The sequence below is a fragment of the Haemaphysalis longicornis genome, unplaced genomic scaffold (assembly GCF_048455015.1).
Source record: "Haemaphysalis longicornis isolate Haplotype H1 unplaced genomic scaffold, Haemaphysalis longicornis Haplotype H1 scaffold_6, whole genome shotgun sequence".
Lineage (NCBI taxonomy): Eukaryota > Metazoa > Arthropoda > Arachnida > Ixodida > Ixodidae > Haemaphysalis > Haemaphysalis longicornis.
In genome coordinates this window covers 101,188,904-101,333,082 of record NW_027526407.1, presented here as the reverse complement: position 1 = coordinate 101,333,082, position 144,179 = coordinate 101,188,904, and the positions used below count along the sequence as shown (strand labels likewise).

Here is a 144,179-nt window from a genome sequence, read left to right as displayed (position 1 = left end):
AACCGGCCAGCACCGTTACAGTGTTTCGGCTTCAGAGAACTATGCTATTTTTCAACAAGTCAAGAAATGCTCTACGACCACGTTATACAGCCGTCAAGGAGCGCATTGGCCTCACCTGTGGCTCTCGTAAAACAGAATGACGGTAGGTCTCCCTTCTGTGTCGACTACAGAAAGCTTATTAAAGTCACAAAAAACGTCTACTCCTTGCCACCCATCGACAACTCCATCGATCGCGTGCGGCACACAAAGTATGTTTGATAAATAGACTAAACATAACGGGTGCTAGTAAAAAGAGGTAGACAAACAGGATTTTGAAAGACGTGCATTTTTACTCAGGGTGGGCTTTAAAAATGGAAGGTGTTACGTCTTGAATTTTGTTCTTTTACGGCACTTTTGCCAAGGATGATGTGCCCAGTATTGCTCCTCCTCAAATGGCAGTCACGCCCTGTGTACCTGGGTGACAAACGTAGTATCTTCAAAAATGTTCAAACAACACCGAGTGCGGCTTCGCGCAGTTTAGAAAGTACGTAATGTTTTAGGCCTTGTGGTGAGCTTCGATGGCGGTGGGCTCGACCGCGAGAAATCAGATGCCGTCGCCTCGTTTGAAACCAACAACCGAACGGCTATACCGCACTTCTTGGGTCTTTGCTCGCAGTGCAGTTTGAGTAAACCTTCTCGACCACCGCCGAACTGTCAACTCGCTTGACTAGAGATAGCCTAGAATTTGTTTTGGGGACCGATTAACCGTACCGTTTGCTCTACCTCTACGCCACGGCTGCATGCCTACTGCAAACGGGAGAGCCGGAAGTGGACGGGAAGGAGCCCCAATTGGGAGCAGAAAACGAAATAAACCTTATATTAGGCGAAAACACTGTCGTCGTGCAGGATATGGAAGTGTTTAAAGGGTAAGGTTGGTGGCCACCGTATGTTAAGATCTCAAATTAGGCGAGATTTGAGTAGGAAGCGTAACAAGGTATTACGAAAGAAGCCGATGAGAGCTAACAGTAAGGCGTAAAATTGGAGAATTCAGGATCGCGCTGCAGATCCTATATTAGGCTCTTTCCAAGGAAGCAGAGTTTACAATAAAGAAAGCGAGCGACAATCTTACAGGCATTATCACGGAGAGTGAGTAGATGTCGGAGGCACGATGGCTATGCAGGATACTGGTAGACTTTCCCAGGAGACGAAAGATATTATTATAAAACGGCGAAGCATGACAATCTCCACCACATAAAACTGAATAGAACTGGCGGAGCTTTCGAAAGTAGTCAATATGAGTAATACACCTGATTTACAGAAGTATAATATGCAGAGGATCGAATATTCCGTAAAAACCGCAGGCTGCCTTTAAGAAGTCAAGAAGCGTCTTGGCGTTGGGAGGAATCCGGTGTATGCACTTAAAGACACGCAAGACAGTGTCATAACAAATAGGGATAATATAGACATGGTAGCCGAGGAGTTCTATACAGATTTGCACAGCAGCCAGGACATCCAGGATAAAGACAAAAAAGACAAAAGAGAATGTAGTTCAGAGGAGATAGACATCCCACCAGTACCGGCAAAAGAAGTAAAGAAGGGCTTGAAAGAAATGAAAGTGGGTAAAGCACCTGGTGAAGATCAGATAAGAGCAAACTTCTTGAAGGATGGCGGGCAAGTTATACTAGTAAAACTGGCAAATCTGTATGCACAAAGCCTAATGCCCGCGAGTATACCGGAGTCTTGGAAGAACGCAAACAACATCCTAATCCATCAGAAAGGTGGCATGAAGGACATGAAAAGTTTCAGGCCGATCAGCTTACTGTCCGTTGTTAGGATCGGCTAACACAGGAATTCCTCGCAAGCCCTAGAGCAAGGTGTGCGTGGATGAATCACCCAGAGGCACGGGGAGGCAAGAAACCCTGGCGCCAACGGCAGCGGTTTCAAGGGGCAGCTTCTATATCCTCGGTTCACCGGACGCTGCGGGCCACTTCTTTCCTTCATACACGTATGAAAGAAGGGCCCACCGAAAGGAAGCTGCGGTTTCAAGTGCACAAGCTCTTCGGTTTCCAACCGTCGGAGAGAGCAGGAGGTCGCTCGTCTTCACGTGCTGGGAGCCGAGTTGAAATTCCATTCTCACGGGGCCTCCAAAATGAAGACTTGCGCGAAGTGGTGCAACTCCGGCACAAGACACGATCGATGACGTGGATGTTCACCCTTTCCATCGACCGATGGTCCGTGTGCATCAGCCACGCCTCATGTCGTGGGCGGTACATCAAGTGTCGTCCACTGCCCACCTGATTGGACAACCTGTGTGAAGTTAAATTCCCTAGCCAGGGATCTGGGGAATACGAACTCTATTTAAACGACTGCATTCTATTTAAAACGACTGCAAGATCATTCCTAAAAGCGTCGACAATAACGACGAGCTTGTACATTCATGGAACTTCTTTGTAGAAGCTAAAGAGAAAGCCGAACATGAACAGAAACATAAACGACTTCAGGAGGAGTATCAACGAGAGTCGGAGAAAGAGAAGGAACGGCAAAATTGGGAAGCTGAAAAAGCGGAAAGAGAGCTAAAGCGACTGGAGCTTGAAAAGGAAAGACGAAAAGATGGCGGTAGCGCGAGAGCCGAGACTCCTGAAAGAACATGCGAGGCAGTATCGTATCGGATGGATAAGTACATGCATCCATATGAAACTGGACGGGACATAGGATTGTACCTAGGAAATTTTGAGAGAACTTGTGAACGGGAGAACTTTGCTCGCGGTAGTTGGACACAACGGCTTCTGACACTCTTGCCATTTGAAGTAGCTGAAGTGATAGCGAGACTTAGTACGGAGGATACGGCGGATTACAAGAAAGTCAAAGCCAGCCTGCTGAAGAGATACAGGCTTTCAGCTGAAGCTTTCCGCCAACGTTTTAAAAGCTCAACCAAAGGCGACAGCGAGGGCTATCCGGATTTCGCGTATGGCCTTAAGACTAACCTTTTGGATTGGCTTAAGGGAGCAGGGGCCTGTGAAAGCCGTGATGGAGTTGTCGAATGCATTTGCCTTGAGCAATTTTATCGAAGCATCCCCCAAGCGGTGAAGCTGTGGGTTCAAGACAGGGAAAATGTCGGGACAGTTGAAAGAGCCGCAGAGCTAGCGGAAGAGTACGCTACTCGCCGAAGGTTGAGCACAGATGAGAGTGCATTACAGGGTAGGAACGCGACGCGGAGTCATGTTCCCAGCAAAAAGAACCTTTCTTCCAAAAGTTCTGTGCAGGCGGACGCGCCAAAAAGAGTGCCGGAAAAGCGGGAAGATCAGTCGAAGAGAGATGGTGCAGACAAAGCAGGAAAAAAAGAGTTTGAGGCTAGTAGGCCACTTCGCTGCTACAACTGCAATGGTGTCGGGCACTTTGTAGCCAAATGCACCAAACCTAGGGTAGTGTTCAAGTGCGTCGATGATAGCGACGAAAATCCAGAGCTCCTTAGGCCATACTTGCACAAACTGCAAGTCAATGAAAAAGCTTTGAACGTGCTTCGGGATTTCGCCGCAACGATGGACGTTGTCCATCCGTCCTACGTTGCAGCAGACGATTTCACGGGGGAAGTCGCATGGATAAAACAGGCGGTAAAGGAACACAGTGTATGCCTGCCAATGGCTCGGGTGAGAATTTGCGGGCCGTTTGGGGAACTGATCACTGAAGCCGCAGTCAAGAAGGCCCTGCCACTTCAATACCCTTACCTCTTCTCAAATCGATCGGATCGATTGCTTAACGAGGGAGGCCAGAAACTCGGAGAGGGAGTGGTGCAAGCTTTGACAAGGTCTAAGACTCGACAGCTGGCCTCTCAGTTAAGTCAGATTCCCGAACCTAAGGTCGCCAGAGAGGCACCCGCCAACCTACCATTAGAAACACTTGAGGAGGAAGAAGTGACGGGTTATCAAAGGCAGACACGTGCACAAGGCTATGACCGAACAGGGACGATCACTGAGCCAGCAAATGAAGCAGAGAGCTCTGAAGGGGCAGTGTTATCTCCAGCTTCACGCAACTTTGATCGCCTTCTTAAGGTTAACCGGGAGTCACTAATAAAAGAACAGAGAGAGGACCCCACTTTGGAGAGATTGCACGTTACGGCCAAAGAAGGCATTGCTCGACGCAATATAACTGTGCATGAGAAAGCAGGCTTATTGTATCGCCACTACCAGGACAAAAAGGGCAAAAAACTCGATCAGTTAGTCGTGCCTGAAAGATACAGAGCGGACATTTGGAGTCTGTGCCACAGGAATGGCTGGTCAGGACATCTCGGGATCAATAAATACAAAAGAGCGGCTGCTAATGGGATATTATTGGCCAGGATGTTTGAAAGACGCGGAGCGCTATGTGAAATCAATCGATGCGTGCCAGCGTGTGGGCAAATCGGGGGAGACATGGAAGGCTGCACTGAAAATTGTGCCACTAATCTCGGAACGTTCCCGTCGGCTTGTAATAGACACAGTAGGCCCTTTGCCCAAGACTAAGTCAGGCTACAAGTACCTGCTTACTATGCTGTGTTCAGCCACAAAATTTCCCGAAGCCATTCCGTTGAAAGAACTGAGCTCCTCAGAGATATTTGACGCTCTTCTATCGGTGTTCGCGCCTATAGGATTTGCGGCCGAAATTTAGACGGATTAGGCAACGGTTTTTACGAGCGCTTTGACTACCACGTTCCTAGAGAGGTGCGGAGTAACGCTGCTACACAGCTCAGTGTATCATCCGCAGTCTAACAGTGTGGAGAAATGGCATTCGGTTCTAAAGCGGGTGCTACGTGCTCTGTGCTATGAGCACAAAGAGGACTGGGAGGACTGTCTGCCGGCCACATTATTCGCTTTGCGTACGGTTCCCCACGAAGCTATGGGTTTCGCCCCAGCGGAACTTGTCTATGGAAGAGCCCTGCGCTCCCCCCTCCGAATGCTGAGAGAAATGTGGCAGGGCACAGGAGAGAACCAGACAGTGGTAGAGTACGTGCTTTAACTACTGGACCGCCTTAACCGTACGAGGGAGATAGTAAACCGCAATATGAAAGCTTCCCAGGAGGCTTCCAAAATCTACTATGACAAAAAAGCCCGCCTTTGAACTTTCCGAGTTGGCGATCGCGTCATGATTCTTCGGCCATCGAGAAAAAATAAGCTGGAAGTTCACTGGGATGGTCCTGTAAAAGTTATGCAGAAACTTTCTGAGACGAATTACGGGCTAAAGATTTCAGGAAGAGGGAAGCAGGTGAGAATTTATCACTGCAATCTCATGAAGCCGTACATGGAACGCAGCGGGATCGTAAATCTAATGCTAAACGAACCCGAGGAGCTCGATAGCGATATTTTGGATTGAAAGGAGAACGAAGGAGATAGCGTCAGCGTGGAGAAACTCTTGGCTCTTTCTGTAAATACAGAATCTCTGAGTTCGGGCCAGATTAACACTCTAAAGCGGCTGTTAAGCGAATTCGCTGACCGATTCAGCAGCCGTCCAGGAAAGACACACCTCCTGACGCACGAAATAGAGCTCACGTCTGACGAGCCGATACGGTCAAAACCATACAGGGTATCACCTCGGCAGAAGGAGATAATGGAAGCTGAAATACAGTGCATGCTTAATTGGGGGTAATGGAGCCAGCTGAGAGTGACTACACCTCACCGCTGATTTTAGTTGAGGCACCAGGCAAAGAGCCTCGTCCCTGTGTAGACTACCGAAAGCTGAATTCTATTACCACGGACCAACTATACCCGATCCCGAACATAGAAGAAAGACTAGAGTGGGAGGCGCAAAATTCATTTCCACCCTCGATCTCGTGCGCGGATATTGGCAAATACCGCTCTCAGAAAGTGCGAGCAGGTATGCCGCTTTTATCTCGCCGGTTGGCACCTTTCGCCCCTTAATGCTTAGTTTTGGGCTGAAGAATGCGTCCTTCAGTTTCTCAAAACTCATGGACATCGTACTCAGGGATATGCAGGGCTTTGCTCTCCCTTATTTGGACGACGTCGCCATATTTTCAGAAACGTGGGAAGAGCATCTAGAACACCTTAAGAGCGTGTTTTCTAGGTGGCGAGAGGCCGGACTAACTATGAAGGCGGAAAAGTGTAGGTTTGGTTGCGCTCACGTGGCTTACTTGGGCCATGCTGTCGGCCAGGGAACTAGGAGTCCATCAGAGCTAAAAATTGCTCCACTCATGGCATTTCCCCAGCCTCGAACTAAGACGGACATTCGATCCTTTTTGGGACTGGTCGGATATTACCAGCGGTATATCCCGAACTATTCACAGCTGGCAAGCCCCTTAACTGACGCGTTACGAAATGGAGCACCCACTGAAGTACCCTGGAATGCCCAAAAAGAAAACCCCTTCAAGATTCTGAAGGCAGTCCTTGTGTGCCGACCTCTGCTCCGAACCCCTGACTATTCTAAAGAGTTTGTAGTCCAGTGTGACGCCAGTGATAGAGGAATGAGTGTTGTCTTAAGCCAAGTGGACGATGACCGCGAAGAACACCCGATTCTGTACGTCAGCCGTAAGCTGACCTGTAGAGAGGAAGCGTACACCGCTTGGGAAAAAGAGTGCGCCTGTTTAGTATGGGCGCCACAGAAGTTGTCGTGTTACTTGTATGGAGCAAAGTTCATCTTTGAGACCTACCATTTCCCTCTCACGTGGTTGAGGCAAATGTCCCCCAAAAATGGTCGCTTGCTCAAATAGAGTCTAGTTCTCCAGGAGTATAATTTCTCTGTACGCTACAAGAAGGGAAAACTGCATGCAAATGCTGATGGCTTAAGCCGACTGTTATGAGCTAACTCAGTTGGATCGCCTCCGGGGTTTCTTTTTATTTTAACCCTGTTTAGGGTAGTCGGCCAGTGACGTTTCCTACAGGACGTATACCCTTGCTTTGGCGGCACCAAAATTCAGCCAAAATCAAATAGCTTCTGTAGTAAAGTGTTTCGTTGTCGGTGCAGGAAGCCTGGTGGGTCTTTGGCGAATTCTGAACGCTTGCGTATGGGGCGGTGCAGTGTTGCATAGGATAGCCCACTGGTGCTTTCCTTTGTTAATTGTTCAAGATCGCATGTTCCTTGGTGGAAGACGGCCCCTACACCCAGTTCCAGGCTCATCTCTATCTGCCCAGTGGTCGTCAACGCTGGCCATTCGAGATTTTTCGAGCCGCGGAGGAGCTGTTAGGATTGGCCAACACAGGAATTCCTCGCAAGCCCTAGAGCAAGGTGTGCGCGGATGAATCACCCAGAGGCACGAGGAGGCAAGAAACCCTGGCGCCAACGGCGACGGTTTCAAGGGGCGGCTTCTATATCCTCGGTTCACCGGACGCTGCGGGCCACTTCTTTCCTTCATACACGTATGAAAGAAGGGTCCACCGAAAGGAAGCTGCGGTTTCAAGTGCACAAGCTCTTCGGTTTCCAACCGTCGGCGAGAGCAGGAGGTCGCTCGTCTTCACGTGCTGGGAGCCGAGTTAAAATTCCGTTCTCACGGGGCCTCCAAAATGAAGACTTGCGCGAAGTGGTGCAACTCCGGCACAAGACACGATCGATGACGTGGATGTTCACCCTTTCCATCGACCGAGTGGTCCGTGTGCATCAGCCACGCCTCATGTCGTGGGCGGTACATCAAGTGTCGTCCACTGCCCACCTGATTGGACAACCTGTGTGAAGTTAAATTCCCTAGCCAGGGATCTGGGGAATACGAACTCTATTTAAACGACTGTATTCGTATTATTCTTGTTCTTCTGTCTCGACTGTCATCATGTGGAATAAACCTCCTGTACAGTTTCCTCTTAAGCAGTCGTCTCGAGTCTTGAGTCCGACACCACGCCGAGCCGGGACCTACGGGCCTGAACGAGTCAGACAACCCAAGGGCCCCTCATGTCTAACACCGTTGTCCAGAAGGTACTTATCAAGTAATCGCTAACACAATTCCTGCCACCTTAAATTTCTTCCTAAAAGACAAGCAGGATTCCGTACAGGATATTCAACAATACACCAAATTCACACGACAAATCAGGTGATGGAAAAGTGAACTGAGTATACTGAACCCCTATATATGGCCTTCATAGACTAGTAGAAAGCATTGACAAAGCATTTGACTCGGCCGAAACCTCAGCAGTTATTCAGCTATTGCGGTACCAGGGTGTAGACGAGTATTATGTAAGAATACTAGAGGATGTTTACATTGGGTAAACAGCTACCATCATCGTCCATAAGGAGAGCAGTAAAATACCTATAAGGAAGGCGTCAGACAAGGAGACACCACCTCTCCAATGTTATTCACAGCATGTTTACAAGAAGTATTCAGAAAGTTCGATTTAGAACAGGTGGGATTAAGGGTTAATAGAGAATACCTCAGTAACCTCAGTTTGGCTAATGATATTGCCTTGCTAAGTAACTCGGGGGTCCAATTGCAAAGTATGCTTCCCGAACTGGACAAACAAACTAGAACAGTTGGCCTGAACATTATTATGCTGAAAACAAAAGTAATGATCGATAACCTCGGGACAGCACAGCAGTTTGAGATAGGCGGAGAGGCAGTGGAAGTGGTAAGCTAATATGTCTGGTTGTCCATGTTGTGACCCGGGATCCCCATTATAAGGAAGATATAATTAGATGAATAAGGATGGGTTGAAGTGCATTCGGCCGGCATTGTCATATAATGAATGACAGCCTACCAGTGTCCCTGAGGAAGAAAGTGTATGACAGCTGCATCTTATCTATATTAACCTATGTGGAAGAAACTTGGAGGCTCACAAAAAGGGTTCAATATAAATTGAGGACGACTCAGCGTGCATTGGAACTGAATATGGTAGGTGTAACATTAACGGACAAGAATTGAGCGGAGAGGGTCAGAATACAAACGCGTGTTAAGGACATACTAGCAGAACGTTAAGAGAAATGGACGTGGGCAGGGCGTGTAATGCGAAGGAAAGATAACCGTTGGCGATTAAGGGTAACAGACTAGATCCCTAGAGAAGGCACGCGTTGAAGGGGCGGCAGAAAGTAAGATGGGCCGATGAGATCAAGAAGTTTGCGGAATAAATTGGTCGCAGTTAGGGCAGGACCGGGGTGACTGAAGAATAATAGGAGAGACCTTTGACCTGCAGTGGGCTTTCAAAGGCTGGTGACGTTGATGATTAGGATGATGAATAGTATTTATACTAAAGTTCGTTTGAGCGACACAAAACGTGACTGCTGAGTCAGTCAATAGTTCGCCGCTTTGAGGAGGACGCTCAGACCAAGTTGCACACCCACGCAAGCTATATTTGATTTGATGCGGCACTTCCGCACTTGCAAGATCGCATGGAGCCAGTAAAAGCTAATGTGAGCCGTACCCTTTCCTATATAAAACCCAACTACTCGACCACAGAAAACTAATATTTAGCAGTCATGTGGGCCGTCACCAAATTCTGGCCATGTCTATGTGTGTGTCCATTTCAAGTAGCGTATGATCCCCATGCCCTCTGTTGATTGGCGAATATCAAAGGCCTCTCACGGTGCACCAGCCTCCGGAGCGTCACATTACAGGAGGTGAACGTAGTGCAATCTGCACGTCCGGTACCAGGCACAGCGATGGTGACTGCATGGCATGCGCTGAATTCAATAGGATTGTTACCGACGAAGATGATTATGTGAGCTGTTTAGGCACTATGTCTTTCTTTGTCCTCCCCAATTACAATGCCAACATTACGAATTTTTCCACTTGGATGCAATAGGACTTCCTAGAAGGATGCGTGGCCCAACTCTCAAACTTTTTGCAGGCGGCTAGACGCCATTGGGTCTTCAGGACAGCGTCCTATACAAAGAAAACTTTGCAGACATGGACACCCACGCAAAGCCTGCTGGTTCTCTCGAACACCTTGTGGCAACAAATTCTCCACGCCTATCAGGACGACAAAGCGCCCCAGCATATAGTATTAACACGCATGTTGGCACTCATACGCCAACGATATTACTGGCCGACACTTCCAGAGCGGAAAACGTTACATTCACGCTTGCCGGAACCACCAACGGCACAAGACACCGCCCATGAAGCCAACTTGTTTTCTACATCCCACTGTTCCATCGAAAAAACAATTCAGCCGGCGGGCGCGCACCTGTTGGAGCCTTTCCCTTGCTCACTTTCTGGCAAGAAATATATTGTTGTTCCGACAGATTACCTACTGTTTATTTTCAAATGACGGCTTTTTTTAGAGCAATGTGTTTTTCTATGGTGGTCTGATGGTAGTGATCCCTGATCAGGGAACGGCGATCCAGGATCAACTAATTGGACGGGTCCTGCTGTTTAGTTCCACTAGCCACAACAGGCACAACCACAACTTATCATACACGGGCAAGTGGGCTAACTGAACGGCTAAACGACACCATACTGTACATGATCTCAATGTATGTCGACATGAACCACCGAAATTGGCACCGGATATTTCTTTATGCTACCTTCGGCTGTAACAACGCTGCGCAGGAGAATATACACTTCACACCTGTTCGCTGGGTCCATGTGCCCGACGTCATGACCATGCTTGAATCGATGCTCTTACCTGGTACGCCTGCGGCCGGCAGCAGCAATGCAGAAGTCACAGTAATACAGAAGAGGTGGCACGCTAGCTTGCACGTCAGCAAATTTGTTCCGAGAAAGCGACTCGCCTCCAGCGGTTTAGTTTTTGAGAACTTTAGGTCATGTACAAGCCAGGATGCAAAGTCTGGATGTGGATTCCTGTTCAAATGCGAGGCTACTTCGACGGGTTAACGGAGCGCTACTTCAGCTTTTAAAAGGTCCTCCGTAAAACTAGTGACTTTAACAATGAAGCTCTTCCAGAGGAACTGTTGTGTCGTGGAATGGGATAGCATGACCGTTGCGATCCCACGCAGGGAGTTCCGGGACGGCTTTAGCTACCCGGGTAAGATTGACGAAGAATGTACTCCCGTCCTCTGATTTTTGCTATGCCGTATTAATAATTCAAACCCCCCTTGAAACGTGATCGGTCACTGAAAACGGGCCACACCGAAGTCTCATTCCCATCCCTAACAACCACCAACATTCCGAAACCTTTTTATCCCGTTTTTTGGTAATAGAGTCAGTAGATAACTAAAAACTCTTCTCCCAGTCTGTATTCCTCGTCTCCAAGTTCATTGAAGGAATGATTGGCAAATATTTTCAGGTAAAAAACAACGAACAGGATAAGTGTTGGTTGAAGTAGAGACGCAGCTGCAAGCCACATATTTCATCACCCAGACCCGCACGCAAGATCTGGGCATCAATTTCCCACCTTACCGCAGCCTCAACAACTCGCCGGCTGTGATATCTGAGCCACATGTGCTGAGCGAAACACAGGCCGACCTTCTGGCAGGCCTAAAGCATTAAGGCGTTACACGTGTCAGGAGAATCACCATCCGTCGTGACAATGTAAAAATGGCAACAAAGCAGATTATCCTGGCGTTCAACATATAAAACCTTCCTGAACACATCAATGCTGGTTTTATTCAGTGTGGAGTACGCCCCGATATACGTAATCCGCGCCGTTCCTTCAAGTGGCAGCGGTTCGGGCTCGGTACAACTGCTTGGTGCGGCATAAAAACTTGCGCGAAATGTGCTGCAGGGGACCACTCCAATACAAACTGTGACTCCCTGAACTTCACCTGTACAAACTGTCGGGGACGGCTCGAGGCATGGTCCCGCAGCTCTGAAATGTTCCAACAGCGAAAGAAGATCATAAATGAAAAAGTCACTGAAAACATCTTCCCAGAGGCGCGAAGGAGGTCCGCCTGTTTCCCTCAGGGGAAGTACGCCGACGCAGCACGCCGGGGGCTGGAGCGGCGTCTGGTTTTGGCAGGGACCGAGAACCGTGAGTCGGAAGTAGTCCCGCCCGCTCCCATCCCTGGGTTTCCTGTGGCTGCCCACCAACCCCCGCACCGCTCGCTGAGCCTCCAGCGGCTGTGCTGGCAACAACATCTGTTCGGGATGCCGCCGCATGCATTGTATCCTCTTCATCAGCCCAAAGCTCTCGCTAGGGTACGGAGGAGATGGAGACCGATGCACCCACGGCAGTTCGCAACCCTGCCGCACCGCCTGTGCCATCCTAGGCGTTCCTGAAGCCATAGGTGGTGGCGGGCCAGCCAAAGCGCACCCAAAAGGGTGCGCGGTTCAAGGAGCCTGATCACTAAGGCACTCCGAGGACATCCGGTGCCGAAATGGACATCGGAGCGTTCTTGCCTGAGACGCAGCGCAAAGAGCGTGTCCGGAAGCCAAAGCCTCCCGACAAGCTAAAAAGAGACCAATGTCAATCCTTCAAAAGACAACAAGTAGGCGTAGACACTGTAGCAGGTCTCACACTAAATAATGGGAAGAGAAAACACACCTCAATGGAACTCCATTTTAATAACCGTGACGATGTATAAAAGATACTGCACTCCAATCACCCAAGTGTCATGTGTCTACAATAAAACCCATTTGAATGGCGAATACACCAATTTCTTGAATAGTTACATGGTATTCAGGAAGGAAAGGAATGGTGGTGTTACATCTTCAGTGTGTGTGGCCATCTTTGCCCAACAGTCCTTGACGTGTCACACTTTTCCTTTGCAGACTGTTCTTGAGGCTGTTACAATTCATACAATTATTTTCAATAGGCTAAAAACTCTTTCAGCCGTTTACATCCCTCCTGATTTCCAGCTCTCGAGCTCAGAATTAGAGGTCCTTGTAGATAAGCTACACGCACAAATTATCATTTTAAGCGACCTCAACACACATAATGCAATCTGGGGCATTTCTCGCACTGATGCCCAAGGGCGCCTTAAAGAAAAAAATCTAACATCTTCGGGAGCATGTCTATTCAATAAAAACAAGTCTCATCATCATCATCATCATCATCACAGCCTATTTACGCCCACTGCAGGGCAAAGGCCCCTCCCATTATCCCGGTCCTGCACTAACTGCTACCAATTTATCTCCGCAAACTTCTTGATCTCTTCAGCCTATTTAACATTCTGCCGCTCCCTGCAACGCTTGCCTTCTCCAGGGATCCACTCTGTTACCCTTAATGACCAACCGTTATCTTCCCTTCGCAATAAATGCCCAGCCCACATCGATTTCTTTTCCTTAATTTCTACTAGTATGTCCTTAACCCGCGGTTGCTCCCTTACCCACTCGGCTCTCTTCTTGTCCCTAATGTTACACCTATCATCTTCCGTTCCATTGCTCGCTGAGACATCCTCAATTTATGTTGAACCCTCTTAGTGAGCCTCCAATTTTCTGCCCCGTAGGTGAGTACAGGTAAGATGCAGCTGTCATACAATTTCTTCCTCAGGAACAATGGTAAGCTGCCATTCATTACTTGATAATGCACAATGTATGCCCTCCACCCCATTCTTATCCTTGTAATTATCTCCGCCTCATGGTTGGGATCTGGGGTCACAACTTGTCCTAAGTAGATATATTCGCTTATCAGTTCCACTGCCTCGCCACCTATCTCGAACGGCTGTGCTGTCCCGAGGTTATTATTCATTACTTTAGTTTTCTGCATATTATTTTGAAGCCCACGGTTCTACTCTGTTTGTCCAGTGCAGAAAGCCCGCTTTGCAATTCGGTCCCCGATTTACTTAGCAAGGCAACGTCATCAGCAAATCAGAGGTTACTGAGGTATTCTCCGTTAACCTTTAGTCTCACCTCTCTCCAATCTAATGTTCTGAATAATTCTTGTAAACATGCTGTGAATAACAATGTAAAGATTGTGTGTCCTTGTTCCGACGCCCTTTCTTATGGGTATTTTAGTGCTCTGCTTATGAAGAAGTATGGTAGCTGTGAACTAATTATAGATGTCTAAAAATAAACCTAGATACCATAATATCGACAACAGCACATATTCACACCTCGACTTGGTTACTGGTTCGGCAGTTCCGTTTCCATCTCTTCATTTGGATGTTGGCGCTTACTTATATGGTAGTGACCTGTTTCCAGTTACAATACATACCCAGGTAAAGGCCCAAGCAGTACACCTTCCCATAAAAGGTTCAATGAAGCTACAGGTAACTCGACTACGTTTACAGAAACATCTCAACTACACCACACATGAATAAAACTCCTACACGCGGAAGAAGCTACCCACATCCTTATGGCGCGCATCCTCGACGCCATTGAAAGGTCCATCCCCCACACCTCAGGGGCCCAGAGCAAGCAGAGGAGGCCATTGTGTCATGAGGAATGTAGGAGGGCGCAAGAGGCCTAGAACAAGGTGTGTGGTATCCTTCGTCGATACCCCCCGTCATATAGCCTCCTTTTGTTCAAACGGGCTGAGGTGATGGGAAAAAGTGTACGTCGTGAGGCAAAACAAGGGAGTTGGCGCACTTTCCTTACATTTATGAACTAATACAAAGACACAAAAGCTCTGGACAGGAATACGAAAACTCAAAGGACATAAGACAGCAGCCTGCCCCTGGTTAGTGCAACAGGGGAGACGCTGGAAGACCAGCCTAACAAACTCGCGCAACACTTTCAATGGGCGTCGAGTTCTGCACAATACACAAATACGTTATTGCTACACAAAAAATCTACAGAGAGAAAGCCCTTACATGACAAAGGCAAGTCAAAAACTGGTTACAACTCTGAATTTTCACTCTATGAGGTCAGGGCTAAGCTGAGCACAAGTAAAGCTTCCGCTTCACGCACAGATAAGATTAGATACACCATGATACAATACCTACACTCAGACACTCTTCTAACCCCCCTCCACCCATATAACAAGGTATGGCTTTTGGGGAACATTTTAAACGTTTGGAGGGAGGCTATAGTTGTAACTTTCTTGAAAGAGGGGAAAGACCCTTCCTCTTCCGATAGCTATCAACTCAATGTCCTGACCAGCTGCGTGTGCAAGCTACTCGAGCATATGATAAACCAGATGCTCGTATACTTTCTGGAGTACAGTGGCCTTCTCTAGAGCTGCCACGTAGGCTTCAGGGTGGGGCTATCTACCAACGATCAACTGGTTGTGTTAGAATCTTACATAACAGATGCATTTGTCCAGAACCAGTTCTGTCTTGCTGTATTGTACGATATTCAAAAAGCTTAAGTGATGCCTGGCGGTATGGCAATCTCACTGACCTTAAGTTTTTTAGGGTGTCAGGTAACATGTTGAACACCATTTATAGTCACATGCGTAACAGGACCTTTCGTGTTAAGGTTGCGTTATCCTGTCGGGGGTACTGGTCTGCGGATGTTGCCCGGGCGGGTTCGGAGTTACACATTGCGACGAATGATGCGGGAACGTACTCGGAGCCACGACGTAACAGTGAGGATTTGAATACACGCGACTCTATGTGAGCTGTACCAGGACTAGACAAAAACAACGTAGCATCCAGGAAAACGCAACACGGCGGAACGTAAAATTGCGGTTCTACTGTAATTCTGCAGAACTGGGTAAAAAAGGCACTGATGTTGCTGCGTTGCAGCATAAAAAACCACAGGGTGTCTTAATATTGATAAACTGATGATGTTTGCACCATCTCCACGAACCTATGTGCTCAAGCCAGTGTTTAATGTACTGCACCGGGGTTGGTGTTATCTCGACCAATATAATAGAAACTGCCTCAGTGCCCTACTTCACAGTCGAAAATGTGTAATTTTTTTCTCTTAACAGCAGTGGTCCAGCAGATCATTCATTATATCTTTGAAACAAAATTGTTGCATGAACTTCAGCAATGCTCTCCCGTGTCTGCATAAGGGCAGGATATTCTGAAGTTGTCGTCACTGCTCATACACAGCAATTCAGATTTTGGTTTTAGAAAGCAGAGTACAGTAGATGCAGGTAAACTGAAAGAGAGATTGACAATACCTCTTTGCCTTATTAGAGAGTTATCTTTGTGTATACGTTTTCGCCACTGCCCCTTTGCGTAAACCAACAGTGAGTCTATTTACTTGTCCACCTCTTTCTCGGCCGGCTCAGATAGTTCACTCCTCTTGTCGTTCTTGTAGCCAGGGATTGGTCATTCATCTTCCTTCCCCGTGTTTCAAAGAAAGTCGGCCTGGTAGTCGTAACACTGGCCTAGCTCAGAATCTCTGAACAGTGCAATCTTTCGAAACGCCTTCCTATGCACACATAATTAAGCTGTAATTTTATTCTTCAATAAAAACCTCACTTCGCAGGGAAATCTAGCTTGGTGCATAAAACCTTGAGTGATAGTGACAGACAAGCGCTTGAAATTATTGCATGTAACAAGTACAAAATACTCCCTTGTTAAGGCCTTCTCAGTTATGACAAATTGCATGGTTAAGTCGAACGCCTCTTCCGCTGTCTTGTTACATGCACTATGCAGCAAACGTGTCCTTAAGAATAATTTTCAACTGTGCCGACACATTTTCACAGTCGCTTCGTGTTCGTCCTAATGGGAGTTTACTGTACAGTGTGGCAATGTTACAAGAAATCTGCTTACAACAGATTATCCAATACAACATAATGATTTACGGCGTTTCGCCGGTATTCCTATTTTGCTCGTCAAATTAACTGAATTTATCATAGACTCTGTTACAACGTACGTTTGGGCATTACAGACAAGTTTGAAGGTTAGCCAGCCCTGTTTTGGAACTCAATCGAAGATTGTACATTTACATGTGTTTGCAGAGCCTGTACTTTTACTTTTCAGTGGTCACCATAAAAACAATTTGAAACACTTACCAATATTTCTCAAGTAGTAGAGGTGGAGCACTTTGCTTTCCGAAAATCTAGCATGGTAAAGTGCATAGTCATAGTCTTGGAGTATGTGTGTGTGATGCGCTGGCAGTGAAGCGACAAAATTTAATATTTTGCAATGTTGGTGCAACAGATCAGATGGGCATAATAAGTCGCCATAGGTGAAACAAGAAAAAATGTAGGACGCAATAGCACTTTATATGTGGGCTTATATTTTTTTCAAGCTCTAAAACAGGACCTTAAATTGCACTTGGCCTGCATTCATCTGGCGAAACTGAATATGCAAATGTTGGGGGTTGAAAGTGTGAAAGCGCGCTAATAATAGTGCGAGTGAATATGGAGACAAATATGGTGGCATACAACAGGAGCGCATTAAATGTAAGAAGGCTTGTGCAAAAGGTTTTGTGACGTACATCATAGTAGTGGTGAAGGATGAAAGCAGCGAAAACCTCCGTCATGCCGAAAGTTTCATGGCCTAAATATCAACCTCATGCAGTTCTGAGTATTTAAAAAGACTGTCATGCCTTTATTCTTGTTTTGGACAGTTCAAAAGCCCGAACTCTTGTGATAACAAACTTCTGCCTTGTTTCCGTCAAAGTTGATACGTAAACTACATGAACTGCTCATACATCCTTTACAGCATACTGAAATCGTGATCGCTATCAGGGTCTGTTGTAATGATGCTTTACTGTCTATTGGTGACCATTTAAATGAGAAGACCCAGTAAGCCTGAAATCTAATGTAGCATTTATTACTCACATGTATTCCAACAGCAATTGACTGAGGGATGCTAACGCATTATCTAATCCTTTTAAAGAAACAAAAGCAGCAGTTGATTCAAACACATTTGCTTTATGTATTTACAGGTTTGCAATTGTGAATTCGGTGTTTTTTGGGCCAGTAGCTCTTTGACTGCAGCCATCATCTCTTTGCGGACTGTGCAGTCGTCATGGAAATTGGAGGTTCCTGGTCAGTGCGGAGCTTCTTTTTACCCTCTTGTTTTGCTTCAACAAAGGATGTCAGAGGGGTAGCAGCAACTATGGAGCTCATTGAGAAGTATGTTATTTTCTGTTTAGTTTGTTGCTACGGTTGATTGGTGTGTAGTAGCTGCCTGTTGATCTGTCTTGCAGGTGACACCTGCACTTGCTCAAACTCAGCATCCCCAAAATCCGCGGTGCTAAATACCATAGTCATGATACGACCTACTTTCCCCACTAATATTGAAAAATAAGGTGTACCTCAAGGACAAAATGCAATGGTGGTGCTTTCAAATCTCTGCCCTGAGCTGACCACAACAAGGTAATTTTTTTGTAGACATCCAACAACTAAGCTAAACATTAGTGAAAACAGATTAGGTAGTGGCAACTTCCCTGCCTCATACTTGGTGGTTTCTTATGATGCCAAGAGCCTTCTCAGTGAAATTGGCGGCTGCCATATAAAACCGTTACCATGAAACATGACTGTGTGATTGTAAGTTTTCCTCAGTGGTGTTCCATTATGTCATTTGACTAGTAATGTGAAGTTGGCACAATAATATATACGTTTATAGCTATCCTTCAACTACATCACCTGTATGATTTGTAACGACAACCTCAAGATTTTTCAATATTTGCTATCTTATTTTGATTAAAGAAACATCTTTCAGGGATTGAAAGTAGTCAGGCAAGTTCCCTAGGCTAGTTCTTTCTAGCCCCTTGCAGCATCCCTGGTAGAGGGGCATGCAGTGTCTGAAGAAAATATGTGATCTAATACAGTAAATGAGGAAATTGGTAACTGAAGCGAATTGAATATAAAAAGCGACACGGGAAGAATGAAAGGGCTGACTTGGCACGCATGTGTGTTAATAATTGTTAACCATCTAATAAATGAAATAATTCGCATACGCGATTTACGCAATCGAAGAACATCCAAGCGTAAAAGGAGTTGTCCTTCATGATAGAATAAAGTTTCTTTCATAAATCCCAACCACTCACAGAATTAACAGTTGTTCAACAACACAAAAGATGCCAGGAGGTGCGAACAAGTGTCAAAACCCTATGCAGATTGCTTCACTTGAATTTGTTGCCCAATAAATTGCAAATGTATTTTGAAACACGGCTTGTGGAGCTTTTTGCCAAAGCGTTTTCTGAAAAGGCACGGAGGCTGGAGTATGTCAATACAAAAAGAATCCATGCAGGAAGTATTGAGGAGAATGTGTTTTTTATGAAACAGAAACCTCAACTGGGAAACATAAAGGGATCGCCTTTTCACAAGTGGAAGGTTTTGGCTCAGTTTCAGCTTTTCTATTGTTTCGCCAGCTGATTTATTGCGGCGTTTAACTCGCCAACGTTACACCTGGGATTGGGGGAACGCCGCAGTGTTGGGCTGCGTAATCACTTTGACCACTTAAATATCTTTTATGTGCGCCGATAACAGTTGTTTTCGCTTTCCACCTCCAGAAAAGCAGCCATGGGGCTGACATTGAACGACATCATTGGGATCTGCAACACAGCACCTTAAAGACTGCACTACCCCAAGCAGCATTAGCCTATGACCAATGACTGGAAACTCAATAGGAAGCCATTGGCTTCCGAGCCATCGGTCACCCATCGGTACATCAGGTGAATGATTCCTCGGGTGCCAAGCAAATGGTGCCCGAAGCAGTGCCATACAGAAACCACATCGGTGGCGGAGCTTCTGCAAGACAATAAAAGAATGCGGTGAACCAAGCGTGCCCGTCGCGTTTGAACCTGGGGGCTGAACTATAACGGGAACCGGAACCGAACGGAAAACTGGAACCGAACCCGAGTTTTCGCCCAGAAACGATACTGAACCGAACTCGGATTTTTTTCTGCCATTTTAGAACTGAACCCGAACCGCAACGAACAAGAACCGTTCCGATACGGTTCTGGGGCTTCAAAACAAATTTCTAGTTTTTAATTATGGAGCTCTACATTGCGTCTGAGAATGATTTCTACCACTCTGCGCAAGAGCATAACCAATATTATGGATAGTTCAGTACTCAGACTACCAATCATGTTCTCTTCTTAATAATATCAAATTTATTTGTAAAGTTGTACGTATATACTGTCAGTTTGCGTTAGATAGTGCATATTTCCGTCTAGTTTCTTTTGGTTTTCGAATAACTTTGATTAGAACTTGTATGCTCAGGCAACATATCATGGCTCATTTTTCATGTTTATGTGCATGATGTTTATTCTTTTGTAATGCTTTCAATGTGTTGTTAATTTGAATGCATCCCTGCCCCCTTCAGAAAGTCTTCAGAAGAAACATGAACAATTAATCCATATTGTCGCGAAGACAAGGACGATGCAGTTGTCTTGAATGAGAAACACGTTTACTGGAGCGAACTTGTGCTCCCCTAACAATTTAAAAGAATACAGAGGCGGCGAAGCAGCGGTCAACAAAGTGACTTGCACAGGCGAGTGTCGTCGAATCGAATGCTCCGGCGTCCGCACTGCAGGCTTTTTATCTTTCGGCGCGCGCGGTTCTCGAAACGTCGATTCACATCGAGAGCATAGTAGATCCAAGAAGATTATTCTGGGCTGTTCACGTTAGATCGAAATGCTCTCCCTATCACAACAGATAACACATGCGGCACAGAAAGAAAGAATGGAACACGCGCTTCCCTTGGCGCAGAGATAACACAGACCGGTGCAGCCGGGCGGTAAAAGCAAAGCACAAATAAACAAACCCAATGTATGGTTCGCGGCATTACCCCCCCTCTAAGAGTGCATCAACCCGATGCTAACATAAGCGACAGTCCTAAAATAAAAATAAAATTCGTTATCCTCCGTAGAAAGGTTTTAAGCGAACCACGTGGACGACTTCGGGCCGCGTGCGTCGTCGTGACGTTCCGGAATCACCATCGGGGATCACCTCGTAGGTAAGTTGGCCGACACGTCGTAGAATCTGGTAGGGTCCAAAATACCGTTGCAGGAGCTTCTCACTGAGTCCGCGTCGTCGGATGGGAGTCCAAATCCACACACGATCCCCTGGTCGGTACTCGGCTTCTCGGCGTCGGAGGTTGTAGCGGTCCGCATCCACCAGCTGCTGGTCTGTTATACGAACTCGAGCGAGCTGGCGGGCCTCCTCCGCACGTTGAAGATATCCGTGGACGTCGGCGTTGAGGTCGTCGTCTTCTACGTGCGGAAGCATGGCGTCGAGCATCGTAGTCGGCCTTCTACCGTAGACAAGCTCGAATGGCGTCAGCTGCGTCGTCTCCTGAATAGCCGTGTTGTACGCAAACGTGACATACGGGAGCACTTCGTCCCAAGTCTTATGTTCAACGTCAACGTACATTGACAGCATATCTGCGATTGTCTTGTTGAGACGTTCTGTTAGTCCGTTCATTTGGGGGTGGTACGCCGTCGTTCTTCGGTGATCCGTGTTGCTGTAGCGTAATACTCCTTGCATCAGCTCTGCAGTAAATGCCTTTCCGCGGTCGGTGATTAGGACTTCCGGGGCTCCATGTCGCAGCACAACTTCGCTTATAAAGAACTTTCCCACTTCTTGTGCAGTCCCCCTCGGAAGAGCGGCGGTCTCTGCGTAGCGCGTCATGTAGTCTGTCGCTACGACAATCCACTTTTTCTGTGATCGTGACGTAGGGAACGGGCCTAAAAGGTCCATTCCAATCTTTTGAAATGGTCTCGATGGGACGGCGATCGGTTGCAGAAGTGCGGCGGGTCTTGTCGGCGGCGTTTTCCGTCGCTGGCAGTCACGGCAGCTCCGGACGTAGTGGGTGACGTCAGAGGTAAGGACGGGCCAGTAGTACCTCGCCTTGATTTTTCCAATAGTGCGGGCTGTGCCGAGATGTCCGGAAAACGGGTCGTCGTGGCACGCTTCCAAAATTACGTCATGAAGGTCCGCGGGGATGACGAGAAGGTAATTCGCTCTTGTTCCGGGGCTGAAGTTCTTCTTCACGAGGACGGAGTTTCTCAGGCTGAATGCTGGTAAGCTGCGTTTGAAGGTCCTAGGAACGGCAACGTTGCATCCCTCGAGGGACTCGATTATGACGCGTAAGTCGGGGTCGGCACGCTGCTGGGCGGCTAGGTCGCTCTCCGTCACGATCCCGAAGAACGCGCTGTCTTCATCAGCGTCTTGTGGTGGTTTGTCGACGGGGGCGCGGGAGAGGCAGTCGGCGTCGGAGTGTTTCCTGCCGCATTTATAAACGACTGTAACGTCGAACTCCTGCAGACGCAAGCTCCACCGCCCAAGACGGCCAGAGGGGTCCTTCAAATTGGCGAGCAAACACAGCTCATGGTGGTCTGTTACAACCTTGAATGGCCTTCCATACACATATGGGCGAAATTTTGAAATCACCCATATAATAGCCAGGCACTCTTTCTCAGAGGCAGAATAGTTTTTCTCCTCCTTCGACAGACCACGGCTGGCATAGGCGATTACCCTTTCGCAGCCGCTTTGCTTTTGGACAAGGACGGCACCCGAGCCTATATCACTGGCGTCCGTGTGCATTTTCGTTTCGGCATTTTCGTCGAAATGAGCGAGCACGGGCGGGCTTTGCAGGCGCTTTTGCAGCTCGCAGAATGCTTTTTCTTGGTCGTTTTCCCAGCTGAAAGGGTGCTATCTTTCGTCAAGCGCGTGAGTGGCTCTGCAATGCGTGCGAAGTTTGCGACGAAGCGCCGGTAGTATGCGCACAGCCCGAGAAATCTTCGCATGCCCTTCTTGTCTTTCGGCCTTGGGAAGTTGGCAATGGCTGAAGTTTTTGCCGGGTGAGGTAGGACTCCCGCGGCGTTGACGATGTGGCCCAAGAACTTGAGTTCCCCGTATGCGAAACGGCACTTTTCAGGCTTCAGCGTCAACCCCGACGTACGAATGGCCTCGAGTACAGACTCCAACCTTGCAAGGTGTTCGTCGAAAGTCCGGGTGAATACCACTACGTCGTCGAGGTATACGAGGCAGGTGTGCCACTTAAGGCCAGCTAGCACAGTGTCCATGACTCTTTGAAACGTCGCTGGTGCTGTGCACAGCTCAAACGGCATCACCTTGAACTCGTATAGGCCGTCTGGGGTTATAAATGCAGTCTTCTCTTGGTCTCTCTCGTCCACTTCAATTTGCCAGTAGCCGGTCTTCAGGTCCATCGATGAGACGTACTTCGCGTGGCAGAGGTGGTCGAGGGCGTCGTCCATTCGGGGGAGCGGGTACACGTCCTTTTTCGTGATTTTGTTCAGTTGCCGGTAGGCAACACAAAACCTTAATGTGCCGTCTTTTTTCTTTACGAGTACGACGGACGCAGCCCAGGTGCTTTTCGATGGCTGTATAATGTCGTCGCTGAGCATGTCGTCGACTTGAGTCCGGATGGCTTCCCGTTCGTGTGAAGAGACGCGGTACGGTGACTGTCGGGTAGGTCGGGCTCCATCTTCGGTTATTATTCGGTGCTTCGCTGAGGGGTCTGACGTAGTTTCGCGCTCGACGAAAAACATTCGCTATAGCGATGCAGCAAAGCCAATAACTTGTTCCGTTGTTCTTGCGGGAGCGCCGACTTAACGTCGAAGGGCTGCGGGAGCTTGAAGGTTTCTACGGGTGTGCGTTCAAAGTCGGCGACCGCGATCACGTCACTTGCTTCTTGCGCTTCTTCGAGGAATGCAATTGCCGCGCCCTTGTTTAAATGCTGGCTCTCCTCCATGAAATTAGTAACCAAAATGTGGGATTGGTGTTCCTTGAAGCGCGCAATGCCTCTTGCTACCGACACACCACGGTCGAGAAGCACCCTTTGATCAGTGTCTACGATAGCGTCGACGTCAGGAGCGGCATTTTCACAGTAGACTGCGACCATCAAGCTTGCGCGGGGTGGCAGGTTGACATGATCATCGGCAATCCTTACAGCAGCACGTCGTTCGGGGTTCGGTTCTGGCGTCATGGAGTGATTGGTTGAAAAAGTTGACTTGGTGTGCAGATCGATTATTGCACCGTTGTTCATCAAAAAGTAAATTCCAAGAATTACGTCTCGGGAGCAGTTAGGCAGAATGACGAATGCCACAGGGTACGTTGTGCCGTCTATGGTGACGCGCGATGTGCACGTTCCACTTGGCGTCACGAGGTGGCCTTCTGCTGTGCGTATGTGCGGACCGTCCCATCTGGTCATAACTTTCTTCAGTTTAGACGCAAATGGTCCGCTCATTACCGAATAGTCAGCTCCCGTGTCTACGAGGGCGACTACGTCAAAGCCGTCGATGGACACATTGACATCAGTTGCAGTCTTCCTCGAGTTCCGGGTTCGTCGGGGCGTCGTATCTCCGCTTGTACGTGTTGACGGTCGGGCACTGTGCATCGTCGTTGTCGTCGTGTTCAGGAGTCTCGTTAGGGCTAGGTCGGGTCGTCGGGTTGAGGGTATGTCGGGAATGATGGTCTTCAGCGCGTCGCTGCGTCGTTGGAGGGTTTTCATTTTTCCGCCGTTGTGCAACTTTACCTCCCGAAGATGCTGCTTTTAGTTTCCCCCGCGTGGGCTGGGGGACCTTCCACGTGAGAAGTCAGCAGTGCTGCGGCGGTTCGGTGACTGATACGGGTAGGGCGACTGTGAACGGTTGAAGCGGGCTGGTCCTCGGTTGGTGTTGGAGAGGTATTCTTCGATCTCAGCAGAGGGCTGGCCGTATCGGGGGCGTGGGGCGTCGACGGAGAACCCTCGCAAACCGAGCTTCTTGTAAGGACAGCGACGGTAGATGTGGTCTGCCTCTCCGCAGTGGTAGCACAGCGGGCGATTATGGGGCGTTCGCCACACGTCGGTCTTTCTTGGCGTCTGGTATTGGTCTACAGGGCGTCGGCCGGGCGGCATTGGACGGCGGTATGGCTCGGCCTCTTGACGACGGGTTGGAGCAGGGCGGGGTTGACGAACAGCCGAGGAGTAGGTCATGGCTTGTGGTTCGCGGGGTGCTTCCGACGGCGTAGAAGTTCCCAGTGCGTTTTGGACTTCTTCTCGGATTACGTTGGTCAGGGAAGCCACGTGAGGTTGCGGCGTCGTTGGAAAAAGCTTCCGAACCTCCTCCCTGACCACTGCTCGGATGGTCTCTCGCAATGTATCGGAGCTTCCATTTGCGACACCGATGGTCTCAGAGAACAGCGCGTTGACAGGGCAGTCGTACTGCCTCGTTCGAATTTCTAGCGTCTTCTCCATCGCGGCCGCCTCAGACGCGAATTCCGCCTCTGTCTTCGGAGCGTTACGGACTAGACAAGTAAAAAGTTCTTGCTTCACTCCTCGCATTAGAAACCTGAGCTTCTTTTCCTCGGTCATTTCCCGGTCCGCACGACGAAAAAGTCGCTTCATCTCCTCAATGAAGATCACGACACCTTCATTGGGGTGCTGTGTTCGAGTTTCAAGCAAAAGCGCAGCTCACTCTTTTCTTACCACGGTAGTGAAAGTCTTAAGGAACTCCCTTTTGAATTGAGTCAAGTCGGTCAAAGAGCTCTCATGGTTCTCGAACCAAGTTCGAGCAGCATCTTCTAAGTAAAAGAAGACATGCCGGAAAGTTTCTTCGTCGTCCCACCTGTTGAAGATGCGGACGCGCTCCAGCTTCTGCAACCATTCTTCGGGGTCTTCAGCGGGGCTCCCCGTTACGATGGCGGTTCTCGGGCTGCTGCAGGATGATTGGTGACGTTGTTTCTTGCACCATGGTGTTGGTTTCAGCGTTCCTTTTCTTGGGCCCTTCTGGCAGAAGACCGAACTCGGGTAGCAATCCTTGCAGTCGGGGGCTTTCTCTGGTTGGACTGGCTTGGCGGCTTCGAGATGTCGTAGAGAGCATAAAGGCCTAGTACCCAGCACCTCCACCAGATGTCACGAAGACAAGGACGATGCAGTTGTCTTGAATGAGAAACACGTTTATTGGAGCGAACTTGTGCTCCCCTAACAACTCAAAAGAATACAGAGGCGGCGAAGCAGCGGTCAACAAACTGACTTGCACAGGCGAGTGTCGTCGAATCGAATGCTCCGGCGTCCGCACTGCAGGCTTTTTATCTTTTGGTGCGCGTGGTTCTCGAAACGTCGACTCACATCGAGAACATAGTAGATCCAAGAAGATAATTCTGGGCTGTTCACGTTAGATCGGGATGCTCTCCCTATCACGACAGATAACACATGCGGCACAGAAAGAAAGAATGACACGCGCTTCCCTTGGCGCAGATGTAACACAGACTGGCGCAGCCGGGCGGTAAAAGCAAAACACAAATAAACAAACCCAATGTATGGTTCGCGGCAATATATTCCACCTAATATAGTTTGAAGAGGCAGTTATATACAAACAGCAGGAAGATACAAACACCTGCGGTCCTCTACATCACCGGAACCTCTTCTACGGTGACATTGTGTCCCTTGTTTACAGTTCTAAGAGAGCATGAGTATTGAAGACAACAACTTTTAGCTTTCTCAACTCCACTTGTCAAGTAGATACGACAGCATTTCCATGTCATTTTGAGTATTCTCAAACTTAAAATTAAGGGGCGCATGGACTGATGTAGATTAATACGTATTAGACAATACTTTGAGGAGGATTAGTGATATCTATTGGTGGGCTAATGTGAATTAGTGGGATTGGTGTGTTGAATAATTTGTATTGAAGGAAATAGCGGTACGATTAGTGGCTGGTTTAGCGTGTGGATTAGTGGGTCCGACCAACCTTGATATGGTTGGCGTCTTTGGTATTTGGACGTTTTCCTGCATTCTTCCTGTCCACAAACGAATACTTTTAGTTGCGCACGAAATATCCAGTAAGTATTAAAGTGACGACCACATGAATGCTATAAAATGTCTTTCTTTACGCATGTATTGCGGGTATATTTTTCTCTAACATTCACGTCCCTCTCCGAAGTTGATAATTGCCTAATGGTTATTGTATATAGATCTAATTGTTCTGAAAACAAGTGTATATATATATATATTGTAATGCGGGTTTATTGCCTTGAAAGCGGAGAGTAGGAGGGGCACTCAGAAGTGGCAAGCGGATAAGTGTTCCAGCCGGCAGTATATCTCGAGCACTTCACGAGCTTCACGCCGATGGCGATGCCGCTGCGGTGGCTCTCCGTGCTGCCTCGTCGTCATCTGCACAATTCAAGTGGTCAATCTCCTTGAGTGGCCTACGCCAATCACAATGACATTGCTGACGGTTGTTGTGGCCGCGTAGCTTATCAGTTGCTCGGTAGGGCTCGCATGGTGGCTGCGCGCCACCTGCTCGTCTTTCGCACTACAATATATATATATATATATATATATATATATATATATATATATATATATATATATAAGTAAAGAGTCGGAGACACGGCAAGAACAATAACAAACAATGTTTACTTACGTAGCGGCAACTGGACTTGCCTTCATCAGAGTAACGTCACAGATCATGTAAAGCAAATCATGTAACTTTACTCTGATGAAGGCAAGTCCCGTTGCCGCTACGTAAGTAAACATTGTTTGTTATTGTTCTTGCTGTGTATCCGACTCTTTACTTATACTATTTCTGCGCGCTTTGTGAGTTTATCTTTCTGAAGATTTATATATATATATATATATATATATATATATATATATATATATATATATATATATATATAAATGAGGTAAGACCGTACAGAGCAAATAAAGCGAAAGAACAAAATGAGGAGCGGTGACCCGGATTGATGTGACGGTCATTCGATAGCATTCTTGAATGACTTGTCTTCTTTCGTGCAAACATTCAGCAGGCTAAGACTACCAGCGATTGTTACTGCGGCGTGTGACTTTCGTCTTGCCGGGGTGTTACACATGAGAAATGGCGAGAATAAAATCGCTCTTAACGCCACCTGCTACGTTTGAAAATGGATGCTGACGCCTGTGTCAGAAAGTTTTAGATTTCGAGCACTGCTAAGCATCTCGTGTTAAAAATAAAACGCCGTGAAACATATAGGGACACGAAAAGCATAACAGGCCAACCAATGTTTTCCCAATGCGAAATTTCAATGAAACCCTTTTTTTCAATATGCGACAATACGTATGTGTGTGAGGGTGCGTGTAAAAAATTTGATTGTTCCAAAAAAAATTTCACCTTCTTCCCGTAGGGGAACCCTGAGTAGTATGCGAAGCAGCCATGGGGTCGACTCAAGTCGACTGTGTTTAGGTTAGACTGCGCAGACATCATGCTCACCTCGTTTATGACCACGCGTTTGACGTTCCGGAAGGCCACGCGGAAGGTGCTCAACTCGCTGGCGCTGAGGCCTCCATCCTTGTTGGCGCCGGTGGTCTTCCGAGAAAGCTTGAAAGCCGCATGCACCGTGGTTCTTCCCACTGCCACTGCCGCGTTTCCGGTGCTCGCGCCGATGACGAACACATTTTAGGCAGTGTTGTTGCCGGTGTTGTGTACCGGTTTTAGAGGTCTACGGCAGGCCGGAGGACGAATGCCTTGCCGGAAGCGGCCGGTCCGGTGAAGAAAACCCGTAACGGAGGTGCTGATGGCGTCGCCTACCGGTGGATGATCTCGCGCACTTGCTCATGTGGTTCCGCGTTTGTCATCTTCATCCAGTTGTAGTAGTTGTCCCGGTTTATGATGTCCTGGCGCTTGCGCACGGCTGCGAACGGACTCGCGTGTTTGATCAGGTGCAGCAAGTCTTGGCTCGGGTTGAGGTCGGCGTCTGTGTGTTCCAGGTGGACGATCACGGCAGGAGGAGGTGCTGCTCCTTCTTGTTGTTCTTCTTGTTGTGCCTTTTTCTCCGCACCGCTGTCCGCGGCGCTGACCCTGTCATTGACGCTGGCGTTGCAGGTGGAGTTACCAGCGGCGTTGCCCGTGGCACACATCGGGGCGATGTGGAAGGAGGTTCCCCTACGGGAAGATTATGACAGTGGTTGAACGCGAAGCTATCTCGTGATGGATTCTTTAGTTGGCCATTCTTTACTGGCATCCTGCCGCAATCATCATCAGCGCTGCCCGGTCAGGCATGCGCAGTGGCGGTGCGGCTGCCTCACGGCGGAGGGGGGGACATAGCCCCAAGCAAGAGATGATTCGCATCTAAAAAACAGTGGCCGGGCAGGCTGTCTGCTAGCCAAAGCAGGCTCCTGCCCGCCAAGAGGCTGCCCGCTTGCAAGAAAACCCTACCGGCCTGCGTGCCTGCCTCCCTGCCTGGCAGAAGACTGCGGAGGGGATGAATTGTTAGGAGAGGTGCGGCCCGTCCCAGGTCGGTGAGGGGAGTGGATCATGAAGCGGCAACGGGTCAGCTACGTATAGTCATGCTTCAGAGAGCAGCTATTAGGCGCCGGCTCCTGTGATTTCGCGTAGTCCGAAAGTGGAGGCATCGTTCCAACCGAGAGAACGAAGAGGACACCTAAGATAGAGGGAGCAGGTAACCGGAGGAGGAAAGTATTACAAAAATGTGAGGCGGAGGGCGATATGCCGAGGCCACGCGAGACGTGCCGCCCGCGGGTATATGTTATGTGATCACTTCCTGTCACGGAGGAGCTATGCGCCGTTGATGAGAAGTCTGCATTGCTGAGACCAAATTTCGCATCAGGAAAAAAAATCGTAATCACCAGCCAATTTCCTTTTCTTCAAGACCACAACTTTTGTGGATGAAACTGCGGGTTTAGAAGTTAAGAATAAATTTCAATTTAAATATATAAACTAAATTAAAATTGTAAAAAAATAATCTTGCGACCATATAGAGTAATGCTTTTACATTCACAGACATAAGCAGCTGTAAGTGTCCCTGAAAACCTTTTATTTTGCTTCAATGAGTGTTGTAATCGCTGACCAACGATAGAGAACACTTTACAGTAAATTCTACAGTTAAGGGACTCTGCAAAACGTCCGGTAAACGCTTTCACTGTTTTCTTTGCGTATGGAAGCGCAGCGAACGCTATAGGTATCGCCACCACGGAGCCGCACTGCGGGATGTGCTCGTTACAGAAGACCCTCCTTCACTTTCTGCTTTTTTTTTGTCCTGACCTCTGTTTCTGCTTCCTGCTTTATTCCTGAAGTGGCTATGGCAAGTGCTCATTGGTGCAACTGAAGGAGGGCCGGCCAATAGCCGCTACACAGCTGTAGTGCCGGAATCCCAGCCATCGAAGAACACCAAATCCAGAAAGAGAAACACATTTTTCAATCAAGTATATAGGTTGTCTCACGGGAGTACGTTTGGCAAGCATATAAGATTTCGAAAAACACTAAAAAAAGTGTGTGAGGGTCATGTAAGCTGGCCAAATTGAAACGTTTGCAGAAAAAAAACATACATCATGAATTTCTTTTTTATACCGACGTGACATCAAAAAACGGAGCACTAAATCAGAAAAGCGCGCACACACACCCACAAACACGCACACACGCACACGCACACCCAAACACACGCACACGCACGCACGCGCGCGCACAAACACGCGCGCGCACACACACGCGCGCACACGCGCACACGCGCACACGCGCACACGCGGACACGCTCACACACGCACACGCGCACACGCGCACGCGCATGCACACGCACCGACATACACACACGCGTCCGGACACAAACACTTCTGATTTTTTTCTCCGAACCCCTTTGAACCCGTTTGAACCGGTTCGACCCGGTTCGAACCCGAACGGAATGGTGCTCCTGAATCGAAACCGGTACCGAACCAGAAGGGCTTGAACCCGAATCCAAACCGAAACAGATAAAATCCGGTTCGACACCCTGGTTTTAACACGTCGGTCGGAGGTGAAGTACACAAGCAACAGCGCATCAAAAATAGTTACCAAACTTGTTACGCCAATACGTCACAAAACAAGGCCTATTTAAACTAGAAGCAGTGTTTTGGAAGTAATGTGCGAGATTTTATCACGTTCTTCAGGCATGGGAAATTTCTGTGTCCTAACGCAACGCTGGCCAGCGGACTACTACCGTTTTTAGCCTTCCGCTGTTTCTTGTCTTCATGGCGTAGGTGCTAGGCGTATCACTGTCTCCGGTGTTTGTTTTTAGCATTTCAACCCCCGCTGTGCTCCTGTCGATTCCTTTGACGTGTGCTTTGGTGTAGGTGACGTGTGTTTGAAGCATACCTTCCTGTCAAATAACGCCGTTCATGCACTGCCGCTGCAGACGTAACAGCATGGGCTCGTTCCCACCTAAACTTCTGCGGTCGCTTATATTCGTTCAACTTCTGGAATGATACGTGGTGTTGTGGGTGCTTGCAAAGAAGAAAGCGTTGGCATACGGTGCTTTTATTTGTGTGGTGCCAATTATAGCTATTTTCGGTGGCGCATTGAAGCGTCGTGAAAGCGCTCCCGATGCCCTACCGGGGACTGTTAATCGTTGTAGAGCGCTTCGCTGTATTGTGCCCGTGATAGCGGCAGTGGCCGTCGCGACCGTTGGCCTTGCGGTCTGAAGAAGGGCGTTGTGGTTGCGTGGCGTACTCGTGTAGCTGGGGCACAATGTCAGGCGTCGTGAAAGTGCCCTATTCGCTTGTAAACGCGCCCTGACAGCCTACGTGCCTACCGGGTGCTGGCGAAGTGCTTGATTAGCTGCAGTTATGCGTTAAGAAAAGTAGGCGATGCAAGTACAGGAAACAGTGCCACGAGGAAACTTAGAACAGCGTTGGAGGTACTGAGAGGTCGGGTGCCAAGACGGGCACTCGCAGGTGAGCGAGTGTGGCAATTTCTCGAAGACCAATTTTGTTGTCGGGCTTCAAGATTGTGGCAAGCATAAACAACGGCGTTTCATGCATTGCCCCTGCTAAACGATTTGCGCTGTTAGCGGTTCGAGCTTCTTTTGAGATTGCAAGAATTTTTGTGCAAAGCTGTAGTGTATCTTCTTACTTTTTTGTGTGTTATGAACGAAATGATAGAGGCAGTACGTGCATGTTTTTTTCTGTGTATACAATAGCTCAAAATCAGCCGATCCAGCCAGTCGTGAATACAAAGTTCCACTTAGTCAAAAATAATTTTTGTATTTTGCGAGAGAGAAGCGCTCTGATGATATAGCTTCGGCCGTAAAGACGCACATGTCAACGTCAAAAAGAAAAGAAAACAAAGCATTCTCTTACCAGAGAAAATATTTTCATACAGTACAAGGTAATGGACCACCCCCTGAGAGAAGAAGATGAATAAAACTTGTTAAGCCATGAGAACAAGGCTTATTAGGGCTTGTAAACAACCTGTTAATTACGGAGTGTTAAATTTTCAAAAACATTTGTATGCGCCAGGGATATCAGTTTAAGAGTTTACCTGCTGTAATCAACACGGGCAGGTCAAAATCATCGACAACAATCATTTCTTGATAAAACACAAAAATGTAAACAGGACGTAAAGCGGACACAGCGCTGACTAACTTACGTTAGCTGCACAAACCAAAATGCTTATATGCACACGATCAATGCAACAAAGCAGAAAAAACAAAAGAGGGGGGTAACTTATGCTATTTCCGATGCTACTTCTGGTTGCGGATGATTACCAGATAAAGAAAAAAGTTTAGTCTTATATCAATATCTGTAATAAGCAGTGTCTTCTGCTTGGCTCAATATGTGTCAGAACTTTATGTTACCATAATCCTGTATACGCGGATAATTCCAGAAGTGATTAAAACTATTGTTATATGACACAGCATTTCTATCATAGAACTTATCTGTGGGTGTTACATGGGGATTTCCTTATCGTCGAATCCTCAATAGTCCCATGTGCCTCTAACGGAAGTTTCATTCAGAAATTAGTTGTAGTGTGCATTTCCGTTCTTGCAACTTACCGGGATTTTGTGACAGTAAAGATAAGGGCATGTGTAATAAGGTAGTGATGAGATCGGTGCATGATGAGATAACACCTTGCGACTTCATCATACCACAGTAAAGTTACCAAAATATATATTTACCAAGACAACGGTGGGTTCATGTAGTTTCTGTTTGCACTGATAGGTGGAATGAGCAAAATAGAAATTACTGATTATGCCTGTGCCCAGTTAGAACTTTTTTTTCAAACAGGTGTCATTAGATATTATAAACGGTGTGTTTGGAATACACCGCGCATGAAACAAATTCAAACAATTGTCAGGGGGCACAATCTTGGTCTCTCGAGGTTGTACCTGAACGCGAAGTTCACAGGTCTTCCTTTGTCCTGAAAAAAAAACCAAAGTTTATGCCTCATAAGCACAGTACTTCTGCATATGGACATGAAATTAAAGAAGGATATTTTACAATTGCACGGCCTAAAAACAAATACAAGTTAGCGCGACCTAATCATTGAAGGACTGTGGCCGAAGACCTAAAAATTTAGGTTAGTATGGCTGACCTAGAGAAGAGCTTCCAAAACGGCAACCGTGGAAGTTTAAATTACGCTTTCTTTTAAGCCGTTTCCTAAGACTCTATTTCCTAAATTTCGTCAATATTTTGTTACCGCGTCGCCAGCTCGGAAAACATGAATGAAAAAGTTTAGCTAACTGGACACACTGAGGAAGGAAGACAAACAACTTGCAACTCACAACTAAATATTTGAATGCAAAGACGATCCCTGAAATAGGCTTCTAACATAACACAAAACCGTAGAAGCATATATAATAGCGCTAACAACTCAACAACACTAATATCCCGCCTACCACATCCTGTTTAAAACGAAATTTATTGCTAAAAGGTGATAACGACGGTTCACTGATGCCCCCTTCGCGATCTTTTTAATGAAGTACGCTTCTGAAAGCTCAGGCGCCACAGTGTCACGGCTTGTGTCAAAAGTAATAGCTCCTTTGAAGCGCGGGGTAAACCACAATCACGGCAAGTATTTGGCAAGTGTGATTCAGCGCCATTCTTGATTGTGCTCTCTGAGGCAATCATATTTTCAGGGTCCATTTTGCCCAATATACACCTTGTCACATGCGAGTGGTATTTGGAAAACAATGCCAACTTTGCATCCCACGTACTTCATGGCGTGGGATGCAAAGGAATTTGGAGAGCACACGTTAGGCGGTATCTTGGTATTGTAGGGTTCTTATCGCTTTTAGTATCTCTTTTATGGTTATATAATACGTTATAGGCGTATTTAGGCATCTTCTTTTCTTGCAAATAAATATATGTCAGTTCCGCGTTGTTTGTCTTGCTTCTTCTGTATGTACAGCTAGCGCAAATTTTGTAATTCATAAAGCATAAACTAGCCCAAGAACACATTTCACGTTGAACATGATTCAGCATTCGTCCGGTTACTAAACGAGGTGCCGGCTTTTAGGTGGGCTACAGGCATCTGACGAAACAGATAATCTGCGGCTGTGGGCGACAAATAATTATTTATGCTCAGCTGGTAGTACCTTCGTCACCAATGGAGGAATTCACTTTCAAAATTTGTGACAGTCGGTACTTGGTAAATGGCACGGCATATAGAAGTGGCCATCCTGTGTTTTCCGTGGTTCAGTCCCCCATAGGTAATGCTCGTATTTGACTGGTATATTGCGTGAAGCAAGAAGGCGGGGAATGGCTCTAAAAGCGGGTGTCCATAAAACAGGCCGCAAGGTCGTAAAGTGAACTAAAAGGCGGAAGTTAAAAGCTACGTCGGCCATTAATACGTCAGTGATGCAGAATTGCCCACTAATGTGGAACTCAGCTTGCATTCAACTCAGATAGGGCAACGGCAGGGGTTTTTCAATTCCGGGATACGTCGACTTAGCTTTTCAAGAATACCGCTGTGAAAAGTATTCAGAGGAACGGGTTCCTGGACAGCCAGCTTATCATAAACAAATATAAAATCTACGCCAAGCAGAGGACAAAGGCTAAATGCGAAGGGACAATTTTTTTTCAAATCTTTACCAATTTATTTATGTGATTTTATGCTTTGCCGCCTCTCGTTTTGTTTTTTTTATTTGTCTAAGGAATGGCACGTGTTGATTTGAGAAGCTTTGTTTAGTATCTGCGCTGCATTATGGTGCCTAGTGGTTTGTATATAATATTTTTTCGAGTGTTTTGCCTTCTTTGATTTGTGATTTTTGGTACACTGAAAAGTGTAGCATTGGGATAGACTGGCTAGGTGAGGCTAGTGGGAAATATATATATATATATATATATATATATATATATATATATATATATATATATATATATATATATATATATATATATATATATATGTAGTGCAAAAGATTCGCCCATTTACAATATGCGATTAGACACTGCGAAGGCCGCACAATGCCCCTTGTGGGCATGCTCTGATACGGTGGCCATGGGCAATAATGGGTATGTAGTGAATGTGGACTGTGAAGACGACGAGGAGATAGCCCCGGCCTCGTGGAGAACGCGCCACAATCTCTAATAGCTCGCTGCATCGTGATCATCGCCCTGGCTAGTCCTCTCAGTGCCTTCCTGAATACCGTCACCTGGAACGCTACCATTCCCTGCTAATAAACACATTTTCAATGCACACACACACATATATATATATATATATTGACCACTTTTTGACAACCTCAGAGCCAGGATATTAGAATCTCGGTTTCGCTCTCACCATGATCGACTAATCCGCGAATCGTCCCTCATTTCCAAGTTCAAATCCGCATCCTCAGGCAATAATGAGAGTTTGGTGAAATTATCTTCTTTGGTGGGTACCTAAGCCATTTTCACCTTTTCCCTTGCTTTCCGTTTTTTCTTTCTTTTTTGTTTCATTCGCCCTACCGAACACTGTCAGCCATACACGTTCCCCCCCCCCTCCCCACCCTTGTCTGTCTGCATTCCAGTAGCTGCATTCCCAGTAGCTGCATTCCCAGTACATGTCCGCTCCCGCAGCTGGCAGCCCCCTTTGGGGGGTTAAATTTGTTATCGCGAACGCGCCGTCAGTGCGGGCACACACGATTTTCTTCGACGTTGCGTGGTTCCCCCACCCCTCGGCTTCATGGACAGTCAATCTTTACTCACTTCTTTGCATGCCTCCATCATGCTGTGACATGCTTTTATTATATACACGGAAACTTGTCGGCTCTTACTGGCGACCGATTTAATAGTTGCTTCCACGCAGGACACACCTAGTTACTTCCCACCTGGCTAAATAATTGGTTGCGTTGCTGGCACGTGCGCTCTTCTGTGACTTCTGTGAACTTGTAAACTGCCGTCATATTCCCCACGCCGCCGGTAATTGGTGTTTTCAGGAATGGATGTGTCACTGGCGGCTTCCGTTCTGTATTTGGTGCTTGTGTACTTTGCATTTCGTGTCTCCAGTCGTTTCCTACACCATTCATTTATTCATGTAATTCGTATGAAAAGTGTTTTTGAGCAGCTCCCGACCCTGTCTTTTTTATGGAAGAAGTTAAATATTGCTGGGCTTTTTAGAAAAGAGTTTGTCGTCATGTATAGTGCCACATGTATAATGCCCTCCCTTCCCTGTTCCCTCGCCCCAACCCGCCAATGTTGTTAACAAGGGTCCACTGCAGCACACCTTCTGCACCTATATAAGCGTGCGTGCTCCAACGTTGTATGTTACTCAAGATGAAGACTGGTCTTCCAGTCGAAACGTCAGTAAACCACTGTTTTTGTTTTTATTCGTGCGTCTACCATTTTCTCAACTATTTGCTCTGGCTCCTCGAGAAGTTTCTTTTACTGCTTACCAATCCACGAAGGAACCACCCATGAACACGACTAAAAACATCATCTGGAAATTTCCCAAGGTCCCTGCCACCACGGTGGTTATCGACGACTCCCAGACCAAGCATCTCTACGAGCATTTTCACCCCAACCGACCAGATACGCCTGCTTTTATCACCCAGCCCGGAGCATGCATCGGCGACGTGCAGTCCCTCGTAGACTTTGTCCCGCATACTGCGAAAACGATCATCCTGCACGTGAACAAACGACCTGGCCACCGTCAATGGATCCACGGCATTCGAAAGATACAAAGCTCTCCTGGATTTGATTGGTCAAGAAAATCGGAAGGTGTCTCGTGTGTACGCGACTCTGGTGCTGCCAAGAAGCACGAACCGTCGCCTCAGGATCCGAAATTACCGGTTTGTTGGACGGTGCAACCGAGAGGCGTCGTTCTTCAATCGGCTTCTTTGGAACTAGTGCCGACGATCAAGAACGCTGTTCTACCTTGACCACGAGCTGCAGTTCCATCCTGCGGCACGAGTTCTTGCAGCAGACGGCCTTCACCCCAGCTTCGAAGGCGTCGCTCTTATGGCCAGCCACATCCATCGCATGTGCCTCAGCAGGAGGGGGCCGTCTACAACCTGGTCTTCGACCTGGTCCGCCAACTCCGCGCTGGCGGAGCCGTCCCTTAAGGCCTCAACATCACCTCCGCGCAGCTACGCCGCCTCGGCCGCTGCCCCTGCGGTGCCTTCTACTGCAGCTTCTTCGAGCCGGCAGTACAACCTCCGTTCGAACACTTCAAAGTTCCTGACCCGCGACCGCCAGGATTGACTGTGCCCTACTTATGCCTGTAACGCAATCAACAATAATGTCTGTAGGAAATTTTTAGATGCCAGAAAACTAACCGATAAAAGTGTCCGATATGAGATGCATGCCTCCGCTCTTAAATAGTACCTCAATTCCTCCATTGTGCCCAAAGGTCTTGCAATAGAATTAAAACCAGCCACAGCTGAGTTGTCGCTTGCGAATATGGAAAATTGGGACAGTGTGCTCAAATCCGCTTCATTGGACTTGATACGCATAATTATCGATCACTACCAGACAAATTTCAAACTTTTGGTAAGGAACGAAAAAATTCTCTTTCGTCATCTCAGCAAGCATGAGATCGAGCCCTTGGCCTCACGCAAATTAAAGGTTCGAGATAAGCTGTATCATGTGAAGGCCAAAAAATTTTTGCGTGATAATGTTATCCCTAAACAAGGCGGGTCCCCTGCTCGCACCTTACCAGTCACACAGCAAGAAGATGTCGAGAGTAGTAACATAGTCAACTTGTCAGATGCGGTTTTGTCCAACGCCGATTTGAGCATACTTTCTAGGGGTTTGAGTTTTTGCGCAACAGGTTTTTTTTTCCCAAATTCCTGCTTTTTAAAGATGTGGAAAATTTGGCCCGTACCATGAGGTTGAAGGAATACTTTCATGACCGCGAAACATGTAGTGACGCTGCTAAATTGCTTCCAAGCCCTCAACAATACACACCACCCCCCAGCGGGACGATATGTGTATCAAAGCTGTGCAACAAGACATCATTGAAGCTTACAAAAAGCAGTCTACCTTCCGCCATAAACTCTCTATCAGTGAAAAAAAATCATTAGGAACCCTTCTCACCACACTGATATTGTAAATAAACCATCTGACAAAGGTGCTGCAATAGTAATACTTAACCAGCTTGACTACGTTAAAGAAGCACAGAGGCAGCTATCAGACTCGTAATTCTACAAACTACTCGAAAACGATCCTACAGCCGACTTTAAAGAAACCGTTACAGAACATCTCACTCAATTGGTGAAGGATGGAGTAATGGCAGAAAGAACCGCCAATTCACTTGATCCGCTTAATCCTGTAGCTGGCAGGTTTTACTTGCTGCCGAAAATCCACAAAAAAGAACATCCCGGCCGCCCAATCGTCCCGGGGATAGGCACCGTCAGGGAACACCTTTCGCGGTACGTGGACTCGATAATTAGCATCATACCGCCTAGTTTTCCTTCCTACATTAAAGATACTAACCACTTTCGGACGTTTTAGGTTTAGATATTCCCAGCAATTCCCTCCTGGTTACAATGGATGTTGCGTCACTGTACACAAATATTCCGCACGACGATGGAATCCGACCAGTAACTCACGCTTACAGGGAAGCAGCCTTTGACAAACTTGTTGATGGCTCTACACTAAGCACACTTCTTCGGCTACTTCTAGAGCTTAACAATTTTGAGTTTGGTGGAAAGCACTACGTCTAAATAAGTGGCACATCTATGGGAACACGCGTAGGGCCAAAATATGCCAATATATTTATGGGCGTCTTAGAGGGTGAATTTCTGAATAGCCAGAGCTTAAAGCCACTCTATTATAAGCGTTTCATTGATGATGTATTTCTGATTTGGACCCATGGGCAGACGAACCTGATAACCTTCATAGACGCGTTGAACTCTGCGCATCCCTCCATTTCTTTTTCTTACCAATAGTCCCCGTCTACTGTTAATTTTCTTGACGTAAACTTCACCATCTCAGAGGGCAAACTGATCACTAAACTGTACCGAAAACCGACCGACAAGCAACAGTACCTATATTTTCAAAGCAGTCACTTCAAATATTGCAAAACCGGAATTCCCTATAGCCAAGCTCATCGTTTTCGTCGAATTTGCTTAAAGGAAGATGACTTTAATGATAATTGTACGGAGCAACGCAGTGCACTTTTGAAACCAAAATATCCCGTTGAAATAATTGACAACGCTATAGACAGAGCACGAAACCTTAATCGCTCAGACATTCTAAGAGGCACCAAAACCTCCCACTACACCAAGCAAATGAACTTGCTTTTAACACATTCCGCATCTGTCCCAAAAGTCTCGTCTATACTAAAAAAGCACTATAACATTCTCACCCAACGTGAGCGCCTAAAACATATTTTGCTGAACCCCCCGGGTTGTGCACAGGAGAAACAAAAACATTAGAGATGTCCTGACCTCATCCAAAATAAGGACTCAAACGACCGGCGGATGCAGTCATTGCGGGAAGCCTCGATGTCACATATGCACGCACATGACCACAATAAATACCGCGGTCGGTTCAGCCTCTGACTTTTGTCTAGAAATAGGAGGAAACCTGAACTGTGATAGTCCCAATGTGGTATTTTTGCTCGAGTGTACGGTGTGTCACCTACAATACATCGGGCAAACACAAAAGTCGTTCAGAACTAGGTTTAATAATCACAAGTCACATTCCAAAACTCTGCCACCTCTCCAGTTGTCAAAAAAGGTTAACCTTCCTGGGCACCCTTTTGACCACCTCAGAGCCACGATATTAGAATATGGGTTTCGCTCTCACCATGATCGACAAATCCGCGAATCGTACCTCATTTACAAGTTCAAATCCGCATCCTCAGGCATTATTAAGAGTTTGGGGAAATTATCGTCTTTCGTGGGTACCTAAGCCATTTTCACCTTTTTCCTTTGTTTCCGTTTTTTTTCTTTCTTTCTTTTCTTCTTTTTTGTTTCATTGCCCCTACCGAACACTGTCAGCTACCACACGTTCCCCCCTCCTTCCCACCAAGGTCTGTCTCCCCTTTTTTTCGTAGAATAGTAGCTGCATTCCCAGTACACCTCCGCTCCCGCGGCTGGCAGCCCCCTTTGGGGGGTTAAATTTTTTATCGCGAACGCTCCGTCGCGCGGTCACTCACCATTTTCTTGGATGTTGCGGGGTTCCCCCACCCCTCCGCTTCTGGGACAGTCAATCATTACTCACTTCTTTGCATGCCTCCATTATGCTGTGATATGCTTTTATTATATACACGGAAACTTGTCGACCCTGACTGGCGACCGATTTAATAGTTGCTTCCACGCAGGACACACCTAGTTACGTCCTACCTGGATAAATCATTGGTTGCGTTGCTGGTACGTGCGCTCTTCTGTGACTTCTGTGAACTTGTAAACTGCCCTGACTTTCCCCACGCCGCCGGTAATTGGTGTTTTCAGGAATGGATGTGTCACGGGCGGCTTCCGTTCTGTATTTGTTGTTCGTGTACTTTGCATTTCGTGTGTCGAGACGTTCCCTGCCTCATTCCTTTATTCGTGTAATTCGTATGAAAAGTGTTTTTGAACAGCTCCCTACCCTGTCTTTTTTTATGGATGAAGTTGAATATTGCTGGGCTTTTTAGAAAATAGTTTATCATGCATATTGCCACATCTATAATGCCCGCCCTTCCCTGTCCCTCGCCCCAACCCGCCAATGATGTTAACAAGGGTGCACTGCAGCACACCTTCTGCTACTATATAAGCTTGCGTGCTCCATCGTTGTATGCTACTCAAGATGAAGACTGGTGCTCCAGTCGAAATGTCAGTAAACCACTGTTTTTGTTTTCAATAGTGCGTCTACCATTTTCTACACTATATAATTATATATATAAATATATATTCATATATATCTATATATATATATATATATATATAGAGAGAGAGAGAGAGAGAGAGAGAGAGAGAGAGATTGCAATGAAGACAAGTGAAAGGACTAAAGGACCTCGACCGTCCAATCCCTGTTCGGGTATGTGCCGGAAGCATCACGCTGGCATCATCAATGTTCGTCCTTGTGCTCTGATCAGCGAATCCCCTGTCCGGTTCACCTGGAACAGACTGCGCTGCATGCCGCCTCTCGCTTTTAATGCTTGTTAGCAATTAACCCACCTTTCAAGTGGTAGAGGTGCGGGGTACGAAGTGAACCAACCTGGAGCTACGCAACCGCACCATACCGATTCCCGTCAACCCCGTCGACGTCGGCCAACAGCCACCATCACCGGTGCCACCGGTCATCTGCGCCGGCACCTTCCGTCAGCGTGACCCGCCATTTTTCACTGGCCAAGGTGATTATGATGCCGTGGATTGGTTGTCCACATTCTTTTCTTTTTATTTACACAATACTGCAGGCCAGAATTAGGCCCAAGCAGGAGTGGAAAGAGAAGAACATAGCATATTAGGCAAAATGTAATTATACAACCCATCGTTCGAGCGAGTGAGCGTCTACAACAAGTGAGATTACAAAGCTAAGCTGAGCAATGTTGAGTTTTACCTTAAGGAAGTGGCTGAGGTCTGGTTTCGGAACAACGGCAGGACCATCAAAACGTGGGCCGAATTCGAAACCCTCTTCCCAGTGGCGTTCGACAGGCCAGCGGTGCGGAAACTGCATGCTGAACAGTGTCTTCGCGTACGCGCGCAGCAGCCCGGCGAGAATTTTACAAGTTATATCGAAGACGTTGTGGATCTCTGTAGGCGTATCAACATGGGTATCTCTGAGCAAGAAAAGATTCGGCACATATTGAAAGCAATTGAAGACGACGCTTTTCAGATGTTGATGTCGAAAGACCCAAATACCGTGGCTGAGGTAATTAAGCTCTGCCAAAGCTATGATGAGCTGCGGCGGCAGAGGGGTTTTGTTCGACAGTCGCTCGGGACGGGCGGAGAACTGTCAAGTTTATCGTTCAGTTCCGAACAAGCATTGCTTCAGATGAGGATTAAGGACTTCGTCCCGGAAGAGGTCGCTCGGCAACTTTCACTGGTACCTTTTTTAGAGCAGCCCGCACCAAGTTTGCCTCAAGCTGTTCAGCGCACTGTCAGAGAGCAGGTCGCCGAAGCCCTATCACCTGCACACCAGTCAACTACACCCGCTGCCCCGCTGACTGTTCCAACCATGGCTACCATAGCACCGCCAGTTACCGCTCCGTTGACGTACGCCGAATGCGCGGCAAGGGCTGCCCCGCCACTCATCCACTCCTTTGTCCCCTCGTTTGGACCCTACATACCAGCGCCTGTGCCGTTCACTCCTCAGCCAGTCTCTCAGTTCCGCCGTCCCCCGCCATTGGCTGTACAGCAGGCGAATCCGTGTCGCACTCAGGACAACCGACCTATATTATTTTGCTGTTGCCTCCCAAAACATGTAGCACGTTACTGACGCCGTGCAATGCAGCAGGTTGAAGCATCTCATACTCCAGTGTATGTTTCCCGCCAAGCTCCCTGTCTCGCACATAAGGGACCGCCATCACCATCCTTTCAATCCGACCATCAGACGTTCGCGAGTCACCGATTGCCTTCTCCTCTTCGCCGCTCCATCGCTCCTATGCGTCGTCAGTCAGCGCCTCATGACGCGGGAAACTAATTCCCGCAGTTACGAAGGCAAAAACTGCGCACGTAGCAAAATGTCAAAGTCCTCGTGTAGCTCCGAAAAATGTCGTCGACGTAGATGTTGAAGGTGTTCCTATTCTTGCTGTTGTCGATACTGGTGCCGCGATTTCTGTTATGAGTGTGAATCTATGCCGCTATGTGAAAAAGGTTATGACGCCCCTGTCGGGACTTTCTCTTCGAACAGCAAGTGCGGAACATGTGTCACTACTGGCTGCACGCACTGCTCGAGTAGTGATTCAAGACACTGCCTACACCATCGAATTCGTTGTTTTGTCTTCAAGTTCCCATGACGTTATTCTTGGATGGGACTTCTTGTCAAGCCATAACGCAGTATTTGACTGTGCAAAGGCTGAGATTGAACTTATTTCCCAGAGTGATCCGCCGCTGTCTGAGCATTTGTTTGGTGAATGGAAGATTACCGTGGGCGAAGACGTCGATATACCGCCGCTAAGTTCCGTAATGGTTTACCTGTTGAGGAAAGAAGACGACGAGCTTGGGACTATCACCATCAGTGGTTAGAGAGAGGAAGAAGTGGGAATAAAGGCGTTCTGAGCGGTGCCATGGCCCGGGGCCCAGTTCCTCAACATTTGGTGCCGTGAAACCCGGGAGGAACGACCCAGTGGACTGCCTGACGGCGCAGCGCGTCTCCGAGGCTCGCGAGGCCTGGGAAACTCCTGGTTGGGATACTTCGTGATTCCCTCATCTCGGAGGCTTTGCCCTTGGGAGGCGCCCGCCATGGCCGGCTGCTCGACGGTCCACACCACCCACACTGAACCCGGAGACAACCCTTGAGCAGACCTGACCTGATGCGGAGCAGTCTTCGAGGACGCTAGGCCTGGGGTCCCCTGGAAGCTACGCAATTCTGCGAGCCTCGTCATCGAACCCTGTCTGCCACTCGTGCTCGTGCCTAAGACACCCAGTCGCCTGCGTTCGCGCCGTCTGCCATGGAGGAGCTTCGCCGCCACCGTGGCACTGTGAGGGAAGCCGTCACAAGGGGCGTAGCTGCCATTCAATTGCTACTTCAGGATCCCCTCTCATCGACCGGCCAGATCCGCTCGCGCCTGCACGCCGTCGAAAGCAGGTACGAGGAGTTGAAGTCCCTCGATAAGCGCATATATGAGGAGACCATTGATTTGGACGACCTTGAGGCCGATTTATTCGATAGCTACGAGTACGACGAAAAGGTGGTCACGATCCGTACACTGGTGTGCTTCGTCAGACCCTCCGATGTTCCTCCGCCAATTGCTGCTCGGAGCAACGGAGCGCCCAGCGATTACTCCGCCGTCATCAGGCACGGCAAGACCGCGGCGCCCTCCGGTGACAGCGGGATGACCGCGGAGGCTGACAAGGTGGCGAACGTTCCCGCGGAGTGTGAGCCGTGCGTTTCTGACCGTCGGAACGTCCTCACAGCTGCCGACGAGTCTGATCCTCCAGAGAAACCAGCTTAGAGCACGACCGATTCTATTGAGGCACAACTGGGTGCATCCGGCCGTCCGCCCAGCAGTGACTGCGTCATTGTCCAGGACGGCCACGGAACTGACCTCTCCGAGGACCCCATGACCACGATGCATGGTGATGCGGACCCGTCCAGCGTGATGTTCTCCGACGCTTCGGACATCGCTGCCGCTCGTGGGGGTTCCTTGCTGAGAGAACACGTGGTCGCTAAGTGTCGCGAGCGGGCGCCGTTCCCACTAGTACGACGATGGCCGTGTTGCTCCCGGCGCTGGCTTCTCCGTTGCCGTCTCCGCTGGGGTCAGCGATACATGGTATCCCCGACTCGGATTAGCGCAGTTCGTGATCATGATGTGCGCACACGACGAGTGGTCACATGTGAGCAGCTACCATCCCTGCTGCCCGGCACTGGCTACGTGCGTGCCTGCCGCGGGCACAGGACTGGGTTCGTCAGTCTGAGGCTACAGCCCGAGCAGGGTGAGTTCCCCTACGATCCTGGCGGCTACGGCGAACCGGGAGAACAGGACGGCTACCGACGCACCGGGTGTCAACCTAATGCCAGCAATGACCTGCTTGCTCATCAGCGCTTCCTCGCCATCACCCACTCCACAATTTTCACTGAGGATGGCGAAGAGGAGCCCGCAGCCGAAATGGAAGCTTGTAGGAGCAAGCTACACCAAGTGTCCAAAACTACTATGCACTCTTACCGACGAAAACGGCCTCTGAATCACGAGGAATCTCAATCAACTTGGTGTTGCAAAAAACCTCGACGCAAGGTCGCCCGCTATCTAACTCCTACCCCGGAACCGAGTGTTGTTGGACTTTCCTTGCCAGCGCTAAACAAAACTGGTACAAGGAAGCTACATCACTCCTCAAAGCACCGGTGGAAAAGGAAGCCACTCACGACCTGAGACCGACCGGCTCAACGAATCACAACCAGGATGCTGAACTGGCTGTTATTTATACTTGTGATATTTCCTGCGTGGGACCTGTGCATGTGTGTGGTCACCAATCATTGTCGCGGGCGGGAGTGTGTTGAGGAAAGAAGACGACGAGCTTGGGACTATCACCATCAGTGGTTAGAGAGAGGAAGAAGTGGGAATAAAGGCGTTCTGAGCGGTGCCATGGCCCAGGGCCCAGTTCCTCAACATTACCTTGCTAGTGCGCCCGTACCCGATGGACCTGTCCTATTCACACAATGCGACCTTTCTGTTCGCCGGAAGGAGTTCTCACTCCCATTCGCCGTTCTTATAGTGCAAGGTGGGCGTACGAGGATGCTTATTTCCAATAAAACCCACTGTTCTGTCAGCCTCTCAATGGAGACTCAATTGGCCATGTTGAAGCTATGCGCTCCACCAGCCGCTTCGAAGTTTGCGATCATCCCGCTGCGCTTTCCCTCACTGCCGCGGACTCACCCATTTCTATCGACGCTTCACTGTCCGCCGACGTGTTCAAGCAGTCTCTGGAAGCCGATTTGGATCCCACACAGCGCACGCAGCTTCTCGCCCTTCTTAATAAGTTCCGCTATTCCTTTGACTGTGCACAAGCTCTGTTAGGTAAAACGTCAACAGTCACCCATCACATCGACACAGGCGATCATGCTCCCTTGCGACAACGATCCTACCGTGTGTCGGGGCCGGAACGAGATGCTATTAGTGAACACGTGGATGACATGCTACAGCGTGGCGTCATTCGGCCGTCACAAAGCCCATGGTCGTCACCCGTGGTCATCGTAACAAAAAAGGATGGGTCTTTGCGCTTCCGTGTTGAGTACCGCCGCCTAAACGAAATTACCCGCAAGGACGTTTATCCGCTCCCTCGCATTGATGACGCTCTCGATTGTTTACACGGTGCAGAATTCTTCTCGTCCCTTGATTTGCGCTCGGGCTACTGGAAAGTGCCGGTTGCCGACTCGGATCGCCCCATGACAGCCTTTGTTACCCCGTACGGTTTATAGGAATTTAACGTCATGCCATTTGCCCTATGTAACGCACCTGCCACATTCTAGAGAATGATGGATAACATCTTGCGTGGTCTCAAGTGGCATATATGTCTTTGGATAATAGTGGCTGTAGATTACCTAACGCGCTATGCCGAAATAGCAGCGCTTCCCGCTTCTACGGCACGTGAGGTTGGTGCATTCATTCTTCACTTCCTCGTCCTACGCCACGGTGCACCACCGGAACTCCTAAGCGATAGGGGGCGTGTATTCCTCTCTCAGGCCATCGAAGCGCTCCTCGAAGAATGCAAAATTGTGCCCCGCACCACATCCGCCTCCCATCCCCAAACCAATAGACTGGCAGAAAGATTCAACCGCACGCTCGGGGACATGATCGCAAAGTATGTCGCGCCCGACCATTCGAACTGGGACTCCATGCTACCGTGTGTAACGTTCGCTTACAACGCGGCCGTGCAGACCACTACAGGTTCTTCACCTGTCTTTTTGTTATATGGACGGGAGCCATCGTGTACAATGGATACCATCCTTCGCTACAGCCCTGATGCGTCCGAATGCCAATTTTTTTCCGACGCAACGCCCCATGCAGAAGAGTGCCGCCTGCTCGCACGTTCGTTTACGTCGAACGACCAAGTTACAGAAGCACCGTCATGACCAGGAGCACTCATCGACTTCTTACTGTGCTGGCGATCTCGTTTTGCTGTGGATACCATCTACCACTCCTGGTCTCTCCTCAAAGTTCCTTTCTAAATTCCACGGCCCCTACCGTGTCATCGATTATTCCTCCCCGGTTGACTACGTTGTAGAACCACTGAAGCCAAAGGAAGATCTTCGCAGTCACGGCCTCGAAACTGTCCACGTCTCTTGATTAACGCGCTTTTACGATCCCATTGTGCTGCACTCGCCGTGGGTCGCCAGGGTGGCTCTCTCTTCGGCGGAGGGTGATTGTAATGAAGAGAACTGAAAGGACCAATGGACCTCCATCGTCCAATCCCTGTTCGGGTATGTGCCGGAAGCATCAAGCTGGCATAATCTCTGTGCGTCCGTGGGTTCAGATCAGCGATCCCCAACTATCCGGTTCACCTGGAACCGACTGCGCTGCTTGCCGCCTCTCGCTTTCACTGCTTGTTAGCAATTAAACCACCTTTCAATACATATATATGTATATATATATATATACATACATATATATATATATATATATATATATATATATATATATATATATATATATATATATATATATATATATATATATATATATATATATATATATATATATATATATATATATTGTCACTTAGACAAGATGTCACGAAGACAAGGACGGTGCAGTTGTGTTGAATAAGAAACACGTTTATTGGAGCGAACTTGTGCTCCCCTAACAACTCAAAAGAATACAGAGGCGGCGAAGCAGCCGTCAACAAAGGGACTTGCACAGGCGAGTGTCGTCGAATCGAATGCCCCGCGTCCGCACTGCAGGCTTTTTTATCTTTTGGCACGCGTGGTTCTCGAAACGTCGATTCGCATCGAGAACATAGTAGATCCAAGAAGATTATTCTGGGCTGTTCACGTTAGATCGGAATGCTCTCCCTATCACAACAGATAACACATGCGGCACAGAAAGAAAGAATGGAACACGCGCTTCCCTTGGCGCAGAGATAACACAGACAGGCGCAGCCGGGCGGTAAATGCAAAACACAAATAAACAAACCCAATGTATGGTTCGCGGCATTACCCCCCCCCCTCTAAGAGTGCATCGACCCGATGCTAACATAAGCGACATCCGAACAAATGAAAATAAAAGTTCGTCATCGTCTGTAGAAAGGTTTTAAGCGAACCACGTAGACGACTTCAGGCCGCGTGCGTCGTCGTGATGTGCCGGAGTCACCATCCGGGATCACTTCGTAGGTAAGTTGGCCAACACGTCGTAGAATCTGGTAGGGTCCGAAATACCGTCGCAGGAGCTTCTCATTGAGTCCGCGTCGTCGGATGGGAGTCCAAAGCCACACACGATCCCCTGGTTGGTACTCGGCGTCGGAGGTTGTAGCGGCCCGCATCCACCAGCTGCTGGTCCGTTATACGAACTCGAGCGAGCTGGCGGGCCTCCTCCACACGTTGAAGATATCCGTGGACGTCGGGGTTGAGGTCGTCGTCTTCTACGTGCGGAAGCATGGCGTCGAGCATCGTAGTCGGCCTTCTACCGTAGACAAGCTCGAACGGCGTCAGCTGTGTCGTCTCCTGGATAGCCGTGTTGTACGCAAACGTGACATACGGGAGCACTTCGTCCCAAGTCTTATGTTCAACGTCAACGTACATTGACAGCATATCTGCGATTGTCTTGTTCAGACGTTCTGTTAGTCCGTTCGTTTGGGGGTGGTACGCCGTCGTTCTTCGGTGATCCGTGTTGCTGTAACGTAATACTCCTTGCATCAGCTCCGCAGTAAATGCCGTTCCGCGGTCTGTGATTAGGACTTCCGGGGCTCCATGTCGCAGCACAACTTGGCTTATAAAGAACTTCGCCACTTCTTGTGCAGTCCCCCTCGGAAGAGCGGCGGTCTCTGCGTTCGCCATACGTCCGTCTTCCGGAGTTCGCCATACGTCCGTCTTCCTCGGCGTCTGGTTTCGGGCTACCGGGGGTCGGGCGGGTGACAGTGGGCGGCGGTACGGCGGGGCCTCTTGACGGCGTGTTGGAGCAGGGCGGGGCCGACGAACAGCCGCAGAGTACGTCATAGCTTGTGGCTCTCGGGGTACCTCCGATGGCGTAGAAGTTCCCAACGCTTGTTGCACTTCTTCTCTAATCACGTCGGCGAGGGAAGCGACTTGGGGCTGCGGCGGCGTTGGGAGAAGTTTCCGCAGCTCCTCACTCACAATTGCGCGGATAGTCTCGCGTAGGCTGTCGGCCGGGATCCGCGTGCTGCCAAAGTCGTTCGCATTTGCCGCGCCAACAAAGTTGCGGTCATACTGCTTAGCACGCATTTCGAGGGCTTTCTCAATGGTGCTGGCTTCGGTCACGGATTCGGCGACGGTTTTGGGCGGATTTCGGACAAGTCCAGCAAACAGTTCCTCCTTCACTCCGCGCATTAAGAAGCGCAACTTCTTTTCTTCCGTCATTTCGGGGTCCGCGTGGCGAAATAGCTGCTTCATCTCCTCAACGAAGATCACGACACCTTCGTTGGGGTGTTGCGTGCGCGTTTCCAACAAAAGGGCGGCTCTTTCTTTCCGCACGACGGTAGTGAAGGTCTTAGTAAACTCGCTTTTGAACTGAGCCCAGTTTGTCAAGGAGCTCTCGTGGTTCTCGAACCAAGTGCGAGCCGAATCTTCCAAGTAAAAGAAAACGTGCCGGAACGTTTCTGCGTCGTCCCACCTTTTTAATTTCCGGACGCGCTCCAGTTTCTCCAACCATTCTTCTGGGTCTTCTGCGGGGGCTCCTCGGAACGATGGCGGTTCCCGGGGCTGCTGCAGGACGATTGGCGACGTTGTTTCTTGCACCATGGTGTTGGTTGCAGCGTTCCTTTTCTTGGGCCCTTCTGTCATCAAACCGAACTCGGGCGGTAAATCTTGCAGGCGGGGGCTGGCTCTTGTTGGACTGGCTTGGCGGCTTTTCGAGGTTGTAGTGGGCATGAAGGGTGCGTACCCCGCACCTCCACCAGATGTCACGAAGACAAGGACGATGCAGTTGTGTTGAATGAGAAACACGTTTATTGGAGCGAACTTGTGCACCCCTAACAACTCAAAAGAATACAGAGGCGGCGAAGCAGCGGTCAACAAAGTGACTTGCACAGGCGAGTGTCGTCGAATCGAATGCCCCGGCGTCCGCACTGCCGGCTTTTTTATCTTTTGGCGCGCGTGGTTCTCGAAACGTCGATTCGCATCGAGAACATAGTAGATCCAAGAAGATTATTCTGGGCTGTTCACGTTAGATCGGAATGCTCTCCCTATCACAACAGATAACACATGCGGCACAGAAAGAAAGAATGGAACACGCGCTTCCCTTGGCGCAGAGATAACACAGACGGGCGCAGCCGGGCGGTAAAAGCAAAACACAAATAAACAAACCCAATGTATGGTTCGCGGCAATATATATATATAAAGGCAGTTTAATTGCTTCCAACAAAAGTCATTATTGGTCGACGTTTCGGTCGGATGCCACCCTTTATCAAGACAACATTTCGTAGTTCTCTGCAGCTATGTATACGTTCGTCGTCCAACAACGCCGAAACAAAGAGAGAGCGAGACACAGAGGGATAGAGAGAGGGAATATGGGGAGAAAAGCAACAAGAAACACACTCTCTCGGCCAGTTGAGGTAAAGGTTAACAAGAAAGAGAAATTGAGAGAGAAAGAGAGAGAGAGAGAGAGAGAGAGAGAAAACAAAAACAAACCTAAACATGCATAGGGGGGAGAAGAGTACACAACTCTTTCAAAACTCTGTCCTCTATCATTCGTCAGCTTGTAGAAACAGTGACAGGGACCGCCCGCTTCAGAAGGGCGCCGCTATGCTCAAGAAAGGAAAGCGCAAAGCAGTAACAGAAAGGATCTCACACATTCACTGGGGGCACAGCATTCCAATGTTCACTGACATTACGGGAATAGTTTACAGGAAGCGGTCGCCGCCGCACACGTGTTTCAGTGACGCCAACCCTACAAACAAATAGGAAGGCTCGTTAAGAGTGTAGGTACGATCTCCGCACTGTGGTTCAAAACATACAAGGTTCCGCCGACTGGCAGTAGGGCGGGCGGCATTCATCATACAGTACTTAGGTCTATTCTTCCGCTCTGTTCAGGTAGTCGAAGAGGTCGTCCCTGACCATGAACCCGAGGAAGGGCGCGTAACTAAACCTCTACCAGCACGCGGGAGTTTTTCGGGTCCTTTGTTGGAGTAAACGACGGCGGGCGCCTCGAGGCCGTTTGTGTATATGCAGCCTGAGCGGAAACCCCAGAAAGTGAATAAATAAAATAAGAATAGCTTCATTACTTGTTTAAACAACACAGAGACTTACAATTTAAATAGGGAAATATTCCGCAGCCAGATATTCAACAGCATGTATAGACGACATAATACCCCGGCTAACATTCATTCCTGCCTTGACGGTATTGAATTTGTGAATAAACTAAGGTTTACGTTGTTCGCGTTGTCTTGTAATAGAAAATCCACTTTGTAAAAGTGTAACTTTGATTGAATCGAACGTGTGGTTTTAGGAGTTAATATGTCGGGATAAGGGTAGATCCCGCAGTGAACGAACATGTGCGCGATGGTTGTTGAAGCGCATGCGGAATGCCGTGTCCGTCTGGCCAATTTATTGAATTCCACAAACACCACACTCCAGACGGTACACCACATTAGAAGAGTCCCAGTCGAGTGTCGCGTGAATTAGATGTTTGAAATTGGAGTTGGTGCTATCTGCCACCATGGTTGTCTGCATGGGTTGACTTACGCGGGACCGTGCCTTTCCGCACGGTTGACACCCACCTTTGGGTGTCCTCTCGGTTTTGCGTGTACAAGGTAATTTTTAATATTCTTGGGGCGCCTGTTTACGACCCGAGGAGGGGTGGGGACGATTTTCGAAAGCCGTTTACTCTGTTGTAGCATGTTGAAGTGCTTTTTCAAGATTTTGTTTATGTTCGGGTAATTGCCCCTGAACGTCAGAACCAGGTGGCCTATCCCTTTATGGTTTAGTTCTTTTTCACGGTGCAGCAACTCTTGGCGATCAAGGTTGGCCGCTTTGCAAATAGCGTCGTTGACTATCGGGGGTGGGTATTGTTGCTTCGCGAGTACATTGCGCACGTTTTCTGGGTTTGCCTCGATGTTTTTGGTGCGGGAACAAATTCTCCTAATTCGGTGGGCCTGCGAGTATGGGATACTCGTTTTGCAGTGGCGCGGATGACAACTGTCAAAGTGCAGATACTGCTGCCTATCGGTAGGTTTTCGCTATACTGTAGTGATAATTCTCCTTTGTTTATACTTATATGCACGTGAAGGCAATTAACTTCCGTGATTTATTAGGCATGAGTGAATGCGATGCTTGGATGGGCGTTGTTAAAACACTCGATGAAGTCGATTAAGTCCTCCTCTGTACCGGTCCAAATAAGAAATATCATCCAGAAACTGTTTGTAAAAAAATGGCCTAATTTAACGGGTTGATAGGAATTTTGTTTCGACATCGTTCATGAATATATTAGCGTAGTTGGGTGCCATTCCAGTGCTAACGCAGTTCTGTTTATTTGTAGGTAAAAGTGATTGCGAAATTCAAAGCTATTTAACTCCAGCACTAGCTTGCGCAAAGTTTCAATAACTTGTGTGCTTGAAGAATCGTGATCCTGATATACGCTATAGGACTCAACCACGGCTTCAATCCCATCTCGATGAGGTACATTTCTGTCCAGAGAAGTTACATCTAGAGTTAGAAGGAAGGCGCCATCAGGGATTTTTATGTTGTCGATTTTCCATAGGAAGTGGTTAGTATCACGAAGATACGCCTTAAAGGTGGCGGGTATTTTCTTAATCAGGTAGCCTAGGTAGCTTGATATTGGTTCGGTGAGAGTGCCTCTTCCCGAAATATTTCGTCTACCAGGGTTTCCTTCTTTATGAACTTTAGGCAGCATGTTCAACCTTCCTGGCGTTGCGTGTGCTGCTGTAAGTGCTTTACGGAGGCGTGGCTCTATTTCCCCAATTTTGACAAGCTTATTTAGCGTTGTTGTTATTACTTCCTGATGTTCAATAGTTGGATCTGCGTCACGTTTTTGGTAGAAAAATTCGTTATTTAACTTAAGGTGGTCTTCCTCAATGTAGTCTGGTTTACTAAGTATTATAATCCCTCCCCTTTATCTTTCGGTTTTGACAATGTCTGTTCGATCACCCAGTGCCTTAAGTGCTTCGCGCTCCTCTTTAGAAAGATTCTCGGCCCCTTGTTTGCGAGCGTTAAAAGCCCGCCGGACGTCTCTTTGAACGGCCTCAATGTACGAGTCCAAGTGTTTTTCCCGCTCCGCTTTCGGTGTCCACTACTGCCCTACATTGAGGGAGGTTGTTGGAGTGCGCTCTTTCTCCGGCTTATTGAAATAATATTCTTCAAGGCGCAAATTCCGTGAAAAATTGTCCAGATCTTTTAGCAAGCCAAACGCATTGTATCGGCCGGTACTTGGCCAAAATGTCAGCGCGCGTGAGATTAATGACCGCTCATGAATTGTAAGCTGTACTCAGGAGAGGTTAATTATGTTTTCATCTATGGTCTTTTGAGTTTTTGGCATTTGTTTCGACTTGCAGGGCCGAATTCAGGTGTAATTTTAGGATTCCCAATGTCCGCGTTGTACAGAGCTGAATTGATTGTAAAGAGAAACCGCGTTGTACAGCGAAAACGCGTTCGAGTATGGGACGTTCATCCTTGACATTTTTTTCATTCTCATTATTTCATCAGTCTTCTTTTTCTCGAAAAACTCTAATTCTCTGGCCTCCAGCGTAGAAAGAACAATACTATTCCTAGCACGAAACTCCTCCACCCTCAGACACACCAATGTATTATCACAATGATCCAGTACGATATCAGTTAGCTAAAGCGATGCGGATTTATGGATGTCGTTCCAATTTTGTGTTTCACGTTTGTAAATGTATGCATCGATGGCGTTAATGATAGAAGAAGTCAGAAGAAGAAGAAGAAGAAGTTTAGATATATTTGAGTTCACGCACATGTAGGTCATGACGCACACGGTCTTTAATTGTTTTCCTTATCTTGAAAAATTACGCGTCAGTAGCTGATCACCCGTGTCATCTGAAGGAGAAGAGGTCGGAACATTTGCGGTGCCAGGATGTCAATTTATGTAAATGCGACGTGCAGAGCCACAGTAATTTCGGAGATCATACCTGTTGACTGGGGGGGGGGGGAAGACGGGGGCAGGGCTTTCCTCGTTTTCTGGACTAGATTCCAGCATCTCGCCGTCTCTCGCGCTCGACTGAGGGTCAGGTTGTTGTGGGCTTGTTGAAGTCCGTTGGTTGGGTTCTGATTTCCCGGGCTTGGGATCGATCGCCTGCAGCCTTTCCGACGGAGGTGCGCTTGTGGCTGAGAGCCCTGGGTGCGAGCCTTGCGGATGTTCAGGTGTGCTGCTTGTTCCGGCGATTGGTTTGTACAGTTGCGGGGCTTTACAAAGCGTTTGTGCTTTTGTGTTGGTACCCTCGGAAGGAACGGTGCAAGGTGTTTGCCTCGGTTTCTGCGTCGAGTCCGCAGATTCTGCTTCGCCTTTTTGCGCGGTCACAGTTGTAGTCGCACTCCCAGCCATAAGCCTTCGGTGGCCGTTCGGACGAGCGACCGGGCTATGCGCCGGCTCTATAGTGCTAGCAGACGGACCGTTTGAGCTGACCACCTCGGCGAAAGATGGTGTCAGTGGCTGCAGATGGCCAGTTGCACTGGGCAATGTGGGGTAGGGCGTATCGTCCATGTGAGGGCCGTTCATGCAGGGGACGTTCGGGCTCTTCGGCGGTAGTTGGGTGGTGGCACGAGGAAGCGCGTGGTCTCTCCAATCTCTGATTTGGGGTTTCCGGGTTCGGAGCAGCAGGTTGTACCGGTTCCAGGAAACTAGTGATACTCCCGTAAAGTTCGGGTGCAACCCATCCGCCGCCAACACCATCCGAGGGGAGAAGTGTTGCATAGCGTCATCGAGGTAGAATACCCCGAGCATCTTGTTGCACAGGTCTACGAGCCGGCAGGTGAGTGTGTGCGACGCCTGGTTGATGATCTGTACACTTCTGAAGTTGGGCTGGCGTATACTCTGTCGTTAAGGCCCCGGGGTAACACCAATGAAACAAAAATGGTTCTAATGTCCGGTCTTTCGGAATATATGTGGTGAAGAAGGGCACGATACCTTTGAATTGCTGTCTCAGCGGTCGTCCTCGCGATGTCGTTAGTGCCGACGTGGAGGATGAGGAGAGACACCCCTCGTGGCACGAAGTCCAGCAGTCCCCCGACGTCGTCAATTGGGGCACCAGGCTGCGATATGAACGCTGGAGAGTCCGGGCTTGACAGGTCGAAGTGGGTGTGAAGGTGCTTCGTCTGGGAATCACTCATGGATAAAGTTATCTCCTACGGGATAAAGTTCAATACTCGAACGAATTTTCTCGAATCAATTCTGCTCTGTACCACGCGGACATTGGGAATCCTAAAACTGCACCCCCAATTCTGCCCTGCAAGTCGACAGAAATGCCAGAAACTCAAAAGATCATAGGTGAAAACATAATTATCCTCTCCGGAGAACAGCTTACTATTCATAAGCGGTAGGTAATCTCGCGCGGGCTGACATTTTGCCCAAGTACTGGCCGATAATTTTAACAGAATTGGCGCCTTGGGGAACATTTTTTCGATAATCCGGAGAAAGAGCGCACTGCCCCAACCGCCATCAATATAAGGTGGCAGTGGACACTGAATTCGGAACGGCAAAATCACTTGGACTCGTACATTGAGGCCGTTCAAAGAGACGTCCTGCGGGCTTATAAAGCTCGCAAACCACGGGAGCAGAATCTTTTTAAAAAGAAGCGCGAAGCACTTCAGGCACTGGGTGATGGAACAGACATTGTCCTAAAACCGGCCGATAAAGGGGGAGGAATTGTAATACTTCGTAAACCTGACTACATTTAAGAAGGCCACCGTCAGTTAAATAACAAATTTTTCTACGAAAAACTTAGCGCAGATCCAACTGTTGAACATCACGAAATAATAGCACCAACACTAAATAATCTTGTCAAAATTGGGGAAATAGAGCCAGGCCTCCGTAAAGCACTTACAGCAGCACATGCAATGCCAGGAAGGCTTTACATGCTGCCTAAAGTTCATAAAGAAGGAAACCCTGGTAGGCCAATAATTTCGGGAAGAGGCACTCTCACCGAACCAATATCAAGCTACCTAGACTCCCTGATTAAGAAAATACCCGCCACCTTTAAGGCGTATCTTCGTGATACTAACCACTTTCTACGGGAAATCGATAACATAAAAATCCCTGATGGCGCCTTCCTTGTAACTCTAGATTAAACTTCTCTGTACACAAATATACCTCACCGAGATGGGATTAAAGCCCTGGTAGAGTCCTATAGCATACATCTGGATCACGATTCTCCAAGCCCACAAGTTATTGAAACTTTGACCAAGCTAGAGCTGGAGTTAAATAGCTTTGAATTCCACAATCAATATTACCTACAAATAAATGGCATGGCGAAGGGCACTCGAATGGCACCCAATTACGGTAATATATTCATGAACCATCTTGAAACAAAATTCCTAAAACCCGTAAAATTAGGCCACTTTTTTAAAAACGCTTTCTGGATTATGTATTGCTTATTTGGACCGGTACGGAGGAGGACCTAATCGACTTTATCGAGTGTTTCAACAAGGCCCATCCAAGCATCGCATTCACTCATACCTATAAAATCACGAAGATAAATTTCTTTGACGTGCATATAAATATAGACAAAGGAGAATTGATCACTACCGTGTACAAAAAACCTACCGATAGGCAGCAGTATCTGCACTTTGACAGTTGTCATTCGCGCCACTGCAAAACGAGTATCCCATATACGCAGGCCCACCGATTAAGGAGAATTTGTTTCCGCACCGAGGACATCAAGGCAAACGCAGAAAACGTGCGCAATGTACTCGCGAAGCAACAATACCCACCCCCCCATTAGTCAACGACGCTATTTGCAAAGCGGCCAACCTTGATTGCCAAGAGTTCCTGCACCATCAAAAAAGAACTAAACCAGAAAGGGAGAGGCAACCTAGTTCTGACGTTCGGGGGCGATTCACCGAACATAAACAAAATTTTGAATAAGCACTTCAACATGCTACAACAGAGCGAACGGCTTAGAAAAATCTTCCTCACCCCTCCTCGTGTCGTATACAGGCGCCCCAAGAAAATTAAAGATTACCTTGTACACGCCAAAACCGAGAGGACACCCAAAGGTGGGTGTCAACCGTGCGGGAACGCACGGTGCCGCGTATGTAAACACATGCAGACAACCAGGGTGGCAGAAATCACCAACTCCAATTTGAAACATCTAATTCCCGCCACACTCGACTGCAACTCTTCTAATGTGGTGTACCTTCTGGAGTGCGGTGTTTGTGGCATCCAATACATTGGCCAGACGGACATGGCATTCCGCATGCGGTTCAACAACCATCGCGCACATGTTCGTTCACTGCCGGATCTACCCGTATCCCGACATATTAACTCCAAAAACCACCAGTTCAATTCCATCAGAGTTACACCTTTACAGAGTTGATTTTCTTTTAATAGACAATGCGAACAACGTGAATCTTACATTATTCAAAAATTCAACACCGTAAAGGCAGGAATGAATGTTAGGCCGGGCATTACGTCGTCTATACATGCTGTTTAAAATCTGGCTGCGGAATATTCCCCTATATAAATTGTAAGTCTCTGTGTTGTTTAAACAAGTAATCAAGTTATTCTTATTGTATTAATTACCTTTCTGGGGTTTCCGCTCAGGCTGCATATACACAAACGGCCTCCAGGTTCCCGCCGTCGTTTACTCCAACAAAGGACCCGAAAAACTCCCGCGTGCCGGTAGAGGATTAGTTAAGTGTCTTTCCCCGGGTTCATGTTCTGGGACGACCACTTCGACTGCCTGGACGGAGCGGAAGAATAGACCGAAGTACTGTATGACGAATGCCGCCCGCCCATCCTGGCGGGCGGCGGAACCTTTCATGTTTTGAGCCACAGCGCGGAGATCGTACCTACACTCTTAACGAGCCTTCCTATTTGTTTGTAGGGTTGGCGTCACTGAAACACGTGTTCGGCTGTGACCGCTTCCTGTAAACTATTTCCGTAATTTCAGGGACCATTGGAATGCTTTGCCCCCAGTGAATGTGTGAGATCCTTTCTGTTACTGCTTTGCGCTTTCCGTTCTTGAGCAGTGCGGCGCCCTTCTGAAGCGGGCGATCTCTGTCACTGTTTCTACCAGCTGACGAATGATAGAGGACAGCGTTTTGAAGGTGTTGTGTACTCTTCTCCCCACTATGCATGTTAGGTTTGTTTTTGTTTTCTCTTTCTTATCTCTCTCTCTCTCTCTATACATACATACATATATATATATATATATATATATATATATATATATATATATATATATATATATATATATATATATATATATATATATATATATATACAACCTCCGCATAACGCGTGCGGTGCTCTACCATTGAGCTAGTTCCGCGGCGACTCCCCTCTCGACTGTAGCGCGGGGTTTTGTAGTTACGACTGCTCAGAGCCCGGTCAACTAGCGCCGCCCCTCGACCACCGCGGGAAGACGTAGAACGTCTTTTTTCCCAGCGGCCGCACGTAAGACGTGGCCGGAAGTCGGGGATAGCCAAAGGCATTTCAGACTGCTGAAACCAGAACCCTCGTAATGCATTTTGTAGAACAGAGACGTACGGGACGAGGGATTCCGTAAGGACACATATCAATGTTGCAGTCCTTATTGCCAGTGCTGTTTGGCGTTTTAACAGTGTTTTATAGTGCCGAATAAGGTATGATTGCTTTTTTTTATGCAGGAATAACTAATTGAAAATTCAAGTCGAGAAAAAATGCGCCGTATATTCCGGGAGCGGGAATCGAACCCACAGCCTCCGCATAACGCGTGCGGTGCTCTACCATTGAGCTAGTTCCGCGGCGACTCCCCTCTCGACTGTAGCGCGGGGTTTTGTAGTTAGGACTGCTCAGAGCCCGGTCAACTAGCGCCGCCCCTCGACCACCGCGGGAAGACGTAGAACGGCTTTTTTCCCAGCGGCCGCACGTAAGACGTGGTCGGAAGTGTCCTTACGGAATCCCTCGTCCCGTACGTCTCTGTTCTACAATATATAAATATATATATATATATATATATATATATATATATATATATATATATATATATATATATATATATATATATATATATATATATATATATATATATATATATATATATATATATATATATATATATATATATATGTATATATATATATATGTATATATATATATATGTATACAAGAGAAGAAAAACTTCGAACAAGGTGAAAGCACGATTGTGGCCTACGTTTCAGCAAAGAGAACTTGCTTTCCTCAGGGCCCTGAGGAAACAAAGGAAGCCCTGAGGAAAGCAAGTTCTCTTTGCTGAAACGTAGGCCACAATCGTGCTTTCACCTTGTTCGAAGTTTTTCTTCTCTTGTGTTCTCTACCATCTTCAAAGTTCTACTACTCCCTATATATGTATATATATATATATATATATATATATATATATATATATATATATATATATATATATATATATATATATATATGTATATATATATGTATATTTATATATGTATATATATATATATATATATATATATAAACATATTTATATATATACATATATATACAGATATATAGATAAGGTAAGTAGAGAGACACACGAGAAAGACATTGAACATTAGAATAATAGTGACGTTTCAGGAAGAGGTCTTCTTTTCTTCAGAGTACAGAGTAAGTTGTTTTCAGGGTTTTATATGTACAGAGAATGTCGCAACGGTGAGAGCAACGGTGAGAGAGAACGGTGAAGGGAATGGAGAGTTTGTACAATGGGATCATGGTTGGTGACAGCCAAAGAATGAGAGAAGGGGAAGAACGAGGGGGGAAAATAAATTAAAATAAGAATATATAAAAAGGATAACAAGAACCTGCAGTCACGCGGAACAAACAACAGAAAAAAAGAGCCAAATAAGAAAAGAAACGACGAGGGAAAAATTAACAAGGTAATTCCCCCCGCCCTGTGACAACACGGGTGAAACTGGGGTCAAAACAAGATATGCCCATGCACGTATTTGACACCGGCAAAAAAGTCATTCACTCGGAACAAATAGGGTCCGAAGAAGCTATGGCCATGCACACAAAGGGCGAACATCTGCCCATACACACGCGTGCTAAGAATCAGGGTCAGGTGATTGAAACATGAGACACTTGCCTTCAGTTGCAAGGGAGGCAAGGATCGCGCCCAAAAGCAGTAGGACAGGCAGTTTTGATAGGAAATGACTGTACATTGGTGTACAACGAGCAGAAAAATAACATGGTCAAACAAGTCATGAAAAGAAAGAAAACAGAAGGCAGGTGCACGCGTATGTCGTGGCACCGGACGGTATGCATCTGGCCGGCGAATGGTACCAGGTCAGGGGAGACGCTGAGGCGGTCAGCAACGAATATTAGAAAAAACAATACAATAAAGAAAGGGGGGAGGAAAGCAATCACATACGCTCGCGTGCAGCAATTGATTACAAGGTGAGAGTGTGAAAGCTAACAATGCTACCGTAGACTTCTACCCAGAACATAATGTCCAGACTTGCTTGCAAAATTTGGTTTAGTGAAGCCATTGTGCGAAAAAACGCGGTGCTAGCACGAAACTTCAACCTTCTATGGGGTGTCGCCAACTGATGACAGGATAATATCGACGGAAAGAAATGAATATATATATATATGTATATATATATTGGTCAGGTTTCTTGTTAAATGGGCCAGTTCAGCGTACAGCCTAGTGAGGGAGACGATACCGTTTGTCCAGTTTCTTAGAATATTAGTTACCCAACAGTTTAGGAAGGAGGACCTTTCTTCTTCGGGGGTTGTCTTAGAATAGACAGAAAAACGCTTATACATACTTTGGATCAGATGGTTTCCCTTTCTCCTCACCCTCGCCAATGAGAACTCTCGGGGAGAGTAAAAGATTGGGAGAGTAACAACACCATGTCGTAAATACACTACAGAAGGTTAAAAAAGAGGAAGGGAGAGAGGAAGGTTGTAACTGTAAGGGAGGCACAGTTGCGACATTGATGGACAGAAAACAGACGTATAAAGTTCAACCAATGTTCGTCTACAGAAACACGGCGTGCTGCGTATAGAGAGAAAAAGATGCATAACATTTGGAGAGTCGAAGCTGGAAAGCCTGAACGAAAAGGCTCTGGATGGCGTAGAAGCATGCCAACGTCTGCCTACTGATCAGTGGTAAAAAACAACGCAAAGAAAGCATTTGTTAATGTCGGTTTGAGGCTTTTGTTAGACAGAGTCAAGTGCCACATGACCCGCAGGTGGCCCAAGAAAGCTTATCGGAAAACCACACATTCGTGGACAGCCCTAAAAAAAGGGGGCAGTGAGTCCCCAGTGCGCGGAGGCTCGTACGGGTCCCTCTGAGTGAAATGGTCCGGACATTTTGCGTAGGAGTCTACGCAAAATATGTGTTTTCTGTCTAGCAATGCCGCAACTGTATCTCCTTTCCATTTACAACATTCCTCTCTCCCTTCCTCCTTTTCCCAATTTCTGTAGTATAGCTACGACGTGTTTTGTTACTCTCCGGCTCTTTTAATCTGCCCGAGAATTCTCATTAGCGAGGGTGAGGAGAAAGGGAAGCCCTCGGATTCAAAGTGTGTATAAGCGTTTTCGGTGTATTCTAATACAACCCCTGAAGAAGAAAAGTCTTCCTTTCGAAACTGTTTTGTCATAAATAACCTAAATAACTGGAGAAACGCTATCGTCTACCTCACTATGATATATATATATATATATATATATATATATATATATATATATATATATATATATATATAAAAACCTCGGAAAGCAAAGGGGACGTTGTGGTAGGTCATTGAAACAGATAAAGAATTAAGAAAGAAAGAAAGAAAGCGGAGAAAAAATGCCCGCCAGGTGGGATCCGAACCCACGACCTCCAGAATACCGCTCTGGTGCGATAACCACTACGCTACCGGCGGGGCGATTTCCCCCCCCCCCCGCTTTCTGGGGTATTTGTGTCAATGTAATTTTTCCTGTGCTTGGGGGTGGTAGCCAGCGCCACTCTGACTTCTCGGGGTGAAGGGGACCTTCTTTTTTAATCCCCGCGCCGTGACTCGAGTGTCTACATTATGTCGAGAGTGGTCAACCAGCGTTGAACCCTCTTATGCTTCCTATGGCACCAAGGCTGCCAGAACAGAGGCCCTCGCTATGCATGTAGCGAATCAGAATAGGAAATGAGGGGCTCGTAGAAATAACACGGAGATAAGGGTTGGTAGTCAAGAAAAACCTCGCAAAGCAAAGGGGAGGTTGTGGTAGGATCCCACCTGGCGGGCATTTTTTCTCCGCTTTCTTTCTTTCTTTCCAAATTCTTTATCTGTTTCAATGACCTTCCACAACCTCCCCTTTGCTTTCCGAGGTTTTTCTTGACTGCCAACCCTTATTTCCGGGTTATGTCTACGAGCCCCTCATTTCCTATACTTATTCGCTATATATATATATATAAATATATATATATATATATATATATATATATATATATATATATATATATATATATATATATATATATATATATATATATATATATATATATATATATATATATATATATATATATATATATATATATATATATATATATATATATGATTGCGAGAATAGCTGTCTTTGGTTGCCGTAGCAAATAGTAAAAAATGGGTATAGCTTCTAACAAAACTGTTTATTGGACGACGTTACGTTTCGATCGCATGCCGATGTTGTAGTGTGTCGGGTCTCGACTAGATTGCGCCACGGCGACCATCATCATCAGTGGATTCTAGGTGCTCTAATAAAGCAAGCTCCCCGCCGGGGCGGGTTATGTTCCTGCTGGTAGCATCGTGTCTGTACGTGTCTCTCAGGGCTGCGTGCTTTGCAGGGCGGTCCCACGGCGTACCCGCTCGGCCACCCTCAACATGGTGTCAGAAGTGGCTTTAGTTCTTCGGTTCAACGCCGCGTGTATAAACATGCCTAACGCGTGAGCGAAAAATGGCCAAACAGCCACTCTCCTGTTGCTCTCTCCTACCCTTCCCCGCTCCGTAGCCTTCCAGCGTGCTTTCGTGTCCGCCAGGCAGCGCCGCTTCTCGGAAACTATGCAAAATAGTGGAAAGTTTGTTCAGCGTTCCCGAGGCAGCGCTCCTACGCCTTCTTGTTTTTCACCATGCCTGTCTGTCTTGGTCTGTCACTGATAAAACTTCCTTTGTCACGAAGCAACATCCCTTGCGCTGCCGCAGGCTGATGCCGGCTTTGCGCGCTTATCTACTCGGATCACAGGCCCTGAAATTTTTTGAGTGGGGCATCCCCCCTCTATCCCCTCCGCATTGAGGTACTGTTTTGAACCCCCTGTTCGCACTCCGCATCGGTACGCACTTCTAAAATTGAGGACTGTACTGTAGAAGCGCCCGGACAGCGTGGCAGGATCGCAGCTGCTTATCCTTTTGTTTCCTATAATTTTCTAAAGTTTAAAAGCACGTGATATTATTGGAAAGTAATCGTAGAAGTGAGCGCCTGAACAAAAAACGTGCACGCAATTTTTTCTTCTCTAAATACTCCAGAAAGAAAAATATCAGTAAAATAATGGCTGCCCCATCCGAAAATATCGGTTTCTGTTAGCTATATTTCTACCCGACAATCAGTATGTTCTTAGACTATTTCAGTCCGCCTCCGTCTTTATCTTTGGAAAAATGCAGCAAGTATGAAGCGAGCGACACGTTGAACGAGATCCCCAGTGCGCCACAGAGCTAGCGCCCCGTCACGGCTCAGATGTAAGCGAAACGGCCCTTGAAGCCCAACAGGCAAGCTGACAGACACACGTCGTAGAAGTGGGTGCAGCGTTCACGACTCGCGAGCAGTGACGTAAGGCGAGATGTCCGCCGGCACGCGCCACATAGCGGATCAGTGCCTGAACTAATCGTCCCTACCCTTCCCATTGAAAAGCGCGCGGCGCGTCAGGCAATGTTAATACAGGCGGCGTTGTTCGGTTCAACGCTCGTCCGTAGTTCAACGGTTCAATCAGTTCAACCCCGTACGCCCGTCACGAGACAACCGCCGCCGCCCCCACCATGACTACCCCTGCCATCGCCGCCGCCGCCGCGCCGCAGCTGACTCAGCTACGCCCACCACCGCCCTTCGACTTCGACAACCCCGGCTCTTGGACTACGTGGCTGCTCCAATATGAGGATTACGCTTTCGCCACGGGCCACTACACAGCCCCGCCGGAGGTTCAGGTGCGTTCTATGCTCTACTGTATGGGTCCGCATGCCCGCGTCGTACTCGCAACCACGCCGCTGGGTGACTCCGAGCTCAAAGACGTTGCCGCCGTCAAAAAAGCGTTTACCGACCATTTCATTCATCCGCCCAACGAGCTGTACGAGACGGCCCGCTTTCACCGCCGTGTTCAAGAACCGGGCGAAACTGCCGATGACTTCTACACGGCTCTCCGCTCGATGGTAAAGCGCTGCAACTACGCGTCACCGGAAGTCGAGGAAAGGCTCGTCCGCGACCGCTTCGTGGTCGGTTTGCTCGACCGTAACCTCTCGGATAAACTGTGCGGAAGTCCGAAGCTCAATTTGCAAGAGCCGATTACGCATGTCCGTCAACACGAAGACGCAGAAAACGAGCACCGGGCACGCGACTTGGCCGACTGGTCACCGCTTGCCGTCGACGCCGCCGCGCGTGTTCGTAACGCGAAAGGAAAGCCCGGGTCACCAGAGAGGCCCAACCAGAGAGGGTGCTTTTTCTGCGGACGTTCTTCGCACGAGCGTGCAGACTGTCCGGCTCGACAAGCAACTTGCAATTTCTGCAGCAAGAAAGGGCATTTCGAAACTGTCTGCATGAAGAAAAGAAGATGCAACTACAAGCGCACTCGGTCTTCAGCAAGCGCCGTTGAGCTTAATGCGGTGGCAGAGAACCGCCCCAACGCCAAGTTCATCGAAGTACTCGTGAATGGCTCCCCACTGTCGTTCAAGGTGGACTCAGGAGCTGAAGTTTCGGTCGTACCAAGCTCATTTTCCGGAGTTCCGCCAAAACTTCAAGTTCCAGAAGGCGAGCTCAAAGGTCCCGGTAATCACACGTTGCCTGTCCCGGGTACATACCAAGCCACACTTACGTGGAAAGGCAAGTCCGTGGAGCAGAAACTGTATGTTCTGGAATCCAAAACAGTTCCCTTGTTAGGCTTCCCTGCAATTCAGGCCCTGGGGGTATGCAAGTTCCTTGACCATGTCTCAGGCTCACAGGAGTCGTCCGGAGAGCTGCTCTTAGACCCTGGCCTTTTCGGGGGACTGGGGACATTGCCTGACGCCTACGCAATCCGTTTGAACCCGGGGCGACGCCCTTCTCACTAAGTGCCCCGAGACGTCTTCCTTTACCTCCCCATGAGCGCATCAAGAAAAAACTGGACAAGATGGAATCGGAAGGAGTGATCCGCCGCGTCGATGCTCCGACAGAGTGGTGTGTGGACTCGTAGCTGTGCCAAAACGTGATGGCGATTACAGGATCTGCGTAGATCTCTATCAGCTTAACAAAGCCGTCCTTCGCGAACGCCACATGCTACCGACGGTGGAACAATGCCTAGGCTTGCTTGGAGATGCCAAGTTTTTTTCTAAGCTGGATGCTAAGTCAAGTTTTCATCAAGTCATGCTGTCTCCACAGTCACAGGTGTACACAACGTTCATTACCCCGTTTGGTGGCTATTGCTTTCTGCGGCTGCCATTCGGCATCACATCGGCACCCGAGTATTTCCAGAAGCAAATGTCCCGGATACTAGAAGGCCAGACCGGCGTAGTGAACATGATTGATGACATCCTTGTATTTGGCGAGACTCTTAAAGAGCATGACCAGCGCCTCCAGCAGGTCCTCGCACGGCTCTCCAAGGCAGGCATCACGCTCAACCGAGACAAATGTTCCTTCGGCACCAACAGTGTCAAGTTTCTAGGAGTCGTAGTGAGTGCCCACGGTATTTCACCCGACCCTGACAAGGTGGCAGCCATCAAGCGTCTGCCTGCTCCCGAAGACCTCTCTGGCGTTCGTCGTCTACTGGGAATCGTGAATCATGTGGGACGTTTTTTGCCGAATGTTTCCGGCGTCACCGCACCTATTCGTGCCCTGCTTCAGAAGAACTCTGAATGGACGTGGGGCCCATCGCAGCAGTCTGCTTTCGGGAAGCTAAAAGAACTGCTGTGCTCTGAACGGTGCGTTGCAACTTACAACACCCAGTACAAGACAACTGTTTCAGCAGATGCAAGCTCCTTTGGCCTGGGGGCCGTGCTTCTGCAAGAGCAACCATCCGGAGAGCGTCGAGCAGTTGCCTTCGCTTCAAGGTCTCTCACGTCGGCAGAAACAAGATGCAGCCAAACCGAAAAAGAAGCATTGGCAGCCAGCTGGGCTGTGCAGAGGTTCGACCAGTATGTCCGTGGTCTGGACTCCATCCTGGAGACCGACCATCAGCCTCTCGTTGCACTTTTAGGCAACATGGAAATCGACCACTTGCCACCTAGAATCCAGCGCTTCCGTCTGAAGCTCATGAGCTACCAGTACAAGGTACTCTATTTACCCGGCAAACTCTTGGCTACACCTGATACGCTCTCTCGAGCTCCTGTGGATGCTCCTTCGTCGCAGCAGGCCGACCAGGTCGAACTCTACGTGCAAGAACTCGTCCGCTCCCTTCCAGGTCTTGTCTCCACACGGTGGGACGACCTGCGCCAAGCCCAAGCATCTGACGGCGAGTGTGACCTTCTCGTGGAGTAATGTACCAAGGGTTGGCCCAGACAGTCTCGGTTGCCACTTCATCTGAAAAAGTATTGATAACACAGGGGAGACCTCACTGTGTGATGGTTTGCTCCTGAAGAACACTCGCATGTCATCCCCACCTCTCTTCAGCGGTACATGCTGGAACTGCTCCATGAAGGCCATCAAGGGATCAACCGCTGCAAGGCAGTGGCACGAGAGTCAGTATGGTGGCCTGACATCAACAGCCAAATTGAACACACCGTCTCCAGCTGCCCCAAGTGTGCTGAGACTCGGGTCCAATGTCCAGAACCCATGATGGCTACAGTCACACCAAGTCTTCCGTGGGAGGAGGTGGGCGCCGACCTCTTCCGCCTGAACGGCAAGGACTACATTCTTCTGGTGGACTACAGGTCCAGATTCCCCGAGGTCATCAGCCTTGGGTCAACATCAGCAGCAGCAGTAATCACAGCAATCAAGAGCGTTTTCGCCCGCCATGGTATCCCCAAGTTACTGCGCACAGACAATGGTCCTCAGTTTGCAGCCGGGGAATTCGGGGACTTTGCATTGGCCTACGGCTTCCATCACGTCACGAGCAGTCCTCGGTTCCCGCAGTCGAATGGGGAGGTGGAGCGAATGGTCCGCACTGTCAAAGACCTCCTCGGCACGTCGGAAGACCCGTACCTGGCCCTGCTGGCCTACCGAGACACACCGGGCGTCAATGGACATAGCCCTGCACAGCTGTTAATGGGCAGACGCCTGCAAACTCGCATACCCAAATCGACAAACCAGCTGAAGCCAGGTTGGCCATCTTCGGTACAAGTAGACCAGTAGGATCGCGCTAACTGGCAAAGACAGGCGAAGGACTTCAACAGAAGACACGCTGCTCGTGAACTTCGTCTGCTTCAGCCAGGTGAACATGTTTGAGTCCGAGATATCAAGAGTCCAGCTGTCGTCTTGAGCCCAGCGCAGCGACCGCGCTCGTATGTGGTAGAGACACCCAAAGGAGTGCTGCAGCGCAACCGCAGTCACCTTGTTCCTACTTCACCCTCACCAGCAGTGGCCACCAGGAGTGAGCAAGCGTCCCCGTCTGCGTCACATGGTGCGACACCACCAACTGTGCGGGAGCCCACTGCGCGTGTGACACGTTTCGGTCGAGCCATTCGCGAGCCAAGAAGGCTGAACTTGTGAGGGGTCTGAAGGGGGGATGTAGTGTGCCGGGTCTCGACTAGATGGCGCCACAGCGACCATCATCATCAGTGGATTCTAGGTGCTCTAATAAAGCAAGCTCCCCGCCGGGGCGGGTTATGTTCCTGCTGGTAGCATCGTGTCTGTACGTGTCTCTCAGGGCTTCGTGCTCCGCCGGGGCGGTCCCTCGGCGTACCCGCTCGGCTACCCTCAACAGATCTTTCTCATGAAAGATCGGCATCCGATCGCAACGTCGACCAATAAACAGTTTTGTTAGAAGAAGCTATACCCATTTCTTACTATATATATATATATATATATATATATATATATAGCAGAACAGAGAGATACGGGACGAGGGACTCGGTAAAGATACATATCAAGGTTGCAGTCGTCATTGCCAGTGCTATTTTGCTTTTTTTTTCGAAATATTTAAAAGGGCCGAATGACGTGTACCTGTCACGTTTCTTTGATTCATTGATAAATAAGCGAAAATATAAGTCGAGAAAAAATCCGCCGTTTTCCGGGAGCGGGACTCGAGCCCACTTCTCCGCATAACCGGTGCGGTGCGTTCGCCATTACGCTATCCCCACAGCGGCTTCTCTCTCGACTTTAAAGCGGGGGTTTACATTTACAAGAGCTCTGAGGCCGGTCAACTAGCGCCGCCCCTCGACTACCGCGGGAGACGTAGAACGTCTTCTTTCCCAGCGGCCGCCACGTAGAACGTGGTCGGAGGTCGGGGTTAGCAATTGGCATATCCGAACTGCTGAAGCCAGTGCCTCGTAATGCATGTAGCAGAACAGAGAGATACGGGACGAGGGACTCGGTAAAGATACATATCAATAGTTGCAGTCGTCATTGCCAGTGCTATTCGCCTTTTTTTTCGAAATATTTAATAGGGCCGAATGACGTGTGCTTGTCACGTTTCTTTGATTCATTGATAAATAAGCGAAAATATAAGTCGAGAAAAAATCTGCCGTTTTCCGGGAGCCGGACTCGAACCCATATATATATATATATATATATATATATATGTATAAATGTGTGTGTGCGCAACGTCAAGGGAAACATCGCAATATTCGTGTTCAACGTCAACACCTATTGCGAACATTTCCCACGTCAGCACTTGTTATTTATTGACAGACCAAAAATCTGTACGACGATCTCACTAAATCTAGTATACGACGACCGCTAAATTCTAACTGCAAGCCCTGTAACACCCGCTGTGTAAGGAACACCCACCAATGACCGCCACACAGCGCGCCGCCAGCAAGGTCTCAATATATTATTGGTAAAGTACCAAGGCACAATAACTGCGACCTCACGAACGTCGTATACCTGTTAGAATGCATGCTCTGCTGCAAACAATACATCGGTAAGACTGAAACCCCGTTCCGTTGGAGGTTTAACAATCACAGCTCTCATCGAAAAACATGCCCGTCTTTTCCTCTATCGATGCATATGAACACTCCATGTCATTCTTTTGAACTGCTGAAGGCCACAATTCTGGAGTCGAGTTTTAAACCCATCATATTCGCGAGTTCTCAGAGTCCCACCTTATCTAAATGTTTGAGTGGGCACCGTTTGGCATCATTGAAAGTTTTGGCGATGAGACGTGTATTTCCACCGATTAAAATATTTATGGTTTCGCAATCTTCCCTTTTTCGCTATTTTGTATTCACCTGCTGATATTCTGTGTTTTCAGGATAGTGTTATGACTGTTTATTTAATATTCTCGGTAATCATCTCCCATCATTTGGGGATACTCAGTAGCCGAGTTCAGTTGTGTGCCAGTCCCACGTTGCTTAGCACAGTCGCTTCACAAAACCAAATCTCACCCGCCAGTCTCGATATTGTGCTCTTGGTAGAATGCTGCGGTGCCATTGTTCGATTTGATATTCTCACTTTTTAATCTATTTGAGCATTCCACCGTGTGTGATTGCTTTTCTCGCCGCTTTCTTTTGTGTGTTCCTTTTTTGTAATAATTTTTTAACGCGTCCCGGGTTCTTGAGGACAGGTTGTTCCTACCAGGTATGTACTTTCAGGAGCAAGTCACGTTTGTGCACCTGTCTTCGGTCGTGTTTCTTTGTGTGACCTTTTTGCCCCTGTTTCTTTTTAGTCCTGCCCTTTGCGTTGTAATGTACTGTCATTTCCTCTGGAAACACGCGGTCCTACTGCCTTTCGGTGGGCTTCCCTTTCCTCCTACAACCACAAGCAAAGAGTAGTTCGGCCATGTTTCAATCACATGACTCTGAATTTTGTGTAATGGATACGTATTGCCAGACGTGCACCATATACGTGCACGGGCATGTTTGTTTGCCAGCTATCTCACCCCTATTGCCACGAAACACTGAAACTAGCAATTAACCTTGTAAATTTATTTCGTTCCCCCTCTATTCGAACCACGTGATTTTGAACTTTCCCTCTTCCTCATCTTTCATTCTTTGCTGCGCTGCCCTAGAACTATGATCCCACCGTATGCGCATGTTCCATTCACTTGGCCTGCCCTCTCCTTTGCTGCATATCGTATATATAACACTTAACCCAGCTTATCGTGTACTACTCTGAAGAAAGAAAGTCCTCTTTCGCTAATGGCAGTAAATGTTTACTTTGTCAGTCGTTTTATAGTTTGCCCGTGCCTCTACGTTCTGTCTCTCTCTCTTTCTCCCTCTCTCTCTCTCTCTCTATATATATATATATATATATATATTTTTTTTTTATTATTGTGAGCACAGGTATTCAGTCCTATCGGATATCGTGTCCTTCACTGGTCAATCTCATTACAACCTAAAACAGCCAGGAACACTCCCATTACCATCATCATCTCGCCGACGAGCGCGTTCGTTTCGGGCTCCATGAACTCCTAATCGAAATAAATGACAAGCAGCAGTTCACAAAGCTTCTAGCTCAGACAAAACTGGCTGATCTAGACATCAGGGTCACACCTCATCGGAGCCTCAACAGCTCGCAGGGTATTATATCAGAGACAGATCTCTTGAACGAAACGGATGCGGATCTCCTTGCCGGCTTGAAGGATCAGGGCGTCACTGCCGTGAGACGCATCACCATCCGCAGAGACAAGGAGATTCCCACCAAGCACATCATCTTGACCTTTGACCGCGCAGTTCTCCCACGACAAATAAATACAGGTTTTATTTGTTGCTCCATCCGTCCCTACATCCCGAACCCGCGGCGCTGTTTTAAGTGCCAGCGGTTCGGGCACGGTACGAACTCTTGCCGTGGCCGATTGACGTGTGCAAAATGCGCGGCGCACGATCATCCGAGCGAGAACTGCCCATCCGAAACTATCACTTGTGTAAACTGCGGGGGGCCGCATGCGGCATTCTCCCGCAAGTGCGACAAATTCCAACTCGAAAAAAAGATCATAAACATTAGGGTCACTCAGAACATCACCTTTCCAGAGGCGAGAAAGAGGTTCGCCTCTTTCCTTCTGGGGAGGTACGCCGACGCAGCTCGCCGGGGGGCGGAGTGGCGTCTGGTGTCCACAGGGACCCAGTTCAGCGAGTCTGACCTGGTCCCGCCCCGCCCCCCGCTGGGTTGCCTCACGCAGCCCAACCCGGCACCACGCCGCTTGCTGAGGCAGCAGCGGTTGTGGGGCAAACCAATTCTGTCGGGACCCGTGCCGCTCCCGCCTCTGTCTCCCCGTCCTCCAGTGCGTTGGAGGGTACCGAGGTGATGGACACCACGGGCCCCGCACCGACTCCCACCGCCACCGCACCACCCGTGCCACCTCTGGCGCCCCCGGCGGTGGCATCTCAAACGAAGGGCTCCCAAAGTGTGGCCAAGTCCGGGGGGCCCGGTCCGTCGGGCACCCCTCGGACATCCGACGACGAGATGGATGTCGGGCCGTTCCTGCCTGCAACGCTGCGCAAGGAGCGGCCTCCGACGCCCAAGCCAGCAGCAGAAAGGCCCAGAAAGCCAAATCGTAGAGTAACAGCCCCGAAAGGCACATGAACACACATACACACAGACTTCAGTAGCTCTTAAATCTCCATAAAGGGAAGAGAAACTATTACTCAATGGAACTGTAGAGGCCTCATTAAAAATCTTGATGATGTCCATGAGATATTGCATTCGAACCAGCCAAGTGTGATGTGTCTTCAGGAGACGCATTTGAATCCCAATCACGCAGATTTCTTAAATAGGTACATGGTATTCAGAAAGGATAGGGTTGGCTGCACACACTCTTCGGGCGGTGTAGCCATAATAGCCCGGAAATCCCTAGCATGCCACCCTATCGCTCTCAACACCGTCCAGGAGGCTGTAGCAATACGCACAATAATTTTTAATAGGTTGATAACGGTATGCCACATTTACATTCGTCCTGATTATGCACTTTCGAGCTCTGATTTCGAGGCGCTGGTCGACCAGCTGCCCGAACCATACATCTTCACAGGCGACCTTAATGCACACAACTCTCTTTGGCGCTCCTCCAGAACGGATGCCCGAGGTCGCCTGATAGAGAAATTTCTTACATCTTCAGGAGCATGCCTTTTCAACAAAAAACAGCCTACATGCCATAATATAGAACATAATACATACTCACATCTCGACTTGGCTATTGGTTCTGCAATTCTCTTTCCATGTCTTAAGTGGGGCGTGGGCACTGACCCATATGGTAGTGACCACTTCCCCACTTCTCTAACATATATAGGTAAAGGCCCATGCAGTTCATCTTCCCATAAAAGGTTTAATGAATCAAAAGCAAACTGGAGCACATTCACACAAACATCTCAACTACACCACACATCCATAAAACACCTACACGTGGAGGAAGCAGCCCAACTTGTCACGGCGCACATCCTCGACGCTGCCGAAAAGTCCATTCCCCACGCCTCCAGCGCTCCGCGTAACCAAAGGAGGCCGTGGTGGAATGAGGACTGTAGGCGGGTGCGAGAGGCCCAGAATAAGCCGTGGGGTATCCTTCGCCGGTACCCCACGTTAGATAACCTCATTTCTTTTAAACGGGAAAGGCTTTTGGGAAGCGAGTGCGTCGTGAGGCGAAAAGGGAAAGTTGGCGCACCTTCCTCACTTCCATCAACTCATACACAGACACGCGAAAAGTATGGACACGAATACGTAAACTAAAAGGACAACAGACACACAGCCTGCCCCTGGTTAGTACAACAGGGGACACACTGGAAGACCAGGCTAACACACTCGCACAACACTTTCAACATGTGTGCAGTTCAGCGCACTAAACCAACACTTTCATAAAACACAAAACATCCTGTGAGAAGAACTCCTTGCGAGACAGTAATAAGTCGATGTCATCTTATAACACCCCCTTCTCAATGCATGAGCTGAAGATTGCACTTAATACATGTAAACCTTCAGCTCCAGGCGCAGACAACATTATATACACTATGATTCATCACCTGCACACAGACACACTTGAAACCCTCCTTCACCTCTACAACAAAATATTTCTTTCGGGGCACCTGCCAAGGTCATGGAGGGAGGCCATTGTAGTGGCCTTTCTGAAAGAGGGGAAGGACCCTTTCTCTCCCACAAGTTATCGTCCAATCGCCCTCACAAGCTGGCTGTGTAAGCGGTTCGAGAAGATGATCAATAGGAGACTCATGTGCTTCTTAGAGTTCAATGGTCTTCTCGACAGCTGCCAGGCTGGCTTCAGGGCTGGGTGATCCGCCAACGCTCAACTGGTTGCGTTGGAATCATATGTAAAAGATGCCTTTATCCATAATCAGTTTTGCATAACAGTCTTCTTTGATATGGAAAAGGCCTGTGACACTGCCTGGCGGTATGGCATCTTGAGTGACCTCAAGTCGTTTGGTGTCTCCGGCAACATGCTGAACACCCTCGCTAGCTACATGTCAGAAAGGACCTTTCGAGTGAGGTTTGGCAATGCACTTTCCAGTGTATATGTGCAGGAAAATGGCGTTCCTCAAGGCGGTGTCCTGAGCTGCACACTATTCATTGTTAAGATGAACTCGCTCCGCAAGGCATTGCCACCAACAATTTCCTGTTCTGTATATGTAGATGACGTCCAAATATCTTTTAAGTCGTGTAACTTTTTCAATTGGTGAACGCCAAGTCCACCTTGGGGTGGACAAACTTGCTGGCTGGGCGGACACAAACGGTTTTAAACTGAACCCTGTAAAAAGTACTTGTGTTGTGTTCTCCCGGAAGCGTGGAATTCATGCGGACCCTGATATCTCTATTAATGGTGTAGTAATCCCTGTCAGAGGGGAACAGAAGTTTTTGGGAATAATATTCGACAGTAAACTCGCATTTATCCCTAACTTGAAACACCTTAAACACAAATGCCTAAAAACAAGGAACATTCTTAAAGTCCTGTCACACCAATCTTATGGTGCTGACAAGCAGCTCCTCCTGCGGCGTTATACTGCAGTGGTAGGATCTCACTTGGATTATGGCAGTGTAGTTTATGGGTGCGCGACGAAGACGGCGCTAAAAATGCTTGACCCGGTGCTTCATTTGGGGTTTCGTGTTGCCTGTGGTGCCTTTCGTACTAGCCCCGTTGAAAGCCTCTATGCAGAGTGTCACAAATGGTCCCTGTATTACCAGAGGACACACACTAACTTGTTGTATGCCTCTAAAATCAGGTCTATGACAAGTCATCCTTTTAATTCAACCATTCATGATGCGTCATCAGAGCAGCTCTTTGCAAATCGTCCATCTATTTCCATGCCGTTCCCTCTCAGAGTGAGAGCAGAAGCTTCTGAGCTGGCTATGTCATTTTCACACATCCACAACACACCCATTACGGATTTTATTGCGCCGTGGCAACTCCGTGCAGTTTGTTGTGACTTGTCCTTTCTGCAATTTGACAAAAACAGGGCACCAACGGTAGCCATTATTCAGCATTTCCTCTTCCTGAATAAGTATCAATGTGCAGAGTATTACTGCGACGCATCAAAGACAGCTACGGCTGTGTCTTGTGCTGCGCATGGGCCGAACCTCAACGTGTGTGAAAGAATGAACTCCCACAACAGCATTTTTACGGCTGAAGCACACGGCATTTTACTTGTTTTACATCACATCGTTCAACATCAAATTTCAAAGTCCATAGTGTTTACAGATTCTCTTAGTGTTCTACGAGCACTTTTGTCAAGAAAACGCTAAAAAAATTATTTAATCACTCTTGTTTTTAAGGCCCTTATGTCGGCATACGCCTCAAGTCTTGGAATAACAATATGTTATGTTCCTGGCCACTGTGGAATAGCCGGGAATGAAACCGCAGATCAAATGGCCACTGCCGGTACACTCTTGAATACAGTGGACATAGCAACAGTGCCGTACACAGACATGAAGCCACACATTAGACACCAACTTCGCAACGCATGGCAAACACACTGGAGTGAACAGACAGATAACAAGTTACACGTAATAAAACTACACTTGGGAGCATACACTATGACTCACACAACAGGCACATTGAAGTTACCTTAGCTAGGTTGCGGATAGGCCATACACATGCAACACACTCACACCTGCTCACTGGCTCTCCAAGACCCATGTGTAGCAGGTGTGGGGAGGGCCTATCCGTAGTCCACATCCTAATTACATGCAAGGCACTCGACACAACAAGACACAGCTACTTCAAGGAACTATACAGACAACACATTCCGCAACACCCTTCCTTGTTTTTGGGTGACAATGTTGTCGTCTCTGTGCAACCCGTTTTTAAATATTTGTCTGATGTTAACTTTTTAAACCTCATATCCTATCATGCGTAATCAACACTGGCCCTATACACCAGCCATCTCCATTGGTTTTATTTGACTTTACTGTTATTCTGGCTTACACATTTTAGTAGCCACTGTTTTCTCTTCTATAATTTTTCTTTGGCGCTCTTTGCCCCAGCTGGCCTTGCGCCAAAAAAAACCGAATCATCATCATCATCGTTTCGTGCTCCATCTTGGCTGGTCTCACACCAAAGCCGTTTGCACCGTTGCATTGCAATAAACGCTTCACCACGACTCCTGGCCGACGTCTCTCAAGTGGTGGAGGTTGGCAACATCCATCTCTCGTACCTCGACCCCTTCCGCAACTTTCCTTTAGCTCCGTTCGGGTCGGCGACTTGCCACAATGACTACGGCTAATGCGACGAAGGCTAGCACTCCAACCTCTGGCTGGACTGAGACATGCCGGCAGCGTGACCCCCCTTTTTCCCTGGGCTCCCCGCAGACGACGTAGAAGACTGGCTTGACAGCTACAACCGTGTGAGTGTCTTCAATCGATGGGATGACCCTTTCAAGCTCCAGAACGTGTCGTAGTCCCTGATACAGGTGCCAGAAACTTGGTTGTACAACAACAAAGCAGATTTGACGGACTGCGATCGCTTTGCAGCTGAACTGCGTCGTATTTTCGGGACTGCCTCCCGACGTTCAAAAGCGGCCAAAAAAGAAAGTGCAAGACCGCGTTCAACAACCAGGCGAGTCATATACGTCATTCATTGAGGACGTTTTGGCCCTCTTTCGACGCGCCAACAAAGACATGGTGGAGGAAGACCTTGTTCGCCACATCCTGAAAGGAATTAACGCATTTGCGTTCAACGCGCTCGCCGTGCAAAACCCCTCCAGTGTTCGTCAGATTATCACAACCTGTCAGCGCCTTGACCATCTACGCTCGTCAGCGCTCGTGTCTGTGTCACCTCTCTACGTCCGAGTTTTTTTGCGCTGTTTGTCAAGAGATCTACAGTCGTTGCGTTTCCAACAGACCAAGTTGGACACTATCTCTCACCATGACTCCGCACTCTCGACGCTTAGACGGTTTATCATCCGCGAGGAACTCTACGGTCAGCCGTCATCTGAGTATGCGGGTGTTCACCCTCAGTCACCCGTTTCTGGGTTGCGTGAGATAATTCGCGAAACGCTCGCCTCCATCACGTGCGGCCTTCCCCCGAAGCGAGACATTGCCTCAGAGCCGTCGCCTACCGCCGTCCCTCCGCCACCGCCCAGTGCTCCTGCGGTTCCTCTTGCTCCATCCCTCCCGCAGCCTTGCTATCCACACCTGGCTCCCTTGTCTACAGTTCCTCCGTAGTCCCTGTACTTCTCGGCCTGGCGTCAGCCTCGTCCCTCGTGTTATTACTGTGGCATTCGAGGCCATATATCTCGCTTTCGTCGGAGACGACAGCAGGATGAACGCCGCACCTACATTGATTTTTCCCGAAACGACTGACGCCAATTTTGCGAACCTTACCAGCAGCCTTTCCCGTATGCTCCACGGCGCTCCTTTTCCCTGCCGCCGGAATCGTTGGACCAACTGCGCACCTCGACCTCTTTGAGACGCCGTTCGCCTTCCCCTTACCGTCGATCTGCATCGCCGCTTCGCTCGGCTTCTCGACTCCATGAAAACAACCCGGAAAACTAGAAGGAGCAGTTTTTGGAGGGGAAACTGCGTCGCTGGAAAAAATTACAAATCCTCCTGCTGAACCATCGAACACGTTTGCTGTATTTGTTGAAGGCCTTCCAGTAGACGACCTTGTAGATACTGGTGCCAGCATTTCGATCATCAACGCAGATTTGGGCTCTCGTCTCCGAAAAGTGCACACTCCTTATGTCGGTCCACTCCTACGTGGCGCTAACGAAACTATGATTAAGCCTTCTGGACATTGCACGGCACGTGTTTTCATCAGTGGAGTTCTTCATCATATTCAGTTCACAGTGTTGTCGCCCTGTGCTCATCAAATCATTTTGGCGTGGGACTTTCTATTATCATCGCCTGCGGTAATTTCCTGCCGTCAACCCATTATTCACCTTTCCAACACCGACCTTGCCAGTTTATCAGATGTCCCAGCCCCGCGGTTGGTCGCAACCACCGATTGTGTTCTCTCTCCCGGAGAAGAAACTGTCTTTTCTGTTACTTGGGCCAGTAATACCGACGGAGATGTGATTGCTGTGCCTGCTGGTACCTTCGATTGCAAAGGCGTCATAATACCTTCATGTGTAATACGATTTTCAGGTTGATCAGCTCTCATTTCTGCCAGGAACACTACTTCTCTGTCCATTCTGCTTCCTCGAGGCACTACTGTTGCGTCTGTTTGCCAAGACGAAGTTGGTCCTTTTCCTCTTTGCTCTGTTGCGCCTGTTCAGCGCACCTGTGTTCCAGAACTTACGTCCACGTGCCTCGCGTCCACTATCAGCCCTGAACTCCCCATTGAAAAGAAGGAACAACGATTGGGCCCACTTAATAAGCACAAGACATTATTCGACTCGCATTCCACTCATCTTGGACGCACATCAGCCGGATCCCACCGCACAGACTCTGATGGTTCGTGTATTATCCGCCGCCGCCCATAGCGGATTTCATCGTCGGAGCGCAAAATCATCCAAGAGAACGTTGACTACATACTTCGGCGCGATATCGTTCGTCCTTCAGAAAGCTCTTGGTCATCGCTGGTTGTTTTGGTCCGCAAGAAAGACGGTTCAGTGCGCTTCTGCGTTGAGTATCGTGCTCTTAACAAAATAACTAGAAAAGATGTTTACCCTATGCCCGAATCGATCACGCCCTCTACACGTTACAAGGCACAAAGTACTTTTCGAGCCTTGACCTTCGGTGAGGATATTGCCAGATACCCATGAACGAAGGCTAAAAAGAAAAAAGAGCTTTTGCCACACCGGACGGCCTACGTGTTTAATGTGATGCCGTTCGGTTTATGCAACGCTCCAGATACCTTTGAGCGCATGACTGATACCGTCCTTCGTGGCTTGAAATGGAAGACATGTCTTTGTTATCTTGATGAAATTGGTTTTTTTTTCTGCCACTTTCACCGAACATTTTCAACGTTTGGACGAAGTACTGACCTGTCGGCCTATAAAATAACTTGAAGCTATCACCCTCAGGCGAATGGATTGACAGAACGATTCCAGCGTCCCCTCTCCGATATGATTTCCTGCTACATCAACCCCAACCAAAACAATTGAGACGTTATCCTTCCCTTCGTAACATACGCCTACAATACCGGTGTTGAAAGTGCCACCGGATTTTCACCGTTTTATCTTGCTTATGGCCGCCACCCCCCTTCTATTCTGGACTCCTCTTTCTTTTCCTTCCCGTTATCTACAACAGACAACGCACCGGATCATTTTGTTTCCCGGCTAGCGCATTGTCGGAACCTCGCCCGATTGAGCACTGAGTCCTGCAAGAACGACCGAAACTCTCGCTATGACGCAGCTCACCGAGCTGTCTCGTTTCAAACGGAAGATGAAGTGCAGCTTTCGACGCCTATCGCTGCGTCGCCAGGAGTGTGCGAAACGTTTATGCCCCGCTTTATTCATTTCATGCCCCGCTTTATTCAAACGAGCCCTTCATTTCCAAACCATATATATATATATATATATATATATATATATATATATATGGTTTGGAAATGAAGGGCTCGTTACGAAATACAGACAGAACTGCCGGCCGTCTACAACGCCATAGAAGGCATAAGGGAATGGTTAGAATATTTTTTACCGTTAGTGACGTTATATTATTTTTTAATTTTTTTATTAAACTCTTGAGAAAGAAAGAAAGAAAGTAAAACACGCGCCCAGAGTGGGGACCGAACACACGCATTTCGATTACATCTCGAATGCCTTACCAATTCGGCTATCTGGGTGACTGTGTTCTCCTTCACTTTATGGAGTATTTATATTTACTACAACTGTATCTGACGCTTGAGGGTGGTAGCCAGCGCCACGCAGACTACACGAGGAGGAGGGGACCTTCTTTTCAACCCCCGGGGCGTGACACGAACGTCTATAGCCTGTCATAAGCGGGTAACTGGCGGGAAACTCTCTTATGCTACCTTGGCATCAAGTCTGCCAGAACCGAGGCCCTCGCTAACCTTTCGCACGATAATAGGGTTTGGAAATGAGGGGCTCGTTAGGAAATACAGAAAGAAATGCCTGCAGTCTACAACGCCAAAGAAGGCATAGGGGAATGCTTAGACTATTTTTTACCGTTAGTGAAGTTATATTATTATTTTTATTATTTTTATAAATGCTTGGGAAAGAAAGAAAGAAAAACACGCGCCCAGAGTGGGGACCGAACCCACGCCTTTCGATTAGATCTCGAATGCCTTACCAATTCGGCTATCTGGGCGGCTGTGTTCTCATTCACTTTCTGGGGTATTTATATACACTACAACTGCATCTGACGCTTGAGGGTGGTAGCCAGCGCCACTCAGACTAAACGGGGCGATTTTCCCCTCCACTTTCTGGGGTATTTATGTTAAGGTATTTTTAGCTTCCGGTGCTTGGGGGTAGTAGATAGCGGCACTCGGACTACTCGGGGTGAAGGGGACCTTATTTTACAACCGCGTGCCGTGACTCGAGTGTCTACGACATGTTGAGAGTGGTCGAGCAGCGTTGAACCCCCTTAAGCTACCTTTGGCACCAAGACTGCCAGAACAGAGGCTCTCGCTAGCATGTAGCGAATCAGAAAATGGGAAATGAGGGGTTCGGTGAAATAAGACAGAAAATAATGGTTGGCAGTCAAGAAAACCTCGGAAAGCATAAGGGAGGTTGTGGTAGGTCTTAGAAACAGATGAAGTATTTTTCGATGTAATGAATGTTATATGTATATATGGCTACAAACAATCTTCCTGATAATTTACTATTGTCCTTAGATGGCGGTAGTGTACGAGGTGGTCATGGACTATTATTTTTTTATTTGTTGTTTTCGAACAGCCTTTGTCAACAACTAGGGACATAAAATGTACCAACTCGAGTTCGCCCGAACCAAGTCTTCACGATACACTGCAAGCAGTGAGGTAATTGATTTTGAATCTAGCTTTTCTAGCAGGTTCATGGCCAAAGACGACGTCTATTCTATAAAAAGGCCAAACGACCCGTTAGTCTACCCAGACATCTCAATTGTGCTTGTTTTCAGCTACAGATTCGGAGATAGTACCTACGGTTTTAGCTACTCTTCCTATTTGCCTGAAAAGTTGTCATCAAGAAAGCGTAATTGCGGTTGCGACCCCTTCGTGCGTGCTCTTACGTCGGCCATTAAAGTCTTTGAGCCGCCGCCGCAACTGCGTGAGGGCTCATGCCACGTTCTTTCTTTTCTGGTGTGGCGCCATTCTGAAATCGGGGGTTCATTTACCCGTCCACCCGTTACCCTACCCGTAAGCCGAATAACTTTTCTGAGTGGTGTGGTGTGTTCTTCTATCCCACTTGCATTTTCCCTCCCCATTAACCGGGCCTTTTCTTCGCATCTTCGAGTTTGGGTGCGTGTTTGTATCTGTGTTTTGGATTTTAATTTATGCTTCTTCCGCACTTGGACGAGAATGTTATAACTACGCGTCTAAACAACTTACAGTTTGTTTTGAGAAAGGTCAGCATCCCACCAAAACGTCGACAAATCATTCCCAAAGACAAACGCAATCGTCTTACGGCAAAAATTGTGGAGCAACTAAGGGCAACACCCCATGAATTTGTATATATATATATATATATATATATATATATATATATATATATATATATATATATATATATATATATATATATATATCACGGTTGCAGTCGCCACGGCCAGTACTATTCGGCTGTTTCCGAAATATTTAATAGTGCCGAAAAACGTGTGTTTGTCATGTTTCTTTGATACAGTGATAAATAAGCGACACAATAGGCCGAGAAAAAATCCGCCGTATTTTCCGGGTGCGGGAGTCGAACCCACATCTCCGCATATCGCGTGCGGTGCACTGACCATTCATGCTATCCGGCAGAGGCTCCTCTCTGGACTTTACAGGGGGGGGGGGGGTTTATATTTAGGAGTGCTCTGATGGCGGTCAAATAGCGGCGCCCCTCGACCACCGCGGGAGACGTAGAAGGTCTTTTTTTCCCAGCGGCCGCCACATTAAACAACAAAATAAACTTCTGGGCATGAAATGGTTGACTTACTGCTTGTTTTTTCCCACTGAAAGCATTGTAGAGCTTCATTGTCAATTTGTCTTAGCACTTTCCGGTGATCCAGTTGTGCTTTCGGTGGTTTGTCGCGTACCTGATCAAGCCAGAGACGTTCCTGGGGAACCACTCGTCGCCAAGTGATGGACCCGGTAAACCTCCAGAAAAGTGTCCGTCAGCCTTGGCCTGGAGCCGAGCGTCTGCCGAGCACATTCATTTAAGACCATCGCTCCCGAGAATGGTTGCAGCTGTTTGTCTATAGGAATCTCGGGTCTCTCAAGGGTGAAGCTGTTACGATACAGCGCTCCGCTACTGTGTTCCCGCTTGCAACAAGTTGGTGTAGTGTCGTGGAGTTCTGTGCTTGGCCGCAGAGCCTCCGTTCCTCGAACATGCTACAATAGGGCGATGTGTATCCTCCGCGCGTCGTCCCTTGTAGGTGACTCTCACCGCAGCAGTTCCAAACTCCTGTAGAAGCAAGCACATGTAGAACCTTCAACATGGCAGCGCGTGCTGCTCACCTAAATCTTTTCTCCCCATCTCTCAGACTCCACGTGGTCCGCTACTTGCGGCTCTCACGGACCCGGGAAAGGGTGTTCGTGCGTATCTGTACTGTGTTCAGTCCGTGTGGATAACATTAGCGAAGTGGTTCGACCGTTAGCACGATTTGACGGTTAGCTTTTCGGGTTAAAAAATACACGGTTCCTCTGAGCACATTATTCATCCTATTGACAGCATCGCTCTGTTCGCTCTGTTTTTTGGCAGCTTCGCTCTGTTCGAGTGCTGCTGTGAGCTTGCTTCGTTGAACGTGAGGACATCCTTTTGACGGAGCCGGTGCTGCCAGAACCGGTTCGTTCTTGCTGTCGCCTCTATGTTCAAGCCCTGCAATTGCGCTCCCAGGCACACAATTGCAGAATACGCGGCTAATGCGACGTGTTCACCGGGTGGCGTTGGCGCTGAATGCCCGGTTGATGCGTGCAGTTGTGTAGCAGTTCTAGGAATGCTTGGGCAGATGTGCAGCCCCAGAGAGATCATAAAGGGAGTAAATGGACTTCAAAGACTAGGCCAGACAAGGGGCGGCCTACGAAAACTTTGTGCTTATGCTGTGCGAGTACTGTGGGGTGCCACAGAATTACTTTTTCCTCGCGAATTTTAACGCGTGAGTGGTGATCGAAAATATTTTGGATAATATTTACAGATATTTCACATTGGGCTGTCAGGAAGTTTACCAGGTAAACAAATTAGTACCATTACCGTGAAAAGCGGACGCGGCGGCTTTTCTGACGGAGACGAAAACCATAAACGTTCGTGCATGAAATTGTGAATTTGGCGCACCTTAAAGATCCTCATGTAGTCTGTATTATTCCGGAGCGCTCTACTACGACGTCCCTCATAGTCTGTGTGGCGCCGGTGTGTTGAAGCTCACAAGAAATGAAAACACTACCATCGAAGTGACCAAGAGATGATCGCGACTGCCCTTATTTTGTCCTAAAAGCTATGTACGCATGTATGTGAAATAGTAGTTGGGCGGTGTCTTGCACATTTGTGGTGGTATTTCGTCATTTGGGTGTTGCAGGGTAATCAATTGAGTCGTTTATTTTCCCCTTCCGTATGTTTCAGGACCACCAGGACAAAGATATGCTAAAGAATGCACCCAGAGTTTGTCAGTGACTGTTCTGGATAACATTGCTCATTTCAGTTACTTGGATATTACTCCCATGTGCGGAAAAGTTTCCTTTATATACCCGTATGGTTTTAAACACTTGCGAGGCATTGTCACGAAACAAAATTGGCTCCTTTTTCTATACCGACAGGCTTATTTCGAACAGAACCGCTTAGAGAAAAACTGGGAGGATGAATTGAAAAAGCTAAAGCAAATACCGCGCGATACTGTTTTCTTTCAGTACTAAGATACTACTTCCATTTCCAGAGTTTGTGTAAACGGTATTCATCTTTATTCGCGTCTGTAGCGATATCATAATTTTATTGTTTATGCATGAATTTGTTTTTTTTTATAGTAGCAGTGCCTATATTTCTAATTGAGTGTGAACGTAAGTGCGGCAACAGTAAAAAATCAAGCTGTTTTTTTTTACTTCAGAATGTTTTTGTCAGATAGAGGGTGGCTTTAGCCCAAAGTTGCCGTTTGTTTTTGAGTTGAATAACATTGACGGGCGTAACCGTGCAGATATATTTTTCTGGGAGGGGGGTCGGATGTGACATTAAGCCACAGATCTATCGGTAGGAGGACGGCGGTGGGGTCGCTCTGTTTTTCTGCATAGCCTAATTAGAACCATGGCACCGAATACAAAGCAGTTAGTAATACTGACCGAAGAATACATATGGCTCTGTAGATCTATATATGCGGCTTAATGTATAATTTTTTAAACAAGTGGTGTTTCGGACACAAAAGTGCAAAGACTATAAAAATAGCCATTTGTGGCATTCTACACTGCTTCCTGATGCAGTTTATATGATTCAGCTTGATGTTCTCCTTTGGTTTATCAGATTTGCCTCGTACGAAAAACGGCATCAAAAGTACAGTACCGGACGCGCTGTCCTAACAGGCCTGCAATGCATTTTTGTGCGCTTCGCAAGAATTCAAAATTTTGCTTTCATTTTCTGTTACCATTATAATATAGCTTTCATTCATGTGCATATTCACAATGTGAAGCGCCTGCTGCTTTCCTGTCTGGTGTTTGTAGGCGTTTTTCCGATATTGTTTTTCGACTTAGATAAGTCGAAAAACAATACCGGGCAAAACAATAACAATCTGAGCAGCAGCTAAGATTGGAATTTGTTTTATGAAGCAATTTCGAAGCTTTTTTTCAGTTTTCGGTCGTTTTTTCAAGATTGCCCAAGGGCCTGAGGCAATGGACAACTCCAGCTATTATAAAACCCTGCATGGCGACCGAGACAACGATACCGTGATCACATGTCTACTCGTCACTGCTATAGGAATTTAGCGGACTGCATAATAAGCTGCTTACGATCAGCACACGTTCCCCACTCAACTCTTCCAGCCGAACAGCAATGCGTGCAGACTTGAAATTGTTGCATTCCTCTACGAACGCTTGTGGTAGCCGCGGTATTTACCGCTGTGAAACTAATTGAGCGATAGCCGCCCAACTTAGGTTGTGTATTTCAAGTTGGTAAACAAAACATGGAGCGCATATCAGTGCTTGAAAAGCATTCTACGAAGGTACTTCAAGATGTCAGCACAAAATAATGACAGGCACATTATACAGGTCTTCTGTTAAGTCGGATGCCATAAACATATTGCCTACGTAACTGCCTTGAGGTGTTACCGCATTTCTGCTGTGTTATCGTCGGCAAAAACGATGCATTAGTTCCTCCAAAATGCTTGTGAACACACGCGGCTATATCATAACGCGCCGTTTGGATATGTCTTGAAGAAGACATAGGCCGCAGCAGACGATGCAATTGTCTCCACCCTGAACTGAGTGGCGGAGAGCGCGTGCATTCCGGCATCTTAACTTCAGCCCTTAGGCTCCTCCTTCTACAGCATACATTAGGTGTCCGTTCTTGAGGAATCGAGCGCGTACGCACGAGAGCACCGTAGGTTGCATGTGCCCGCACGTGCGGAGGACTGTGCATAGTGAGCACGCCAAGAACACAGGAGGGGGGGCATGAGGAGTGCGCATTCCGCTATGAAACCGAGAACATGTACAAATGGACCTTGTGTAGCAGAAAAGCGGCGCCCGTGTGAGCGAGGGAGGGGGGGCGGGGTTGCACACGCTGTGACGCGTTAGATCATCCGCAGCCGATGGCGGGAAACGATTCCCTCATAGAGGAGCAACAATCCTCCAGGATGGAAACCTGCGTTAGGCGAGTAATCGAAGTTACCGTCGTGAGTTAAGCGCACCATGCCGTGAATTTCTGGACAACTAGTGCTTTATTTTTCGAACTGTTACTGCACGGGCTTTACGCGGGCACTTCCTGTACGCTTGAAGTAATGTCTCTAACATACCTCCCTGGCGCTTTTCATCATTGTGTTCCCGGAAACAGCTGGCGAACGCTTCACGCTAGCAGAGGTTTTCTGCTCTTCTCGTGTTCTCGACTTTCTCATGAGAGTTCGGTATCAGCTGAGAGTGAGAGCCGCGAATGATTGGAACAGGGTGACGGTGAAGAGGGTCCACGGTAAGTGACCTGAAGTTTGGGCGACGAGCTCTGGAGATATTAACTATCACGAGGATGCTGGTCCTTATGCGAGCACGGCCCAGTTGGATGGAATCCGCAAAGCCCAAGATCACTGTAAACGCAGCGGCCAAAGATGTGGTCTGCTCCCCATAGTGGAAGCACAGCGATTGGTTATCCGATGTTTGGTGGCCACCTGTTTGTTGGGAGTGACACTGCGGTGGTGTCATGGGTAGAGTATAAGACCACTAAAAGGCAACTTCTAGTCCTATTCGGTCTCCGTTTGGTGCAGTAGTTGAAGAGGGTTACTTCAAGGCGGCGTGAGCTATGGCACTAAAGGGCGTGACAGGATAACGTGAGCTAGAATTCAAAAAGCATGGGTCCGCTCGACTTCTTTTGTGACGCCCTTTGCTACCCACTGTGAGGGTGACGATTCGTGTGCCGGGGACAGGTTTCGTAGCTTATCCCGGAATACCTCGAGGAGGCACCTCTTACAGTTGCCGTTGTGGTCAAGTACCGAAGGGGAACAGGCGGGTGCTACTTGTAACCAATGGTAGGGGTCGCTCTCCGGTTGCAGCCCTTCTCATGTCATGCGTGTCCTCCAGAGGAAGCCGAAGTAAGAAACTCGTCAACCGTTCATTCCGGATTCCCACCTAGACTATCAAAAATATTGCTTCTGACACCTGCCATAAGGACAAGCATCGCGCTTTCCTCAGTTGCCTGCGGGTCCACTCCTGTACTGATCCGTAGAGCGTCTCCAACGAAGCCTATAACGTTTTTGTTCTGCACCTGATTCCTAGTTTGTAAGAGATATTTGGTTCTTCATTGTCCAAATCGGTTGGCAAAGGATCTCCAGAGTCGTTCCTTCGAGCACTCGTGTGACATAAGGGGCGCTTCGTGGTTCACGAACCAGTTGAGAGGAGTAACCTCTCCAGAAACGTGCAGACAATGGACTCACTTTTCTGCCGCGATCGCCACCAACTTCTTCATGCTGCTCGATTCAGGCTTCAAAGTCTTCAAACGTTTCGCCAAAGCAAACCTCAGGTTTACGGAGCGTGATGGCCAATATGAGGATCAGGATCAGAATCATAAATGGTTTTTATATTTCCCAAGAAAAAAGAAAATGATGGACCTAAGAAAAATGCTGCCCATTGAGCAGCTTGACGAAGCCTGAAGCACTACCCAGAAGATGGCAGCATCAAAACAGCAACACGTATCTTACACTCATGCAGAAACAGAAAAAAATTAGCTCCAATCCATGCTGTGACAGTCGTTGGAAAGCAAAGCTTTGAAAAACACCCACAACAATTGCTCATGTTACGTACTTCAATTCACACACGTGGCTATACAAACAATAAAACAGCAACACAGGCATAGACCGCTCATAACCGCTGCTTGGCAAGACACGTTGCTCCTTCAGCCTTTTGTAACACCTCTTAAAGCACAACCGAATTAGTATTCCCCGATTTAGAAAACGGAATCTCAATTTTGGCAAGCAGTGCGCGAAAGTTAGGGTTTCTCTAGTGGCCAGATGTCTGTATGTCGTCTCTACATTTTTTCCCCCTTCAAACCAATTATTAATGGTATCTTTGCCGTGCGACCACTTATTTACATCAGGTCCGGGTTTCCCAGGAGCTGCTGGCGAACAAGTTAATCAAGGCTTGCGAAGGAAGCGCACAATGGACACAAATCTGTGCCAAAACAACCGTCCCTTAAGCCGACGACAAAGACGTACCACAGAAGTGCCCGCTGTTGAGCTGGCACCTCAGCGCGGGAAACGCTGGGTAAATACGGCGTGCCATCAGCACTGTGCTTCGTGGGTGAAACTCTCCGTCTCTCCCCCTCGCCACCGCGCCCGCCGCGTTGGGAGTGTATTGTCCCGCACGCGGGGAAAGAACCATTGGTGTAGGAAGCTTTGCTTTAAGACGAGTTATATGCGCTCAGGGTCACAAACGCTTCCTCCTGCTGGGATTGGCACATCGTGAGACTGTGTCTCGGTGGCGTCATTTTAGGGCCCTAGGGCAGTTGGTCGATTTATGATGTGATGCTTTGCAAACGTGGGCTGGGGCGAAAGCGGGCCTCGGCGAGGAAGGAGTTGCAGCCGCGGCGAAATATTTGGCTAGGCCACTGACACCTTCAGGGCCTACTCTGCATGAATTGGACTTTACGGGGCGCCTTTTACATGAAATGTCCGGAATGACACCACAGCCATTAAAAACTGCAATGAGGTTGCAATAGCTGCGAAATAGTGTGCCTTGCGAAAGCATTTTCTACTGCCAAGCACGCACATAAGCATTTTTTTCCTTATTTTTGTGGTGATGATGGTTGTCGAGTATGTGCACATTTTTTGCTTCTTTTATCTCTCTGTTGTGTCGCCAATGGCCTTGAAAAATGTAACTGCGTAACTTGCCAACTTAGACATAATAGTTGCTTCGCAGTGCCACATTTTGAGTGTTTTCACAGTTTAGAAAAAAAAATTCACGAAAATCAACAAGCGCATCCAAGCGCCAAGGGTCAACTTTCTTATTGGCATTCCATTTCCTCCCGCACTTCAAAGTAAAATTAAAATTTTCGGATTTTATTCACCTGTACAACAAAAGTTTAGTATATTAAGATTTAACCTCCAGTTTTACTTCACATGCGACATATACTCTTATTTTTGTTTGTCGTTTGCATACATACACTACTTACGACAGCGGTTATAAGACTAGGGAGAAGCTGTTTTGCTGTAGGCCTGTTTGTATTGTTCTCAATGCAAATAAAGAAAGTAGGGTGCATTTGGAGAGTTTCTCAACTTCTGTATAACAAAATAATTCGGAAAATCATCCTTTGTTCAGTAATTCACATGTGATGTCGAGACGCGTTGACGTACAAGTGAAGCATTTGCGACAGCCTGAATTCGTTTTATACTCAACAAATTTTGTGAAACCCAAAGCTGGTTCTTCCGTGTTCGCAGCACCATGTCGTTAACCACCTTGTAGATGTTTGATTCATATGTTGTTTGAGGTCCTCTGGCAGTGTTCAAGTGGGGCAGATATGTGTGGAGTCCTGTGTATTCAATATTCTGCCGAACTGCCCCCAGTACATTATACAACAAGCGCACGTGACGTAATCTCTGAGTGCAAGTACTGCTTCTTTATTAAAATTCACTGGTATCTGCCACCCATTACCTTGAGGCTGCGCTTATTCGTTTTATGAGTTTTCGTTTTCCCTTTCAAAATACTCGTGTTTTTGTATATGACTGCTGTTGCCGCTTTCAAGGAACGGCATCTTCGTTTAGCACAAAGAAGGCCTTCCACCTTATAATACTTGAAGAATACGAAAGGATTGTGTTTTATTTGTAACGATGAATGTTTTTTACCCTAACGTAAAAGCAGGAATCAACCTTGCTGGACATAAAATTCAAGAAAGCATTTCGCTCACCAGGTAATGTGTAAGTAAACACACCACATCTGTTTTTCTCATCTTTGGCATAAAGTTTTTCGAAATGATACTTTCTTCCTGAAAGGGAACCGCATAAGAATGAGAAGTCAAGCCAACCCACAGAAAACATATGCACACCTAATAAATTCTGATAATCATCAGCATCATCATAACCCTGGTTGTGGCTCCTTCAGGACGAACGCACCTTCCAAATATCTCCAGCCACGTCCATCGAGTGCAAGCTGAGTCTAAGCTTTCCCCAAATTTTCGTGCCTCGACCATAATTGACACCTGCGTTTGGGGCCCCTATGCAGCACTCTGGTAAAACAATGCTCTACCTACTATCACTCACACGCATTTGGTGACCCGCTCATTCCCATTTCCTTTGCTAAATTCGAACTACAATATCCTCCACTTCAGTTTGTTCTCTAAGCCATGCGGCAGTTTATATCCCTCAGCTTGACCCCTAGCATTCGGCATTCTATGGCCCGTTGTGCCAATCGAAGTTTCCTTTTACGTCGTTTAGCGAGACCAAAAGTTTCTTCCCAGGAATTTTTTTCTCTGCTTTCTTTCCTTCTTTCCAAAAACATATCTCACCTACCGCATTTTCCCTTTTGCTTTCCTTTGCTTGCTTGTCTGTCGACCATTATTTCTGTCTCTCTCTCTCTCTCTCTCTCTATATATATATATATATATATTTATATTTATATATATATAGACACAAAATAAGGGTTGGCAGTCAAGAAAACCTCGGAAAGCAAAGGGGAGGTTGTGGTGGGTCTTAGAAAGAGATGAATTTTTTTAGTCGAAAAGAAAGTGGTGAAAAAATGCCCGCCGGGTGGGATCCGAACCCACGACCTCCAGAATACCAGTATGGTGCCATAACTACTACGCTACCGGCGGGGCTGCTTCCCCAGCACTTTCTCGGGTATTTATGTTCAGGTATTTTTGTTTCCTGCACTTGGGGGTGGTAGCCAGCGCCACTCGGACTACTCTGGGTGAAGGGGACCTTCTTTTTAACCCCCGGGCCGTGACTCGAGTGTCTACGACATGTCGCGAGTGGTCGACCAGTGTTGAACCCTCTTAAGCTCCCTTTGGCACCAAGACTGCCAAAACTGAGGCCCTCGCTAAGCATGTAGCGAATCAGAAAATGGGAAATGAGGGGCTCCGTGAAAATAAGACAGAAAATAAGGGTTGGCAGTCAAGAAAACCTCGGAAAGCAAAGGGGTGGTTGTGGTGGGTCGTAGAAAGTGATGAAGAATTTTTTGAGTCGAAAAGAAAGTGGTGAAAAAATGCCCGCTGGGTGGGATCCGAACCCACGACCTCCAGAATGCCGGTCTGGTGCGATAACCACTACGCTGCCGGCGGGGCTGAATCCCCAGCACTTTCTCCGGTATTTGTGTTAAGGTATTTTTGTTTCCTGCACTTGGGGGCAGAGGTCGGCAAACTCACTCATGAGTCCACTCACTCAGACTCATTTGGAATCAAACTCGCGTGATTTTGAGTTTGAGTGACCGCGAGGCTAATGTGGCATGGTGAGTTTGAGCTTGAGTGAGTTTGAGCCGAGTGATCCCGACTGAGTTTGAGTCTGAAATGTAGTTTGAGTACGCCTGAGACCTAGTGAATTCTGAGTCCATTTTGAGTTCTGAGTACATTTTGAGTTTGAGTCCATTTTGAGTTCAGAGTACATTTTGAGTTTGAGTTCATTTTGAGTACTGAGTACATTTTGAGTTTGAGTCCATTTTGAGTTCTGAGTACACTTTGAGTTTGAGTCCATTTTGAGTTCTGATACGTTTTGAGTTTGAGTCCATTTTGAGTTTGAGTTCATTTTGAGTTCTGAGTACAATTTGAGTTTGAGTCCATTTTGAGTTCTGAGTACATTTTGAGTTTGAGTCCATTTTGAGTTCTGAGTACATTTTGAGTTTAAGTACATTTTGAGTTTAAGTACATATTGAGTTTTGAGTACATTTTCAGTTCTGAGTACAAATGACTTTTGAGTACATTTTGAGTTTGAGTACATATGAGTAGCCTAGCAGGCAGCTATGGTTGGCTGTTAAGTTTCATGCGTCACTGTGGGCTCGGAATTCAGGTTACCTGCGGGTACGGCACCAATCGCGATCTGCATGATCGGTTGGGAGGGAGGGGGTGTTTGATTTTTTTTTAGTTTCTTGTTGAATTTTCATGGCCATAAGCACTTGCTGTATACCTAATTTTCGCGGCTGGGCGCTTGAGTGATAATTGACTGGTGAGGTCATAAAAAAGGGTTGTCTTAATTTTTCCTCCTGACGGATCCACTAAGAGCGTGGGAAAGGGTGGTGGGAAAGCACACGGCGGCGCTGGCGGGCTGGTTGTTCGCCTGCTACTGTTAACGGCTTGATATACTAGGGGTCACAAAGGAAGAGGTGAGAGCCGGGGGAAAGGGGGGGCACGGGCTGTCTTTTCTGCTGTTTCAAATGGATTAGTTAAATTGACTGGGCAGCGCCCCTTAAGACAGAATAATGACTACATTAGATTGGGTGAAAAGTGAAACTGATGAGGCTAAGGCGTGTAAGGTATCAAATGAAAGGTCCGGATTAATGGAATCATCATGGTAAATAAAAAATGCTTCCTGATTGTAGTCATCAGGCAGTCATAATGAGTCATAGATTGGGTTAAAATTCAAAATGATGCTGCGAGGGCATGTGGGGAATCAAATTCAAGGTGTCGATGTGGGGAATCATTCGGGACGAAAATGCGTTATGGATATATAATGACGTAGTCATGGTAAGTCATAGATTCGGTTAAAATTCAAGTTCATAACTCTAGGGCGTGTGGCATATCAAATTAAAGGTCTCGATGAGGGTAATCGCGTGCTTCCTGATTATTATCTCGACATAGTCAAAATGGGTCATAAATTAGGTTAAAATTCACAATGATGCCACTGGGTGTCCGGGCCATCAAATTGAAGGTTCCAATAACGGAAATCACGTGGGACGAAAATGTGGTAGGGCTATATCACGAGATAGTCATGGTTATTCATTGATTGGTTTACCATTCAAATTGATTCCGCTAGGATGTGATGGGTATCAAATTAATGGTCTAGATGAGCGGAATCACGTGGGAGAAATACAAAAATGCTTCCTGGGTATAACCATGAGATTGTCATGGCGAGTCTTATATTGGGGTAAAATTCCAAGTGATCCCCCTAGGGCGTGTAGGGTGTCAAATTTACGGTCTTGACGAGGGGAATCACGTGGTACAAATAAAAAAAGCCTTCCTAGTTCTAATCATGAGATAGTCATTATGAGTCATAGATTGGGTTAAATTCAAGGTGAGGCCGCTGAAGCATGTGGGGCGTCAAATTGAAGGTTCCAGTTAGGGGAATCACGTCGGACACTTAAGTAATGCGTCCTGGTTACAGTCATGAGAGTCATGGTTAGTTTGACTGCTATGAATTCCATATGACCCTGCTAGGGTGTGTGGGGTATCAAATTAAAAGGTCTCGTCGAGGGGGATCACGTGGGACAAATATAAAAAATGCTTTCTGGTTATAATTATTAGGATATAGCAAAAGGTATATAGCAAAATGTACACACTCACACTCACACTCACACTGTCACTCACACTCTCACTCTCAGTCACACTCTCGCTCTCACTCACACTCTCACTCACACTCTCGCTCTCACCCTCACTCACACTCTCACACTGATGATGATGATGATGATGATGATGATTTCTATTGGTTTCCCCTTTTGTATCGGGGTGATGACATGTCATCTTACCAAAAAGGACTAATATACATATGTTTTACACTTTTGGTTTAATACTAGCGCTGCTTAGGGCAGGCACAAAAAGCTTATTAGGCACAAAATAGTTTTTTTTTCCTGTTACAGGTGGTAACTGTCCTAGGCAATATTCCCCTCTCTGCTTTTCGTCCACCAGCATTCTAATCTTCTTTTCGTCCCCTCGACAGCCTTGAAGGTAACTTCCTCTGTGATACCCTTAAATCCTAGGGCTTCTGAAAGCCCAATATTCCCTTCATGTAGATTTGGATGGATACCCTCACATTCTAACACGATGTGCCGCATAGTTTCTGTTTCTTTTCCGCAGACCACGCATACCCCATCATTTTGTGAATACTTCCCCACAAAACTCTTAGTTCGCAGGCAACCTGCTCTAGCCTCAAAAAGCAAAGCACTGCCCTGGGAATTATCGTAGAAATTTTCCTTTCTGATGTTCATCTTCTCAGCCCTGTACATCCCTAACGACGTTTTAGCTTCCATTTTTTCCCTTCATTTATTCGTTTCAATCTGCCTTGCCTCTTTTTTGGTTACCTTGGCTGTTTTGGATTCCCCACTGTTCTTTCCGTATTTCATCGTTAGCCTTCTAGTCTTTCCTAACCACTGCGTGTCCACGCTTTTCAAGTATAGGTACCTAAAAACCTTAGTTGCCCACCTTCGTTGATCCATTGCCCTCAACCTCATCTCAAAGCATATTTTACTCTGAGCTTCTCTAACTTCAAACGACGCCCAGCCCATATCTCCATGAACTGCTTCGTTAGTTGTTTTTCCATGCGCGCCTAAGGCCAAACGTCCTACCGTTCTCTGGTTTACTTCAAGGCCTGATAGGACGTCTGATTTTAAGCAGAGTACAGCATTCGCAAACGTGAGACCCGGAACCATTACTCCTTTCCACATTCCTCTTACTACTTCATATTTGTTATACCCCCACAGAGCTCTATGCTTCATTATAGCTGCGTTTCGCTTTCCCTTAACCTTAAGTTGCTCCTCGTGAGTACTTAAGTAGTTATCCCCTTCGTTTATCCACACTCCCAAATATTTATATTCCTTCACTCTAGGTAATGCGCCTTGCTGGATAGACACTGCGTCGGTGGTAGCGTCATTGAAAACCAGTATTCCTGATTTTTCTGCACTGAAATTTAATCCGAGGTCAGTGGCTTCCTGGCCGCAAATATTTATTAGCCGCTGCATATCGGTTTGGTTATCAGCTAAAAGAACAATGTCGTCTGCGTATAACATTCCCGGAATATGCTGTTGTACCACTTCGCCTTGCAGCATATGGGTTAGGCTAAACCCTACTTGACTTTCTTCCATTTTCTTTTCTAACCCTGCCATGTAAAGCATGAACAGTATTGGGCTCAAAGGGCATCCCTGTTTCAGTCCCCGATGGATGTTGACCTGCTGGGCGCATTTCTGCCCCTTCCCAAGTAAGGTGCACTCTATTGTCTTTATAGATTGCTATAAGAAACTGGACTAACTCGTCATCTAATCCCTGGAGTTTCAGCATCCTCCACAGCCGTTCTCTGTTTACGTTGTCATATGCCCCTTTAATGTCCAAGAACGTAATCCATAGAGGTCTATTCTGTGCTTTCGCAATTTCAATGCACTCGTTATCACGAACAGATTGTCATCCAGTCGCCTGTCTTGTCTAAATCCATTCTGCAGTTCCCCAAGTATTTCATTTTCTTCCATCCATGCTTGAATTTCTGATTTTATCGCCTGCATTACGAATCTATACACCACTGACGTTACTGTGAGTGGTCTGTATGAATCAATACTGGCTTTGTCTCCTCTGCCTTTATATATTAAATTCATCCTACTTTCTAACCAGTCCTCTGGTATTTGTTTGGTTTCTATCACCTTATCTATTGCCCTCATAAACGAATCCTTACTTTTAGGTCCAAATAGGTTTATCAGTTGCATTGGTATTCCGTCCGGGCCCACTGCTGTCTGGGGGGAAACCTTTTGCTCTGCTTTTTTCCTATCAAGGTTGCTCAAACTTATTTCCCTTTCCGCAGTCTTTTGTGGCGCTAATGTTATCGGTGCAGGTTTCCCTACCACTATTGTCTTAAACTTCTCACTAATCACTCGATGAATATGCGCCAACGCATGCTCTCCTTCTAAATGTTCCCCCTCTTCATCAATCAGGAATTTCTGATGGTTATCGTTTTTTGAGCTTAGTGATTTTACATGGTTCCAAAACTTCTTGGATGCGCTTTTGTCCTTTTTCTGTATTTCTGCCATCCATTGTTCGCTTTTCTCCTTGATCTTTGTTTGCACCATTTTCTGCACTTCTAGTTTTTTCTCACGGTAGACCTCCCACTTCTCCTTCACTACCTCCGGTTCCATACCAGTTCTTTTCTTCTCTATGTTCTCTCGACGCCTTTCTTCGCTGGTCAATAGCCTCTTTTATTTCCTTATTCCACCAGCTTCTCGGCTTTCTCTTCCCTTTCCATCGGTTTCGTTCCTTTGCTTCATTCATCTTACCCTTTATGAACGCAATCATTTCGTCGTAATCCCAATTTTTGCCTGGGTATTTATTGATTTCATCTTCCAATTTATCAGCGATGATCTTTAACTGCTCATTATTCAAATTATTTCCTCCTATTGTACCTATTTCTGCATTTTTCCGGGTTGCGCCTCCAAAGTGCAAGCTAAATCGCTTGTGGTCGCTTCCTAAGCTGTCTGTTCCATTTTCATCTATCCTCATTTCCCGCAGCCTTCCGTATACTGTCTCGGATACTAAACTGTAGTCTATGCTAGACTGTCTGTTACCGCTTTCCTACGTTATTTGTCCATCACACTTGCTTTCCGTGTTTACTATTACAAGCCGGTTTTCCTGGCATAGATCTATCACTAGAGAACCTTTGTGGTCTGTGTATCCATCCAAACCTTCTATATGGGCATTCATATCTCCAACTATGATTATTTCGCCCGAATCTTTGAACTCGTTTATATCTCTTCTCAAACAGTTTACCATTTCCTCATTTTCCTCCCTAGCACTACTTCCGGTCCACAGATACACCACTCCTAACCATGTATTTTTCCCCTCTATGGTGCCTCTTACCCATAGATGCTCTTTACAACTTTCATGCACTCTCTGCCAGTCGGTCCCTTGTTTAATAAGCATGCCAACACCTCCCCCTTTCTTCATTCCTGTGGTCCTGTTGCAACCTTCCCAGACATAATTGTCTATGATAGGTGGGGCTTCTAGGTCCCGGAGGTGAGTCTCGGCTAAAGCGTACACGTCTATTCCTTCCCGTTCAAGTTGCTTTTGAATTTCCACCCACTTATCTGGCTTTCTGCCTCCCTGCATATTTATGTAGCTGATTAAATATTTATTGCATTTGTTTTTCCCTTTCCGCTTACGGGGTCTGTTTTTGTCTTTTACAGAATTGTTTGCTCCATTGTTTTCACTTAAATGGCTTCTGTCAACGCTCTCAGTTACGTCCGTGGGTTCTCCGTTTAGCTCTAGGCCTGGCTGCCTCCCCGCGTTGAGTGTGCATGTGTCTCTTGCTTCCCCTTTGTCTCCTAGTTTGCCTTCCTTAGCTGCGCGGGGCTCCCTAAAAAAGCTACCGCTCTCCCACCTAAGCGCCACCCCACCTTATTTCCTAGCTTGGGGCTGAAGTGAATCCCGTCCCACTGAAAAGCTTGCCTATGTCCGATGTTTCCCACTACCCTGTTCACGTCTATCACTTCCAGCCCAAGTTCCCTGCCGCACCTCACGATCTCGCTGTTAGCAGCGAGTACTACCCGTTCGGTGTGCACGCCCTGCTTCCTCACCTCCGGCACGGTGCAGACTGCAATGCGCACATTTGGGGCCGTCGCCCGCAGGTCCTTTACCCCCTTCGCTATCTCCTGGCCAAGTTTTTCCTCCTCTCCCTTTAGAACATCGTTAAGCCCCGCGGCAATCACCACAAGGTTTCTGGCTTTACTAGACAAGGCCAGCTGCCCCTTCGCTGCAGTCATAACCGTCTGCATCGTTTGACCTGGGAAACACCCCACCCTCACACGCTTATCCCCCTTTACCCTTTCCACTATGGCAGCGCTGCTCCTCTTCATGTTAGAGTCACCCGCAATGATTACCACGCTATCATCTGCCACGTGCCGCTCTGTACTGGTACCCGGGTTATCGACTGGCTTTGCTGTCCTATTTCGCAGCACGTGGGAGTAGCTGTTGCCTATCGTTGCTTCCACCCCCGGTGTCTCCTCGGCGCATGCCTCCGCTTCGCTGCATGGGCCGAGGTGGTCGTCATTTGTTGGCGAAATGACGCTCCTTTCTAGCTTCCTCTCAGCTACTTCTAACTTTCCCTCAACGGCCCTCCGTTCGTCGCGTTCGTTACTTAGCGCTGCCTCCAGTTCTGCAACCCGCTTAGCTAACCCCGAGTTATCTGCTTCTACGCGTTCTAGCCGCGACACCACTACGCATAACCGACACGTACCTGCCCCTTCGTCTGCCTCGCCGCCATCCCGCTGAAACTCCTCTGCGTCTACGTGCCGCGGACAGCTACCACACTGTACCAGCTTTCTACGCGTCATCTCGGCTGAAACCCGGACACAACGAGAAAGAAACCGTGCAGGTAAATACTCAGCTTCGGCTGTCCTCCGCTGTCTCTGCCGTTTCGCTGTCCTTCACTGTAGAAGCATGCTGTTGTCGGAGCACCAGAAAAGCACGTCCGAAAAGGTCGACTGCGCAGGGCACAATCTCACACTCACTCTCACACACTCACTCTCACACTCACTCTCACTCCACTCACTCTCACTAACACTCACACTCTCACTCTCTCTCACACTCACACTCAACTCTCACTCTCACTCACACTCAAAATCTCACTCTCTCTCTCACTCACTCTCACACTCTCACTCTCACTCACACTCTCACTCTCACTCTCACTCACACTCACTCACACTCTCACTCTCACACTCACACTCACACTCACACTCACAATCTCACTCTCACTCTTACTCTCACTCACACTCACGCTCTCACTCTCACTCTCACTCACACTCACACTCACGCTCTCACTCAATTCAAACTCCACTCACACTCACACTCAACTCCCACTCTCACTCAACTCTCACTCACACTCTCACTCACACTCACACTCTCACTCAACTCACACTTTACTCACACTAAACTCACACTCACACTCTCACTCAACTCACACTATCACTCAACTCACACTCAACTCACACTCACACTCAACTCACACTCACACTCTCGCTCACACTCACACTCTCACTCACACTCACACTCTCACTCACCATCTTACTCTCCCTCACACTCTTACTCTCACTCACACTCAAACTCTCACTTTCACACTCTCACTCTCACTTTCACGCGCTCACTCTCACTCACACTCACACTCACTCACACTCTCACTCTCACACTCACACTCACACTCACACTCACACTGTCACTCTCACTCTTACTCTCACTCAAACTCACGCTCTCACTCTCACTCTCACTCACACTCACACTCACACTCTCACTCAACTGAAACTCCACTCACACTCACACTCTCACTCACACTCCCACTCACACTCACACTCACACTCAACTCCCACTCTCACTCAACTCTCACTCACACTCTCACTCACACTAAACTCACACTCACACTCTCACTCACACTCACACTCTCACTCAACTCACACTCTCACTCAACTCACACTCAACTCACACTCACACTCTCACTCACACTCAACTGACACTCACACTCTCGCTCACACTCACACTCTCACTCACACTCACACTCTCACTCACCATCTTACTCTCACTCACACTCTTACTCTCACTCACACTCTCACTCACACTCAAACTCTCACTCTCACACTCTCACTCTCACTTTCATGCGCTCACTCTCACTCACACTCACACTCACACTATCACTCTCACTCACTCTCACTCACACTCTCACTCTCACTCACACTCACACTCTCACTCACTCACATTCTCCCTCTCACTCACACTCTCACTCACACGCACACTCACTCACGGTCACTCTCACTCTCCCTCACACTCTCACTCAAACTTACCCTCACACTCTCACTCACACTCACACTCTCACTCTCACACTCTCACTCTCACTCTCACTCACACTCACACTCTCACTCACTCACACTCTCACTCTCACTGTTACTCTCACTCTCACTCACACTCTCACTCACTCTCACTTCTGTCTAGGGATAGCCGTTGTCGAGCTTGACGAAGGCGGGGGCCGACGCATCCTTGATGCGGCAGCTTCAAAAGTTTCTTCGCGAAGAAGTCGCTCGGCAACTGTCACTTCTTACCCTGGAGCCTGGATAAACGATGCCACCGTCTGTTCCTAGCCCATCTCCTCGATACGGAGTGCCTGTTAAATAAAGAGAACGAAGTGCGCCACGAGCGCAGCCAGCGGGAGCTCGCTCCACGAGCACGGCTCTCGCGTCAGTCGGTCGTAGCCATCTTGGATAGCCGGACGTCTAGATTACTGGTCCTCTTTCGTTACATATTCTCTGGTGCCGAAATCCCCAGCCGTCCGGTCCCGCCGCCGACTCGCGCCACATGGAATCGCTTCGTCGCCGCCGGGGAGTTCTTCGCGCCAGCGTCACGAAGAAGATGACGGCACTCGACGCGCTCCTACAGAACCCGGCGGCACCGACTCTCGAATTTCAGACGCTGCTGGACATAAATCTCGACAAGCAGCGAGCCTTGCACTAGCTGGACAGCCAGATTTAGGCGGCTCTCACAGAAGAGGAATTTGACGCGGACGTTTTGGATGCCATTGACGACGACGAGCGCATCTTCGCCCTTCGCACGCGCGTGCGCTCCGTCACGAGCCCGGCCCCTTAATGGTTATCGCACCAGACCGGTATTCTGGAGGTCGTGGGTTCGGATCCCATCTGACGGGCATTTCTTCTCCACTTTCTTTCTTTCTTTCCAAATTCTTTATCTGTTTCAATTACCTACCACATCCTCCCCTTTGCTTTCCGAGGTTTTCTTGACTGCCAACCCTTATTTCTGTATTACTTTCACCGAGCCCATCATTTCCTATTCTGATTCGCTACATGCATAGCGAGGGCCTCTGTTCTGGCAGTCTTGGTGCCATAGGGAGCTAAAGAGGGTTCAACGCTGGTCGACTACTTTCGACATGTCGTAGACACTCGAGTCACAGCCCGGGGGTTAAAAAGAAGGTCCCCTTCACCCCGAGTAGTCAGAGTAGCGCTGAGTACCACCCCCAAGCGCAGGGAACAAAAATACCTAACATAAATTCCCAGAAATTGGAGAAGAAATATAGCCCCGCCGGTAGCGTAGTGGTTATCGCACCAGACCGGTATTCTGGAGGTCGTGGGTTCGGATCCCATCTGGCGGGCATGTCTTCTCCACTTTCTTTCTTTCTTTCCAAATTCTTTATCTGTTTCAATTACCTACCATATACTCCCCTTTGCTTTCCGAGGTTTTCTTGACTGCCAACCCTTATTTATGTATTACTTTCAACGAACCCCTCATTTCCTATTCTGATTCGCTACATATACATACATATTTATATATATATATATATATATTTACATATATATATATGTATATATATATATATATATATATATATATATATATATATATATATATATATATATATATATATATATATATATATATATATATATATATATATATATATATATACACATCGCTTCCAACGATCGTAAATAAACTCAGTTGCTCAAAAGGTTAGTGACATCCACCACAATACAGCCGTACGGATACAAAGGAAAGCTTTGCCCGCAGGGGCGCCTTGCGTTTCAAGGTGACGGTAGTGGCGACACCGCGGACCCCGAGCTCATGTGGGTTGGACCCACCCACGCCGTCGGCTGTGCGTGGCTTTGCCGTGTCCGGGGAAGAGGGCATCCTGGTGGTTGACCAAAGCCAGGGTTGTTTCGGACCTTCATGGCCTCCTGGCAGAGGCAACACACCACTTCAGCCCCCGTTTCCCGTAGACGGTGCCCCCAGTCTGACCCGACCTGAGGGGAACCAGCCAGTCGCCTTTTCCTGTCCTCTTCTTCATTTTTTTGCTTTCCTATCGTCGTTCCTACCCCTGTCCTGTCATCTCCTTCCTTCTTTGCTTGCATGCTTCTCCAGGAGGTGAGGGTTAACCCTGTGCAAAGACATCACTCTTGATTTCAAGCATAGGGTTATAGTCGCAAGGTACGGTTTGCGTGTGCTGAAAAAGCCACGTTCACTCGTTGGGCTCGGTGGTGGGCTACCGGCCTTGCCACCGAACACATACTTGTTGTATGGCATCTTCAAATCCCTTTTGCATGAATCGCTCTCTTAAAGGGGGCGCACCGAGGCAACCACCTTTGAATATTTTCTTTCAAGGAGGCAAGAGTGTTTTCCACGCTTTCACGTGATGCACTCAAAAAAGAGAACACAACAATGAGAAAGATGTCACCATTTCTTGTGTCCAAATGTAAGTCGAACCTCATTGTGGCTGGCTACAAGGCACAAAAAATGTCCAATGGCGACCTGCTGATTGATGTTAAAGATAAGACTCAATGTGACAAGCTCCTCAAAGTTGACAAAATTGGTGACACCGCTGTTACTGTCCGTCCTCACCGCTCCATGAACACCGTGCGTGGTGTTATAAGTGAAGCAGACCTCCTAGACCTTGCTGAAAATGAACTCCTTGAAGGCTTCCATGAGCAAAATGTCATAATAGTTCAGCGGATAGTCATCCGCCGCGAAAACAAAGAAATCCCTTCCCTACCAAGCACATTGTTCTCACCTTTGGCACAACGGTTCTCCCGGGGACCGTAGAAGCTGGCTACGATAAAATCCGAGTCAGACCTTACATCCCCAACCCACGCCGGTGCTATACTTGTCAGAAATTCGGCCACGGATCAGAGTTGCAAGGGTAAGCAGACATGTGCAAAATGCAGCAAAACCGACAATGTGTCGGAAAGCTGCACTGCCCACCACACTGTGTCAACTGCAGCTGTGACCATGCGACATACTCAGGCTCATGCCAGCAATGGTAAAAAGAAAAAAAAATCATTGCGTTGAAAGTAAAAGAAAACATCTCTTACCCCGAAGCACGCAGGCGTCCTGCTATCACGCATAAGATAGCATACGCCGACGTGGCGCGTCAGGGGGCGGCGCCACGTGCGGCAACTGTCCAATCAGGGACCTCGTTGAGAGGACCTGAGGAGACATCTTCTGCCCCCCAGGTGCAAACAGCGACACCTGCTTCACATCAAGAAAATATAGGCTCGAAAACGGCCAATGTGTCAGCTGCAGCCTCGCGGTCTGCACAGCTGACTAACACCACTGAGACGGTTTTAACCTCACAGGAGAACCGGGGGCCAGCCAAGGCCCCAGGTCTCAAACCGTCAACAAATAAGCCTTCTTTGGAGGCTATGGACACAAGTGAGCCATCATCTACGTCAATCATGCCGAAGGATCGCCACAAACCGCTTGACCGTACGAACTCCCAGGAACTGATCACAAAAGCAGAGCTCCCTAAGGAGTCTCCTACTGTAAAAGGCTCTGGCAGCTAACAAGCTGAGCCTGTCTTTAGTAACAAACGTCTCAATACTAGCAATGGCTTTTTGTAGTGTACTGCAGTGGAACTGCAGGGGGCTTATGAAAAACCTGGATCATGTTAAAGAGCTGCTTTGGCAGCATGCACCTCTGGCAGTGTGTCTCCAAGAAACCCACTTAAGCAGCAAACACACAGACTTTTTTACCCCAGTATATCACATACAGAAAGGACAGGCAAAACACCAACCAACCATCGGGTGGTGTGGATATTATCTTTCAAAGGTCAACCACAGCTAAGGAAGTTAAACTCAGGACTGAACTAAAGGCTGTAGCTGTGATAGTTATATGGTTGCAGTGACTAATAACAATCAGCTCCCTTTACATTCCCCCAGACAAGCGACTACAGAAATCTGAATTTGAAAATCTAATGGACCAGTTGCCAGAGCCGTACATAATAGCAGGAGACTACAATGCTGATCATCCTCTCTGGGGCTGTGAAAACTACAATTCAAGAGGGCGAATGATAGAAAAATTACTATTCTTCACTGGAGCTTGCATATTAAACAAAAAGAGGCCCACATAATTTAGTCCCACGCACAAAACATCCTCATCTCATCAGTTGACTTAGCTCTCTGCACTGCTACTCTCTTCCCACTACTGGACTGGCACGTCCTGGATGACCCTTATGGAAGCGACCACTTTCCAATCGTGCTGAAAGAAAACGTAGCGTCGACACATGGGCAGAACAGTGTACCACGATGGAGGATGGGGTCTGCTGACTGGAAAAAGTTTCGACAGCTCACCTGTCTTCCACGTGACTATCTAGATTCACTGGACATCGACAGCGCACTTTCCTTTATCTAAAACCACATAATTGAAGCCGCTAGTGAATGTATCCCACAAAGTTCTGGTAACCCAAAAAGAAAGCCGATTCCTTGGTGGAATGAGGACTGCCAAAGTGGTAGGAAAAAACAAAATGCAGCATGGCGCCTTTTCCGTAACTCTCCCACGACTGAAAACTACATAAACTACAAACGCATCAAATGCCAGTCGAGAAGAGTGAGACGGATAGCAAAAAGTGAGAGTTGGGAGAAGTACATAGAGGGCATTAACTCTTACACCGACCAAAATAAAGTATGGAATAGGATACGCAAGTTGCAAGGGCAGCAGACTTGCCCCCGCCCTCTAGTTGATAATGCTGGTGGCACTCTGGAAGATCAGGCGGATGCACTGGGAGCATAATTAGAGTCGGTTTCAAGAGCAGCGCACTACTCAGCCAAATTTCTTAAATTGAAACGTAGGGAAGAAAAACTGCAACTTCATAGAAAATCTCCTCCAAGTGAGGCATATAATGCTGAGTTTTCTATTGCTGAGTTCGAAGCTTGCCTAAACACACTTGGTAAAGCAGCACCTGGATCTGATATTATTCACTATGAAATCATCAAGAACTTGCACCCAGAAACCAAACTTGCATTACTATCACTTTTTAATAGGACCTGGAACAATGGATATATCCCTCCAAGGCTCAAAGAGGCGAGTGTTGTTCCAGTATTGAAGGAAGGGAAGGACCCAGCAGATGCGTCGAGCTACAGACCTATAGCTCTGACTAGCTGTTTGTGCAAAGTATTTTAAAAAAATTATAAATCCAAGATTAATAAATTTTCTTGAAGCAAACAGGCTCCTGGATCCATTCCAGTGTGGCTTTCGAGGACAAAAATCCACGCTTGACCAACTTGTGCGCTTGGAGTCCCAAATAAGATATGCGTTCGCGCATAAACAGTACTTTCTGTCTGTATTCTTTGACCTTGAAAAGGCCTATGATACTACTTGGCGGTTTGGTATATTGAGAGATCTTTGTGCCCTTGGGATACAAGGAAATATGCTAAAAACAATTGAAAGCTACCTCTCTGATCGGACATTTCGTGTAAGAATAGGCAGTACTCTGTCTAAACCATTCACACAAGGGACAGGGGTGCCGCAGGGAGGTGTGCTGAGCTGCACACTTTTCATTGTAAAAATGAATTCCCTACGCACTGTACTTCCGCCAACCATGTTTTACTCAGTGTATGTTGACGATGTGCATATCGGCTTCAAGTCATGCAATCTCTCCTTTTGTGAATCTCAAATTCAGCTGCCAGTGAATAAGCTCTCCAAATGGACAGGTCAAAATGGCTTCAAGCTTAACCCTTCAAAAGTGCCTGTGTACTGTTCTCGAAAAAAAAGGGGCATTGCCCCTGCACCAGAAATCTACTTAAGAAATCTACTTAAATCTACATCCTGTTAGAGCATAAGTTTCTCGGATTTATTTTCCACTCGAGACTCTCGTTCACCCCCCACCTGAAGCATCTGAAACTGAAGTGTTTGAAGGCAATGCATGTGCTTAAGATACTAGCACACATGAAATGGGGCACTGACAAGAAGTGTACGCTACACCTGTACAAAGTCTTGTTTTGTCCGGACTAGATTATGGATGTGTATTTTATGGGTCAGCCTCTAGCACTGCACTGAAAATGCTTCATCCTATCCACAATCTGGGCATCAGGTTGGCCACAGGGGCCTTCCGTACTAGTCCAGTACTGAGCCTCTATGCTGAATCAGACTGTTGGTCTTTGGAGTACCAGCGAAATTTTATTGGTATAATTTATGCCCTGAAGGTTACGTCACAGCCCGAGCACCCGTGTGACTCTCTGATTAGAGATAACTCAAGAATGCTGCTTTTTCAAATCGACCTTCCTTAGCTCAACCGTTTCCACTGCTGATCAATTCCATCTCTACAAAACTATCCATCTCGTTTGATGACACCCTGAAAATGACCCCAGATGAATGCGTGGCACCCTGGGATACAAGCATCATATCATGCGACACCTCATTTAGACAAGTAGACAGGAAAGGCTCACTATTAGAAGTCAAACAGCACTTCGCATACCTCCAAGACAAGTACAAGGCTTCTCAGTTTTTCACTGATGCTGGCCACCTCGGTTGTGGCCAGTTGTTGGACAGCATCTTTCAATAGCAAAAACAATACATAAAAACACATTTATATTTACAGCAGAAGCACACGGAGCATATCTGGCTGTGGACTACATTATCACAAGCAAAACACAAAAGTCTCTTATCTCTACAGACTCACTCAGCGTTGTCACGGCCCTGCCCACCGGAAAGAGCACCAAAAATCCCACATTTACTGCCCTTCTTAAAGCTGTGTACAAAGCACACCAGCTATATTTAGAAATTATAGTATGCTGTGTTCCTGGCCATTGTGGCATAGCTGGCAACGAGGAAGCCGACCAGGCTGCCACCAGAGCAGCTGAAAGAACCAGTATTAACATCACGCAAGCAGCTTACCTGGATATGAAACCAACATTAAAACACATACTCCTTCAGCTCTGGCAGAAAGAATGGGACGAAGAAGTAAACAACAAGCTTCACTTGGTACAACCTATAATTGGCCCATCAGCGGCCAGGGAAAAAAACAGGGCCTTTGAGGTCTGGCGATGCAGACTACGAATAGGACACACACATGGCACGCATTCCTACTTCCTGACTGGTGACCAGCCGCCAAACTGTGCCAGATGTGGGGAGGGTCTTTCAGTCCTCTATGTTTGGTTGAGTGCTCGACCATGGAACCAGAAAGGAGACGCTATCTGCCGGAAATGTACCGCAAGAATATGCCACGGCACATTTCAATGTTTTCATCAGACTGTCCTGTGTTCGAGTTCAGCAGAGTTTTAGAATACCTTGATGATATCGGTTTTTTAAAGCAGGTTTGTTTTAGAAAGTAGCATTCTAGTCCACCTCATTACCTTGTTCATCCGTAGGGTTCTATTTACCATGGCCCTATACACCGTTAGCTCATTTCATGCCTCATCACGCTCCTCACTCCTCTTTTGGATCCGGCCCTTTACACCGAAGTACTTTTATGCACTATTTGAACTCATTTCATCAGCACATTTTTACCTCATCATAGCAATGGCGCTCTTGGCCTTAGATGCCCTTGCGCCAAAAAACCCCACCAAAGAAGAAGACAAAGGAAAGCGTAACAGCTTCCTCAGTAACTTCGCAGTTGAAGAAAAAAAACTCATACAGCAATTCCTGTGACTGGTGGCGGTATTACGGAGAAAGTTCTCTAGGTGCTCAGCGTTTCTACACCGCTGTTGCAGCATGTCCGTTTTGTTGCAAAGGCTTTCTATAAAGATAAACGCCTGGCTACTGAGGTGCAAAAATTTGGGACCTGCCACATTAGAGACTTAATAAACGTTAAAAAATAATTTTTGAGACTTACCATATCAAAAGAGAAGGCTGAAGAAATGAGATACCAACTGCAAACATACCAAAGTGTGCGTGCTACGATGAAAAAAGCAAAATTCTCTTGAAAGAGCTCCCACGTTGGAGATAGAATATTGGCAGTGCCTTATGGCAACCCATTACAATGAAAGATGGCCAAAAACAGCGGTGATAGACGAAGAATATTTGTACTGAAAAACAAGGGGAGGGGTATCCACAGAAGGGTTATCCACAAGGTTAAAACTGCAATGGCCAGGTTTGGTAAGTGATGCAGCAAATGACGGATTATGATAGAACCGATGGAAGTTACATAGTAATGCCACTTATCTTCCTTTTTTGAGAGAAGGCAGCTGTAGAGATTCTTTAAACGCAGTGATGGTATATGTGCGGGAATAATTCTTACTAAAGAAACGTGCAGCTTTAGTCTGCAAGGCCTCCAACTTGTTTTTAAATATATCTGGTTTGGCTTCCAAAAAGTCGACGCGTAGTCAAGTTTGGATGGAACAAATGTAGTATAAGGTAAAAGTTTAGTTGACTGACTTGCTAAATACAAATTTTTCTTGATGAAACCAAGTGTTTTACTTGCCTTGGGAATTAAAGCATGAGTAAATTTATTCCACTTAAGGTTTGTTAACAAATAGACACCCAGATATTTTAGTGTAGAAACATTTTCGATCGCTGTGTTAAAAGATGACAAAATAAGGTGCATGTTAGTACACCTAGTGAAAGTCATAGCTCTTGTTTTGAAAGAATTTATTTGCGTTTGCCAATGCTCACACTACTTAAAAATATTGTCCAGGTCTGCCTCTAAAGCTTTAAAGACTTCATAGCTGATAATAATGTTTCTGTAAATTACGCATTATCGGCGAATACCCGAACAGTAGAACTTAAGGTATAGCTTACCTGGATAATGTATACCAGAAATAATAATAGTCCTATACAGAACCCCGAGACACTCCTGATTTGGCTTCTGTTAATGCGGAATTGTGGTCATTTACAGAGACGTATTGATAGTAGTTGGTTAAAAATGTTGCCATTCAATTGATAAAGCTGTTGTTTATGTTAGTCTGGGAATTTTTGTCTAGGCGTGTATCAGCTACTTTATGAAATGCATTTGGAAAGTTGATGAATATGGCTTCAATTTTAGATGAGTCATGAACGGCCTGATGTAGGTCGGTTAGAAGCTCAAATAATTAGGTTTCGCTGGAATGTCCTCGAAGAAATTCGGGCTGGTTAATATAAAAAGTGCTTTCTAACGTGTGTCATAATGGATGTTGATAAGATATGCTCTATAATTTTGCATGGTATGCTTGTTAAGAAAATCTGTCTATAATTGGAAAGTCCTGATCGGTTGCCGGATTTAAATACCGGAGTGGTGCCTGCGATTTTTCAGTCATCTTTTATGACACCGGGGTCGAGTAATTGTTTAAAAATGGAGGCTAGAATAGGAGATATAATTGGTTAGTCATTTATAACAGTTTTGGACAAATGCCATCTGGCCCTGGGTCGCAATTATTCAAAAGTTGATCAATGGGACATTCAATTCCTTCCAGTGCGATGGTAATATCTCTCATGAAACACGGAATGGAAACTGGTTGGAGTTCAGGTGGTAGTGGGCTTTCATCTGTTAAACCAGAGCTAAAAATAGTTTAGTTTGGACGCAACCCTGGGTGGTGAAATTATTTCGCTTTATTTGACTATATCTATACTAACTTAGGAGCGGCATTTAGGATTGATTATAGTTCAGAATTTTTTTGTGTTATTTTTGAACATGCTACAATATAACTGTTGCAGAATTTCTGTTTGGAATTTCGGATTAAACATTTCAAGTTTTTTATGTCGTATGATAGCGTTCCTAATAACCATCTTAGTTAGAGAACTTGGATTTTGAGTACATGCGTGTCTTCTTGTTTATTGCTATTTTCACGCGTAATGTGAACCATGCGCTTTTAGCTGAATAAAATATTTTGACCCTGGGGATGTGCTGATTCTTAAGTTCGGTTAGTTTGTTTTTGACACAGATCCAGTTACCATTATAATTGGGGTAACACATTGTGTACAAAATTCAACGGAAAAAGATGACAACTCTTGAAGGATCCGATTATTATTAGCGAGTGTGTAATTCCAGATAGCGTTGTTTGGCTTCCCTGCGTTGTTTCTTAATGCATATTCATAGTAGAAAACATTGTGATCAAAAATAAATTCCGGGTCGGTTTCATTACCCAATCCAAAATGGCATCGCCATGTGTGAATTCTCAATCCATTTGTTGCAAATCAAATAAAGAAAGCACATCTAAAAATTTTCTTCGTTCTTTTTTCTTGTTCCCCCCCGGGGTGTGTATGACTGCCAGTCAATTGCAGGAAATATAAAACCACCACCAAGATTGATTGGTGATGCTGGGTACTTGTCATGGATAGCGCTTAAGGAATCATTTCAATTTTGAACAATTCAGGAGGGAAATCAGGTGGACATAAGACATTCCGACGGCAGACGTAACAGAAGGGCATATGTCAACCAGAACCCACAAATATTCTGTATCAGAACTGGTGGGAACAAGGCAAGCACGAAACCTATTTTTAATGGCCGCTACCATTCCACTTCCTTCTGCGGCCACTGGGTCTCTCCTGAATATTGTAAATGCTTTAGAAAGAGATACTTCGGTATTATCAATGTCAGGAATCAACCACGTCGGTGTGCCCAGAACAATGTCCGCGGAACATCGTTCTGCAAACACACATAATAGATCTTGTTTTGGGAGCATGCTTGGACAATTGCACACTAGAATTGCTAAATTCCTCGCTACATTACTGAGCCTATAACCGTCACCATAACCATCATCTTTCGCTTGTGGACACCCTCCTCTGGTAGTAGGTGGCAGGCTTGCCGTAGCTTTTTCGTGTCTTGGAGGACAGACTATCTCATTTTTTCCTGAGTTGAATAAAAAACACCTGTTTCTGAGAAGTTTATCGAACACAACCCTGTACTTCTCGTTTTGGATAGTGTTCGTCAGAGCGAAGTCGCGCAGTTTTTCCTAAATTTCTCGTGAGAAGTCTTCCTCGATCCATACTCGAGGTTCCTTTAACTTCTTTCGCTTAGAGGCGCGTTTTAAAATACTGTTTTTATCTTTGAAATTTAGGAAATTTATTCCAATTGAACGACCTTGTTCTAGTTTGGGCCTGCCCACCCTTTGCGCTCGTTTGACTTCCCCTGCCTGGATGTCTAAATGTGTGGACACAAATTCCGCAATCAAGCGTTCCGTATATGCCCAATGGGTTTTGTCGGCAGCAAACCGATTTCTAAGCCTTCTGTGGTGCAACTGGTTTTGTACAAAGCCGATTATTTTGATAAGCGTGTAACATCATGCCAAGATTTGAGGGCCTTGCTCCCATTGCGTTGACCGACAGGCTGGGTTATTGGCCACTGGAAGCACTACTCTATCATTATAAACTTTCTCCCCTTCATGCTACTCCCCAGCGTAGCACCTTACAGCCATGGCATTCGAGCCCAGATATTTATACACCATCTTCAACAACCTCCCACTGGTGCATTTAAATTTGCGAGTCCTGCACACGTTGAGGCTAGCATGGGGTGCATAATAATATTAACACCTATTGCATTGCAGCATGAAGCAAGCAAAGAGATTGCTCCGTACACTTCAGATGCAAAGGAATAGCCTGATCTCCCTGCTCCAGTCGGCATTAATGTGGTAAAAACATGCTACATGTACTTTTGCAAGCATCGCTTAGCCACAGGTTCATCGAACTCCCATGCCTTGAGAACAGCGGGGCTTCTATTCTTCCAAACACCATGAGCAACAATGACTTGATAAGTAGAATATGTTTTTGTATGCATGTTACGGCACTGGTTAATCAGACAGCAGTATTAATTCTGGATTTAGGTAGAGTCATGTGTGGAATGACTTTGCATTACCTCATCTTAGAACCCACGGATTCCAACTTTTTACTTTGCATTTTGCACATACAAGACTGCGAAAATTCAACCTTTGATACATTACCACAAAACACCTGTACAGAAAACATACAGCAGTGGCCTTCACCGTTTTCTTTGTTTTGTTTTAGGCTCCGGTCTGCTGTCCCAGACTTATTCTGTAATATCAACCAACGAGCTTGTGAATGTGGAAAACGTACTTCATGGAGAAGGAAGCTACGTCGGACATCAGTGTCTGGAGTTACGTCGCCTCTTCATTTTCATATCTTGACAGAAGCGTACATGCAACCTGGCCCCCGCTCTCCTGTGGTGGAGGTCCCCAGTGTCCCAAGTAATTTATGTCTGTTCGAAGAATCTATCTCAGCTTGTTATTTCTGCCCACTCGGACAGATCTTACCAAAGTGGTTGACGAAACAATTGTATTTTTCAGTTATTCATTCACACCTTGTATATTGCCACCTAGTATGGGGATTAGGTAGTGAAACTGTCTCAGATCGGCTCCAGTACCATCAAAGGAAAGCTGAACGATTCGTACGCGGGATATCCTAAACGGAAAGGTTCATTTTTCTAATTCTAAAAAATTACCCTTTGCTAAACTCTAAAATATTTTCTTAGCTATATTTTGTTCATTAAATTAGGAATAACTTCGCCCTCTCAAGTGACGAATATTTGAGGCGAGAAGTTGTACATAATTTACGTACGAACTATTTAGTTGGCCCTAGACCTCGAACAACTGTGGAAGCCATACTATCCTTAATCAAATTGTACCGCTCTGTAACAGCCATCATTCCGTAATTGATGAAGCTCATCACTCTGAAACTATATGGCAACACCAAAAGAAAATAACACTTCTTCTGCAAGATACAAGCGGTGTTAACTGACTTTCCTTCGTGTGGAATATTCTATGCAATAACCGTTTTATTGGGGTATGCGTTACCTACAGGAACAGTTTATCTTTTACAAGAACACAATTGTAAAACTCTATTGTTTCGGCATGTGATTTGTTTTCATTACACATATAACCCATGTCTTTTTTGTATACTGTACCGATTGTCCGTGCTTGTTCTGCCTGTATTCTATATTTGAAGTGTCCATTTTTTATTGTTGTGCACAGCTATGGAACTGGTGTTATGTTTGACGGCATCCACTGCCTCCCGATCTTTACTCCCGGTGCGGTGGCTTCGTCAGGAGAGGTACGAGTCTCTTTTCCCGCGGCACGTGCACGTAATTACACGCACATGTATGTATGTCCGAAATAAAATTAAATAAGACAATGTGGCGCGGCGACACTTCCCTGACTTGTACAAGTACACAATTGTACTTCAACCGTAATTATTTTTGTGAAACAAAGCAACGTTCACACGCAAACGTGTTTAGCTTATCTCGCCGAACTCCACTTTTAAATTGCATCCGAAACAGCATGTACGTTCTGCTCTCGCAGCATTGGTGGAGGTCCCAGGGCATATACATCCATACATTGCCCCCTTTTTCCACCAATGTCACCATCTCGTATCTTAGAGCCGGTAATTTTACATTGACATATTAAGCTGTTTAAGATATATTACTAACCTCATAACATGCACACTTTTGCCACTAAACTGCAAATGAAGGACCACTGACTACATTTTTGGTGCTTCATTGGATTCTGTGTCCTTGGCCATAAACACAAGAAAACCATACTCTACCTGCTCACTGGCGAAGGCGGTGGCGACGGCACACAGCGTAGTGGACTCGGAGGGCCTCCCGCCGTTCATGACTCTCAGCTCGCCTCTGACTGACAATTTTCAAGAACTTAAGCAAAAATGACGCTTAGGATGAGGTACTGAAAAAAGCTGCCTAAAGTAACAAAGTCGACTTATTGGAATATTTTATTTGGGCAAACCTGCATAATAACGTCAACCAGTCCACTGTGGGGTAAGGGAAATATCCAGCTAAGATTAATATATAATTTGGAACGTTGCTTTACCATGCTCCACTGTGAAGTTTGGCAACAAATGTATTCAAATTGAGTGTAAGGGAGTGGTAACAGGAGCCGAAAAAAGCATTTTACCGACCAAAATAATCAGCGACAAATTGAGCTCAAGAGAAGAAATTGCCACCAGAACCAAAAACTATGTGAGTGCTTGAATAAGCCTAATTTATTCGGAAGAGGAAGGCAGCCTTTCCGGAGGATAAACGGAATGAGCTTTATGTTGAGTGCCTTGCTAACCTGCACGAATTTTTAATTTTTAACTTAGTGCTTATCACCTATGTGCCATGTTTCTAAGCAGTTGCCGTTATCTGGTTACGGACCAATTATGTTTCAACGCTATTTTCATCTGATCATAGTTTTTTTTGGTTGGGCTTTGTTCCTGACACAAAAATATAGAAGTTAGCGAACCAATATATATAGTTCAATCAAATGCCTACCAATAAAGAAATCGATTAGGTCACAGTGGATATTGGCAAAGAATTAAATACTTACAAGGCTTGAATAAATAAATTCATTTGCATGGCATTACCTTCTTGTCATACACAAATGCACATGTGTGCAAACATCTGGTTTGCGCATTTGGGTGTTTTGTTTTAAGTGTTTGGGTTGCAAATTATACACCTAAGATAGCTGGGTGTTTACCCAGCTAACTTAGGTGTGTAAATTGGAAAACATAAACTTAATGTATTGAATATTGTTAAAGAGACAGGTTTCTATATATTACTTTTGTTTGCTGCGCAAGCTGTCATATTTTTATAAAAAGTGTATTACATGCTGCAACGCAAATATAACACTCCCCCTTCTTCGCAAATGTTCTAGATCTGATTCAATGGATCTGGAAAGATTGCCGCCGAAGCATTATTGCTCGCAAGGCAGACACCGAGACATTCGATTCGCCGATGGCAGCCTCCACACATCACTTCATTGACTGCTTCTCCGTGGCCGTATTTTCTTCGACTTTCAGCGGCGCACAATTTCGCTCCAATAAACTTCGTTCCTTGAAGAAACCTGCGTCATCTTTGTCGACGCGACAATATACAAGTTTTATTCAATTTCTGTTCAGCCTTCGTGAAACTATACCATTAAATAAATATTCCGAATATACTTTCTGCGAGAATATTACATAAATTGCATGGCCGGTTTTATCAATTTAATATTTCTATAATTTGTCGAAAATTACAATGCATCAAATAGAAAACCCACGTTTCATTTCACCATCACGAACAGTTTATTTCAGGACCTCACTCGTTGCTTCCACCAACGTGATTCACTGCATTATTGGCGTTGGTTCGTAATTACCAGTGAAGAAGCATTCATTCCCTTGCTGTGCTTTTTCTAGGACATGGAGCTATGCATTCTAATGTACACATGACGCTGCACACATTCCTGTAGATGAAATGGAAGACCAGCTAAGTGATGAAAATTTAGTTTATTCCCTAACAGGGACTCCCCAACACGCCTCGTTTATGTCGTGTAATTGCGCATGCTCTTCCTTAGGATGCGCTCTTGTATGCAATCTTTATTTTTACAAAAAACACAGCTTGTAGTTTGGGTGCATTTCCCGTATCTTGCTATTTTTTACTCGCTTTTCCGCACTCTTTGTATAATCACTGAATCCAGTGCTCGGTTTTCTAAGCCATGGGCACATACAACGTCTAAATTTTAACCCAAGAACAAAAACTTTAACTTCGGGTGTGTGTTCAGGCTAAAGTTGTATTGGCGAGATTGCATATCTGCTAAGGGAGGCAGATCAACTAAAGGCAAATAAATTTGCTAAACATAATGTTACATGAAAAGGTAAATGTAAGAATAGCTTCCTTGGGAATATTCGGACTAGATATTATGCACAATGCCTTCGTCCTCACAAAAGCATTTCTTCAATACATCAAACGATAGTCGCTGAACTCTACATTTCAACTTCAAAATTCCTGAACCAATTTTTCACAGCGAGATACAATATTTTAAAAGATCCACCAACAGAAGGTATAGTGGCCGTTTAGGTTATTTTATGAGATATTTCACATATTTCAAGAGCTTATATCTAATCTTTCGTAGGTATTGATGGCGCCTTGAGACGTAATCAAGAAAGCTTAGCAACGAACAAATCGAACCGATGATTTTGAGAGAAATTTACCCTAGATTGTTTTATTTCTGTGCGTTTGATTTTTCTGTGCTTTATCCCTGCCCTCAAATTGCAAAGCTATTTTCAGGCAACCCAAGTGCTTATCACATTGTCGCTGTCCAGGATAGCGTTACTAACAAAAAAAAATCCGAATTTGGAGAACGCCATGTGAAATACTTTAATCTAGCAAGAAGTCGCAATGATACGGTAGGTATATGTTCCTTCCCTGTAAAAAAAAAATATTTCTTTTGTCTGTGAAACAATATCCCTCCGCAGGAACATTTTTGATGGGAAACCCAAACATTAACGGTTGGAAAATTATGTCGCAAGTGCCGTTGATGTCTTGCTATAACCAACGTCACTGAGCCAAGAAAATGTGATGACGACCTCACCGGAACACTCAAAACTGTGCTCGTGTACATGATTCTAGTGGTCGAACGCGAACATTTTCGGCTGCCTACAATATATTCTGGAATTTTCCGTGCCGGGAACCGAAGATTTTTTTTATTTAAATATACAATTTTGAAAATGTTTACTGCTTTGGCGTACAAAGAGTCTGCACTTTGTCCTTGCATAAAACTTCACGGGTATGTATAGAGGGAGCCAGCAAGTATGATACTGGTGTAGCCCCATGTAATATTCAAGCGGTTTCCTTCCTTGCGTTTTGTGCTTGCTGTTCATAAATATCGTCTGCTCGCAATAATAAAGATGCATGTCGTATAAACCATAAGTTTGAAGTTGAAGTTGAAGTTTATTCATAAAAAGTAAACGGTTACAAAGGAAGTTTACAGACAAGGGTCCCGAAGTCAGAGACTGCACTGGGACCCTCGATGATGAAGTACAAAAAAAACTTTTCAGAAGCAGCAGTGGAAGCAAAAACAAGTGCAATAAAACATTAGTGAAGAAAACAAATAAGCAAGAACATGTAGTGCATGCTTTTCATATGAAATTTACTAAAATATTAGGCTATGTACATAAAAACGGCATTCAAAAAACAAATTATCATTATACACAATTAAATACTAACAGTTTACAAAAGTACACAAAAAACTACTGTGCAAACAAATGACGACAGTCAAACCAGCACAACAAAGAAATTCGGAAACATATCAGGTTACAAGATTTTTTAGAGATTTTTTTAAAGTATGTAATAGAACGTGATGATTTAATATTAAGTGGTAGGCGGTTCCATAGATTAATGGTGGTAAAATGAAATGTTTGCTGGCCATAATTAGTTTTTACCTTAGGTAACAACAAGTTATTATTCAAGGCAAATCTAGTAGTGTTATGATTCACTAAAGTACCTACGTCAACAAGTTCAAAACATAATTGGTTGTTGAGTAGTTTGAAAAAATAAATACCTAAGTTATAATCAAACAATGCTGTGACCGATAAAACAGAATTTTCGCGGGGTAGAGGTGATGCACTTCAATGGCAGGGGCTGCTAGTAATGATACGGATAGCTTGATTTTGAGTGTGCTGAATGGATGATAGGTGGGTGTGATATGTGTTACCCCAAGCAGTGATTCCATAGTTGATATGACTGTGCATGAACGCGAAGTAAAGTGATAACAAAGCTTTAGTTGGAAAGAACGGTCGTGCCTTGAGCAATGCCCGGATGCCAAATGCCATTTTTTTCTGATATGATCGACGTGAGATGAGAACTTAAGGTTAGTGTCAAGAATTATACCAAGAAAGTGGATGCAGTCGCATGATACGATCCGATTAGAGCCAAGTCTTAATTCTGGCAACATACCTAACACTTTCTGGTGACTTCTAAAGATCATAAATTTAGTCTTAGTAGGATTAATAATTAAATTATTTCTGCAGCACCACTCAGTCACATCCGTTAAAGCAGCGTTTAATTTATCAGTTAGGGATACTATAGATGTGTCTGATAATGTTATTGTGGTATCGTCAGCATATAAAAGAGAGTTGTATCGGTGTAAAAAGCTTGGTAAGTCATTGATATAAATATTAAACAATAAGGGACCGAGAATGCAACCCTGCGGGACACCTTGGTTAATAGTTTTACAGTCGGAGAACGAGCCAGCTGCAGCTACCACGTATTGCCTATCAACCAAGTAATTTTTTAATAGAGCAAGTGCTGGACCGGTTATACCATATGCTTCTAGCTTCATGAATAAAATTTTGTGATTGATGGTATCGAAAGCTTCTGTGAAGTCTAAGAATACTGAGCCAACATATTTACCACAATCAATAGATTTTTTAATAAAATCGGTTAAGGTTAGTAAAGCCAAGATAGTGGAACTTCCCGCACGAAAACCGAATTGTGAATTATCTATTACGTTAAATTTTCTTAGATAGTTAGTTAAGCGTTTTACAAGTAATTGTTCGATGATCTTGCCCAAACTGGACAGGATTGAAATTGGTCTATAGTTGTTAATTAACTCCTTATTACCTTTCCTAAATACTGGAATAACCTTGGTCATCTTTAAGCTATTAGAAAAAATGCCAGACTTAAAAATAGAATTAGTTATGATACTTATTGTTTCCGAAACCATATGAGCAACAAGTTTCAAATGACTCATCGAAATGTTATCCAAACCGGGACTGGTATTTTTGAGGTTACAAATCGTTAGGTGCACTTCATTGGCCGTAACGGGGTACAGATAAAACGAGTGTGGGGGGCGGGGTAGGGAGTGCTGATCAGTAGTGGTAATTCTTGGGGTTGATAACGAGAAAAAGTTGCTGAAAGCATTAGCAACGTCGGATGGCTGAAGAAAGACGGTCCCGTGAAACTTAATTTTGTTAAAATTATTACGCGAGGACACTGTATTTAAAAATTCACCGATTAATTTCCATTGTTTTGGGGGGTTATGACTATTATGACAATTTGTTGTGAAAATTACCTGTATCATAAACGGTCATTGTATCCCCGGCTTGTGCATATGGGTGGAGAATTTTTGCCTCGATCCTCTGGCGTTGGCTATCGGGGAAGAAAATAAAAGAAAGGGTAAATTTTCGGCTGGGCTGAATAAATGTGATAACACTTACACATGTCCATTGATAGTGTATATCCTGGCAAAACTAAAAGAAGCTGCCGTTCCTTCTATAAATTTGTCAGCCCTGCAGTAACGTCCACTGTCGTTATTATTCGCAGAATAGGTCCATACGTAGATACCACGTCTCATCAACTGCATGGAAATGTGGATAGGTATAATTTGTCAGTGGCAGTGTAATTCAATGTTCCGCAAATAATATTCTAAACCTGAACATGATCAACACCCAGGTAGAGTTTGGTGTTTGCCGACATTTTTAAGGCCAGAATTTAAAATATGTGCCATTCGACATGGGAAGGTGGACGACGAAGCGGATCGATTTTACCCGAAAAGCAGTCGAAGTAGTTTCCGGAACAAATCACGTTTAGGGATTATTTATGCTAATTACATGAATAAAACTTAAGGCACATAGTTTCATTTTAAAGCGAAGCGTCAGGCTGCTTTTAAATTTCACGTTTTCACTACTTCTACTATTACACAGCGAAGGTAAGACAAGTGAATAATACCCTTTTCGTGATGGAGTACCCCTAGGCTCCATTTTTAGCGTGTCTAAGAGCAATGCATCCGGTTGAGCGCTACGGGGTCTTAACCAAAAAGTAGGCTTTACATTCACACTTTTTTACGTAATTTTCGTGTAAGCCCGCATTTACTTCTGTCAGAATCTACATAGAATAGCTGTACTGCATGAGTGATACCCAGCCTCACAACAAAGTCGGCTTTGTCGTCTTTTAATTATAACGCTTTCCTTCGACGCATTACGTTTTGTGCGGAACATAGAGTTCAACCCCTTTGCGGGGACAGTTATGGTGGGGGTATTGTTAGAGCGTGTAGCAAGGACTGCTCCATTACCTAGTGGGTACTACAAGTATACAAGGCTCTACCTCTGTCGTGTAACACTGCAATATCAGAGATCGCGCACCACTCTGAATTTCAACTTTAGAAGTTGGAACGCATAGATCAGAACAAAAAGGCATTCTAGTTCAACCCAATAACATTTTTGGGTCATTTATTTCAAGTTGAATAGTTTATATTCTTCTAAACATACTGTTCTGTATAATACCTGATTTTTCTGGTTTGTTTTCAATTCTCTACTGTGTATCCTACGCGGGTAACATTGCCCTCTGCCATGCAGGGGCTGAACTGAGAAGATTGACGTGTGTTTATTCTGAGAGCAGGTATCTTCCGATGCGAAACACAGATTTGTTGCAGAAACATTACATAAGGCTCGACGATTTCTCTTTAAAAAAGCGGGCATAGGCTGGCGATGTTGTGTGCGCTTCATCTAGGCGATGGGTAATGGCCGATATTTTGCGCTTAAAAACATTTAATGCGCACACAACACTTTCAAAAATTTCTGCCGCAACTTCTTTAAAAAAAACTCACCGAGGTTATTCTAATGACAGAAAGAAAATTTTGACTTCTCTATGAATGAAAAAATAAGCAATAAACTTTCGGCGTAGCCTAGAGAGAACCTTGCGTTTTTTCACTGCCAACATATGATTTCTATGTGATAACTTGAAGTCACAAGTATTTCTTTAGCAGTTTTGTGATAGGAATGCCGCCAAACTCACTGCAGATTGCTTACTTTTTTGATAGTATTCATCGACATTTGTGTCGAGTCAGTTGAGACTGAGCGCGCCAAATTAAAAACGCAGGGCGAAGTGCAAATATAAACACTAAAAGCCGAGCGAAAGCTGAAAAGAAGAAGGCGTTATAGGATGTGCAAAAATTTCACCATCTTCCCGTTGGGGAACCCTGAGTAGTATGCGAAGCAGCCATGGTGTCGACTCAAGTTCCCATTAGTTTTCAGTTCTATCTCGCCGTTGCGGGAAAATAATGAGGGGGAGCAGAGGGCGCGCGCGTCATTCCGCGGAGCTACAGTGCCACCCACAGCGGAGTGTGCAGCGGCTACCGTCGCGTCTCTAACCCTAAGCTGCTTCGCATTATCGTGCGTGGAGCCTCCGGTGTTGCCATTCGTTGCGCAATCCCGGAGAATAGAGGACCTTCGGAGAGGAGAGGAGGAATGCCGGATAGGAGTGGAGCGTCGAAGAGGAGAGGAGGATTGCCTCGCATACTACTCAGGGTTCCCCTACCGGAAGATGACGACGGCGGTCGAACGCGAAGCTATCTTTGGCCAATCCCTAGGGTCATACTCCCACAATCATCATCCGGGGAGCTTGCCAGGAAAGCGCAGTGGGGGTGCGGACGCCGCACAATGGCACCCACACAACGGGGGAGGGAACACGTCAGTAAAATACGTTGTTGGGCTAGTTGGTGCATGTCTCTACTTGAAAAAGGCGCTAAAAAATACACAACACGAGCACGAAGAAGGACGGGACGTCCCGTCCTTCTTCGTGCTCGAAGAAGGACGTCCCCTGCTTCCCATCTAAAAAACTGGCAAAGCTGTACCCGCACTTCGCAGTTATAAAGAACGTCGTGACAGAAGGGAAGCTGATGCACTTTCGAGTAACAGCACTAAGACAAGTCCAAACCTAGATGGAACTTGACACACATGTCTCCCGCTCATATTCGTGCAAAGGAAATGACTGGGATCGCATCTGAGAGAACCTTTGGAGAAGGCATCCAACAAGATAGCAAAATAAGGCCTTATAAAAATCACTTGAGGACAGAGACCAAGTTTTCAGTTCCAAACAACATATTGGCTCAAAACATTGAAGCTAGGCTTCACGTAAACAGATCACTCTTTCATTAATGCTTAGTACCATAGGTGAATTGGACAAAAGAAGCTGCAGCTCTTGGACCAGCTACCAACGAAGCCGATACGCTGCTTTTCCTGGTTACAAATAAAACGAACCACCCTGAAATGTGGGCTCGGAGCTTCATTTCAACCAGGCCTTCAGAAAGCCAAAACGTTCTTTGTAGGTGCGGAAAGCACTGAAAAGAAAATACAAGCTCAAGAAAACAGACAGCCCCTCTTTGACCCAGTATTCAACCTATTCCAACAACCGTCAGCACACCAGAGCCATAAACTCCCCAGGAGCAGGTTGAGCCTCTTAGCGGGAGCAACTCGTGCTTAAAGGAAGTGCCCAGGTGCTGCGCGAGGCTAGCTCCCAAGGTCACCGTAGCAGGCTTGGCGAAGACACGGCACTCTTTCCAGTGAACAAAGAATATTGGCACGTGCTCGGCATCAAATTACTTCTGACGTCTCCAAACATGAAGACCAGGGTCGTGAAAAATCTAATAACTGTCCTCAGTACACCTGTTTGCATACGTCCAGATAGGTAGCATAGAAATACACGTGAGCCAGAAGACTCAATCGTTCCGAATGAGAGCGCGCCACCTGAAGTTTCCCGGCGAGTTCTGTTGGAAGCAGAGAAGTAAAGAAAATACGAACAACCAATTGGCTTTTAACGGCAGGACAACTTTCCTGAGTTCGGAATTGTGTGCTCTTCGCTGCTTATTCCCCCGGTGGATGAACTTGTGATTTTTTGAGTGCATTTGACTCCAACAATTCACTTTCCGTAATTAGAAATGACTGTATTAAGATAGAGTTTAGGGTGTAATTATTGATTTTGATTTGTGAACCTCGAAAGTGTGTGTGGCTCTGCCCCAACAAATTTTTTGAGGGGGTAGATCTGTAATGGGATTGCGGAATCGAAAAAGATTTGCCGATTCATATTAGAGGCGGAGCGCAACGCGACGAAGGCAATTCTGGTAGAGGGTCATCGTCAGGATGCCCAGAAACCCGGAAGATGAAGTCGATTTGAATAGAGAGTCTCAGTGCATTCCCGGGGGTCGGGTCAAGCCACTGATATTGCAAATGATTGAAGGAAGTCCAGAACGACGGAGTCCTGCTTCTGTCGACAGAGATAGCAGGAACCATGAGCCCATCCTTTACAAGGGGCCAAACTTTTACCATCGAGCCACAATTCTGTGCATTCGCAACGCACCTGAACCATGGCCTTTACATTACAAGGCCGAAGTGTCTATCGCACCTTCAACGTCTACTTTCCACTGCTTCTTCAATCTCAGCCAGACTTCCGGTCTGTAAGACGAAACCAGATGTTATTTGCTTTACTGAATTTACCTTGTAGTCTCGTGTTGCCGGCATCGTTCCCACACCCCACATTTCTACCGTGTTCTATATTTGTTAGTGTTGGGCAGTTCGCCATCTTCATGGTATCGAATAAAGGGTCTTTACCTCTCCGCTCCGTTTTGCGTGACCCGAGCAGCCAATCGGAAAACTTGATGCTGCAGTTTATGGAGGGAAAACTGCATCGCTTGAACTAATCTCAACTCCCCCAAAGCACCCATCAAGTAATAGTAGAATGTATGTCTGTGCAAGCTTTAGTGGACATCGGTACTAGTCTTTCGGTTATGCATTTGGATTTGTGTTCGCGCTTACGAAAAGTGGGGACCACATACTCTGGCCTGGCGCTATACAGCGCCAATGAATATCACATAAAGCCTGTTGGAACTTGTACAGCCCGCGTGTTCATGAGGAACGATCGACACCACATTGAATTTGCGGTTCTGTCAGAGTAGGCCCACGAACTAATTTTTGGTTGATATTTCCTGCCATCGGCTTCAACCATTTTCTCCTGTTCTCAACCAGGTATTCACAATACGAACACCCAAACTTCTTCTGCTCCAAGTCCCAGACACCATTTCTTAACTTTCTATGCCGAGCATGTTCTGACACCCAGTAGTGAAGAAGTAGGTCCTGTAAGTTTCCTCGAGCAGCATTTCTGACTGGGATGTTGTGGCCTCGCCCTCAACCCGCCTGTTTTCTCGAGGAATTGTCATGTCAACGAGCCTTCTCCGCTTTTTACGGGTATTTGCAGCTATCGTCGCCACCAACACCACGCGTGGGGCCATTCTATTACCAAAGGGCATGACCATCGCTTCAGTGGTCGATGTCGCGCCAGCGTCTGTTGTCTCTAGCTCCATAACATCTTCAGGCGTGTGCGGTGTCCTACTTTGTATAGTCTGTCCGCTCTTACTGCTACCATTAGCGCAGACCTGACAGCCACAGAGACGGAAAAATTGCTTCACGCATTCAGGAAACACATTTCATGATTTGACGTGAATTTCTCCTCACTTAAACGAACGTAGGTGGCCGCACACCGGATTGAGATAGATGGCTCGGCGGTTGTACGCCGTCACCCGTACTGTTTGTCTTCGCATGAACGCCCGCCCAGGCGGCACAGAAAGTGTCTCCCAAGACCGGCCCGTCTATGGCCGCCTTCTGGCATGTTCGGCCAGCATCCAGGTTCTGGCAGCCACTGATCATACGATGAACGACCAACATTCGGCAACCAGCGCTTCGGTATTTCTCCGGCCGCCCGTTTTCAGACGCACAACGGCAGCTGCCAGGCTGTCAGATATTCAGTTGCGTTTTGGCTGCCGATGTTGAGAAAGAAATCGGCCGGTGTACGGCTTTAGCGCATCCGTTTTTCCTTCGGGAAGTGGTGTTCAGCCGAAGCACGGCAAGCGACCGGCCACAGGATACCCGTATTCTTGTGGCAGTTGGTGTTCGAAAGGAGACCGGCCGTAGCGCGGCTGCCGCGCATCCGCTCTTTCAACTGAGAACCGCGCATCCGGCGGCAGAATATTCGTTTTCTTCGGGCAGCCGGTGTTATAACGGAGACCGGCCGACTTACGGCCTCAGAATGTACGTGTTTCGTTTGGTTAGCGCTCCCCGACCGAATTACGGCAAGCGAACGGCCGCAGAATTTTGGGCAACCGGAGTTCAAGAGAAGACCGGCCTTCGTAAGGTATCAGGTTATACGTCATTATGCGAACAACGGCGCGCGTCTGGGCGTCGAGAATTCATGCACAGACGTGCTTGGCAGAAGACCCGCCGATGTAGGACCGGTTTTTCCCCGGGTGAAGAAAGAGCCGTAAGGGAGTCGAATGGCACAGACACGTTTTTCATCCGCTCGGTGTTTCTGCGTTTTAAATGAACGAACTACGTTTGTCATACATTAATGAGTGTTCTAGGTGAACGGGCAAGGTGCAAGGACTCACTGGACATTACCAGAGAAACGTTTAGGCCACCGAAATGCCATTTACTGCCAAAAAGAAGACTGTGCATCACCGGCGGGTGAGCTAAGCCTCGCCAGTCATAGCCGCTACAACGCCTCGCCCGTCGGCTTCGTCGACGCATGAGCTCGAGGCAATTCGCCCCCTCAAGAAATGGAGACCATTCGAGATCTCGACCCCGCAGCGATGTCCGACCCGAGATGGTGGTGGTGCACCAAAATAAGTGGCCTTAAATGGTGTCGAGCAAGCGGCCACCACGCAGGAGCTCAGCCGGCGCCATGTCAGGGACTCCCCACCAAAGAAAGGCAAGGGCGCGCAAAAGCGCAAGATTCCGGCTATTCATCTCAAAATAATACTGCGAAAAACAATGTGCACTATATTGTGTGTGATAAACGTAGAAGAGGCTAAGCTGGTGCATTGGTGGGCTCAACTTCGTGGCCTGAACTATGTTACTTCATTGCATTGAATTTTATGACTGCGTATTAAAGAACAAGTGTTATTTTGAATTTGCCATAACAACAGAGCCTTGTGAATGACGAAGCCTGGATGTTTATTTAGTTGCGGTGTTTGAACTTGAGATTAGCTACACTTGGGATATGCCTCATTTGGTTAAACATAATCGCCAGCATCCTAGCAAACAGGGATTTAGTCGGGTTTTTCTTGCTCAACGCAGCTTATTGAGTTCACGCACGAGTTGGCTGTAGCAATAGATAAGCTTAAAGTAGCTGACTATTTTCTTGTGCGGCAAAAAAACATTTGACGGTGTTTTATATCACCTTCTTGTTAGTACATTGCGGGCAATAAAGTGAATGAATAGGTTATTGCATGGATAGCCGAGTATATCTCTCTAAGACAGCAGTTGGTCGCTCTCATTGGTTGCTCATCCGGATATGTTCCCGCGGCCTCAGGAATTCCCCAAGGGTCAGTTGCGGGTCCTCTTTTGTTTGTGTGGCCTCAAATCTTTGTTAAAAAATGTTCAGGAATGACTGTGTAATTTACAGGACTATAGGGAATGAACGTGATTCTGAATACTTGCTGCATGATTGAAATTAATAACATCCTGGTGTGCTCATTCAGAAAAGTCGTTGAATCTTAAAAAGTGTGTTGACGTCAAAGTTAAAAGAAAACCGTCATTCCAATTGAATGCTTTACAGTAAATTGCACTGATTGAAGAACGGCCGGGGAATATAAATAACCAGGAGTTTATTCAACGAGTTGTTAGAGAAATAGGCACATACACAACATAAAAGTTACAGCTGCACGTGTTTTTGGCTTTCCGAGATAAAATTTCAGCGAACCTCCACCTAACTGAAAAGAACAACCGTATTTCACTCATGTGCGCTCAATGTAGGATTACGCATGTCTTTTCTGGGATCGCTACAGCAAAGAGCTGGTTGATACGCTCGAAAACATACAGAATAGGGCAGTGCAATTCGTACTAGGTATTGACACTGTCAACTTAGGATGAGGGAAAGTAAAAGTAAACTTAAATAGTAAGATGGTAAAGATCATATACGAAATCTGAGGTTAAACTTTTTTCGTAATATCTATCATTCCAAAACTAGAATAGAAGGGGAGAAGTATATTCAAGCTCCATTCTACATATCCCATAGTGGGATCGCTAGCTTGAAGCAAATTATTAGCTTTCCTTTAAGGTGACGCCTTGCGCGATTCATTTTATTTTAGATCAAGATGAGAGTGTAATTATCTTCCACGTATGATTTTATCCACTGTTTATAATGACGACTTTCACCGCGCTTTGTAGAATTATTTTGTTATTTGGTGTCATATTTGATGCTTAGTGTTATCTATCTCCCTGCTGTAATGCATGCAAGGGCAAGCAGGTGTCAAATAAATATATAAATAAATAAATAAACTTGCGGAGCCTCAAGTTCGCCTCCGACGGGTTGAGAACCCTACCCATTCAAACTTGGCCAATGAAATATTTATTGCTTTATTCGTTGCAGTATGCAAGGTTTTCTGTAAGAATACTACAATTGCTAAGTTATTTGTTTGAAAGAAAATATGAAACTCTTGTCTTACGCCTTTCCTTGCGTGAACACAGAGGGATACAACTGCAGCCATCTGAAGAAGGGCGTCATTCGTAACACGTCTAGAATTTTCTTAACGTAGTACGACTGTAGAGGAAAATTAAGTTCTTTTGGACTACTAAGGAGTGTGCACGTAACTCATGAAAACAACATAAAAAATACATTGAAACTGAAAGTATTTCTTTGATCACTTCTAGGATCAGCCCTGTGAAAGATCATCAGAAAAGTTGCTCGATTAGAAAATTTCCTTGCAAGAAAAATGGGCAAATACTGGACATAATTTTTGTGTGAAGTAATTATAATGAATGCTGCTGAGTGTTTTGTGGTGTACCAAACCGCTTCGTAAAGGCATTCGCACCGGTTTTATATAAAAAAAAAACTGGTCAAGCAGCTGTTGTAAAAATAGTTTATTTATTCAGAGCGTGAAAGTATTGTCTTAAAAGAAATTGCCTAAAAGCGGCACTTTCATCTTTGCGAAATTCAACCCACGAAAGTATGCGCCTTCCGCTCCTGTCTTCCCCCCATCCTTCCTTGTTTATTAGAGGTAAGCCGCCCCACAGAAGATATCAGGACCTGGACAACTCATCTATTCCAGCTCTGCAAAGAAATGAATATTCCCTGTATTCGACAGTAAAAAAGGCACAGCAATTAAAGGAACGACCATTTGTGAGCACTTTTGAATAAATTAATTTTGGTGTAAACTGACGCTGATATTAAGCCAGGCTGGACGGCTGGTGGTTGCGCGCGGGCTCACTTTGATGTGGGTGCAGTGGACCCAAAATGCTGGGTTTGTGCTGCTGGACAGCGCGATTGAGTCACCTGCTTGCGCTGCAAGCAGTGGTCGTCCAACAGCCTCAGTACAGTTAACGTACTGTGGCTGAACTGCACTGCCCGTAGCACGGCCGAATTTCCGGCAGCTTTAGTCCGGCTGGAGTCCGACGACCGCATCTCGGCTGTCTTCCGGTTGACGTACTTCGGCCGCACACGGGTGGCTTTGGGATGGCCGGAGCCATACGGCTGGAATCTGGCCGTATGAACGTAAGCCGGTCGACTGGCCGACGGACACTGGCCGTTGGACAGTGACGGGAGTACGGCCGTATACGGCCAAAAGGCCCACATTTGGACACGGGCCGAACATGGTTGCCGGAGAAAGACCGGGCAGAAAATCACCGGCCAAAGTACACCGGCTTGAGTAAGGCCGAACAGTCCTGTGCTGCCTGGGTGATTATAGAATACCACGTCGCTGACATGCTCAAGCGGGATGTTATACGTCTATCATTGAGCCCGTGGTCATCGCCAGTCTTGTTATTGGAGAAAAAGGACGTCTCAGTTGGCTTTTCTGTTGATTACCGTGCCCTCTATAAGATTACTCGGAAAGAAGTATATCTGATTACCCACATAAATGAAGCTCTGGACCACCTTCAAGGAGCGGAGTTCTTCTCCAGCCATTATTTACGCTAAGGTTATTTGCAAATCGCGATGCGCGAAAATGATAAAAAAACGACGGCTTTCGCCACGACAGATGGGCTTTACGAGTTCAATGTTATGCCTTTCGGGCTATGTAATGCGCCCGCGACATTTGAACGCATGATTGATACCGTGCTCCGCGGCCTCCAATGGAAAACTTGCCTTCGTTACCTCGACGACATTGTTGTTTTTTCAACCACGTTTGAGCAACATCACCAACATTTGACGAGGTACTGCCATGTCTCTCAAATGCCGCACTGCAGATTAACACAAAAAATGCACATTCACCAGCAAATCAAAAAAGTTGGTGGGGAACATCAAGAGCAAAACACCAATATAGCCATACCCTGACAAGATTTTGGCCGTCCTAAATTTCCACGCCCGCTATAGCAGAAAGGCATTTGCAGCTTCCTCGGACTAGCATCATACTTCTGGCGCTTCATGCAAGATTTTGCAATGGTTGCTTCTCCACTAAATAATTCCTACGCTCTCGCACAGCTTTTACTTTTAGAGAAGATTGCGAACGGGCTTTTCAAGCTCTGAAAAACGCACTCACGTCGAGCCCTGTGCTTTGGCACTTCTATGACGCTGCACCAACGGTTCTACAGACGGACGAGAGTGGGTAAGGCACCGGCGCACTTTAGTTGCTACTCCATTCGGGCAAGAGGGAGCGAGTGGTCGCCTATTCCAGCCCCACACTGACGTCGACTCAACAAAACTATACACTCACGGAGCAAGAATGCCTTCCTGTTGTGTGGGCCATCCAAAAATTCCACCTTTACTTGTTCAGGCGACATTTCAATGTCGTAACTGACCATCACGCCTTGTGCCGGTTGTCGACGTTGTCCGGCTGCATCTGCCTGTCCGGCCTGTCCGGCCCCTGCCTCGAACTCCGGCCTCCTGCCTCCGGCCGCTGCCTCGGCTGCCTCGACCTGTCCGGCCGCCCCGGCCGTTGGGTTCTCCGTCTACACCAGTGCAATTTTACCATCCCGTACAAGTCCGGCAAAACGCATTTAGTTTCAGATGCCCTCTCACGCTGTCCGTTATCGCAATCGGGCGTCTGCTTCTCGCCGGCAAGCAGGCCTGTTTACCCTTGGCGCCCATAGCTAATACCACGGTTGATGAAATCAGGCTCTCGGCCATACAGTGCAACGACACTTTTTGTCGAAGAATAATCGACCGGATAGATGGCTCCGCGTTACCTCCCAACAGTCGGTTACGTCACCAACTTCACAAGCTCCAGCTTAAAAACGAGGTTTTCCACCATTACAGCCCCCACCCTACAGGCAACGGTGGGTCCCTGTCCTACCTCGGGAGCTACGCACAGCTGTTTTAGAGGCATTTCACAATGGTTCGACAGCAGGACCCCCCGGTTTTGAGAAAACCTAGGACCGCATTCGTTGTCGCTTCTTTTGGCATGGTATGTCGACAAGCGTGGCGAAATATATTTTTGATGCACCTAATGCCAGCACCGAAAACGCGCTACGACCCCGCCAGCCGGCTTGCTACAACCGGCACCTCGTCCTTGGGCGCCCTTCTAAACTGTGGGCATTGACCTGTGCGGTCCGCTTCCCAACACACCAAACAGCTACCGCTGGATAGTGACTGCTGTCGACCGTCTCACCAGGTACGCCGAGAGAGCCCCTCTACTATGTGGCTGCGCCCCGGAAATCGCTAACTTTCTGGTGCAAAATATCATCTTGCGCCAATGCGCACCCCGCTTTAAGCGACCGCGGTAAGGCCATCTTGTCCCGAATTTTGGCAGAAGTGTTTCAAGCGGCAAATGCGGTTCATAAAACAACCAGCAGCTATCATCCTAACGCACGGCCTCACTTAACGGATTCACCAAACTCTCTCAGAGAAGCTGTGCGTGTATATCAAATCTGACCACACCAACTGGGACCAAATTCTTCCGTTTTGTAATCTTTGCCTACAATACAGCACTTCAGCGTAGCACTAGCTACTCACCATTTTTCCTGGTTTTTGGCCGTTCTCCTACCTTCGTTATTGAAACCTTTTTCTTATTTGCACCGGTCTCTCCAGTTACCCCTTTTCCTCAACCGTTCATCTCCCGGATTAACCACTGTCGACACCTATCCCGCATCCACACTGAAGCAACGCAGGAAGAACAAAAAGCCCATTACGATGCCGAGCACCGCAACACAATTTTCGTCCCGGTAAAGAAGTGGTTCTGTGTACCCCGACACGATCACCGGGCCTGCGCGAGAAGATTCTGCAAAGCTATATTGACCCATACACCGTGATTGAGCAAACTTCACCTGTAAACTATAGAGTATCTCCTGCAGGTGCCTCCAACGACCATGACGGACGTGGAAGTGAAGCCGTCCATGTTTCTCGTAAGAAACGTTTTACCCAGCGTGCCCCTTAGCAAGCGTCCAGGCCACCGCTTCCAATCGAGGAGGGGAAAGTGTGAGCATTTATTGGGGTCTCGGTTGCGTAAGAGGAATCATGGAATGTAATTATTGCTATTCGCTAGTGGGAATGTATCACCTGTAGATACCAAATATAATCATCATTTGTGGATAATCATCATCGCCGGGCCCTTTCTGACGAGTCATCGAGTTCCCTGCGAGCAGAGTAAAGAGGCATGCCTTTTAATTAACGTTCCCTTGTTCCAGTCGGCTTTCCTGTTTCAATATATATATATATATATATATATATATATATATATATATATATATATATATATATATATATATATATATAGCGAATCAGAATAGGAAATGAGGGGCTCGTTGACAATAACACAGAAATAAGGGTTGGCAGTCGAGAAAACCTCGGAAAGCAAAGGGGAGGATGTGGTAGATCATTGAAACAGATTAAGAATTTGGAAAGAAAGAAAGAAAGTGAAGAAAAAATGCCCGCCAGGTGGCATTTCTTTCACTTTCTTTCTTTCTTTCCAAATTCTTAATCTGTTTCAATGATCTACCACATCCTCCCCTTTGCTTTCCGAGGTTTTCTCGACTGCCAACCCTTATTTCTGTATCTATATATATATATATATATATATATATATATATATACATATATATATATATATACAGAAACATAGGTCGGCAATCTACAACGCCAAAGGAGGCATAGGGGTGTGGTTAGGCTTTTTTTTTTTTGACCTCGGGTAATGAAGTTAAGATTTTTTGTTAATATAAGAACCAAAGAAAGTAAAACACGCGCCCAGAGTAGGGACGGAACCCACGCCTTTCGATTAGATCTCGAATGCCTTACCAATTCGGCTATCTGGGCGACTGTGTTCTCCTTCACTTTCTGGGCTATTTATATTTACTAGAAGTGTACCTGTCGCTTGAGGGTGGTAGCCAGCGCCACTCTGACTACACGGGGAGAAGGGGACCTTCTTTTGAACTCCCGGGGCGTGACTTAGACGTCTACAGCCTGTCATGAGCGGGTAACTGGCGGGAAGCCCTCTTATGCTACCTAGGCATCAAGGCTGCCAGAACCGAGACCCTTGCTAGGCTTTCGCAGAATAATATAGTAAGGAAATAAGGGGCTCGTTGAGGAAATACAGAAACATAGGTCGGCAGTCTACAACGCCAAAGGAGGCATAGGGGTGTGGTTAGGCTCTATTGTTTTTTTTTACTACGGTTAATGAAGTTAAGATTTTTTTTATATAAGAAAGAAAGAAAGGAAAACACGCGCCCAGAGTGGGGACCGAACCCACGCCTTTCGATTAGATCTCGAATGCCTTACCAATTCGGCTATCTGGGCGACTGTGTTCTCCTTCACTTTCTGGGCTATTTATATTTACTAGAAGTGTATCTGACGCTTGAGGGTGGTAGCCTGCGCCACTCTGACTACACGGGGAGAAGGGGACCTTCTTTTGAACCCCCGGAGCGTGACTCAAACGTCTACAGCCTGTCATGAGCGGGTAACTGGCGGGAAGCCCTCTTATGCTACCTAGGCTACAAGGCTGCCAGAACCGAGACCCTCCCTAGGCTTTCGCAGAATAATATAGTAAAGTAATAAGGGGCTCGTTGAGGAAATACAGAAACATAAAAAAAGAGCCTAACCACACCCCTATGCCTCCTTTGGCGTTGTAGACTTCCGACCTATGTTTCTGTATTTCCTCAACGAGCCTCGTATTTCCTTACTATATTAATCTGCGAAAGCCTAGCGAGGGTCTCGGTTCTGGCAGCCTTGATGCCTAGGTAGCATAAGAGGGCTTCCCGCCAGGTACCCGCTCATGACAGGCTGTAGACGTTTGAGTCACGCCCCGGGGGTTCAAAAGAAGGTCCCCTTCTCCCCGTGTAGTCAGAGTGGCGCTGTCTACCACCCTCAAGGGTCAGATACACTTCTAGTAAATATAAATAGCCCAGAAAGTGAAGGAGAACACAGTCGCCCAGATAGCCGAATTGGTAAGGCATTCGAGATCTCATCGAAAGGCGTGGGTTCGGTCCCCACTCTGGGCGCGTGTTTTCCTTTCTTTCTTTCTTTCTTATATTAAAAAAAATCTTAACTTCATTAACCGTAGTAAAAAAAATAGAGCCTAACCACACCCCTATGCCTCCTTTGGCGCTGTAGACTGCCGACCTATGTTTCTGTATTTCCTCAACGAGCCCCTTATTTCCTTACTATATATATATATATATATATATATATATATATATATATATATATATATATATATATATATATATAGAGAGAGAGAGAGAGAGAGAGAGAGAGAGAGAGAGAGAGAGAAGAGCTGCGTTTATTCGAGATCCTGCACAAACAAAACAGCTGCAACCGCCGCAGAGCCACCTCTGCTTTGTGTGACAGTCCGTGCAACTTTGTTATCTAGCTGGCTTTTAATTGCTAGCGCATACGCCAGAAGGGTAATTGGTCTTTGAAGTTTGGCACTATCCCCCTCTATACGAAAAGCATCGTCCCGATGCTGGAAAGAAGTGAGCTCAAAAAAAGAAGAAATTAATCTGTATACAGTTCCGAACAGAACATGGGGGGTAAATTGGCTTGCACTCGGTGAGGGGGCGTGGGACGTCTGCGGCCAAAATAGGTTCAATGAGTAGCGCAATTGGAATCACCAACACCACTCAGGGCGAATAGGATGGCTTCATTGTAGGACCATGGACGGCTTCTGGAATAGCCCTTCGGCGAGATTGGACTGTTGGTTCGGGAAGAATTTGGTACGTAACACTACTCAGTCGGCACACCGCTTTGTAAGGTATAAAGTAACCCCGTAAAAGATTTTCGTAGCGTCCGTGAAGACGTTCAGGGCTCCAAATCCACAACTGTTTGCCCGACTGGTAGACCACCTCTCTGGCATTTGCTATACCGGTATGCGTCGACAGGCTGTTGGTGGGGTATTCAGCATCGTACAACATGCCGAGTTGCTTCAACACCGCAAAAAATTCCGCAGTTCCTGGAGGCAGCGCTTCCGTATCACTGGGTGAAAGCATGAAATCTAACATAGTCGTCAGTTATCTAGCGTGAGCTAGACGGAAAGGGTTGAAGCCTGTTGTTGCTTGGACCGCCGTGCTGTATGTGAATACAACGTAAGCTGATACGTCGTCCCAGTTGTGTTCTACGTTTACCTACCGGAAAATCATGTCCGAGATGGTCTTGTTGAGTCACTCGTTCAGCCCACCAGTTTGCAGATGGTACGCAGTTGTTCGGCGGTGGTCTATGTAGGCAAGTTTCATCACTTCTTCTGCAATATTCGGGGTGAACGCTGTGCTCTTATAAGTGATTACGACGGCCGGGGCAGCATATCCACGAACAATACTGTGGACAAAAAATTTCGGAGTCTCAACTATTGTTCCTCAGGGTAGTTTTTACCGCTACAGTATTGTGTGAGATAGTCGGTAGCGACAACCACCCACTTGTTGCCAGGTACTGAAGGAGGAAATGGGCACAACAAATCCCTCCCAACCTGTTGAAACGGCCGCTGACATGGATCCATCGGTGGAAAGAAGCCGGCTGTCTTAGTAGGTGATGTTTTTTGATGCAGAAATTCACGGCCCATCATGACGTAATGCTTCAGTCTCCCGGCTAACTTACGCCAGTAGTATTTTCGGCGCACCCTTGCCAGCGTGCGCGTGAAGCCCAAATACCTAGGCGAGGGTATGTCATGAAAGCATATAGGACGTTTTCGCGCGGGCATTTTGGCACTTGGCAAGAATTTTGGCGATAGCACTTGACTAAATGCAACAGCAGCGAACGGAAGGAGCGGGCTGAGATCGCCCTTCAGTACCGTGTACAGGGTAGATACGAGACTGTGCCCGTGTTTGTGGAAACCGACTGTTTAGACCACAACATGCTCGAAGACAAAAAGATGCGGCTTTTAATGCGAGGAGTAAAGGAACAGCTGTTCGCACGCCTTGTTCGAAATCTGCCGGGTAGCGCTGCTGACTTCCTCAAAGAAGAAACACCAATAAAGAACGCACTGCAGCAACGTGCGATGCACTACGGCCGCTAGTCTCATCCCAGACCTCGAACTGTAATACACTAGACAAGGGGAAACCTGATGACGTTTCTCTGCGCCAGCTCCTAAATGTCATTGTCCGCAGCAACTTAACGGGACTTACAACCGACTTTTGTCGAGTATATTTGTCTATCCCAAATGAAAGCCAGCGTTTTATATAGCGCGGTAAACAAAGGCACTTTATCAACATATTGGCGAAAATAATTTTAATTTGGCACCAAACTTTGGGAAATCGGAAGGCGGGGGGGTTCATAGAGTACAAAGTTGACACTAAAATATATGTTCTGGTAACGTGACCTACAAACCTGGCACCAACTGTGACTGCTGAAACGTTTATTCACTTAATAAAAACCTTTGAACACAAGTAAATGTAAAATTTTAAATTGTATCGGTATTTTTTAACATTATTTTGAACATGTTTCTGACGCACCACCCCCCGTCGCTGAGTTGCTCTCAGTGTAGCTAACTGAGCTTCCATCCCCAGAATGAACAGCAGCATTCAGTAAACAGACCCAATGAAGGAGCTTTGACGATTCTGCCTGAGTCAGGGGAGTTTCTTCTGCGGAAACATTCAATTTCAGTTTCAAAACACGCCAGCTTCAGCTAAAAAAAAACAGGACGCTACCGGGGAGAACGGAACTGCCGCCCTATACAAGGTGAAGCCAGATTCTACCTATCGTCTATCTCAACAAATGGCGCCTTCGTGCAAAATGAACCAGTGAAATAAAAAACCCATAAAAAATAAGATAGCCTGTGATTCACGCTTTTTTAGCTGGGGACATATTTCTTATTATCGCTTCCCATCTCACATAGAGACAAAAGTATGTTGCCGCGCTACTGTGTGTCATGGTTGCCAGCACGGCTTATGGAAGGACACATACGGCTCGTAGATCTACAAATTTCGGTTTATAAAGTTCTAGGGCGTTAAGGCGCTTTAACCAGAAACCGTTTCACGTTAAGATGCTTTAAAGGATGCCCTTTCATTTGAGATAGAGAACATACACCCGAATAAAATCGGTTGTCTGTCACTTTGCTGTAGACAGACTGCTCAGTGGGTCATCAGCACAATGCAACCTGCTTCACTAACGTGGTTTGCGAAGAGATACGGCGGGTTTTGCAGCCTTATCCGATGCCGGATCCCATCCTCGCTCTAAATTACGAGGTGACAAAACGCCAGCGTATGGCATATTTGGGTGTGCTATGCCGACTAGTCATTGGATGTCAACCCTTCCAGAGTTTAATTGCACCCTATAGGAATGGTTTACCAGTTGCGTGACGCGGCTTCACCAAGGACAACCCGCTAGGAACGCCATGATATGGCGCACCACTGACAATCAATCCTTGTGCTATCACTGCGGTGAACCCGGTCACGTTCGGCACTACTGCCCCTCCCGTCAGATGGGGTTACGAGCATTTTCGCCAGATGCCCCTTTACTCGGTTCGCGGCTGGCACAGGCTGTTATGTAAACAAGAAGTGTTTCTGTGGCGATATATATAGTAAAACATACTTTCTGTCACATAGTAAAAAAACTGGCTTTTTCAACCTTCCCTACACAATGACACTAAGTATAGCCTCGTATCGAGCTATCTCCAATCTCTTCCTAAGGGGGTGGTGCTGCCGCTAAAGGACGCTGATGGATAGACGAAGAAAAAATAATCGCGATGGAATCGAAGTTTCGGCTGGAAAGGCTGCATGCCGCCAAGCTGTCATTGTTCCAATGGCTCCGGTGTCTCTTGCAATACACCTTATTTCTACACCTTCGGTTGATGTGAATTCGTGTTTCTTGTACCTCTCTCCAGCGCACCTTCATCCCAGCACAGCATTTCGGAGGGGGCGAGAATTTCACCGCCAAGTAATGCCTACCAATGAACTCAGATGCACCTCTACGGCTCATCGTTGTGTTCCATCCTCATTCTTCTGGCGACATCACTGATACAGACGACACGGATGTACATGGATGGGTAAGCCTGTTCGAACGTGTGAGTGCCCACAACCCATTGGACGTAACACACATGCTAGCAAACGTCATTTGTTGCCTCAAATGAACGGCTCGAAAGCGGTTCGTAACCTACCAAGAGAAACCAACTAATCGGGATGTTTTCAAATAAAAGCACCGAGATATGTTCCGGAAGGCCATGGGCCGGCCGCACGCTAGCGGCAAAGCAACACATCCGAATGCGTGCCCATTATTCTAGTGACTGGTACATCAACCCCCATTAATATGTGGAATCGCCAATGGATAAAGTAGAAATACAGCATACCGTAGCTATGGGAGACTTCCACAACCAAGTAGGGATAAGCAGGCTGAAAACAAACCAGTTGGGAACAAGGCAGTCGGGGTTGTAAAAATAACCGAGAAGACTTATCAGCAGAATTCGTAGGATAGAATATTCGACGTATCATAAGTACCTTCTTCTGCAAATGAAATAGACTTCTTACTATGCGATAACCTTTGCGGGAGGCAGAATGTGGAAGGGCTCGGAAGGGTGAAGTAAGAGTGACCACCGCGTGGTAAGATCTCTAATTAGGCTATATATGATGAGCGCCCGAAATCAACTAGTACGACAGGCACCAATAAATGCGCTAACATCTAGACGAAAAAAGTTGAAGAATTCAGAATCGCGCTGGAAACCGATATTATCTCTAACCGAGGAAGCACAGTATACCACGCAGGAAGCCAGAGAAAATGACGAGTGTGTGGTAAAGGTCGGAGGTACGATCGCTAGACAGGATACTGGTAAACTTTCCCAGGATACGAAAGATTTAAATAAGAAACAGCAAAGCATGAAAATATCCACCCAAGCTTGTAGAATATACCCAGCGGAACTTTTGAAGTTAATCAATAAGCGCAAGACAGCTGACACACGGAAGTATAACATGGCGAACATTGAGCCTGCTGTAAAGAACTGAGACAGCCTGAAAGCTGTGAACAGGCGTCTAGCCACTGGGAAAAATCAGATATATCTACTTAAAGACAAACAAGGCAATGTCATCCCAAATAGGGATAACATAGTTATAGTCGCCGAAGATTACTATTGAGATCTGTACAGTAGCCGCGATATGAAGGATAATTCCAGAGTCCTTCAATGCTTTTCTTATCATGAAACTCCCGGCAAAGTTTCGTTTGAGGACAGAGGTTACCGCGAGGGGCGCCACCGGAGATCGGTGGGCATCGGGTGGTCGCCACTTCTCCGCGCGTGCAGCCACGCGAGGGAGGACGTGCGTTGCCTTTGGCGGACCTTTCTCGTTAGGAATGCTGTTTGGTCATTGCGCCTTTAATTGTTGCTACAACGCGAAGCAGGCACAAAGGCCTAATATTTCTAGCCTTTACAGGGAATCCGTATATGGCAGAGCGCACACTCAAAACTGTCGACTGGTGAATGTGTTTATTTCCGAAAAGATTATCAGAAGTCACTATAGTTGAGGGGCGTCGAGATAGCGTAAATTCTATTCTGACGCTTGCCCGCGCACCTCATAGCCTTGCAGAACGGCAGCTCTCAACATGGAAAATTGATTTCACAGCACGGCCATCGTAGCTCTTGAAACGGCGCTGCCCGCTTCTAGAAAAAATGCATGCTCGACAAAAGCCTAAATAACTCGGCCGTGATGCTCCGTGCTTCCGTGCTGTTGGCGCCGAGGTTCGAGGCATTTTCTTTCAACCCTAAATGAGGCGAATATGAGTGACATGCGGAACTTATTTCCGACACTTGCTAGGGAGGGAACCTATGCAAAAAGCATGTGAGACATATCAACGTGGTGCGAAAGGAAACGTTTTCACGGGTGGACAATTATTCTTCTCCTGCTCCCTTCGAAGTCAGCTTCTGCAATATTTTATTTTGGCTGATCATTGAGCTGCAGTGCGGCGTCACAGTGCGCTGTTTCAAAACGCTCAAATCCTTGGGGTTATCGAACACCACCAAAATATTTATACTCACGTTATTATAACGATTGCATTTAAAACTTCAGCGAAATCTGCATGATTGGGGAAATGCTGGAAGTTACAAGGTTTGCCATTTTCTTTTTTGTTTTATATTTTTCTTATTTTTTAGTTTTTCAAATTCTCGTTTAACCGATTACCCCCATTTACGCATTACAGCGTTTACAGGCGGAACTTAAGCAAAACCTGCATGATAGTGGACATGCCAGGTCTTATACGTTATGCAATTTTCAGTAAGTTTTAAACATTTTTTTTGTGATTTTAATTTTGTCTCAACAAATGTCTCCATTTACGTTATTATAATGATTACATTTGGAACTTTCCCGAAATCTGCATCATTGTGTAAATGGAGGGCGTTAAACGGCTTGCCAGTTGCCGTAATTATTTTATATTTGTTCTTTTTTTAATTTCACAATTTCGTTCCACTAATGGTCTCTATTTACGCTATTATAACGATTACATTTGGAACTTTCGCGATATTGGCATTTTTGTGTATATTCAGGGCGTTACACGGTCCTGGCTGAGGGAGCACTGGGCAAAGGATTCTGCGCGTTAAAAAACAGAGGGACACTCGTTTACCCCTCAAGCTGAAGCGCTTCCTAACGTGTATTAAAAATGGCTCCAATCCACGCTGTGAAGGTGGGTGGAAAGCAAAGCTTTAAACAACACCCACAGCAACTGCCAGTGCGCGAAGTCACTTGAATTGACTCACTTGGCCCTACAAAGAGTGAAACCAGTTATTCTGCCAGCCGTTACCTGGAACTCGCGGGAGCGGCGTCCCGAACGCCGCAGCGACGGCAGCGGCCGGACTCAGCAGCGGATGCCCCCGCTGTAGCCCGGCCGAACGTCGGCAGAAAGAAAACGGAGAGCAGCGTCTTTGGAAGGGTGAGACAGGGAACCTAGCTATCCTGATGTGCAAGATCGGGGCTGCACCCCCGCACGACACAAGCACTGACACCGAAATAATTCGGTGTGTGAGCTTAGTGATTCCCATTTAGGCCGATTAAACCTGGTTAGTTTAATAGGTTTGAGAATTCTGAGAAAGCTGAGGAAACTTTTATATTCGTTACTTATTAGGACCAGTTGCTGCTTCCGCCTTTTGTTATACCTCTTAAAACACAACGGAATTGGTATTAACCAATTTATAAAACGGATATTCATTGTAGATTTTGTTTTCCCGGCCTTGAAAGTAATCCTTACGTATCTTTACCGTACGACAACTTAATTCTGTCGCGTGTGGGTTACCCAGAAAGTGCTGTCGAACAAGATAATCAAACCGTGTGAAGGAAGCGCATGATGGGCGGGAAGCTGCGCCAAAACAGGCCCAAAACAACCGTCTCCAAAGCAGACGACAAAGCCATACCGCCGACGCACCCACCGGCGAGCAGGCGCCTTCCGTGTGGGTAATGAAGGGGAAATTAGCTGCGCCATCTACAGTGCGCTTCATGAGTGAAACCTTTCGCCCTCCTCCAGCCCCCAAGCACCCCCTCCGCCCTGTGGGGAGTTTATTGTCCCACACGCCATGAAAGAACGCTTGACTGTTAGATGTAGCAAGCTTTGCTTTAAAAAGTTGATCTTTTCTGCGTCTGTGCCCACTAAATGCAACATGTATTGTAAATTCCAGAAGGGTATGCTGACGGGCCAGTTGGTACATTGTTAAACATTGTTCAAGATCAAAAAGAAAGGAGGTGCTTGTATTAGTGAGGCATCAGTTTCCCTTCTGGAAAAGGAAATGCTGTTCCTATCTTGAACTTTAGACTTTGTATCGGCACGTGGCGGTTCAGGTTTACGAGATATCGTGTTTTTCCCGATGTGATATCTCCTAGGTCATTATCGGTCCTTCTGTTGTTTTCCTTTGTCTACATATATGTTTTCTGCTGCAATAAAGCGCTCAGTTGTTCGTCAGCGCCTGTGTTTAGTCTTACCTTTCTTCGTCCCGTCATTTGCGCTGTTTTTCTTAGTTTAACAATGTATTGTAAAATTGCAGCAGTCGTTCAGCTGCCGAGGGCTATGCTCTCTACAATTTCTGTGGGCACACATCTACGCGCTATTCATTACCATTCACGACGCATTCGCCAAGCCGGAGTCAATTTTTTTTACATATGCGGACACGCACCAAATCAAAGCTCAATTCCATCACTTTTTTTCTCGGAATGTTCCGCTTCTATGCCGATCGTAGCTGTAAGAAGGAGAACGACGTAGCTTTCCTCTGTAGCCAGATCGACAGGCAGGAATGCCATAACAGCATGACCACCACACCAATTTTTCGAACTCTAAATTGCGAGGTCGTTTTTAGCGGCACACGACATTTGACGTGAACGCGTACTGCTAATAGCGCGGCGAGTGTCCGTTTTCTGCCGAACGCCCCCGGCCACTTCAGCGGCTGCACTTCAATCAACGTCAGTGCCGCAGTGCGGCCTCCTTGAGCAGCGCATGAAGCTCTCCTTTAGCGTTACAGCAAAGTTTCATGACCAGAAAAGTACTGGGGTACTCTGATAATACCTTACAAGGAAGTAGCCTAGAGGAGATAGACATTGCACATGTAACGACACAATTAAAGAATGCTTTGAAAGATATGGACGGTGGCAAATCACTTGATGCGGATCAGACAACAGCAGGCCTGTTGAAGAATGGCGGGCAAACTAGAAAATCTGGCGAACCGGTATGCGCTATGTCTAATGACCACGAGTGTACCGGGATGCTGGAAGAACGGTAGTATTATTATAATTCATTAAAAAGCTGACATGAAGGCCTTGAAAAACTAGTGGCCGTTCAGCTTAAAGGAAGAGGTGAGCACCAGGCGGAAGGCACGGCGGCTGTCCCCTCCGCTGTTTCAAATGAGTTCTCAGCGGAGTTGTCAAGATGAACTGAGTGACGCCCGTTTAGATAAAATAATTACCGCAATATGAGATAGATTGTGTAAAAATTGAAACACGTCGCTAAGGCGTGCAACATATTAAGGTAAAGGTCCCGATTAACGCAATCACGCGAGGAAAATTAAAAAAATCGCTTCTTGTGTATAGTCACCGGAAAGTCATAATAAGTCATAGATTGGGCTCAAATTCAAAATATTGCCACGAGGGCGTGAGGGGAATCATATTCAAGGTCTAGATGAGGAGACTCACGTGGGACAAAAATGCGTTATGGTCATATGACCTACTCATGGCTAGTCATAGATTGGGTTCAAATTCAAAGTTATAGCGCTAGGTCGTGTGGCGTAGGAAATTAAAGATATCGATGAGGGGAATCACGTCCGAGAAATACAGAAATGCTTCCTGATTATTATCATATGACAATGATAAAATGTCATAAATTGGGTTAACATTCAAAATGATGCAACTAGGTTGTGCGGGGCATCAAATTAAAGTTTGCCGCTGGGAAAAAAAGACGTTCTACGTCTCCAGTGGTGGTCGAGGGGTGGCGCTAGTTGACCGCCCTCAGAGCACTGGTAAATATAAACCCCCGCTGTAAAGGTCCAGACAGGACCCGCAGCGGGCTAGTATAATTGGTCAGTGTACCTTACGCATTATGCGGAGATGTGGGTTCGACTCCCGCTCCCGAAAAAAAACGGCGGATTTTTTCTCGACTTGCATTTTCGCGTATTTATCACTGTATCAAAGAAACATGAGAAACACAAGTCATTCGGCACTGATAAATTCTTCGGAAAGAGCCGACTAGTACTGGCAATGAAGACCGAATCCCTCGTCCCGTATATATATATATATATATATATATATATATATAAATATATATATATATATATATATATATATACATATATATATATATAGGACAAAAGCAAGACGACCGGCTGCAAGTTTACTGTTGATGGGTCCAATATATGTGCTGGTCGGGGACAATTTCTAGTACCAGTCTTTCATTAGGACTGTTGACATTGGTAATATTATGTCAGACGTGGTAGCTACCGCAGATTTCATATTCAACCAATGATACTGTTTCCATTTAATGTTACTTCGTATCACCAAACAATGACCTCTCTTACGCGTGTTTTACAGTGCATCGCTAGACTGCTATTAGAAACGGCGCCTGCCATCTTCGAACACTAAAAAATGCATGCACTGTCATAGTCACCTTCCACCATAGAGTACAAAATGTGATACTTTTTTCTCTTGGATTATATTGCTGACGTTCGTTTTATCATAGCCTTAGGAAAACTTCGCCGAAAAACGAAACAATATTATATTTTAAACAAATACCCTCTTTAGTTTAAAGAAAGCTTCAATTTCCCCTTTCTAAACGTTGATTAGAAACAGCCTTGCTACCCTATTCGAAGGAACTCACCTGAAGTATGGCTGATTCTTCTGTTCTGGAGATTGCTGGATATAATGAAATTGTCAAGCAAATTCCTATGGCTATAAGTCTTTTAACCTGCACCATTACAAAAAGGTGTGAAGAGCAGTGTCAGATACGCTAACGTATCAAACAGCAGCACAGCAGAATAAAAGCCCGTTTAAACATCCTTTCAGAATATTGTAGTGACGTAGAAACTCAGAGCAGATGGCGCGTGTATTTCAAGCACTCCCTTAGTAGTGACCCCTAAATGCAGGATGGGGGTATTCCCCAGGTCCTCTAAAAACAATGCTTTATGATGTTTTGTTCATTTTTTCACAGCTGAACGACGACGTTTTGGATGTAGAACTGTGAAGATGTATGGTGGCTTTACAACGTTACAATAAAAACTCCCTTTTTGCTTGGCACTGTGATAGCTCTGTACAAACTGTGTGATTACAATATGAAAATTGCATTGTAGTAGGCGCTCTAGGCAGGGTTAAGGATGGATACAGCTATACCTTAATGAGCACTGAGATGTCTATGTGCCAGTGTAATTTTGCATGTTGCAAAACTCAGAAAGGAAAGCTATCTGCCCCTTTGAATAAAAAGTCGTGTTTTGCAAGCCTAATTGTATTGCACACTAATGTTATAAGGATACATCAGCAGCCCTAAAAATGTTTTTAAAGTAATAAGTTTTTTTTTACTCTTTTTAGTGCAAGGACAGTAGTTTCAATAAACAATAAAATTCTTAGAAGACACGTCAGATGTTCATAACTATTTCTCATGTGCCTATTTTTTTTCCGAAACATGGTAAAAACCCACAAAAGATATTTAATTCAAATACCTTTTTCGTTTTATCGGAATAAAGCCGTTGAATGCAGTATTATACAGGTTTTACATTCATCTTCGCTCGCTGAATTAGTCGGGTGGCTTTTCATATGATGTTCTAGCCGCTAAAAAAGTTTCATTCGATATGGCAAATGCGACATTTTTCTTGTCCATTGCCGTATACACGCAGGAATCTGCAGGAGTGCAATTTGCTGGGATGCCATCGTCGGTTTTGCGTATTCACAGTTTGGATGCTCCTAGTTTGATAGCAATGCATGAAAGCACTGGAGCCAATATTTTCCGGCAACATGAGGCCTCACTGTGGCTGAAGCTTATGGCCGAAGAATGTGGATTTGTTCTGCGAAGGAAGATTTGCACGAGGGTGCAGATCGAGAGGGTGCAGCAGCTAGTTAGCTCGCGCGAAGTCAACATGAAAACAGGTGCTACGAGTGTCCAAGCCAGTGTCCTTTAGCATGCGCGTTACTATGATACGTACTTCGGAATTTAGGACTGACTTTGATGGCTGGATAAACTTGCGATGACGTCTTAGCCCCAACACCACATATTGCAGCACTCACGCGGTCCAACACTATTATCTATATCAAAATCACCGTGAAAACACAGTGCAATACATCTGAAGATGAAACGACAGTCTGGTATATATGCAAGTTGCAAAAGGTCAGGTAAATAGAAGAAGAGATAGACAGGAGTTTGCGACTTGCACTATCCAGCTACTACGTCATTTTGTCTTTATAAGATCAATTTTTATGACATTATGTGTCTTCACTTATGTTCTAACGGCTTTCAGTCATCTGTTTTAATTCTATAGACGCATGTGATCACGTCCTGTACAGAAAAAAGATCACTAATACGACTGAGCAAAGAACGGCTCCTGGGGATCCCAGCTTCCTTACTGCAATCCCGGTTAGTTGTACTGGGCTGTCGATAAAAAACGTAGGGTCAGCATATATTCTATTTGACGACTCTACAGAGGTACAACGAATTCTTCGGTACTCCAGCGGGGTAATTGTGTTTCCGCGTGTGCTTGGTAATACAAGACTACTCTAATTTGCGTATATCAGGATCGCCCACCAGGATAATTCCGACCAGGGGTTCGCAACGAATGCAAGCGAGGATTCAGTTCCACTTGTGTATGTGCCTCAAAAAGAAGCCATTGTATTCATCACAGATTGTTCTATAAAAAGCGTGGTTACCCTATCGATGCTCAGGCAGATGTTTTCATACTTCTGTTAAGACTGCCTTTACAGAGCTAATCAATCCCTCCCCAAGTAATCCCCGCCAAGGCGCTACTGTAACTGCGTACTCCTGCTTAATCTCAAATTGCTGTAGTCAGGGTATGGATGGGAGAAGGAGCGATGTTGATGGCGAGCCGCATTCTGCATACCAGCTTCAGCTGGTGGCCTTAATGCCTGAGGCACTTTTTCAGATGATGGCGTTGTCGGAGTAACGACGCACAGCACTTCCACAGCGATGATGATGATGA

General features: G+C 46.6%; 1 long non-coding RNA gene, 1 other non-coding gene and 1 pseudogene across 2 annotated transcripts; 1 reads left to right on the top strand and 2 right to left on the bottom strand.

Annotated features, from left to right (window-relative positions):
* Nucleotides 1-3,518: 3,518 nt before the first annotated feature.
* On the top strand, nt 3,519-4,623 carry LOC144143169 (uncharacterized; annotated as a pseudogene).
* Nucleotides 4,624-32,540: 27,917 nt separating this feature from the next.
* Nucleotides 32,541-117,556, bottom strand: LOC144141816 (uncharacterized). Its single transcript, XR_013316707.1, has 3 exons — nt 117,486-117,556; nt 88,987-89,064; nt 32,541-32,692 (listed from the first exon to the last, which is right to left on the bottom strand). It is a non-coding gene; the product is annotated as an uncharacterized LOC144141816 (long non-coding RNA).
* Nucleotides 90,282-90,354, bottom strand: Trnaa-ggc (transfer RNA alanine (anticodon GGC)). Its single transcript has one exon. It is a non-coding gene; the product is annotated as a tRNA-Ala (tRNA).
* Nucleotides 117,557-144,179: the final 26,623 nt, after the last annotated feature.